This window comes from Microcebus murinus, chromosome 1, assembly GCF_040939455.1.
Source record: "Microcebus murinus isolate Inina chromosome 1, M.murinus_Inina_mat1.0, whole genome shotgun sequence".
NCBI classification, from domain to species: domain Eukaryota; kingdom Metazoa; phylum Chordata; class Mammalia; order Primates; family Cheirogaleidae; genus Microcebus; species Microcebus murinus.
This window is the reverse complement of record NC_134104.1, coordinates 43,973,824-44,098,519: the sequence shown is the minus strand read 5'-3', so window position 1 is coordinate 44,098,519 and position 124,696 is coordinate 43,973,824. Positions and strand designations below refer to the sequence as shown.

At 37.5% G+C, this 124,696-nt stretch overlaps 4 protein-coding genes and 1 non-coding gene across 6 annotated transcripts; 2 read left to right on the top strand and 3 right to left on the bottom strand.

Annotated features, from left to right (window-relative positions):
• Positions 1-4,598: 4,598 nt before the first annotated feature.
• Positions 4,599-39,050, bottom strand: LOC105859372 (soma ferritin-like). The gene is made up of 6 exons (XM_076010878.1): positions 38,882-39,050; positions 36,409-36,565; positions 28,888-29,117; positions 7,255-7,398; positions 6,166-6,291; positions 4,599-4,742 (listed from the first exon to the last, which is right to left on the bottom strand). Exons 3-6 carry the CDS (start codon positions 28,888-28,890, stop codon positions 4,599-4,601), a joined length of 417 nt encoding a protein of 138 aa, XP_075866993.1. The 5' UTR covers positions 28,891-29,117; positions 36,409-36,565; positions 38,882-39,050.
• On the bottom strand, positions 8,719-8,837 carry LOC142874489 (5S ribosomal RNA). The gene has a single exon (XR_012922258.1). It is a non-coding gene; the product is annotated as a 5S ribosomal RNA (ribosomal RNA).
• Positions 39,051-39,055: 5 nt separating the features above from the next.
• On the top strand, positions 39,056-51,873 carry CPOX (coproporphyrinogen oxidase). Its single transcript, XM_012743114.2, has 7 exons — positions 39,056-39,768; positions 42,625-42,768; positions 43,026-43,136; positions 44,293-44,434; positions 46,072-46,290; positions 49,797-49,901; positions 50,552-51,873. The coding sequence occupies exons 1-7, from the start codon at positions 39,249-39,251 to the stop codon at positions 50,637-50,639; spliced, it is 1,329 nt and encodes a 442-aa protein (XP_012598568.1). The 5' UTR covers positions 39,056-39,248; the 3' UTR covers positions 50,640-51,873.
• Positions 51,874-93,535: 41,662 nt separating this feature from the next.
• On the bottom strand, positions 93,536-96,242 carry GPR15 (G protein-coupled receptor 15). The gene has a single exon (XM_076006370.1). It carries the CDS (start codon positions 96,168-96,170, stop codon positions 95,088-95,090), a length of 1,083 nt encoding a protein of 360 aa, XP_075862485.1. The 5' UTR covers positions 96,171-96,242; the 3' UTR covers positions 93,536-95,087.
• Positions 96,243-104,888: 8,646 nt separating this feature from the next.
• On the top strand, positions 104,889-112,474 carry CLDND1 (claudin domain containing 1). Of its 2 annotated transcripts, XM_012743106.3 has the most exons (6): positions 104,916-105,005; positions 106,154-106,204; positions 106,430-106,739; positions 108,890-109,000; positions 110,741-110,878; positions 111,049-112,474. In XM_012743106.3, exons 3-6 carry the CDS (start codon positions 106,448-106,450, stop codon positions 111,267-111,269), a joined length of 762 nt encoding a protein of 253 aa, XP_012598560.1. In that variant the 5' UTR covers positions 104,916-105,005; positions 106,154-106,204; positions 106,430-106,447; the 3' UTR covers positions 111,270-112,474. The 2 variants fall into 2 exon arrangements, with proteins under 2 accessions (XP_012598561.1, XP_012598560.1); XM_012743107.2 differs by lacking the exon at positions 106,154-106,204 and having other exon boundaries at positions 104,889-105,005.
• The last annotated feature ends 12,222 nt before the right edge of the window (positions 112,475-124,696 follow it).

The window sequence follows — 124,696 nt, the reverse complement described above, 5'->3', positions numbered from 1 at the left end:
AAACAGGACCCACACCTTTCACCTCTCACAAAAATCAACTCACACTGGGTAACAGAATTGAACTTTAGGTGTGAAACTCTTAGAATTCTAGAGGAAAACGTTGGAAATACTCTTCTAGACATTGGCCTAGGCAAAGAATTTATGAAGACGACCCCAAAGGCAACCACAGCAGCAACAAAAATAAATAAATGAGACCTGATCAAATTGAAAAGCTTCTGCACAGCCAAATAAACTGTCAAGAGAACAAACAGACAACCCACAGAATGGGAGAAAATTTTCACAAGCTACACATCCAATAAAGGGCTGATAACTAGAATTTCTTTAGAACTCAGGAAAATCAGCAAGTAAAAATCAAACGACCCTATCAAAAAATGGACAAAGGACATGAACAGAAACTTTTCAAAAGAAGACACAATAATGGCCAACAAACATATGAAAAAATACTCAACATCTCTAGTCATCAGGGAAATGCAAATCAAAACCACAAGGAAATATCACTTAACTCCAGTAAGAATGGCCTTTATCGAAAAGTTCCCAAACAATAAATGCTGGCATGGATGCAGAGAGATAGGAACACTCCTACACTGCTGGTGGGACTGCAAACTAGTTAAACCTCTGTGGAAAGCAATATGGAGATACCTTAAAGCAATACAAGTAGATCTACCATTTGATCCAGCAATTCCACTACTGGGCATCTACCCAAAAGATCAAAAGTCACTTTATGAAAAAGACACTTGCACTTGAATGTTTTAGCAGCACAATTCACAATTGCAAAGTTGTAGAAACAACCCAAGTTCCCATCAATACATGAGTGAATTAATAAAATGTGGTGTATATATATACCATGGAGTACTATTCAGCTTTAAGAAACAATGGTGATATAGCACATCTTATATTTTCCTGGATAGAACTGGAACCCATTCTACTAAGTGTAGTATCTCAAGAATGGAAAAACCAGCACCACATGTACTCACCAGCAAATTGGTATTAACAGATCAACACCTCAGTGGACATGTAGGAATAACATTTATTGGGTGTCTGGCAGATGGGAGGGGGGAGGGGATGGGTATATACAAACATAATGAGTGAGATGTGCAACGTTTAGGAGATGTTCTCGCTTGAGGCTCTGACTCGAGGGAGGAGGTGGGGCATGGGCAATAAATGTAACCTTAACATTTGTACCCCCATAATATGCTGAAATAAAAAAAATAATAAACTTTTCTTGTAAGTTATAAGTTATACTTTTCAGTTCTAGTCAGTTACGTTGAATCAATCAATCTTTTTCAAATATCTTCTTTTCCTTAGTTTCTCTATTACATTGTCTACAATAATGGTTTGCAAGTAGGCTGGATTTGCCTTTCAAGAGACACTTGGCAATGTCTGGAGACATTTTTTGGTTGTCACAGCTGGGGAAGGTGCTATGGTAGATAGAGGCCAAGAATAAAGCACAGGACAACCTCTCACAACAGTCATCTGGCTCAAAAGATCAATACTGCCAACATAGGGAAACTCTGCTTAAAAACTTCCAGAAAAACATTAGCGATCTCTTTTCTTACTTCTGATTTTAATGTGAATGTCTGTCAATATTTGTTAAGTATAAAATAGGATATAAGTTAGTAATAAATATAAGAGTGGGACATTTATTCGAGTGCTTTGTAAACTAGTAATTATCTAATGGTGACAGCAGCTCACCATGGCAATAACTCTCAGGAAAGGTGAGTTGTAGAAAAGATATGAAGGAGGTGAAGAAGTCCTCTTTGTGGTTGACTGTCACCTGGGGGCATGACCTTGCCCACCAGAATTACTAAAGCATAGAACTCAGGAAAATCAGCAAGAAAAAATCAAACAGCCCTATCAAAAAGTAGGCAAAGGACATGAACAGAAACTTTTCAAAAGAAGATAGACTAATGGTTAACAAACATATGAAAAAATGCTCAACATCTCTAACATTTCCCTGATTTGCATCAGGCAAATGCAAATCAAAACCACAAGGAAATAGCACTTAACTCAAGTGAGAATGGCCTTTATCCCAAAGCAATAAATGTTGGCAGATGCAAAGAGATAGGAACACTCCTACACTGCTGGTGGGACTGCAAACTAGTTCAACCTCTGTGGAAGGCAATGTGGAGATACCTCAAAGAGATTCAGGTAGAACTACAATTTGACCCAGCAATCCCATCATTACTGGGCATCTACCCAAAGGAAAAAAAGACATTCTATAAAAAAGACAACTACCCTAGAAAGTTCATAGCAGCACAATTTACAATTGCAAATATGTGGAAACAACCCAAGTGCCCATCCATACATGAGCAGATTAATAAAATATAGTACATGTATACTATGGAGTTCTATTCAGCCACAAAAATCAATGGTGATACAGCACCTATTATCCTGGATAGAACTGGAACCTATTCTACTAAGTGAAGTATCCCAAGAATGGAAAAACAAGCACCACATGTACTCACCATCAAATTGGTTTTAACTGATCAACACTTAAGTGTGCATATAACAACATACATGGGGTGTCGGGCAGATGGGAGTGGGAAGCATGGGATGGGTATATTCATATCTAATGAGTACAGTATGCACCATGTGGGGGATAGACACGCTTAAAGCTCTGACTTGGGTGGGGCAAAGGCAATAAACGTAACCTAAACATTTGTACCCCCATAATATGCTGAATTTAAAAAAAGAGAAAAATAATTACTAAAGCATAAAGCACTATACGATGTTTGTTATATCAGCCAGGCTACATTGGACCTGCATGTAGAAGGCCATGTAATTATCCTTTGCTATTAAAACAATGAATTCACAGTGAAAGGCTTCTGTAGGTTGTAAACTTCTGCAATATTTCTTAATCACTGTATATCTGTGTAGGTCTATTCTGCCCTTACTGAATTTTTCCAGGCCCCAGCACTTGAAGATGCTTTTCCATTTTCTTTTTACACCTAGTATTGATAAGAAAATTATTAATCTGTCAGTTTTACATTCTTTGTAAATAATCTTTTATGGAGAGCTTCTCATCCCTGATGTTATAAAATTTTACAATGACTAACTTTGTCAATTTCTCTTTCCTCCTGGAGCTCCAACTAGATCTTTTCATTGGAACTCCATTTTTTAGCACTTTACCATTTTTTTATTGGTTTGGCTGAGAATTTCTGCGATTACTTCTAGATCACTTGTTTGATTAGCTGTATTTGAATATTCAGTCTATTTGTTCACTTGAATTTTTTCCAAGATATCTAATAGGTTCACTCTTAGAACCACTTGTTTTAAATTTCTCCTGTCTAAAGATGTTAAATGTTTTAAGATTCTACCTCAATTCTAGTGACATGTTTTCTTGTTCAAAGTGCTTCTGTTATGTTTGGCTTTCCTTAAGTTTAAGGCATAACACTATTATATAAACTAATATAGTATATAATCTGAACATGTACTATTCTAGATACTTCATGTGTATTAATTTACTTAATCCTCTTGTTAACTTTACGAAGTACCATTAACCCACTACAGATGACTAAATTGAGGCACTAAAGAGGTAAAAACTCACCAAAGCACACAGCTAGTAAGTTTTGGAGCCAGGACACAATCCTATAGCACTCCATTTCTCCCCAAGTGGTTCAGCCACATGGAGCCCTGAGAAGTCTGACCCAAGCTTGCATACTCATTGTTTGCTCCTGAAGGTAATCACCCTAGCAGCTGCTTGTTGGCTCACATTGGAGTGGGTAGGGTACCCACACACATGGCTGTGGTGCATTAATTGCCTGTGTACCCTCCTGCTGTCTATGCCTACCTCTGCCTCTGAAAAGGCAATATACATCCTCCAGGTGAGAGTCATCCTTTCTAGACTTAGAACTCTTGTTTTCAAGTTTAGCTTTGGATTTAATTTGAAGAAACCACTACTAATTTGTAAACTTAAAGTACATATACAAATAAGGGAGGAATGCATTGAGACTTAAGATTTTCCACTTATACTGGTTCATTTACCAAATTCTACCTGTCATCTGAGTATTGTTGGGGTGGACAAGGGAAGTTGTTTTATAACCATTATTATTTTTTTGAGACAGGGTGTCACTCTGTTGCCCCAGCTTGAGTACAGTGGTATTATCATAGCTCAGTGTAGCCTCAAACTTCTAGGCTCAAGTGATCCTCCTGTCTCAGCCACCTGGGTAACTGGGACTACAGGTACATGCCACAAGGCCCAGCTTTTTTCTATTTTATGTAGAGACAGTGTCTCACTCTTGTTCAGGCTGGTCTTGAACTCCTGACTTCAATCTATCCTCCTACATTGGCCTCCCAAAGTACTAGGATTACAGCGATGAGTGCCATGCCTGCCTGGCCTGCTTTACTTCTACTGCACCCCCTGTGGCTCAGGAAGCTTTCACATCATTCCACATTGGTAGAACTAATCCTTCTAGTGATCCAACAGCAGTCTCCTTATACTTCATTAGAATGTAGATTTATTTGCATGCACAGCAATGAGGATTAGGAAACTAGGTAAAAAGGAAAGCAGTCCTCAGGCAAATGGAACCAATTAAGAGTCTGAAGTAAAGGACTCTAGGACCTGCTGCAATGCAAAGACCTGTTGTGCTATTCAAAAGTTAAGTTTCTTCATCTGATGGGTTAGCCTGCTTTTTAGCTAGGCATTTCCACTGGCCCGACTCTTCTATTCCCTTCTGAAAGTATTTCAGAAGGTCTATGGTTGTCTTCTGTTTATCCAGGAACCCCTTCACGAAGTCTATGAGCTACAGAAAAAAGAAAAAAAAAAAACAGTGAAGGACCCACATTTAGAAACATGTCTGCAACAAGAAGCAATCTACCCAAACTGTACCCCATGGACCAGTAGTCCTGGAGCATGTGAGAAATGCAGAATCTCAGGTTCCACCCCAGATCTACTAAATCAGCCACTGCATTTCAAGAAGGGACTAAGTGATTCATATGCATATTAAAGTTCCAAGAAGCACTGATCTGAGACTTTTAAGACCTCCAGGTGAATACAAGTATCTACTTTCAATGTGTATGAGTATTAGAACATCTTATCAAAAGTAGATTACAGCTGAGTGTGGTGGCTCATGCCTGTAATCCTTGCACTTTGCAAGGCTGAAGTGAGGCAATCACTTGAGGCCCGGCGTTTGAAACCAGCCTGAGCACCATAGTAAGAACCTAACTCTACAAAAAATAGAAGAACTAGCTGGCTGGTGGTGGTACATGCCTGCAGTGCCAGAGGCTGAGGCAGGAGGACCCCTTGAGCCCAAGGAGTTTGAGGTTGCAATGAGCTGTGAGGACTCCTAGACCTTATCTCAAAAACAAAACAAAACAAAAAAAAACCCTACAGATTTTAAGTAAAAGGCTACCCAGTGCTTTGTTCTGTGGATCGTTTTCAATCCTATTTATTTGAATCACATGGAGATTCTGAGTAGTTGCCTAGACACCATTTCCAAAGACTGAGATTTAAGTGGTCTGGCATAAGGCTCAGGCATTTCTACCTCTTCTGAGCTCATAGGTCCAATATGTATCTAGGGTTGAGAACTTTTATACTAGGGCATTTTCTTTACTTTGACTTTCCAAGAAGCTAGGGAGTTGGTGAGAAAGTAGTTACCATTTCAAGGAAGAGTGTTCACCAATAACTAGGAAGACTTCAGAGAAGTTTATAGTCACCATTAACATCTACTTTTGCAGTGACAGTCTAGGTCAGTGGTCAGTGTCTCAAGACAAGGCCTTGGTCAGCAGCATTGTCACCTGAAGACTTGTTAGAAATGCAAATTCTCAAACCCCATACAAAACGCATCCAACGCAACTGGGGGTTTGGACTAGAAGTTTATTTTATCCCTCCAAGTGATTCTGGTGCCTAATAAAGCTTAAGCATTTCCGGTTTACAAAGCAGCAGCAACAAACCATTTACAAGCCAGCAGCAACAAAACCATTATTTTGTCTATTTTGTTTAATTGTCCAGAGTACACTAATCCAGAAGACTTTCTCATCATGTATTGTATTCCATTCTTCCTAACAAGGACCCTACCCCTATTCCTAACAATAGAAATAAATCCCCAGACTTTCTTGGAGGGAAATAAGCATGTATTGGGTGATCCACTACCTTGGGCCCATTTCCCAAAAGCAAAGCCATAATCCAGAAGTGAAAGATGACACTGTGAGAAGTTAACTACTTACATCAGCTTCATCATTCTCCAAAGCAGAGGACTGCAGGTCTTTCAGGACCTCCGTTAATAACTTTTCCAACTGCAGAGCAGACTTTAAGGCTTGCATGCCATTTCCCCAGTCATCTATATCAGGCTTCTGTAGGAGAAGAACAGGGGATTGGCTTTTCTACCTCAGGCACAATTTTGTTACATTCTATCTCCTATGTAGGATTATGAATAGGTTTGTACAGTCCAATGGTTTTCAAATTTTGCATTGTAATGGAATCAGCTGAGAATATTAAATGCTATTGCCTGGCTCTCAATCGCAGACACTCTGACTTAATAGGTATGGGGTGCAATATGGGCTTCAGGAGTTTTAAGAGATTCACAGGTGATTTTAATGTACTACAAAGCAAAGGCACTACTAGCCCAGGAATGTAAAATTATTCCATTAGCTTTGGAATTCTATGATGGTGGTTCAACTCTGTTATTAGCAGACGTTTCCCTTTATCAAGTTAGAGTTTTAAAAAAAACCCTCTTTAGATAAGTAGGGATGTTCCTGGATGTAATATTCCCAACTAAAGTTTCATTACAGTGTCTTCACAGGTGGAAAAAAAAGTTTGTTTCACTACATTGAAGAGAGAGCCCTATTAAGTACTTGAATATGTACCTGAGTTAAATTAATGATCTGAAATAGGGTGCTAACAGCTCTGGGAGGAAGGCTCTAAAGTAGTGCTTCTCAAGCTATACAGACCATTACGATCATCTGGAGAGCTTGTGTAGACATAGCTCTTTGGGCCCCACCCACAGAGAATCTGATTCCATAGGTCTGGAGTGGATTCTATGAATTTACGTTTCTAATGACTCCCCAGGTGATGCTTGTGCTCCCGGTCCCGAGAACACACTGTGTGCAACTGAGAAAAGCTAAGCAAGCATTTAATGGCTCAAATTTCCCCCAAAGGATGCTGACACATGATTGCCCTCAAAGTCAGTGCTAAGAAGACCAAGTAGGAACATGTGGGAACATAAGTGACCTAACAAGTTAGGTAGCAACTTGTCCTTTAAATTCTCTAGACGTGCCAAAGGCCCCATAGAGGTCATCATAAAGTTACGTATTCACCTTAATAACTGGAAGGCAGATAGCACCCTCACGTTTTCTTAGGCATCTTAGGAACTGCTTTGCATGCTCCCTCTTCACCTCAGACTGCTCTTGGAAGAACTTGACAAAAGGAGGCATTCCCCTCTCTTCATTGTAATAACAGGCCTGGTCAAAGGTAAGAATGGGGGGAGACTGTGGCTGAGAGAAACCAAGTTTTAAGACTAGATTCTCACAAAAACTCACTTTGTCTCAGTGGTTGATGAGAGGCCTTCTTTGATCAGTCTTGGGCGTTCTGTCTTGTCTTTTGACTTCCAGAAGTCTGCAGCTTTCTTCCCTGAACCTAGGCTACCTCAAAAAGCAGACACCCAGCTTCCAATATGTTGTTGCTCAATCTTTGGATATCATACCCTTGTTAAGGGTCAGATTTGTGAACCTACATGTTAACACTTATACCCATTAATGGTGTGTGCACATGACAGAAGCCCAGCATAAATTGACATTTTAAAGTCAATTTCAATTCATCCTAATACATCTATGCTAATTATAACAGAGAGGTATGAAATGTTTTATTCAGTCTGCCACCAGTATTTGCCCATATAGTTTTGGAAACACACTGGAAACAACTGTAACTCTCCCTATCATAGCCCACAGTTTGTAATCACAGTTCTAAATCATTGGGCTACAGAGCAGCAATATCTCAGCCACTGGCTGGCTATTTCATCTAGTACTAGACAACAAATGTGGCCATAAACACCTTTACTAAGGAGGTAAAAGATACATCATCACCCAGAGAAGAGCCTGAGTTCCCCCTGTGGTTGCTCAAGACCTATACTAACCATGGATAAATAAGCATCACTGGCGTGCAGCTCATAAGACGCTACTTGGTTAAGTGCGAGTCTGCATGCTTCAGGGAAGGGGCCCTTGGCCTCGTATTCCATCTCAGCTTTAGGGAAACCCAGCCACAAAGAGTGCTACCCACTAACGTAAGGAACTTCTTCTTAAATACTAACAGGCATATGGCCAGCTCATTTCTTAAAAACAAGATGAAATTCCATCCAGCTGAGATTAACAGCTACTAATCTACCAATAAGGACATTGTTTCTAGATGAAAGAAGCAATCAGACCAGAGAAAAGGGTGGAAAAAAGGGATTAATCGTCCTAACTATACTAGTCTGTGTTCAGTGTTCTCGCTCATCCCTCTGACTGTGATTTGCGAAGGCTGATACACTTCCCGAGCAGTGAAACGGTAATAGGATGGATTCACTACCTTTAATTTTTTTTCCCTTTCTTCAAAAACTATTATAGCATTGCAGGTTAGGTTGCTTGGTGAATCTAAGAAGACTGGCTAAAGTACATTCTTCGCCTATAAGGGTCCATATAACCCCCTCCTTTCTTCATAAGGCTTCAACACACATAATGGATCTCAAGGTAGGATATGATGGGAGTTCTTTTTTTTTCTTTTTTATTTTTTTTATATTTTTTTAAAGCCTACGGCACCCGGTATTCCCAGGCGGTCTCCCATCCAAGTACTAACCAGGCCCGACCCTGCTTAGCTTCCGAGATCAGACGAGATCGGGCGCGTTCAGGGTGGTGTGGCCGTAGACTATGATGGGAGTTCTGAAGTGTCAAAATCACATTACTTGAGGAGATTAGGGAAGATTTCATTGATAAATTTGCATTTAAATTGGCCTTGGAAGGTGAGCAAGAATGTAGAAAAATGAAAATGGAGGAAGGTAATTCTACCTGGAGAATAGGCACACATAGGCTGTAGATATAAGAGGTGATAGTGGTTTCTCCAAACTAAGATAAGACTGCTCCAGCTGAGAACCTGTTGGCTCCTTCCTCAAGCTATCTCCCAAGGTCCCCACCTGCCCCCACATCCACCTTCCTTTTTAAGGGGAGGGATTGTTTTACTTATGGTATTTCCACAGCCCATAATGGAGTGTTTTGTAAATATGTGCTGAAACAATATTGATTAAATAAAAGTGTATTTTACATGTAAGTAAAGTGTAAGATTTCCCATGGCAGATTCCAAGTTTGACCCTAAGCCATGTCTGGTTGAACCAAAGTAGAAGTGGGAGGTCACTAAAAGTCTATCTCTTGAGGCAGTGAGGAGGGAGGCAGCCTCCTGAGGGAGAACTTATCCCGAGAAAAGGAGCCAAGCATTTTAAGTGTGGTCCACTCACAAAGATAAGATCACCACAGGGAAGGGATGACTGTAGAAATGGCCCGCTTTCGTTTCCTGACCCAACACTGCCCTTGTCCTCAGTTGAATTCATGTCTTAGTCCCAGGAAGAGAGAGGTGCTTTAAGTCAGTTCTCCTCACACTGTAATTTGCATGTGACTCACCTGGGGCTTTCGTTAAAATGCAGGTTATGGTAACTGGGGCTTGAGATTCTGTAATTCTAGCAATGCTGCCAAATGTGGTCCATGGACCAGTACCAAAATGCTACCACACTTTGAATAGCAAGGTTTTAAGTACATTCCTAAAAAGCTATCTCAGTAAAAATTCTGAAAGACACAATGGCACTGCTGGGGAACCCTCTAACAGAAGAGGAGAAGAGGACAGTCTATGCTGCTTCTCAGTAGATCACTGCACTGCTTTGGTATGTCAGAGCTTCCAGTACCTCCCTGGTAGCATCCAAAGAGGGGCAGCAGTGCCAGGGCGGTCTGCAATATCCAACCTATGAAGGTTAGAACAGGTGAAGCAGAAAGAAAATGGTAACTGACCAGATAACCAACTGGTTTTGCTCACAGTACACGTAAAACCTTACTCAAACTCCCCCTGAAATTTGGAGGAACTTTTCAGGAGATTAGGATCCTATGTGAGCAAGTGAACAAGTGCCAATAAAATCTGGACTATTACTGTTAATATTATCCAATTTATAAGATAATAAATCTGAATGATATAGGTTTTACTTTCTGGGAGATATTATGAGAGTTTGAATATTTCTGGATGGTCCATAAGATCTTTCCATGTAAATATTCTAGGATTCTACCATTCCATTTAGGCCAAAATATAGAACTGGATACCTATAAAGAAAATATTCCTGTTCTGCAGTTAGATATTATTTTTAAAAGTCTGCTATCTAATCACTTAAAAACAACCTCATCGATTTGTAGAAAAAAAGAATGAAAACAATACCATCAGTAACCTGTGCTAGTATGGTAGATTTATAGGTGATTTTTTTCCTTTTTCTATTTTCCATAGTTCTCAAACTTTTATTTTTCATTTTAAAAGATGAACCTAATAGACACTTTCTAGAGAATTAGCACAATGCCTTTCCCTAATAGAAGCTCCCCATATGAATTTGTGATATATTTTTTCTATTTCCAAGTGTAATGCATGATCATTATAAAGTATTATATTCCAACATTACCGAAATATATAATGTAGAAAGTAAGCCTATGGCCAATACTTAAATTCTAATATATATTTTAAAATGTAATTTAATTCATAATACTATTATTACATTTTGGTAAACTGATGCATAAACTTTTGAATTATGGGAGATGATCAGATTCATTATCTAACATCCATATACCCTTTCCCCTGGAATGAGCTAGACATCCAAGGATACTTTTAAAAAAAATTTATACAACTTCTCTTAAAATTTTTTTGTAACTTAATTCAAACTTTATGTCTTCACAGTATTACTTCATCTTACCATCATCTCTCTCTAATGATCAAGAAGCTGGGGATTCTCTCCTGGACTTAATTCTAACCAAGAAATTCTTGTCTTAAAAATAAAATGTCTTTAGTGTAGTATTCATCGTTCTTTTAATTGTGTTATTTGTACATGTTTCCCTTATAAGTTTATAGACTTCATAAGGAAAGGGGCTAAATCTTAGTAATCTTTGAATCTTTCAGAGCATTTTATATGGTACCTTGCCCATAAAAGCTACTCAGTAAATTATATTGATTTGAACAATTTGAAAGTAAAAAGGATTCTAAAGGTTTAAAGTTATTGGTCATCAAGAAAGGAAAAATGGGCAGAGCCAGGCAAGTACTTTGGAAAAGCAGATTTCAAAAGTTTCTAAAAATTATGAGAGAAGGCAAAGATTCCAAGTCAAGTGTCTTCAAAAGGGAAGGCAGCATTTCACACAGTACATGGGTCCTTAATAAATGTTTATGAGTAAAAGAGTGAATGAATGATATAACTCATCAAGATAGCACAAAGAAGTGGTAGGCTTTAAATTTAAGCTAGACATGGCACAGGTGGTTTAGATGAGAAAGAGCAACCTTTACAGAAATCCATGTGCCTATATACATATGTAGGCCCTCCACAAGCAACCTCTACTTTCAACTGACCAGCCTCTACCTCCAGACGTAGCATGGCTGTCTTATGTGTGTTTTCTGATTTTTACTGTCTCAGAGTAATTCTTTCCACACCTTTTTATTTATTTATTTTTATTTTTTTTATTTTTTTTTATTATTATTATTTTTTTTTATAGAGACAGGGTCTCGCTCTTGCTCAGGGTGGTTTCGAACTCCTGACCTCGAGCAATCCGCCTGCCTCGGCCTCCCAGAGAGCTAGGATTACAGGCGTGAGCTACCGCGCCCGGCCACACCTTTTTAAATGCCTATTTACTTGTATGTCTTTTCCATTAGTTCATGGCTCCTTGAAGGAGGTTACTGTGCCTTGACTTGGTATCACTAACATCTACCATAGACTAGGACATCATCCATAGTCAATAAATACCCATTCACTGCGGATAAATAAGTAAATGGTTAAACACTTAAAGGGCAAACACAGAAAGATGGAAGATAAATACATAAGAGGAATAAAAAGTAAAAGAATATTGGAAAATATAAACTTTCATGTGTGTTGGGGTTTATGGATATACATGCATTTTTTTTTTTTTTTTTTTTAGACAGAATCTCACTCTCTTGCCTGGGCTAGAGTACCATGGCATCAGCCTTGCTCACAGCAACCTCAAACTCCCTGGGCTCAAGCCTCAGCCTCCTGGGTAGCTAGGATTACAGGCACGCACCACCGTGCCTAGCTGATTTTTTCTATTTTTGGTTTGGCTAATTTCTTTCTATTTATAGTAGAGATGGGGGTCTCGTTCTTGCTCAGGCTGGTCTAGAACTCCTGAGCTTAAGCAAACCTCCTGCCTCGGTCTCCCAGAGTGCTAGGATTACAGTATATATGCATTTGTAAAGTTAAAACCAACAAAAAGAGTTTTGGGGGAAAGAAGTACATGATGGAATTAGGAGAGGGAGAAGGTTTTGACCGAAAAGAACAAAGTAGGGAGAGAGACACACACTAATAGAACAAAAAATTCAATGTTAACCAAGGATAGAGAGAAAATAGAGCAACTAAAGTTGTTTATCAAAGAGAAACATATGTAAACAAAAAAAACCCCTCAAATATTAATAAACAAACATAAATACAGAGTAGGGAAGTCCAAGTAGGGTCATAACAAATAAAAGAGTGCCTAGATGATTTAGATGAGGATACATGTCTAGGTCTAGGTGAGAGCTTTATTGTTTGGTTAAAATAATGACTTCTAGAAGTGGCTTAGAAAGCGCTATTGGTAATGTTTAAAGCATACTGGAGAGAAATGCCAAAATACAATTAAAGACTATTATGATATCTTGGTGGCAAGATGCAGAAATTTGCACTGGATAAGAATATAGTTATCCCAATTGGCATCTGAAAATCAAAAGTGATTATTTATTGAATTGAGAATAATTTAGCAAAAGTTTTTGGTGACAAAAACAAGGCATTGTACTCAACCATGTCCTTTTTTCCTTTTTCACTTTTTAAGTCAAAAATTTGGATGAATAGAGTTTTACACTTAAATGTAGAAATGTCACAAATTAGCATGCTGAATGACAGAAACAGTGTCAATAGAACTCAAAAAGTTAAATCAAATTGGCTAAACCTAATATGATTAAATATAATTAAAAATAAATTAAGATCCTGTATTTCAGTTTAGTAAACCAATAGCCTATCAAGAGAAAGAGGAAGATCTTGTTAAACAGTAGTTCGTGTGAAAAAGACTTAGATTTGGTTGAATGTTCAATATAACCAGAGAGTTGACAGAAAAGCACATGCAATTCACTTTTTTGCCCCACAGGCAGATAAAGACTTGTTTTATTGAATGATTGATCTATACAATTGCTGCGGCCACTATGTACACACAAGAGAGGAGTTTTATTTCTTGGTCTCCGTCTTGATATCCTCCTTGGCCTGGAGTTGCTTTTGGTGGTGCTTCTTTGCTCCCTTGATCTTAGACCTGTGGGCCTCAGCCTACTCAGACAAGAGCTTCTTGCAGCTCTTCTCGTCCTTCAGCTTGTGGACATGTGACACAAGATCCAGCATTCTTGTGGGACATGTCCACTTTTGACCACATTCCCCTTCACCTTCTGGTGCAGGCTATGATACACGGGATTAACTTTAGGTTCATGGTATCTTCTGAGCAGCTGGTGCAGAATTCTCATCTTCCACATCCAGGTTCCCTTCCCGGGTAGTCGAGTAGTGACCATCTCCTTCACTTAACCTACACCCATGTGCCTGGCCTTTGTGTTTGTCTGGTGTCAAGCCTGTGAATGAGGTACAAGCTTGCAGGTGTTCCGTCCATCTTTGTTCAGCTTCTGGATCTGCTAATCGGTGTTGGCATTGTGGATTTCATTGGTTTCATCCAGGTCTAACCAGGACTTCTTTTTGCCACAGTGGAGGATACTGGAAGTGAGACCCTTCTGAAGCTTCATGGCTATAGTTCAGTTTTCAAGAAGCAATTTTCGAGAAATTACAACTGAAAAAAAAAAAAAAAAAGAAGAAGCAATTTTCATGACCAGGTCCCAGGAGATTCTAGTCCTGTTATGCCCATACGGGGACTCATGCATAAAAATCCTTCTCAACAACCTTGCAAGGCAGATGTTTTTATTCCTTTTTATGAAGGTGAAAAAAAAAAATCAAAGAGCAGTCAAGTCACTTGCTTACAGTCACACAGCTAGTTAGTGGCAGAGTCAGAATTTGAACTCATCTGGGTTTCATTAAAAAAAATTCGGGGCTCTTTCTAATGTGCCACTCATCACATTGTATTCAAATAAATGCATCCTTTTTCTGATTTATTACTGTAAGAATATGAAAAGACCTATAAGAATAAAAAGATTCAAAACACATGTAGTTATACTTGTGGACTCTTCTGTATTGAAAAAATGAAGATATAGCAAACAAAATATAACATTTGATAAATAGAAAATAATCCTATGTACAATATTAGGTATTTGAAATTTGTTCTTTAGTCTTCCAGATATGCCTTTTTTTCCCTCTAAATTGTTCCTCATAGGCTGGAACCATATTACACACAATTCTAGTAAGAACATGTGAAATTAGAGGTTTCAAAATGAATACACTTTTGCCACCGAATAAAAGATCACCATATATAAACTTAATTCATTCTAAGGAAAATATAAGCCATCAGCTTTCAATAGGCTCAAGGAAATAGCAATAAGCATGTATAGTTATTTCATATGATGATGGATATATATGTACATATATATGTAAATATATTTCATAAAAAATGAAATGAAAATGAACAGGGAAATAGAAATACATTAGTATTTTAGACTGCATAGTTTCTCTGGAGACATAATCACAAGTGCCAAAAACTTTTATCCAAAGTCACTGTGATAGCCACTTCTATAGCTTCAATTGAAAAATGTTGATTTGTGGACCATTTAAATGCATATTTTGACAAAATGTGAATAATACTTTTGAATATTTCCCTTGCCTGCCAGAAAACAACCTGGCTATCTCCCAAGAGAAGGGAAATTGTGATCTCTCAGCAGAGATTTTAATATCTGTATTATGTGAACTTATAATGGTAATCATTTCTTAAAATGAGAGTGGACTATTGTATGAACTTTGCTACATCTGTTTCAAACACACACACACACACACACACACACACACACACACGCACACACATATCACTACTACCACCAGCACCACCACCACAACAGGGACAAGACGCTTCTACAATGACCTGTAGTCTGGGCAATACATTTCTTGGTCAGCATCCCTGAACTGCTAGGACTTCTGGACTTCTGGGGGAAAAATGCTCAGTATTCAGTGTGAAAGCCCCACTGTCTTAGAGAAATATGTGTTTGGTTTTGGTTTCAGCTTAATATGATCCAGTGGCTGGAAACAGGACTGCTGAACTAACAGCCAACACCAACATGTCCTTCAGCTGGGAGAGGGTCACACAGGGATTGGGTCAGGTGTTGGGAGAAGGGCGATGAAGGTGGGTTTCTGTAGTCTGTGAAGTTCATTGGCAAGGGCCAAAATTCTAGCTGGGAGAGACAGGAATATGATCGTAAATAAGCTGAGTGGGGAAGAGAAGTATTTTAAAACATTCTCCAGGTTTTTTGTTCCTCCCATCCCCTTTTCCTCTAAGAAATCTAGATTAATGGATGGAATTTTGTAATTATTTTTTATTTTCCTATGCTTTTATTATCTTTATTCTTATAGCCTGGACCTGAATTTCCACTTAAAAAATGAATGAGTGACATTGTGACCTGTGCCGTGCTGTGGTTAAGAACATAACCTTCACCAGAGACTACCTGGGTCTCAATCTTGTCTTTGCCACTTTATTTAATTAAAGGCACTTTTCCAGGCACAGGGAAGGTAGTAGTAAATGAAACAGACAAAAATCTCTGCCTTCACAAACGATACTTATAGTTTCAGGACATTAACTAGTCTGTAACTCAGCTTCCTCACAAGGGTACCTACTTCTTCAGCCTGCTTTAAGTGTTAACTGAGTAGATACACAAAAAACACTTAGAAACAAGCTTTGCACATAGAAAGCATTTAATAAATGTCAGCTATTACATTTAAGACCTTTTTTCGCCCCCTTTTGGTTGCTGTTAACTTGTTTTATTGTGAAGTATAACACATACCAGAATCCCCACAAGTGCTTACACACAAGTCCTTTTCTCAGGCTCTGCTTTCAGGGAAACCCAAACGTAGACAGAGCCCTTCATTGATGATCTATGCTCCACATGCCTTCCCTCACTCTGTGGCTTGCATTTCACTCTTTCAGAGGATCTTTTGATGAAAAAAAGTTCTTAGTTTTAATCTAGGCCAATTTCTCAATCTTATGTTAAATGTTTTTTGCGTTCTGGTTATGAAATCCTTTACTACCCTGATATCATGAAGACATTCTTCTATGTTTGCTTTCGAAACTTTATTTTTCACTCTCACATTTAGAGTTACAGTCCATCTGGAATTGATTCTTGTGTATGGTGAGGTAGAGGGATGTTTCTTATTTTTTTACATAGGAATGTGTAATTGACTGTGGTAGGCAGAATGACAGCCACGCAAAGATGGCCTTGTCCTGATCACTGGGGCCTGTGCGTATGCTACCTTCCATGGCAAAAAAGGACCGTGCAGATGTGGCCTTGAGATGGGGAGGTTATCCTGGATTATTTGAGTGGACTCGATCTAATCAAATGGGTCCTTAAATTTGTAGAACCATTCCAGGATGTGGTAAAAGGGGATTATGATTAGGGAATAATAGTCAGAGAGACATAACATTGCTGGCTTTGAAGATGGAGAACAGGATCACGAACCAATTGTATTAATAGAACATGGTGGGAATGTCAGTGGCCTCTAGAAATTGGGAATGGCAGAGAAACCGATTCTCTTCTAAATCCTCCAGAAAAGAACACCTTCTAGCAACACTTTGATTTGATTTTAGTCCAGTGAGACCTATGTTGTACTTCTGACCTAACTGTAAAATAATAAATTGGCATTATTTTAAGCCACTAAGTTTTTGGTTATTTGTTACAACAGTTATAGAAAACTAATGTATTGACCCAGCATTATTTATTGAAATAACCATATTTATTGAAAAGACCATCTTCTGCAGCTACACTTTTGTCATAATTGTGTATCCACCTATGAATTACCTGTTTATACATTTTCTAATCTGTTCTGGTAGTCTTTATGTTTATTTTTGTACCAGTATTACACTCTTTAATTTCTGTAGCTTTATAATAGGACTTACTACTCAGTAGAGCAATTTGACTATCCTTGTCCCAAAATAAATTATATAGTCAGCTTGTCTATTTCAATAACAACAACAAAAATAACTTATTGGGATTTTGATTGGGATAGAGTTGACTCCATAGATCAATTCTGAAAATCAACATTTTTACTATACTGATTTTAAAAAGATCTAATTGTGGTATATTCTTTCATTTACTTGATGTCTCTTAATTATGCTTATAGTTTTCTATGTAGAGGCCATACATATCTCATGTTAGATATCCTTAAGCATTTAATTTTATTTGATTGTATTGTAAATGGCATATTTTATCCTTTTTCTTCTTTTTTGCCAGTATATAGAATTTATTTTTACATATTAACTTTGCATCCGATATCTTTGATAATACACTTACCAATTCTAAAACTTCATCTATAGATTCTTTTGGAATTTTTACACATACAACCATATGATCTGTGAAATATTATTTTTTAAGTAATAAAAATAACTTTCTTTTAGCATATTATGGGGGTACAAGTGTTAAAGTTACGTATATTGCCCATGCCCCCCCTCCCCTCTCAAGTCAGAGCTTCAAGTGTGTTCATCCCCCAAACGTTGTACATCTTACTTGTTGTGTTTGTATATGCCCATCCCATCCTGCCCCCTAAAGATAACTTTTTATGACTGTATTTTTATGCCTCGGGGTATTAGGATAGCAGTTGGTAATGTGGAACTGTTCAGTTTTTTTTTTTAATACAGACTCTATAATAAGCAAAAGTTATTGACATACATGAGTCAGTACATATTGAACTAATTATTTCAATTATTTAAAGCATTGCTTCCATTACAAATATATCAAAAACTCATTAATTAGTAGGTCAGCAATTCAAAATTATTTTTTTGTCAATTCAGCAAAGGGTGAGGCTAAATTTACCTTTCATCTCATAGTTAAAAGGCAGATAGCTAAATAGCATCACAAAGGTTAGGAAGGATATTCACCTACATTTTGCAGCTTACCTTAGTCAAACCCTTATTACTTCATTGTTTTAACCTTTTCACCAGCTTCCCTTGTTTTAAGCTTTTATCATCTTGCATCATATTGCTAGAATGGTTTCTTTTTTTCCTTTTAAATAGACTTCATTTTTTAAGGAAGTTTAGGTTCACAGAAAAATTGAGCAGAAAGTACAGAGTTCCCACATAACCCCCATTTCTCCCCCCACCCCAAATAGCCAGGGAGAGCTGATGTTACAGTTCAAGTATGAAGACTATCTCCTGGGGAAATGAGTCTTTTGTTCTGTTGAGGCCCTCAGCTGACTGGATGAACCCAACAGACATTACTAACAGCAATCTGTTTTATTCAAAGTGTGCTGATTTAAATGTTACTTTTATGCAAAACACCCTCACAGAAGCATCCATCCATCATTGCAATGATCCCTCCTGTTGTCCTTTTTATAAGCACACTTTCTTTCCTCCTACCCTCCCCCAGGCTGCTCCACTGTCCCTAACCCCTAGTAAGCACTAATCTGCTGTCCACTTCTAAAAATTTGATTTTTAAAAATTTTACATACATCTAATCATATAGTATTTAACCTTTGGGGATTGGCTTTTTTCACTCAGAATAATTCGCTGGAAATCATTTAAGTTGTTTCATACAGAAATAGTTAATTCCTTTTATTGCTAAGTAGCATTCCATAGTATGTCTGTACCACACATTGTTTAACCACTCACCCATTGATGGGCAGCTGGGTTGTTTTCACTTTTTAGTTATTATGAATAAAGCTGCTATGAACATACCATGTATAGGTTTTTGTGTGAACATAAGTTTTCATTTCTCTGGAATAAATGTCCATGAGCTGCTGGGAGTTTTATGTTTAGTTTTATAAAAAGTTCCAAACTATTTTCCCCAATGTGGCTATACTGAAGAGTTTATTTTTTATCATGAATGAATATTGAAGTTGATCAAATGCCTTTTTCTTCATCTGTTTAGAGAATGTTATGGTTTTTCTTCTTTTATTCTGCTACTGCAGCAAATTATACTGATTGATCTTTGAATTTAAAAGAACTTCACATTCTCAACGAAATGTGATTGTTTAGAATAGACTATGCTTTTCTATAATTTATACTGTTGTACTTAGTTTGTTAGTGTTTTGTCTAGAATTTTTTGCCTCTGTGTTGATTAGAGCAACTGATTTGAAATTTTCTTTTCTTTTCTTTCCCTCCCTCCCTCCCTCCCTTCCTTCCTTCCTTCCTTCCTTCCTTCCTTCCTTCCTTCCTTCCTTCCTTCCTTCCTTCCTTCCTTCCTTCCTTCCTTCCTTCCTTCCTTCCTTCCTTTCTTTCTTTCTTTCTTTTTTTTTTTTTTTTTTAGACAGAGTCACTCTGTTGCCCAGGCTAGAGTGCCGTGGCGTCAGCCTAGCTCACAGCAACCTCAAACTCCTGGGTTCAAGCAATCCTTCTGCCTCAGCCTCCCAAGTAGCTGGGACTACAGGCATGCGCCACCATGCCCGGCTAATTTTTTGGATATATATTTTTAATTGCCCAATTAATTTCTTTCTATTTTTAGTAGAGACTAAAGCCTAAGCTCTTGCTTAGGCTGGTTTCAAACTCCTGACCTTGAGTGATCTGCCCACCTTGGCCTCCCAGAGTGCTAGGATTACAGGCCTGAGCCACTGCGCCCAACCTGAAATTTTCTTTACTTATAGTATCCTTTGGGGTGTTTTTCTTCCTTGTTACATTATATGAATGAGTTTGTGTGATACTGGTGTTCTTTCTTTCTTTCCTTGTTTTTTTTTTTTTTTTTTTTTATTGTTTCTATTTTTTTAGACACAGCCTCGCTCTGTTGCCCTGGCTACAGTACAGTGGAATTATCATAGTTCACTGCAACGTCAAACTCCTGGGCTCAAGACATCCTCCTGCCTCAGCCTCCCAAGTAGCTGGGACTATAGGCATGTGCCACCACACCTGGCTATTTTTTTCTATTTTTAGCAGATACAGGGTCTTACTTTTGCTCAGGCTGGTCTCAAACTCCTGAGCTCAAGTGATCCTTCCACCTAGGTCTCCCAAAGTGCTAAGATTACAGGTGTGAGCCACCGTGCCTGGCCGATTTCCTACATGGTAACAATTACTGAAACCTACTGGAGCTACAGAATTTTGTGGAAAGGATTTTAATTTTTGATGAATTATGGAACTATTCACATTTTCTAATTTTTTTTCAGATTTGGAAAGTTCTACTATTTTAGGAAGTTGTCAATTGCATATAAATGTTCAAATTTGCAGCATGACAGTACTCACAATGTCATATTATTATCTTTATTGTCTGTCTTTAGAGTCTCTTGTAATATACTCTTTTTTATTCCTTTTATTTTTAAATATTTACTTGTACATTTATTCTTTTCAACGTTTTTCATGCTTTCCTGCTTGTCCATCCAGGTTTTCAGTTTTCATCTGCCTGACAATAATGTCTTTATTTTGCCGTGGCCAACACATCCTGCTGCAGGCCCCAGTGAGTCATGCCCTTGAATAATGCCCTACCTTTGAGTGTGGGTGGAACCTATGACTTGTTTCCAACCAGTGGGATATAGAAAGGATATAGAAAAGATGTCACTCCCTAGGTTAGATTATATTACAGCGCAAAGTTGAAGAGTTTCGCAGAAGTAAAGAAAGTCGCTAAACAATGGACTTTAAATTCATCCAGGCTGGGTGCGGTGGCTCACGCCTGTAATCCTAGCACTCTGGGAGGCCAAGTTCAAAACCAGCCTGAGCAAGAGCAAGATCCCATCTCTACTATAAATAGAAAGAAATTAATTGGCCTACTAATATATATAGAATATATATAGAAAATATATAGAATATATATAGAAAATATATATAGAAAAATATATATAGAAAAAATTAGCCGGGCATGGTGGCTACTACTACTACTACTGCTATGGAGGCTGAGGCAGCAGGATTGCTTGAGCCCAGGAGTTTGAGGTTGCTGTGAGCTAGGCTGATGCCAGGACACTCACTCTAGCCTGGGCAACAAAGCGAGACTCTGTATCAAAAAAAAAAAAAAAAAATTCATCCAAAGTGAGATTTTCCTGACTGGGCCTGACCTAATCAAATGAGTCCTTTAAAAGAGGTCTAGAGGTCAGAGATGAAGCAGCAGAGACTCCTTCAACAAGCTGCCTTGAATTCTCTAGCTGCAAGGAAATTATTCCTGCCAACAGCTTGATGGAATTTAGGAGTAGATTTTTCCCTGAATGAGCCTTCAAGAAGCAGGCTGGGACACCTTGATTTCAGCCTTGTGAGACCCTGATCAGAGTCCCTAGCTAAAATGTGCTCAGACTTCTCATCTAAAGAAACTGTGATAGAATATTAAATGGTATTGTTCTAAGCCATTAAATTTGTGGTATAGCAATTTGTTACATAGCAATAGAAGACTAATACATTCTCCTTTATACTTGAAGGATATTTTTGCTGGATGTAGAATTCCAGGTTGGCAATACTTGTTTTTCAGAACTCTGTAGATCATTTCAACGTGTTGTGCCCATTATTATCTCTACTACTAAGTCAGCTGCCAGTCGAATTATTGCTGTTTGAGGATAATCTCACTTTTTCTTGATATTTTTAAGATTTTTCTCTTTGACTTTAATCAATTTGTCATGATGTGCCCAGATGTGTTTTTAAAAAAATTATTTACTCTGTATAGGATTCACAGGGCTTTTGAATTCTTCCTAAGAATATAGATAGTTGTCTGACATGTATCCAGAACATTGCAAAATAACTTTGATATTAGGGTTTGAGATATTAATAGCATAACACTAGGCTAAGTCTTAATCTCTTTACTTCTATGGTTTAGTCTCTTATGAACCTAGAGTATTAGGGTTCACCAGAGCTACTCCCATCTTTTGGGTAGCCCTGAAATCCAACTTTTGACCTCCATCCAGCTGAAAGTATCAAAAACTCTGCTCAACTTCTTGTTTATCTCTTCCATGGTTGGCAGACACCCTCAGGAGAAAAATGACCATATTGGCAGGCTCATCCCTATGACTCCACATCTGTGCCTGTCCTTCCTTTCCTGTCTTGGCCCCGATGATTGCTGTCTTCTTAGATTTCCAATGTCAAAATTCAAGTAAATTTTTAAAATATTTTTTCTGTATTTTATAATTGGTCCTACTATCTTATCTGCCATTGCCAGAATCTGTGACTTCACTATTGATCCCAAGAAACGTTTGCCTCTGTAGCTGTCTTTCAACTTACTGTGGTCCCTTTTATAGGCTACTAGTTCTAAATCAGTTCCCAGAATGTGTTTTAGATCCTTAGACTTATTTTTTAACACAAATTTAATCAATAATAATTTAAAATAATAGCTTATTAATCCCTTACCATATGCATAGTCTGAGTGGGGATCTATTGGAAATAAAAGAAATATAAAACTAGTCTTATGCTGTTAGCTAGGTAAGAAACAGGAAACAATTAAAAAATAGGCTCTATAAATGAATATCACTTTACATCCATTGGATGACTAATAAAAGAGACACATAGAAACAAGTATTGGCAAGAATGTGGAAATGTCGGAATACTCATACACTTCTAATGGAAATGTAAAATGGTGTAGCCACTTTGTAAAACATTCTGGCAGTTCCTCAAAGGTTCAACATAGAGTTACTATATGACCAGCAATTCCACTCTCAGGTATACTTCCAAGAGAAATGGAACCATGTCTATTAAAAGAACAGGTACATAATAGCATTCATAATAGCATTAGTCATAATAACCAAAAAGTGGAAACAATGCAAATATCCATCAGATGAAAGTGTACTAAAATTGATAGTGGTGATAGTTGCACAACTCTGTGACTAAAAACCAGTGAATTTTATATACTTTAAATGAGTGAATTGTATAGTATGTGAATTATATCTCAATAAAGCTGTTATATAAAAAACCAAATAAGTTATAAACTGTAGTATTGACTGTAAGTACAAAAGGAGTTCCAAAAAAGTGTGGGATTTGTAATGTTAAAACAAAAAAAAGCTAAAATTCATGCTGTTTTCAGTAGTCTCCCCCTCTTCTGTTGGTGAAAATGAGTTGTTTTTCATACCTGCATTTATCCTTTTTGTGTTTTTAGAGATAACAGATTTTAACAGTGAGTCATATGTTTATGAGATTTAAATATCATTTGAAAATATCCATGAACAGACTCCCAAGAGAAAATTAATTTTCAAGGAAAGTGTTTGCTTCAATTTTTTCTAATGCAATTTTAGCCAGATAACTCCTTGATATTTCTCTGACCAGAAGTCTGCCAATGAACATTGGTAGAGTTATTGACTGCTTCTATGGTAGAACTTTTAAAAATGTAATGGGACTAGACACTGAGTACAAGAATATTTGAACATCTGGGTAATATAGCGAGACCTTGTCGCTAAAAAATAAAAAGATAAATAAATAAAATTAGCCAGGCATGGTGGTGCATGCCTGTAGTCCAGCTACTCAGGAGGCTGAAGATCGCTTGAGTTCAGGAAGTGGAGGTTGCAGTGAGCTATTACATAACTGCACACCAGCCTGGATGACACAGTGAGATCCTGTCTCTAAAAATAGAATATTTGAATATGAGTGAAATGAAGACTCATTTCCTAGGTTTATTTCTGAGTATTCTGATTTTCTCACACTGTAAGATATTAAAACATTTGTTTATGACTTTAGGGTTAGCTTTTCCTTTTAGTAAGCTTTAGGAAGAATCAATTAATTCCAAAAATTTTTGTGTAGTCAATGGCAATTCACTTCTTTTCTCTTTTAAAATATGATATGACACTTTGGGAGGCTGCAGTGGGAGGATCACTTGAGATCAGAAGGTCATGACCAGCCTGAGCAACATGGTGAGAACCCCATCTCTACAAAAAAAAATAATAAAAAAAAATATATGATATAAAAATTAAGGGATTAAAAAAGAACTTTCACTGAGAAAATGTTCGAAGTACATTCAATATGTCTATACCTAGGTTATCAAGATTCACAGATAAAACATTATTTATTCCAAAGTGTTTATTTGCAAACTACTCTCTGGGGAAGCCTGATAATAATAGCAATAACAGAGTGAGGTCATTTACTCTTAGACAAAAATTGCAAGTTTCATCTCATCATTTGCACAGTGATTATGAGAACTATAAGAATTGCTGAGCTTTTGAAGAAGGGTGTTTTTAGGAGTTTCCATATTAATTCATAATATTATCATACATATTATAATCATGTTCTTTGAACCCCAAATCTGGACACATATCTGATAACTAAGAATGTATTTATAGGATTGTTCTGGAAGGCCCAGAAATTGTGGTCACAGTAAACATTAGCCTCACCACACCTGAAATTAAGATCCTAATACACACTAGGTGTGCTGTCACATCCCCCTCCTGTACCTTACCCATGGCTGACATTAAGGCAACCATGACACTCTCACTGCCAAGGGTGAGATGGCCACACAGCCAATTAGTTGGAGCTGGTGCTCATTAATAAGAAATCTCTTTTCCATCTGGTTTGGATGCAGTTTGTGGTGGCCTGTTGATCAGCTGGCACTGTGTAGAAATGATTGGATTAATTGGCCAGGGGGCAAAAAGTTTATTTGAAATAACTTGTAAAATTGCCCAAATCTATTCTTGTTTACTCATTTTTTTTTTATTCAAATGGAAGCAAACAAGACATCCAGGGGTACTTAAACTGAATCTCTAGTAAATTTGAATGTCTACAATTTTCATCTCTTCTTCTATTTGACCATCATACCCATCCTCAAAAATCTTTTATCTAGTAGGAGAAAGAAACAGTAAAAATAAATAAATAAAGAAAACCAAACAAACCTGTCATGCAAGGTGTAATGTGAAAAAAATGTGAGAATGGTTAGCATGTTCAGAAAAGGCAGCAGTTCCTGTCCACTATGTGAGATGAATAGGAAAGGCCATATTGCTATTTGCTTCCTGTTTCTCCCAGCTGTCTTTGTTCCTCTATTCTTTCTTTTGAACTAATTGAACTCTTTTAGTACTCTAGCTTAACTTCTCTACTGTATTTTGAGCTGTACCTCTTTGTATTTTTAAGAGGTTGTTCTTGTGATTACAATAATAAATCCTTATAAATCACAGTCTACTTACAGTTGGTATTGTAAAACTTCATGTACTGTTAAGAGCTTTGCAGAAGTATAATCCAATATGGCTCCTCTCTCATCCTTTGGCCTACTGTTGTGCTATATTTTATATTTATACATATGTTATAAAACCACTGACAAATTATTTTTGCTTTAAACCTTTGTTTCTCTGAAAAAATTTAAGAAAAGAATAATCTTTTAAGGTTTGATAGTGCCTAATTCTTTCAGCTCTTATTTATCTGAAAATGTATTCATTTTACCATCACTTTTGAGGAATATTTTCACTGGATATAGAATTCTGAGTTGATAAATTTTTTTCTTTCAGGATTTTAAGTATGTCATTCCATTGTTTTCTGGCCTGAATTAGAAGTCAGCCATTGTGCATATTATTTTTTTCATTTGTGTTAATTTGTCCTTCTTTGGTTGTTTCCAAGCTTTGTTCTTTATCTTTGGTCTATTAGCTTGGCCATAATATTCCAAGGTGCGGTTTTCTTTGTGTTTATTCTACTTGGTGTTTGCTGAGCTTCTTATATTTGTAAACTGATGTTTTTCACCAAATTTGGTAAGTCTGGGCCCATTATTTCCTCAAATATTTTTTTTCTGTCCCATTTCCTCTCCTTTTTCTCTCTCTTTGTGATTACAAAGATATACAGATCTCTTGATATTGTCCCACAGGTCATTGAGGCTCTGTTCATTCTTATTTCAATGGTTTTTTTCCCCCTTATCTATTATTCAAGTTGGATAATTTCTATTTATTTGTCCTCAATTTTAAGAAGACTTTCTTCTCAAATCTTCAATCTGTTGTGAAGCCCATTTATTGAAATTTTCATTTCAGATATCAAAATTTTCAGTTCTAGAATTTCCACTTGAATAGTATGGGTTAATTTTAGCTGCTCTGGATTGACCTATCTTGGGTCAATGCTATAGAATTTATTAATTAATGATAAAAGATGTTTTCTAACCATCTAAAGATGAAGCAGGTATGATAAATGGACCCTCTTCTGTGAATGTTTTAGGAAAAAACTTTGTGACTAAAGGTAACCTATAGTGTTAAATATGGGTATCAGCTTTATTGTCCACTTTGATTCTTAACATAATCAGTTATCTTCCACATTAATTAAGTTGACCATAGTTATTCTATAATTTAAAAAAAAAAAAGGTGGAGGTTGGAGGGAAAGAAATAAAAAATAGCAGGGCCCAGAAATTAGAGTGGAGTCTAAAAAAACATATAGAAAGATACCTAAAAAGAAATTTTATCTCTTTCAAATTCTTATTAATTTGAACTTAGTCTATCAGAGATATATGCCAGAGAAGAAACTAAAAGCTTTTAAATAATTGCTGTATGCCAGGCACTGTGCTAAACAGCTAACATGTTTTATAAACACGCTGAGAATTTTATTATTATTATTATCCCTATCTTACAAGTGAGGAACAGAGGGTCAGTGAGGTAAATTAAGAATAGAAGTTGCTAAAATGACTAGTGGAGTTAGGTGGATAAACATTTCCTTGATCAGGTAACTTTTGAGTTTAATTTTCAATACAGAAAGCAAAGCGAGAAAGGTCAACTGGGTAATGTTCCTCCCATAAATCATTAGAAAATCACTGTGTTGTCTGTCTAAACTATGGATCTGCAAAACTGGTCTTGGGTTTGGTGGGCGGGGCAAAGGGAAAGTGAGAAGCATTTTTGTGTTTAACTTGTAAGAACATTTTATGGATATTTGATAATGCCCAAAAAGATGATGACTAATGACTGGTAGGTCTGACAATCTCCACCTCCATGTAAGACTGTAATTAAAAGTTAACTTTGATTCTCTCTTGACAGATAAGCAGTTTTGCTATGTTGAACAGATTCCAAGCCAGAAACTTCATAGCTCCAAAGTTTGTATCTCTTTATATTGGAAGTTCTTTTCTGTTTCTAAGTTAAATTTTCTTCTCACCTTGTACATGTTCCAATTTGTCTTGTTCTTTTTGATCCAACCCCAACTCATTGATCCAACCTCAAAGAAACCCTTAACAAAAAAATTTTTTTTCAATCTCTATTCTCTACCATGAATTTGAACAGTGACCTTTAATTTTATTTCTACTCAACCTCCCTATTGCTCTTACACTCTACTCAACTCTCTGGGACTCATTTTCGTCCTTTGTAAAATAAAAGAATTAATTTAATCATGACTTTCAGACTTGGCTCTTCCTGGTCCTAGTGGTTCAAAGAAGTGATTCACAGAATCTGGTGTTGGAGGCTGACAAAGAGGGGAGGGTTTGCTTCCCCAGAAACCCTAGACAACAGGAGCAGCTCTGCTTTCTGTTCACATGTTAATTGCACTTCTTCACAGGATTTTCTTTGAAGAGATCTGATACTAAATCAAGTTTGAAAACCATTGGATTAAGTTTCTTCTAGCTCTAAACAGTCTAAGATAACATCCCGTGATTTTGCAATCTCAACAGCTCTAACAGAGGGAAGAGCTGTTTTATCTGTTTACATTTTGCATGTTTTCAGCTTAGAGACTGGAAACGTGGATGATACAAAAGGGTTGGCTGAATGCACAAGAAGGAACTGCTGCTGGCAGAAGAGGCCCCAGGAATGAATTCCTTTCTCATGAAATCATTTGTCCTCACTCTTCAGGTACTAGAGAAAATACTCATATAGCTGTTTTCCCTGGCACTAATTCAATGGTATCAGAACAGTGTTGGTAAATTCTCAGCAGCCAAGGAGAGCATGATCCTCACTCTTCTCTCCTCCTCTGGGCCCTTCCCACCGCTGTGGCAGCTCCTCCCATTCTAGCTAGAGGCATGATAAGCAGAACTGAAGTTCATTTCAGTATCTCTCAGGTCAGACACTTCAAAGGTGCCACAGTTCCTGAAAATCTACCCCAACCTCTACAGGATTACCAGATGAGATGCACCAGCTGAAGTGCATCTAAGCTTCTGATGCTATGGAGAACAGTCTAGTTTTTCCCTGGGGACCATATAGTTCACAGGTGTCCTCTCTACAGGACTTGCTGCCTCAAAACCTAGGGAGGATGCCTGCCACCTGGCATCTATATGTTGTGTATAAACCATAGGGTGCAGGTGAAGCAAACTGCTTTATTATAAAGCTCGACTCTGTTTTGTGCTCCCAAGAAGAATTTATAATGTTCAGATTGTTATTATTAGAGTCACTGATATGAATAATTCTAATGTTTTCTGGAGACCCTTTCTTAGGTTGGAAAAGGAGCAGCTTTACATCTATCTGAGCTCCCCAATCTGCTGCCTCCAGCTGCCCCTTTCCTCCCATCCCCAACTTTGCTTTCAGAGTAATCTATCTCAAATGTAAATCAGATCATGCCCTCTTCTGCTTCAGTGCCTTTTGATAGATTTCCACAGACTTCCGAATGCACAACCTTTTCGGCACTAGGGACTGTTTTCATGGAAGACTATTTTACCATGGACCTGGGGGGAGGGGTTGGTTTCGGGATGATTCAAGCTCATTATTAATACATTTATTGTGCACCTTATTTCTATTATTATTACATTGTAATATATAATGAAATAATTATACAACTCACCATAGGTTGGGGACCTCTGGTAAAGTACGAGTTCTCTGACAGAGCGTACAGAGATCAGCTTCACCTTGCTCCTTTCTTCACTCTGCACCTTTGGCTCCCCCATTCCATCATCACTCTAGCCAGGGGCCAGAACCTGAGATCTTAGCCTGGCTGTGTAGTATCTAGTAAGAGTATCATTTTAAAATTTTTAAAAATTGTTCTGTGTTTCTCAAGAGTGGTTCTCAGGTCCCCTGCAACAAAGTAATTAAACATCTTTATTAAAAATATTTATGGCCGGGCGTGGTGGCTCACGCCTGTAATCCTAGCTCTCTGGGAGGCCGAGGCGGGCGGATTGCTCGAGGTCAGGAGTTCAAAACCAGCCTGAGCAAGAGCGAGACCCCGTCTCTACTATAAATAGAAAGAAATTAATTGGCCAACTGATATGTATATAAAAAATTAGCCGGGCATGGTGGCGCATGCCTGTAGTCCCAGCTACTCGGGAGGCTGAGGCAGAAGGATTGCTTGAGCCCAGGAGTTTGAGGTTGCTGTGAGCTAGGCTGATGCCACAGCACTCACTCTAGCCTGGGCAACAAAGCAAGTCTCTGTCTCAAAAAAAAAAAAAAAATTTATAATAATAGAACTAATATTTATTGCCAGGCACTAGGTTGTGTTCTGAGTTAACTTATTTAATCATCATAGCTACTCTAAGAGGTAGGTACTATTTCTAACTTTATGCAATGGATGAGGAAACCAAGGCACAGGGAGGTTAAATAATTGTCTAAGTTCACAAATGGCAAAACCAGGTTTCAAACCTGGCAGTCACATTCCATGAGCCATCCCCTTAACCATGCTTTTACATAGCCTCTCATAAAAATGCAGATTTGCAGGTCCTTCCACAACCTCAGGATATACATTTTTAACAAGATCCCAAGATGAGCCTTCTATACGCTGGTTTGTGAATTAGTAGAAGATGAGTGCCCTCTAGTGTACACACACGTGTGTCACAATTTGTTGGTATTCTATCTTATCTTTTTTTATCTGCTCCTTACAAAACAGCCAAATTTCATGATGCAAATATTTTCTTTATTTTTCTTTTTACCTTGACTAACACAGATTTTGGCAATGACGCACATGTTTCAATGGTTGTAGCAGGATAAATTATTTTCTTATCAATGACTTAACTGGTTAGTACTACCTTAAATTTATTTTTGTTACCAAGAAGTTTTATATATATGTGTGTGTGTGTGTGTGTGTGTGTGTGTATCTTGTGTTTTTTTTTTTTTTTTTTTTTTGAGACAGAGACTTGCTTTGTTGCCCAGGCTAGAGTGAGTGCTGTGGTGTCAGCCTAGCTCACAGCAACCTCAAACTCCTGGGCTCAAGCGATCCTCCTGCCTCAGTCTCCCGAGTAGCTGGGTCTACAGGCATGCGCCACCATGCCCGGCTAATTTTTTCTATATATTTTTAGTTGTCTGGCTAATTCCTTTCTATTTTTAGTACAGACGAGGTCTCACTCTTGCTCAGGCTGGTTTTAAACTCCTGACCTTGAGTGAACCGCCCGCCTCGGCCTCCCAGAGTGCTAGGATGTGAGCCATCGTGCCAGGCCAAGAAATTATATAAATACAGTATTGCCAGATAATTGTCTTTCTCATTAGACCTCAGCAGCTCCTGGAGATTCAATTTAAATATTGGAAGCCCCCATCCCAACAACCCAGCTGGTTATTAGGAATGAAAGGTCATAGCCTCAGTGCATAATAACTGCTAAGTGGGAAATATCACATCCATCCCACAAGAGGTGGATTTTATTTATCCTATCTATGTTGGTTTTATTATACCATTATTGTCTTCAGTAGGTCCTGCTCAGTTTATCCCCTCAAAAGGGGATTCTATGGCCTTAAGGCCCTCAGCTTTTTTTTTGTCCTCTTTAAATGAACGTCAGAAGCGAGATAATCCATTAACTATTTAGTGTGATGTACATAAATCCCCTGTGTTGCTATGTTAGGCTATTCTTTATTCCCAAACAGGAAGCCATCTATGTATTTGTTAGGTTAGAGTTAAGTTTCTATAACAAAAAGCCCCCAAAATGCAGTGGCTAAAACAAGTATGAAGTTTATTCTCTTTGATATGACCTTCAGATACTGATTGAGACAGAAATTCAGGGTGCACAGTGCAGCTATATCCTCACTCAACACACAGATTCTATTTCTGGGCTCAAAGTGGCTGCTCCACTTCCAACCTTCACATCTGTATCCCAGCCAGTGGAGAAAAGGCAAGAGAAGAGCACAGCCATTTCTTTTAAGAGCAAGCTCAGCAGTGGCACACAAGAGTTCTGCTCACATCCTACTGGCCAGAATTTGGTCATAAGCTTCAAGAGACGATAAGAGTATTTAGTGAAGTATCTGTATGCTCCATTGAAACCTGGATTATTATTAAAGAAAGAAGAGAAGAATGGAGTTTCAGTGGACCACTAGCTGTCTCTGCCACAAACTATTTCCTATATATTTGGATATTTTTATGTGATTCTTGAAGTGCCAATTATCCACAGAAAATAGGCACATAAAAAAAATAAGTGTTAGGTATTTTAAGAATTCAAATTAATGAAATGATAGAATTTTTATAGAGATGCTATTGATTCTGTTGAGAACCTTGTTTTCTTTGCTTCATAGTCCTTCATGGTTGGGGTTTCTATAATATAATTACAAACCTAGACAATCAGTTCGAAAGTAAGTGCAGTAAGTCTTTGCATTGCATGGTTCCAATATGCAAATACTTCAGTTTGTTACAATGGTTTAATTAAATATAATCGTTGCCCAACAAGAGTCCAAATTTCAGTTACCACATTACGTAATTGTGGGTAATTGTGTAAAGTACAAACTATGTGCTAACTCTTCAGTCCACAAATCACTACATACATAATAGGTGTGCATAATATTCGCTGACCAATCACACTACTTTTTTCAAAGGCTATTGGTGATTGGTCACTGCATGTCTATTTTTCAGTTTATGCAACATGTGTAGCTGTGTTGTTTCCTTGTCTTCCAGTGATAAATCCATGTGACATTTTACACAAATGGATAATTGAGAGAGGGAATTGGTCAACAAAGATAAAAGTACAGCAGAGAAACAGAAAGTAATAAAACTGGAAGTAAAATTTTAGTCAAACATAGATGGAATTATAGAAAAATAGCTGACCAGAGGAATGTTGACATTGTTGTCTTTTGAAATACTTAGATATTCAGCCAGAGGAACTGTGTTAGGGTTCTCCAGAGAAACAGAATCAATGGAATATGTGTATATCTATTCACATATATATGTATGAATATATATATATATATATATAGAGAGAGAGAGAGAGAGAGAGAGAGATTTATTGATTAAGAGTGAGAGTACAAGTATTATGGAGACTAGCAAGTCCAAAATCTGCAGGATGAGCCAGCAGGCTGGAGAGCCAGGGAAGAACTGATATTGCTATTCAAGGATGAAGGCTGTTGCTGGCAGAATTTGCAGAATTCACAGAATTCCTTCTTGCTCAGGGAAGGTCAGTCTTTTGTTCTATTTAGGCCTTCAACTGATTGGATGAGACCCACCTATATTTTGGAGGGCAATCTGCTTTACTTAAAATCCACCAACCCCAAAGTTAATTTCATCTAAAAACCACTCTCACAGAAACATCCAGAATAATGTTTGACTAAACTTGTGACCTAGCAAGTTTGATCCATAAAATTAACCATCACAGGAACTTAGTGAAGGCAAATTTATTGACATACATGAAGAAAGTGTTTGTGATAGATGAAGATGTCCCAGGGCAAGTGATGCTAGTAAAAAACATTTCACATTAAGGGAACTGTTGGAATATTTCACAAAACTGAAAGCACAAAGGTCAAAATGTTGGAAGCTGATCCAGATTTAGAAAGTCTGACAATTCACCAAGGCATAGAAAAGACACTTTCTTCATATCATAAATTATGCAATAATAACAAGGCAAGCCCTGTTCAAACTATTCTGGATAGATGCAAAGAAATGAAACACTTTAATTCTCAATGTTTCTAATGTTTTAAATAAAGTACAGTGTACTAAATGTTAGTTTTGTTATTTTTCATCTATAACCTATAATAACTGAGTTTTTAATGCTTTGACACAAAATTTAAAAAATCATAATTTTTTCCCATTGACTATTAAAGTGATATGTCTGGCTTCTGCTTGCATGGTCATTGTCATGGTCATTTACCATGAAAAGTGAGGTCTGTGTAATAATTCATTTGAGATTATCTGGTGGCTCAAATGGAATCGCTTTTTCTAGAAGAGTGGGGGAAGGTTGGTAGCTCCTGTGTACCCAGAAGTTCCCAGTAAGATGCAGGTAGGTGTTTAGTAAATATGATTAACATTATAATAATGCACAATAACTTTGGGTCAGTTTAAGAGCAGTGCATTATTAAGAGAGCCTTGGAGACAAGGTCTAGACTTGGTCTAACCCTAAACTGATCTAAGCTTCAGTTTCCTAATCTATCACATGAAGGTGGCAATAGTGGTCCTGTCTACCTTATGGGGCTGTTTTGAACATAGTACATAGAAGGTGCTGAATAAATGTTCTTAGGGGGACTGAATGATTCAGGACTCATTTTGTATTAATAGTTACCTTACAAAGTTCTCAAAACCTTCCATTGCAGTTGAGGGTAGGACATTAAGGCTACCTGAGTACTGGTTAGGATGAGGGTGAGGGTGGGCGCAAATATTTGGAACAAGAGAGCCATGCCCCTTGAAAGTGCACATATTAGGGCTCAAAATGGCTATTCCTTTGCCCAAATCCTCTTTCCCATTTACCTTGACCTTTGTGCTCCCTGAATGGAGCCCTGTGGCGTGATTTGGGAAGAGAAGGAAAGGCTCTTGTTTCAAAGACAGCCAGTAACTTCATGGTTTCCAATATCCTCTACTAAGCACTTCTGTTCTCTGATTGGTCAGAGAATAAAGCTTTCTGCCCATCAAGTGCACCCTCCTCCTTAATGCCATCTCCCCCCATGCTTCTGTGACACCACACCAAAGGCTGCAAGGCTTCTTGTTTCCCTTGACACTAAATGTCCCTGTTGCCCTACATTCTGATTTTAAGCCCTTTATCCTTTTGTTCTAAACGTTCTTCTGGATGACTTTATCATTCCAGCACTGTGGGAATCTCACAAATCTATCTTTCCAGTCTTCGTCCCTCTCTTGACCCATATTTCCACTTATACAGCCGACCAGCATCTAAAATTCAACATGTCTGTAGTAGGAGCATATTTCAAATTCACTTTCCCTCCTGCATTCACTCAATCTCATCACTTCTAGAAGCAGGTCCTGGTCCTAGCTAAATAGTCAGACATGGGGGGAAAGATCACTGTTGATAGATGTAGAGAACAAAGGAACTGATTCTTGAACTCATAAGATTAAAAATATGTTGATATGGGTTTAAGGTAAAAGATATTAAACCTGTATATTCCAAGACAGCATTCCAGTTCACCAGAGGAGATCAACTCTTGATGGCATGTGTGGAAGCAGCTTTGCATTTCTTGAGCAAGTAACACTGGCTACAAGTGCCACGAAAGCTTCATGGAGGCAGGTACATAGGAGCAATGTTGAATGTCTTTTCTTATTTTTACCTAACGGAGACTACTCAACAGGTACCCAACCCATTGCTCTTTGATTGCCTAATAGAAGGAACATCTATATATACCCCAACACTTTGTCCCCAACATTTCTCAAATGACCCACCTTTTTTGTTGGCCCCCTAACATTTTTTTTTTTTTTTTTTTTGAGACAGAGTCTCACTCTGTTGCCTGGGCTAGAGTGCCATGGCATCAGCCTAGCTCACAGCAACCTCAAACTCCTGGGCTCAAGTGATCCTTCTGTCTCAGCCTCCTGAGTAGCTGGAACTACAGGCATGTGCCACCATGCCTGGCTAATTTTTTTTCTCTATATATTTTAGTTGGCCAATTAATTTCTTTCTATTTTTAGTAGAGACAGCGTCTTGGTCTTGCTCAGGCTGGTTTCGAACTCCTGACCTTGAGCGATCGGCTCACCTCGGCCTCCCAGAGTGCTAGGATTACAGGATTAAGCCTCCTAGAATGGATAATAAGAGCATTTTATATCTGAAGGGTTGGGGTGGCCAGGAAGCTCCTGTACCTGGGCAAATCAAACAACTGGAGAGCTTTAGCTAAACTGGTGGAAAGAACTCTATTAATAGCTGTCTATATCAAACTGATTATCTCTTGTCCTCCCTATAAACTCCTGCTCTGTACTTGCTAGTTCTTCTTTCTAAATTTCCTATTTTTATTAATCACAGATATGCAGGCTCAAAACTCTGGAATCATCTTCAAAAATGTCTCCCTATAATTGGCATCTACGGTATTGTCTGCTCATCACATTTCCCATTTTCTAGAAATGAAATCCCACATCCTCATACCCCAACCTCAAAAACTAATTATAGTTGGATGTCCCCGAGTTCTTACATGATCCCATTTCTTACCCATGGCCATTATTTATTGGTCCCAGGATGGGTATTTGAGCCAAGGTGGTATTGAGTCTGTATCAGAAAAACTTAAGCTATAAGTAACAGAAACCCTATTAAACAGTTTTTTAATTAAACTATTTTTTTCTCATATAATAAGTCCAAAGGTAAGCATCCCAGGACTGGTATATCTGCTCAAGGATGTCATCAGAACCCAGACTCCTTCTGTCCCACTGCTCTGCAAACCTTTTCATGGGAATTTAATAGTTTTATTCACAAAATTGTTGCTGTAACTGTAGACATCACATCCATATTGCTAGAGACAAGAATTAGGGAGAAGCTAAAGGGACTGCCAGGGTAGGTACTATGAGTCTCTCCCTTTTATAACACTTTCCTGGAATATTTGAGTGGCATCTATACCTTTGTGAAAAACTAATTTAAAAATTACTCCAGTTAAAGAAAAAGCAAGCTCAATTGCATTAGCTATTTAGTCTATATACAAAGACTTTAAGACCCAATTATTTTAATGATCTATGTAAGCGTTGACCTCTATAGAGCTAAACATTAAAAACATAAATTCTAGGACAAAAATAGAGTAAAAATCTTAAAAATTCCACTTCTTTGCTAGTCTTACCACTATTCCCATCCCCCCACCAGAATTCCTGATAAGGTGGGCAGAAGCATGCCAAGACAAACATATTTTTAACACTGCCTTGTTAACAATTAGCCTGAGTTTCTGTAACTATCTGAAAGCAACAGAACTGAGTTGGTTTGGTAATATTAATACATTTCTTAAATTTGGCTCTTAAAATGTAGGGATTGGTGAAAATACTATAGTGTAGTAAAGATAGCGAGAATTCTAGGCAAATGTATGTGTGCTGTTATAAAATAGTAAAGCTACCAGAGGGATGAAGTTGGAGCCCCTTCAAATTCTCTCTATAAAAGGGAAAATTAATGTACTACCAGCAGGTCTAAAATAAGTTATGTTCAACAGGGCTTTAGGGGATAAAGCTCATAAGGATTCTGAGAAGCATGTGAAGTTTGAAAAATGATATTTATATACCTACCTATACCTAGCAAGTCTGTATAAGGCTGGTCAGAATCTTTTTGGCTGGGCCGGGCGCGGTGGCTCACGCTTGTAATCCTAGCACTCTGGGAGGCCGAGGCGGGCGGATTGCTCAAGGTCAGGAGTTCAAAACCAGCCTGAGCGAGACCCCGTCTCTACTATAAAAAAATAGAAAGAAATTAATTGGCCAACTAATATATATATATAAAAAATTAGCCGGGCATGGTGGCTCATGCCTGTAGTCCCAGCAACTCGGGAGGCTGAGGCAGTAGGATTGCTTAAGCCCAGGAGTTTGTGGTTGCTGTGAGCTAGGCTGACGCCACGGCACTCACTCTAGCCTAGGCAAGAAAGTGAGACTCTGTCTCAAAAAAAAAAAAAAAAAAAGAATCTTTTTGGCTGGTAGGGTCATATAAAAAGTAAAGTTACAAAGCACTGCAGGAAATTGAGCTGAAAAATGTATTAGACCCCCTATATTACACCCATGTTTTATAAGTTATTATAAACTTTTTATTTGTCCCCACTAGCTTTCTGATGTACGAAACTCCTTAGATAGAGAATGTTTTTTCTTCCACGCTGACAAATAAGACTTACATACAATTTGGGGACAATTCGAACCTTTAGGCAGGTGATTTAAACTCACACTAACCAAGCATTTAAGGCCTTTCTTCTTTTTTAAAAAAAATTATTTTGATTTTTTTAGAGGAGTCTTGCTCTGTCACCCAGGCTGTAGTGCAGTGGCACAATCATAGATCACTGCGGCCTTGAACTCCTAGGCTCAAACCATCTTCTCCTCTCTGGGATTATAGAACTGAGCCAATGTACCCAGCCAGGCCTTTCCTAAGCATTGCATAACGTGTTGAAGGTAGAGAAGGTGCTAGGAACCAGAGGAGAAAAGGAGAGAGGCCTTTAGCATAGATAGGCTAAGGAGGGAGGGATGGAAACCTGGAAGCTAGTATACAATTTGCTCAGAACCAGCCTTTGTGACTGGGCAAATGTTTAAAACAGCCTATTCTTACTTAGCTTTTACTAACTTTATGGGTATTCACAGAATCAGAGCAATCATGAAGGGATTTCTAAATGGGGCAGAGAGGTTCCTTTTCATTAACAAGATTCATTTATTATCTCCAGGCTAGCCCAACCCTATCAATATATCCAGAAGAGGCAAACAACCTTTCCTAGAATGAAAATTCTTACTTCCTTTCCTTCTCTTCTGATTTGGCCTCCTGGCAATTTACACTGTGGCTAAAAGCTAATGATTTTTCTTCCCTAAAAGTCATTTACTCACTTCTTGATCCAGGCCTTTGCCTTCCATTGACTCTCAGCTGCTAGGCTCGGGCAAACATGTCCACCCAGCTAACATTGTGTCCCAGGGTAAGTGTGGCAGATGCAGTCGTGGACAGATAAGATATGCTGGCTTTAACAACTGGTATGACCCATAGCTATTGAAGTTCCATCAGTGCATTTAGTCACTAAGAAAACATTTGTGGGGACAGCCACTAGTGGCTTAAATTATTATCTACTACAAGAAATTAAAATTATCCTAGAGATTTATAGGACAAATTAGCCTATGACAATAGTTCTTACACTTTTATGTTCAGGAACCCATGAAGCTAGGTATGGCTGCGGGGAGGGGAGGGGCTACTGCATATCAAATCTATTAGCTTCTTTCTTCAACTCTTTAAAGTGTGGGGGGTTGGGAACAGGAGAGGAAGAGAGAATGGGAGTAAGGAGTGTGGAAGTGGGCCCTAAGTTTACAGTTAAATGTTGGAGGTATTAAATGAGAGAAATATTTGATAGTACTCTACAATAGTAGCATATTTTTAAATTTCTTACTTCTTAATCACCAAAATACACCAGTTTAGGAATTTTATGCTGGTTAAGTGAAAGTCACTTTGCTTTTCCTATTTCTAAAATAAATCAAGTGGGCACCATACAAGCAAGACCTAGCAAGATCTTAGGAGCAGAACTGGGATGTGGACTAGCTTCCAGAAAGTCTTTCCCTAGATTCCTTTAGAGACCCTTTGCCATCTTCTCCCACTTCCTTTAGAAACTCGCCCTTAGGCAGTTACCTAGGCTCCACCTCCACTGCGCCCAGGAGCTCTGGAAGCTCTAGAGCAGCCGTCCCCAAGGGAGGCGGAGCTCAGGCTGTGAGGCCAGCTGTGCGGACGGCTGTAAATGCCCCTGACGCTTCGCTAGCTCGCCTGCCGCTCACCTGCTGCTGTGCGGGGCTTCCTAGGTTTCCCGGAAGACAATTTTTCCACTGACTAGGGGTGCGGAGGGGAAGACCTCAGGCGGCGGGTTCTTAACAGGCCGCGGACCGGTACCGGGCCGCAGCCGGGGCATCGGGGACAGTAGCTCCAGAGGACCAGGACCCGGTCTGCAGATGCGGAGCCAGGATCCGCATTCTACAGACTGAAAGTGGGACGAGGATCTGTGCCCTATTTCCGCCCCGGTCCGTCCCCAGCCTCCCAGACCTTCCGTGTCTTCTCCCTGTGGCGGAGCCAGCCGCAGGTCGGGGCTGTACGTGACAGCAAGGCCTCTTTTATCTCTCCTTTCGCCTCCACAGCCCTCCCGCGCCGCCCCCGCCTTCTCCCCGGGGCCCGCCCTCCCGGGCGCGGCGGGTTCTAATCTCCCGCCCGGCGCGCGGCCGCTGCGGGCGGCGATAGGGCCCGACTACAGCTCCCAGCATCCCCCGCCGCCGCCCGGCCCGCCCGGCAGCCGCGCTTCTCGGCGGAGGCTCCTTCTGCCCGTGCGCTCGCCGGCTCGGGAGCCCCCGCGGCCTCAGAGGACGGGTTCTGGGACGCGGGCTCTGCCCCAGGTGACAGCGCGGGAGCCGGAAGCATGGCCTTGCACCTGGGCAGGACGGGCGCAGGCCCCTGGTGGCGCGCGGCGCGGGGCGGCTGCGGACGGCTGCGTGCTGGGTCCCCGCGCGGCGCGGCCGGACCTGTCTGCCGGGCCCCCGGCACGCACGGCGCGGGGCAGAGCCGCGGGCTGGGGCACGGCCCGACCGCGAGACGCGGGCCCTGGCTGGGGACCGGGCTGGCCGCGGCGCTGGGTGGTGTGGCGGGCCTGGCTGCCGCCGCCTTCGGGCATGTGCAGCGGGCGGAGATGGTGCCCAAGAGCTCGGGGGCCCGGAGCTCGTCGTCGCTGGAGAAGCCGGAGGAGGACGAGCTGGCCCGCCGCTGTCGCGGCTTCATGGCCGCGCCGGTGACTGACCCACGCGAGCTGCGGAGGAGGCCGGGCGACATGAAGACCAAGATGGAGCTGCTGATCCTGGAGACTCAGGCCCAGGTGTGCCAGGCGCTGGCACAGGTAGATGGCGTCGCCAGCTTCTCTGTGGACCGGTGGGAGAGGAAGGAAGGTAAGGAGGTCGGCCCCTAGCGGGAGGTGGAGATGACGGAAAAAGCTCGGGCCCTAGGTTGCAGGCAGAAAATGTGGGATAAAGGTAGGTAGGAGGTACCCACAGAAGGGACGCCATTAACAAGATTGACTGAAAGGGTCATCAGCCCTCTGCTTGCCGGGGTGGACCCAGATCTGCTGTCACTCTGGTACTGGGCATCTCAAAATCTTTGCAATGCCATAATGGCATTTTTGTAGAAATCTTAAAGGGTATTTTGCAACCAACAGGCTTGAGTGTCCAAAGTTTGTTACTGAACATAGATTTCAGTAGATTATTGAACAGATTTCATCTGTCTCTGGGGGTACATTTGCCCTTTTTCCTCCTTGGGAGATGGAAAGAAGAACCTCAGCTTCTGCGTACTATGAGCGTCAGCTAGACGCCTCCAGCTGAGGGTCTCATTGTGTAAGAATCTCCCCACTTCTTTTTCCTGTTGCACAGAATATATTTGATTGGTTTATCAATAGCAGTACCAAATGCACCCATCATCAGATTTGCTGCTAGGAAAATCTTTCCTTTCAGTGCTAAAATACTTAAGTATCAAAACCAAGTTCTGATACCTGGAGTCATATTCATGACTGTGTTGTTGCCTCTGCATTGAAACCCCACGTCTTGATTATAAACCTGAAGGATTCCTTACTATTCCTAGCTGGAAATATAACAGCAATTTCTCACCAGCAGATTTTGAGCTGTGATACTGTCACATATGTATTAAATGAAGTTATATCTGATTTTCATAGTGTTTTCCATTTTGTAATGTTTTAAAGTGAAGACTACTGAACTAACACACAACCTTCAGTCCTAGACTAGTTGTTTGACCTTTGGAAGTTACCTAACTTTTTGTGCCTCTGTTTTTCCACCGATGAAATGAGATGAAAATTTATATGTATATATTCACACACATGTATATATATGAAAGTAGTTTGAAGATTAAATGAGATGAAGGTATGTAAAGTGCTAAGAATGTTATCTGAAACATAGCATTGGGACATGCTGTTTCAGCCATTTGGCAGCTATGTGATCTCAGATAAGGTGTTTTGCCTCTCTGGACCTCAGTTTTCTCATTTAGAATATACAAGGGCTGTCCTGGATCATTTTATGTCCCATCCAGCTCTAAAAGTTCTTAGAAGTAAAACAAGCCAAACATGAACCTACATGAAACATTGCCCTTGCAGTGACCCTAGTGTCTTAAAAAACAAAAACTAATAAGGCTAAGTTCATTATATCTTAATATTGATATGTGTCTCACTTTTGAGTTTAAGGTTCCGAATCCCTTAAAGGTTCGAATATCTACTGTTTTTTACTTGCCTGTAAATAAAATTAAAAGGCAAGCAGCACACTGAGGAAAAAAAATTTTGAAATACTATGGAGCTTTTGAATCTAGTAATAATAGAACACCCTTCAAGTACACCCGTTCCTGTTTTTAACCTTAGCTTTCTCTCATATATCATAACTAATGGATGCCATTTGAACAGTGGTATTTGAAGGGAGAATATTCTAGTGATTAATTATATTTTACTTTAAAAATTTTTTTATTTTTAATTATGAGTACATAATAGTTATTATCTTTATAGGGTACACATGACGTTTCGATATAGCATACAGATTATACCCTAACTTATTGTTGTTGGTTTTTTTTTTTGAGACAGAGTCTCAACTTTGTTGCCCAGGTTAGAGTGCCATGGCATCAGCCTATCTCACAGCAACCTCAAACTCCGGGCTCAAGCGATCCTACTGCCTCAGTCTCCCGAGTAGCTGGGACTACAGGCATGCGCCACCATGCCTGGCTAATTTTTTCTATACATATTAGTTGGCCAATTAATTCTTTCTATTTATAGTAGAGACAGGGTCTCGCTCTTGCTAAGGCTAGTTTTGAACTCCTGACCTTGAGCAATCCACCTGCCTCAGCCTCCCAGAGTGCCAGGATTATAGGTGTGAGTTACACCATTAGCTTTTTTGATGAATATTCAGTTTTAGACTGTGTTTTGTATTTCATCTTTATCTGGCCTACCCTAACTTATTGTTGATTATAGTTACTTTGTTGTGCTTATCAAATACTGTTCATTCTAACTAACTATATTTTTGCACCCATTAACCATCCCCACTTTTTCTCCTCCTCCCCACTACCCTTCACAACCTCTGGTGACCATCATTCATTCTATTCTGTCTCCATGAGATCAATTGTTTTTAATATTTAGCTACCACATATGAATGAGAACATGTGAGATTTGTCTTTCTGTGCTTGGCTTATTTTACCTAACATAATGTTCTCCAGTTCCGTTCATGTTGTTGCAAATGGCAAGATTTCATTCTTTTTTGTGGCTATGTAATATTCCATTGTGTGTATGTCCCACAATTTCTTTATCCGTTTATGTGTTGATGGGTACTTAGGTTGATTCTGTATCTTGGTTATTGTGAATGGTGCTGCAATGAACATGGGAGTACAGTTTCAATATACTGATTTTCCCTCCATTGGATATACCCAGTGAGATTGCTGGGTCATACGGTAGTTCCATCTTCATTTTTTTCCCAATGATTTATTTTAGATAGTGACATAAGAATGTGGAAGAAATATTCAGTTTAATGATATGGGGAGGTTCAGTATTTGCTGAGTATCAGTAGCTTATGTCATAAAGCTAAACTAGTTATCTCATTTTATTGTACATAAACATAAACACATTAATATAAAAATATAAACTGATATTATAGAAGATTTGGGAAACAGAGGAGGAAAATAACCACCTTCATACAAGGGTTGTTTTCAGTTTTGCACTTCTTATGTAAGTATCCTTGCTCCTTATTTTACATTTCTATAAACAGGAGGTGGTGGCATCAGCTGTATGCTTCAAGATGGGAATGTTTTTGAAAAGGCTGGAGTGAGCATTTCTGTCATTCATGGAAGTCTTTCTGAGGAAGCAGCAAAACAAATGAGAAACAGAGGAAGAGTTATGAAGAGTAATGATGGTAAGCTGGACAATCTTGACAGCCTTTAATAGTCCCTGGAAACCTTATTTTCCCCACAAGTTTTATTTGTAAAATAAATATTTCTTCTGGAAAAAGCCATTTGGGGTACATATGCCAGATAAGCATATTCACAGTTACTTTTTACAAATTATATTTTAAGAGACAAAAATTTTTAAATTGATTCAGAAATCTCATTGGAGTTAATTTATCTTAAGCAAGGTAATTGAATGTAGCTCACTACGTATTTTACTTTGCAGGTAAATTGCCATTTACTGCCATGGGTGTGAGCTCTGTTATCCACCCCAAGAATCCTCATGCTCCTTCTTTCCATTTTAACTACAGATACTTTGAAGTAGAAGAAGCTGATGGTAAGGATCTCAGGAGCTATGCAAAGTATTATTGGGCAAAATGTGTATTGTAAAACAGATAAGAGGGCATAACATCTAAAAGTGAGAAAGAATAGTCTTAACTAGGTTTTTCAGAAGACATGAAGGCTTATTCCTTAGCAGGTACAATGGATTATGCACTAGAGATGAAAAGCGAGAATGGTGTTGTTTGACTCTGACCTTCCCATATTTCCTCCAACACAGAAAGAATGATTTGATGAACCTGAACTTCAGAGTTCTTTGCAAATATAAATTCATTACATCTAAAGGAAGACCTTATTTATGAGGTTAAGTTGAAATTGAGAACGTGCTTTTGGAAAATATTTAACACATGCATAGCTTTCTTGGTCACCAGTGCATTAGCAGTGGGTTTAAAATGGGGTGCAGTTGATCAGGCTTCATGTGCATGTAGTTCCAGCCTATGTCACCCATCGGCAGGACATCTGGTACCCCCTGCCAGAGCACCTGTGCAGTGCCACACCTACTCCTATTGGTGTCTCTGCAGGTGATGGCATTTAAAATCACTGCTTTAACTTTTCATTTTGAAGCTGTTTAATTTGGTTCAACCTTTTAATGTTGAAAAGTTGGTAACTGGTATTGACAACCCTGTAGACCTCAATAAGCACATGAAACAGTTATTCTCCAATGGTAAACTGCCTCTCTCAGCAAGTGTTTTTTACTTTTTCTGGGGAAGGGGAAGGGTGGTAGTGGTTATTAATATGGGGAGTGTCAGAATCTCTTGAGGAGTTTTTATAAACTATAGATGCCTGGGCCAGAGATGTGTGGCTTTTTGTTTGTTTGTTTTAAATTGTGATCTAGCAGAGGTATTTCAAGCTCCTCATGTGATTCTGGTAGACAGCCAGAATTGTGAACCACTGTCTGATCCACATGTGTGGTGTTTTGTCATTCATGGGCCTGCATATCATTTCCCTTTTAATTTCCTACTTTCTTTCTGCTTTTACCTCTTCTTTTCTGCTTTGACCTTACTGGCCTTCAATGCTATATTTACTTAAATGTTTTTTGATTGTTACCCATACCATGCTTAATAAATGAAGCTGCTGACTTAAGTTCACTGATGTAATCAGGAGTATGCTGAATCTCAAAGTCTCCATCAAAATCCCATGTCTTGATTTGGTAGGTAACAAGTACTGGTGGTTTGGTGGTGGATGTGACCTCACTCCAACGTACTTGAACCAAGAGGATGCTGTCCATTTTCACAGAACTATAAAAGAGGCTTGTGACCAGCATGGTCCAGATCTCTACCCCAAATTTAAAAAATGGTAGGTGAAGGTATTGAACTTTTCATGGCTCCCAAATTATATTCCATTCCTTCTGTGTGTCCCAAAGGCAACCATTATGTCACTAAATACCTTCTTTAGTTTATAAAGATTGAATTGTTTTCTTACTTTGCTCACCAGAAGAAGTGGAATACCAGTTTTAAGAAGTTTTAATAAATTATTTACTTAGGAATATTTGCATGTCTGTAATATGTATTGAGTAGTAGCATCTTTTTTTTAATCCCAAATGGTTTAGAATGGTAGAATATAAACCATAAGATGATCTAAGCCTGAGAATCAGGATTTTTAATCCTAGGGTGTGATGTTAAATTCTTATCCCAGATGGCAATTTGTGAGAAGACCCAGAATATTTGTTAGATGTCAAATGGAGTCACAGCATAAATTGTTTGGAATAAGAGTACTCAATTCTGCTTGGCATTCCTGAAAAAGGAAGAATAGAAAGGACTTTTGTCTTTTTATTTTGTTTTAGAGTTAAGAATTATGGGATGTTAACATCATTTATGCAAGAACATAGCTTATAGCTATTACTGAGATAACGTTAAGCAGTATTAATAAAGTAGGATGCAGACTAGTTAAAAAAGTTTTTAATATAAGTGCTTAGTAAATTTTTTAATATTATAATTTTGTGAAGATAGATTTTGAAATAATATGATTTGGGTTAAAAGCTGACTTTACAACCTTGCTTAGGATATGCTTCTTAAATTATGTTAATAAAATGTGCATATAAAGGAATGCCAACAAGTCACAATTGAGGTGAGTTATGCCAATGCATTAGTTCTAGGGATTTGCATCTGTTGCCCCCCCCTTTTTTTTTTTGATTTTAGGCTATTGAGGTTTTATTTAAGGTGTTTAAGGTACATTTAGTTTTTGATTGAACAGGTGCTTCTATTTAGAGATTCTTATTGAACAGAGATCACCAAAATAACTATTTCCAAGATATGAACTATTCTACAAGGTTAGCATGTGGGAAAGGGCTTTTTAGGAAACCTGTTCTAATAGACATAGTGGGGAAAAGACTTGAGAACAGATTGACAGTTTCATGTGCTGGCTCACAGGAGTAAGCTTTAATATGTTTGAAGACTCTTATTCTCTGAACATTTATTTCTACCAGCCCTTCCCTCAGTTGTGCATGCTATAGAGTCGTCAAATTTTATTACTAAAAGAGACCTTAGAGATTGTTTATAGTATGTTCCTTTGGCAAATAAAAACTAAAAAATCGAAAGAAAGCTAGAATTTGTACCCTGTTTGATGTTAGTGTTTGTAAAAGATTCCTATCCTCCTGCCTCTTGCAAAAGGAGCAGTGCTTCTGAGGGCAGCAGCATTGTTTGTTGGACTCTGTTTCTCTTTTTACTAAAGTTCTTAGAGTTCCACATCCTTTAGGTAGATTTGTGTTAAATTGCCTGGTTGGTTTACAGATAAGTGTGTAAACATTTTCTTCATTGCTTATATCTGCAGAAAATTTGTCTAACGTCCTAGTTTAACTTTCATAGTTGGACAGGACGTAAGGGCACTGTGCTGGCATTTGTTGAGGATAGTGCTGTGACCTGAAAGTTTCACATTGATTTTCATGTCTTTTTTTCCCTCTTTTATCCCTGATTTGGCCCTGCTGTGTTTTCCAGGTGTGATGATTATTTCTTGATAGCCCATCGTGGAGAGCGGAGGGGCATTGGTGGCATCTTTTTTGATGATCTTGACTCTCCGTCCAAGGAAGAAGTATTTCGCTTTGTGCAGAGCTGTGCCCAGGCTGTCGTTCCTTCTTACATTCCCCTTGTGAAAAAGCACTGTGATGACTCATTCACCCCCCAGGAGAAGCAATGGCAGCAGCTCAGAAGAGGACGGTGAGTGATAGGGGAATGTACTGCCTCGTGGCATAACTGGGGAAAGTGGAGCAGCCATAATAATCATGGGTATTGTGTTGTCTTGGGCAGATGCTTTGTAATAGTTGTGTTAATTTCTTATCATAACTGGATGGGTATTAACTGAATTAAAAGGCATTATGTAAAATAGCATTATAAGAATAGCAAAGTTTATGCATTAGAGACTCATAGTAGGCATGTAGTAAGTACTTGCTGAATTGAATGCTGCTAATTTCTTTTTTAGTTCATTTTCCAGTAACACCCTCCTGTCTTATGCCAAGCTACGGGCATCATTTAATGTTTTTGCTGCTTTGTAATTTTGGATGACAACTTTTTTCCTTCATCTTAAAGATTTCATGAAAGTTATTTAATGGAAATAACAGCTACAGAAATTATTTACACTTAATGTTCAATTTTACTGATTTTGGAGCCACTACTATGTGCCAGCCACTACATTAGGCATTTTGCATCTAATTTTGTCAACAAACCTGTGAGATAGACATAATCATCATTTTACAGATGATCAAACTTACCCTCAGAAAGGAAGTCCCTTGCCCACGATTATATAACTGGAAAATAGAAGACCTCAGATGTGGAACTGGGTCATTGTGACTTTAAAGTCTTACAGTCTTTTAAAACTTATAGTCTTTTCTGTGCATAAAGTAAGTAGTTGAAGCAGGCTTGTGCTTCTTACCACAGTACTCACCTAAGCCACCTTGCTGTGTGCACTGAGCTTGGGGAGCTCAGGTTGAGGGGGCCAGTCTGAGGTCATCTTCAGTCAGGGTGTACTTGTGAATCAGCTCCAAATCATTCAGCCTGCCAACCCGTGTCAGTTTCTCATTGCCATTAATTTTCTGTATACTACTGGTCCCTGTGTGTAAAATGGATTTCCTCATTTGTGTTAATTCTCTCTCAGGCATATGAAGCTTTGGATACTAAGGAGGTAAAGCTTTTACCTTGAGAGGTCAACTTAAATAATGTTCCAAGTCTGGAGATAAATGTTTGTATTTATCCAATCTTATGACTGTGCTATGGGGTCCTCATTTATTAACTTGGAAAAATGAGAGTTGATTAAGTTTTCTTTTTAGAAATTTTTTAGATAATGCGTCTGTTTAGGGACATTGTTTGTTTCCATATAATTTCTCAAATATGCCTTTACCACTCCTTTCTTCTTTTACTTGACACTTGTTGTGGCCCCCCCTGTGGTCAGGCACTGTCTGTGGCTATTAAGGTGGGCGTAGTGTACCTGCTAAAGACACTCACAGTTCAGTGGGGAAGACATACCTAAGAGGAAAATGTAAAACTCTATGGAAATTAAGGTGTTCTAGTTTTGTACAAGATGTCATATGGAAAGCTGGCAGATTTGGTGAATATTAATTAGGTGAAGCCTTAAAAACTTCTTAGACATTAGAGTAAATTTTTTTTAACATCATTTGATGGCAAATCATTCTGAAAGTTCCAGTGTGTGCTTATCATTGCATGTCTGGTGTCGTGAGTTAGACAGAAGTGTGGAGTGTTAGATTAATTTTCTAAGATATGGTGTGTGACCGTTAGACTGTTAGACAGAAGAGAGCCTCCTTCTGCCTCCTTTATCTCTGAGCCTTAACATGGTGGTAAACTCTGGGGCTTAGGATAACTCCAGCTCTTCCCTGAGGTTGTCAGCACTGTCTTTGGTTTTGTGTACTACAGGCATAGACAGTTGTCTGTCCTTTATAGTTGCTCTTCTCCACTTTCCCCTGCCCTACCCCCTCTCAACATGAGTCACCCTTTCATGACCAGTCTGGTTCCATTTTGACTCTACAGTCTCTGATTTGGCAATCTCATCCAGTCTCTTGCCCTCTGTTACTACTGTTCTCTCTGTCTTTTAGTCATCTTTTTCATGGGAGAACAGACATTAAAGGCCTTTATTTTGTTTTGTTGTATTTTGGGAAGGAGCAACAGGATAAAATTTATTTATCAGTCAAATTGAAGGGATTGGTTAAAGTCTATAATTTATAGGCATGTCAGAGAAGATAAATGTGTACAAAGGATCAGAACAGATCTAAGTGAAACCTGGTGGGAGGCAGAGAGGCTAATGTAGAGAAAGGTGCATCATTCACTCAAAAGAGGAAAGGAACACAGTGATCCTGCAGAAAATTCATTTAGGGAGCTCATTACAAGAGTATTTTGAGGTAGGTCTTCAAACACATCAGTACAAACTAGAGAATCGTAGCCATCTGTTAAGATCATGTTTCGGAAATGTAATATTGGGTGAAAAAAGTGGCTGAGAGATGAAATTCTTTTCTGTGGTCTTAGGAAAATGTTCGTAAGAGTCACTTATCTTTTGAATTAGACTTAAGGTATTAAATAGTTATTAGTATATAAAAGTCAATGATATATAAATGGTGAGAACTAGAAAAAGATCCATGGATATAATTATTACTATTTAAATTTTTGTAGGGCCTTTGACAAGTTTTCACACACAAAAAAGTGCCCTTTAAAAATTGAAGTATTGTGGGATTCTAGAGAATAATTTGTGATAGGTGGGCTTAAAGACAGTAACCAGTGGGATAAATGAGAGTATCTAAGAGAAGTTTAGACCAAGAGAGTAGTTTCTGAATTAGTTGAGAAATGATCTGAAAGGATACTTTTTATTAAAATTTTCAAATTTATGGATTAGTCTAAATTCTTTTGAGTAGTAGAAATTATCCTTTTGAAATTGGAGAGAAGAGACCCTTTTATATACCATGATGTTAAAAGCAGACACAGATGTGTAAGCTGGATGGAGTCCAGATGTGACTATGGCAGTTAAAAGAAAACAAATGTACTGAACCTTAGTTGATGTTAAGGATATTTTTTCTTAAAAAATAAAACTGAGCACTCTAACTCAAAACTCTGCCTTTTATTATGATTGTTATTAACCTGCAGGTGGACTGAATTATTTGACTGCTTATTCATGCTGTTAACTACTTTAAGAAAGAGGAATATCTAGAATATCTTAGTCGTTATTCGTAGATTACTGTTAGCTGTACTTGGTCTATCAGTTACAGAAGTTTTATATTGTCTTATAAACTTGTGAGTATAGGCAGTGAAATGAAATATTTGACTCTGAAACATCTCAGATTATGAGGAGGGCCAGAAGGAGCTGGGTTATCCTGAGGAAGGATGACATTTCTTTTTCTTAATTTTTTTGTGTGTGTATGTGCCTTAAAGTTCTCAGCTTTGTGTCCATTCTGTTTATTTACAGGAAAACATAGCCTTCTTGTTTTGTAACTGCTCTGTTGAGGCAGAATCTGTATCCTATTGTTTGGTGGGTAGAATACCCTTTTATTTCTGCCTGTCCAGATGGAGGAACCTCAACGGGCTTTCGGTTGGTGGTGGTCTTTCTGCCAGTACCAGCTAATGGGGGTTAGGGAGTAGAAGCCTTCCTTTAGATATTTGCTATGGGCTAGTCTTTAGAAAAATTTTACTCAGCTGGCCCTTAATGTTATTTGATGTCTTTATTTCAGGTACGTAGAATTTAATCTGGTATATGATCGGGGCACAAAGTTTGGCCTCTTCACTCCAGGATCCAGGATCGAAAGCATCTTGATGTCTTTACCTCTAACTGCCCGGTAAGGAGATAATTCATCATAGTAGTTATCCGCCCCTCTCCCCAATTCCCTAACCTGCACAAAATATGAACTTTAACACTGCAGATGTCTTACGTAAGATTTTGTTGGTTTTTGACTTCACTAATTGTATGAGAAAATCATGGGCAAGTCAAATTGTATTTTTTAAGGGGTGACAGGATAAATGACAACTCCGTGTGTGAGTGCAGGGAGAGAATAGAGAGGGAGAGAGAAGATAAGCTGGGTCATGGTCTTTAAGGGCAGGGGGAAAATTTGACCTCTGCCTGTTTGTTTTTCTGGGAAGAGCTATGCATTAGTAATAAACCAAAGAAATAAAGAAAATGTGTCCTTGGATCATCTGAGGTTCTATACTTTACCAAACTCTGGTTTATCTTAAAAGTGTATTTTGGCTCTGGGATATTAATTATTTGCCCAAGAATTAATAAGAATAATTTCAAAAAATTAATGAAAAACTTAATTTTCTTTAACAGGAAATATTTTTTAGAGATCTAGTGGGTACGAGATGCATTAGTCACAGTGGAGACAAAAGCTTTTACCCTTGGGATTTTATTTTTCCTTTATTTTAAGTAAAGAGTTGTATGTGTCATTATTTTTATTATTATAATTTTTGTTTCTGTTTTGGGCATACATAGATGGGAGTACATGCATTCACCCTCAGAGAATTCTAAAGAAGCTGAAATTCTGGAAGTTCTGCGCCATCCAAGGGACTGGGTGCATTGATGCAGGCAGAGCAGCTGTGCTGGGGTTTGGAGGACAGAGGATGTGTGGCCCCCATTCCACTGGCTGGCACTGTTGCCACCGTGTGGCAGTTGGTTACCTGTGCCTTAGTGCTCCAGTCTTCTCTACTCTGGGCCCCACCTCTTTGGCAGATGGTAAAATGTTTTGGATGCTGTCAATGTTGAGTGGTGGGATGGTAGATTGTCAGAACTGATTGATATAAAACTCATTTATACCTTTAAAATAATTTTATATAATTAGTTTATAAAATATGACATTGGATTTCCAAGTATTGAGATAAGGGAATACAAATAGTATTATATGTATCAGCAAACTTCTCCTCTTATTTTTGTTTCATGTATTTTTTAAAGTTTTAGTTTCTGCCACAAAAATCTGTCATGGCAGATTTTCATTCATTCAGTGAAGTTGAGACTGAGTAATTTTGTAACACAACATGAAGGTGAAAGTTTTACTTTTTCATTGCTGAGGTCTCTTTGACATCTTTATATGTCTTTCTCTAGAGACTATAATATTGTAAAGTGAATATTCACTTTTATAATGATAGGTATTTAGGAGCACTTGAAATTTTCTTAAACTCTGTATGTGTTAGTGTTCAGTGATTACCTGTAGATATTAACTCTAAAGTGACATTACTGTTACCTACATAAGGGATGTTTAAGTTGTATTTTGATTTTTGTGGAATCATAATTTGTTAATGTCAGAATTCTCTCCACCTTTGAATGTGAAAACTTATATCCCTGGATTCTGATATTTAAGGTTTCCTATTCCTGATATTTCTGCATGGAAGTTTAGACTAAGAACAATCTCAGGGATGTTGTAAATTTAGGAAATGTTTCTCATTTAGAAAATGACATGGGAAATACTTTTATTCTTTAAAGCAAATGTAACCAGTGTGAGAAGCATGTAGGCATTTTACACATGTATTTCTTGGTAAAATGGACTAATTGAAATTGTCCTTTTTCAAATTAGAGATTTTGCAACTCTTTTGCTCTTAAGAGAAAATCACAACAGGATTCTTAATGTTTGACTTCTTTGTTCATATAATAATATAAATGTATTATTTTATTCATGATGGATTGAAGTTTGTAAGGAATAGTATCTCATACATATTAAGCATTATCCTGGAATATGTTGAATGTATGTGATTGTGTGTGGATACTTCATCTGCTTCACAAAATATCTGCTAATAAATTTTTATCATAAAATAAGACTAAAATATTTGTATGTTTCATTTTGTCAAGATAATTGATACAGGAAAACACAAATATTTTGTGTACAGTTGACCCTGGAGCAACGTTGGGGGTAATGACCACCTGCACAGTCAAAAACCCATGTGTAACTTTTTTTTTTTTTTTTTTGAAACAGAGTCTCACTCTCTTGCCCAGGCTAGAGTGCCATGGCATCAGCCTAGCTCACAGCAACCTCAAACTCCTGGGCTTAAGCGATCCTCCTGCCTCAGCCTCCTGAGTAGCTGGGACTACAGGCATGCACCACCATGCCTGGCTAATTTATATATATATATATGTATGTATTAGTTGTCCAGCTAATGTATTTCTATTGTTTTAGTAGAGATGGGGTCTTGCTCTTGCTCAGGCTGGCCTCGAAATCCTGAGCTCAAACGATACGCCTGCCTTGGCCTCCCAGAATGTTAGGATTACAGGCGTGAGCCACCACGCCCGGCCTCCATGTATAACTTTTACTCCCCCAAAACTTAACTACTAATAGCCTGCTGTTGACTGGAAGCCTTGTTGATAATAGTCAATTAACACATATTTCATGTATGTATTATATACTGTATTCTTACAATAAAGATAGAGAAAAGAAAACGTTAAGAAAATCATATGGGAGAGAAAATATATTTACTGTTAAGATGAAGTTGATCATCATAAAATTTTCATTTTCCTCTTCACCTCTGAGTAAGCTGAGGACAAGAGGGGTTGGTCTTACTGTCTTAGCGGGTGGTAGAGGCAGAAGAAAATCCACGTATAAGTGGACCCATGCAGTTCAAACTCATGTTGTTTGAGGGTCAGCTATATTACCTCTATAGTTCCTCATTCCTAGGTATTTTACTTAAGAGAAATATAAATTTTTTACTAAATTTTTAGAGCAGCTTTACTCAATAGCCAAAAATTAGAAACAGCCTAAGTGGCCCACAGCAGGTTAATGGATAACAATAGACAAAAATTAGAAACAGCCTAAGTGGCTCACAGCAGGTTAATAGATAAATAATTTGTCATATGTGCATATATTAAAATACTAATCAGCAATGAAAAGCCATAGCTATTGCTAAATGCAACATAGATGAACATCAAAAGCATTATGCTAAGTGAAAGAAGCCAGACACAATATATCTGTTGGGTTTTCTCCACAGTTCCTGGCTCATAACTCCTGTAGCCCCAGCCTTATGTTATAACGTTGGGACACTTTAGGCCTTGGAAGTAGATCTCAGGAGTCTAATCTGATTGTGGTTCATAAGATCCTCATTCCAGAGAGGATCCTGTCCCAAACCCTGGAGGAAGGAATGCTTCACAGAGAGGCCAAGAAGAATCTGAACATACAGGGTTTGCTGGGTTTATTTAATCATACCCTTTTTGCTCAGTTGCATTTCTACATGGTTGTCCATCATGCTTATCCAATGAAATCTCCATAAAAGGCCCAAGAGGACAGGGTTCAGAGAGCTTCCAGATAGCTAAACATGCAGAAGTTCCTGGAAGGTGGTGTGCCCAGGGAAGGCATGGAAGCTCCGCACCCCTTCTGTGCCTTGCTCTAGGCATCTTTTCATTTGTATCCTTTGTAGTGTACTTTATAGTTCTGTGAGCCACTCTAGCAAATTAGTCAAACCCAAAAATTGGGTTGTGGGAACCCCAATTTGAAGTTGGTTGGTCAGAAGTTCTGTAAGATCAGACTTAGGACATGTTTCTGAATGTAGGGGGCAGTCTTGTGGGACTGAGCCTCAACTTGTCGGATCTGTTACTACCTCCAGGAAGATGGCATCAGAATGGAATTGAGTTAGAGGATCTACTTGCTTGGTGTGTGTGGGGAAAACCTACACACATTTGGTCACAGAAGTCTTCTGTGTTGAATGATTATTGTGTTTCTGTGACAGCAGAAGAAAAACACAGTATTTCTTAAACACTATGTTATATAAAAATCTAGAAAAGTCAAAACTTTAATGACAGGAAGCAGATTAATGGTTCCCAGGGGCTGGAGTTGTGGAATTGATTGTGAAAGGGAACAAAATAATATTTTGAGGTGATGGAAATATTCCGAATCTTGGTTGTGGTGGTGATTACCAGACTATACGTTTATCAAAACTCATTGGACTTGATGTTTAAAATCAATGAATTTTACTATATATGCGAATAATACTTAAAGCTGATGTTGGGGGAAAACCATAGACATATAGGAACAAAAGTTCAAATAAACCTGTTTACCTTTTTTAAAAAGTAGGCACTTATATAGAGTGGCTAGCCTGGTGTGTTTAAGGCTATTGGGGACTGGATTAAGATGAAATTTCAAAATTTTTTTGCGCATCTGTCTTCATGTTCTTCAATAACCATGTATTTCTACTAAGGATGCTGCTGTGTCTGGAAAATAATCGCATAATTGTTGGAAAATAGATCATTCTGTGATTCAAAGTGAATTTCAAATTCTTATTGATGTCTATTCTGAGTACTAGAAGACCAGCATGTACCTCCAAATGGCCTGAACACCTAATTCCTGCTCTCTTATTCATGCATATTATGGTGATGAGGGGTGGCTGAGGGGGAGAGATGTCAATGCTCTGGAGCAAATTTCTAACCACTGCTTTCTGTGCATCACTGTACTTTGCTTATCCATCTAATCAGCTGAGTTTTTAAAATAAGTACTTCTACATGCCAAAGAGTGCCATATTTGAAAGCCAAATGATACTTCTTTATGACTTATCCTTCCATGTATCTTTTGCTCTTACAATTCATCCAGGCAGGAATCATATGCAGGTATTTTACTCACACATCTGTGCATAGCTGGGATGACTCAAAGGCTAGGCTCAGCTTGGACTCTAGGCTGCAGTGCCTAGAGGTGGCTCAGAACACAAATTCCACAGAACAAGGCAGAAGTGGCATGGTTGTTTCCTGACCTAGCCCGTTATGGAGTGTCACTTCCCTCACATTCCATTGGTTGCAAGTGAGTCATTAAGGCCAGTTCCAGATTCAAGGGGAAGGGAATTGAAGCCCAACTCTAAATGGATGGGAGAAATGTCAAGGAATTTGTGGCCATTTTCACAACCTCCACATAGCCTTTCACACTCAAAACCACAAAAATAGGTTGGACTCTTTCCCTCCTTCATTGCCGTAATCAATTCCTGTTGAGCCTATCATTGCACTCTCTTGATTTTCTTCCTCTGCCCATTGCCACTACCCTGCTTCATTCTCATGTTCTCCTTTATGTGAGCTTTTGCAATACTCTCCCTGCCTTGTCATTGTGACCTCCATTCTCTCTTTTCAGAATTATTTCAGTAAATCCCATATCACTACCCTTCTCCAGAAATCTGAAGTCAGTCTGACCCTTGCCTCTCTTTTCAGCCTGGTCTTCTATATTTCTCCCTTGCACTTCAGCCTCAGACTATGTGTCCACCACTCACTATTTTTCTGAACTTCCCCTTGAATTATATCCCTTCTGGCCTTTGCTCAGGCTGTTGCTATCTCTGCTTGGAATCTCTCATGCTCCTGTCCCATCCTTTGTGCTCAGTTCAAATCTGCTCTAAGAGAAGAATCAATCTCTTCTACCCCTTCAGCACATTTTACTTTCAATATTGCTCTCAACATAGTCTGTATTCACATACACTGCACTTATCACAAAATATTTAAGGTGGGTCTTTTCTTATTAATAATACCTACTACATAATGACCTGTTAACCTGTGTTTTCCACTGCTGTGTTGCAATATATTGTGGTATCAAGCTTAGTATCGTCGGCTGTGTGTTCAACTGTCTTATTCTTAGTTGCTGAAGACAGAAGTTCCCAGTATACATCTCTTAAAAGCCCATTTAGAAATTGTTTTCAGGAATGTATTATCCCCACTACAAGTATTAGTTATGTATTGAAATCCCACATTTTAAAATTTAGTCCTTCCTCCCAAAGAAACACGTAAAGTTCTAATTTTGTAATAAACCTAACGTGGCACATTTAAGTTAATGATGTTTAGACATTTGCAAATAGCTTGACTAAATCCCCTTGTATTGTTACCTGGAACCAAGTCATGGATTGTAAAACATCAAACCTCACAGACCTGTTTCTGAAGGTGTTTTTATACTGGATACACACTAACTAACACATTCTAGTAGAGCAAGGTAATTAAACTGAATTCCATCTTCCAATTGATGTTTCCGGTTCTATTCTGGAGTTTAAACTTATTCAATTAGTATTTTAAAGAATCCTTCACCTGTTAATCCCCTTTCATATCTCAAAACCTGTTTGAACATAAAACTGTCATAATCTAACCCACCATGGTTTCTGATGACTTGGTGCAAATATAGCCATGTAGGAAAGTTAATTGACTATGTAGTCATTTAGATTTGCAACATTGACTCTTTCATGGATGCATTTGCTTATGAAATGGCTGAGAAGTATCACACTAAAGTTCACAAATTAAATTGTATGAGTTAGATGCTTCTGTTATTTAATAGCAAGTGAATAATGCTTTCATATATAAAAGTCTTTATAGTGATTTATCTATTCTCAGGTCTGATCAAGATTGCTTCTGTTTTCCAGCTTGGTGAGGTGTCCTATACCTGTTGCTTGACATCCTGCTAACCATGAGTTTAATATGCGAATTCAGCATAACATCAATTTCTTGTAGCTCAAGTTGTGATTTAACTATTAAAAATAACTAGTTCACCAGATATCCTCAAGGAACATTTTAACATCCACATCAATACAAGTAAACTTACTTCTGCTGAAAGTAATTATTATTATTTAACATATACTTGATCTTATATGCTATTCAATATACTTAAAAATAATGTATTTCTAGGAAGCAAAGAATAAGGACCTACTTTCATCTTTACCCCTGCCCCCTACCTGGCCCTCATTTAGTAATGTGTGGGAGATATGTTATCTTCTTTGCAACAGCAAAAGACAGTCTTTTCAGCTGATGCCTCAGTGTATGGAGCAGAGATAAGCCATCCCTGCTGGGCACTATCTGAATTTCTGACTCATGGAATCTGTGAGCTGAGAAAATGGTTGCTGTTTTATGTCACTAAATTTGGGGTGATTTGTTAAACGGAAATAGATAATTGGAGCAGGTTAGATGTCATTAAAAACAAGGAGAGTGGTTTTGGTGAGCTTGAAATACCTACAAGCCATCTATACCAGTATTTAGAGATATGAGTCTAGAGCTCAGGATAGTTCAGTCCATAAACATAAATTTACCAATTATTTGTGTAAAGAAGAAGAAGAATGTGAACTACCAAGGAAGTGCATGCAGTGTAATAAGAAAAGATGGTCACAAACTGAACTGGGGGCAGAGAAATAAGCAGGAAATGAGATGTCGGGGAAGAAAGCTAAGAAACAGCTGTCCCAACCAATGGAATAGAGAAGAAGAAAATGGAAAGGGATGAGTTGGCTGTGATTGTAGTAAGGGTTAAAATATTTCAATACAACGATTATTTCCAAACAGAAGTTGCTAAAATACATGCTGTATATTAATATGTTCGATAAATTGGGAATTAAATTGATAATTTTAAAAATGATCATGGTCTATAAATTAACCAGGTCTTCTCAGGTACTAAATTTTTTAAGTAATAAAATTATTTCCATTAGCACATAAGATTTTGTCTCCAGTTTCTTAAACTGTGCTTAACTCTGAAATTCTTCAAAGAACCAGTAGGTGGAGCAGGTTTGCTCAAGAAAATCTAATCTCTGATTTTTGGGGGGGGGGGGGAGAGTGGAGTGGAATAGAAAGTGAAATAAGAAAGAAGGAGGGAAAGAGAAAAAGAGGAGTAAAGAGGAGGGGGAAAAGAGAGGTAGAGAACAGGACAGAAGAAGAGGAGACGGAGGCAGGAGAGGAGGGAAGATGAGAGAACTATTTGAAATCTGGCCTTTGGTGAACTATGCTGTGGATTGGAAAGATTATCTAAAGGGATTATTACATATTTAATCAAGCATTGTAAATGAGACTGAGCTGTTTATATCTTGTCAAATGTTTCCATGGTGTTTCATTTCTCACTTCATTACTGGGAGATTATGAAATTGGCATTGCTTATAGTTCAGGTAATGTTGACTATCTAAGGCAGAGTTCTTAGCATCTGAGTTCTTAGGGAGTCTCTGAACTGTTAGTTGCCTGAAATCATGAGAAAATGTGAGCAATTCTGAGAGTGAATAATGTTAATTTGACTTTTAAAGTATACAAAATCCTGTAAAGATTGAGGACTATTCATCTAAATTAGAGTATTGAATGTAGGGTGTCTATGCCCTAGGGGGTGCATGTGAAAGGTAAACATTTTTTTTTATCATTTCAGAAGCTCTGTTTTTTGTGTGCTATTCCATTATGTTCATGATTAATTAGTACAATTATACTGGTATTTAATTTAGAAATAAACGAGCAAATTTTATTTGCTGAGTATAAAATCAGCATGTAATAAAAAAATTTCTTGTCCAAATAGTGTGTACATTTTTATACTTTGAAGGACTAAAATTGAAAGTGGAGAAGAAAGCAGAATGCCTTGATAAAGAAAGAAAATATAATAACAATAAAGGGTTTGCCTGTTTATCTCTGGCTGGAGTTACAGGGAAGGAAATGAAAGTATGCTAATTTCCCATTGGTTTTAGAGGAAACTAATGGATACTGTCTAAAGAAATAGAGAAATAAGATATTAAATAAAGATATAATAAAGGTACTCACTAGAATAGAAATAAAAAACCAAAGTGAGAAACTTTATGAATTTTAAAAAATAATATAAAACAATATGATAAAGCTATATAGCAAATATACAAACCATGTCAATAAAAACAGCAAACATACCCTATCATATCAATAAATAGATAAAATTATTATACTGTTAAAATATTTCAAATGGGACTATAAAGCCAAACCCAAATATATGCCATATAAAAGGAGACACTTAATTCTTCAGAAAGTAAAAAATGATAGCTATACCAGGCATGTACCAATTTAAAAAATGGAAGAGTTATGATATTCATACCAGCCAGCATGGAATTCATATCTAAAAGCATAAAGTAAGAAAAAGAAGAGTACTTAAAATGTGAATATAAAAAAGGTATAAATATCAATGGACCAAATTATGTAACAACAGTCACAAAAAAAGCACTAAAGAGAGGGACTAGACTGAATCTCACTTGTGAGTGATGAATTATTTCACTTTTCAGTCTCTGATAGGGTAAGTCAGGGGAAAAATATGTAAAGGCATAGCAGAAAAATTCACGAATAATAAACATCTCTAGTTTGTGTAAGGTAGAGAGCTAAGGACCTCCGGCCCCTTTTGGGGACAAGGCAGGTGACTGCCACACCTGGAGGAGGAGGGAACAACCCAGGATCTGCCAATCAGAATTTAGCTTGCCAATTGCAAAAGAATGCAGCATCCATATGATAGAGACTGGAAAGGGACCTAGAACAACCAACATTCAGAGAGGCTCATGGGAGATCCACATGCATAGTAAGACTCAGGTCATAAAACTCCGCACTTTTGAAACAAGATCCAGAACATAACCAAGGACTTTTTGTCACCACAAGGGGTCTATTTGTCGTCTGTGGTGAATGTATCTTGCTCTTGCTCTATAATCCTATCTTTCTCTCCTCAATAAACCTCATTTTTGTGCTTACCTTGCTTTTGGTGTGTCTGGCCACAGGTGGCCAAGAGCACACCAAGAACTGACATTTCAGACTGCTAGCCGACAGTTGCATATTTTTAACTTTGTACCCTGAAAATAGAGACAACCCTTCCAAGTACCTATGGGGCATTTATAAAACTTCACCATATTCAAAATCACAAAAAAAACTTCATAAGAATCTTTGAGATATAGAAATTATACTGACAATATTCTCTGATCACAATACAATAAAACAAAATTAACAAGCAAATGAAAAACTAAAAACTTCTACATCTTGTCAATTAAAATGATTTTTTCTTAGTCCAGTCTTTTGTCAAAGAGAAAATATAAAGCAAAATTACTCATTATCTAGGAAATACTGATAATATGAACAATACCTACTAGAACCTTTGGGACATAACTAATGCAGTGTTTTCCTAAAGCCTTAAATGATTTGTATTGATAAACAAGGAAGAATTAAAACAAACTACTGTTCAATAAAGAAGTTATAAAAGACTCCACAAAATAAACCAAAGAAAAGGAAAAGGAAGAAATTAGAACAAGACAAGGATGCCCAGTATCACTACTATTATTTATTATAATATTGTATTAGGTGCTAAGCTAATAAGTTTAGACAAGATAAAGAACTATAAAGATTAGAAAAGAAGAGGCAAAATTGTTTGTAATAATAAAAATCTGGAAACAACACAAGTTTAATCAATAAGAGAAGAGATAAATAAATTCTGGTATATTAATAACATGGAATTCTATAGACTGTGTTATATGTTCATAAATTATAGAGCTGTGAAAATAAATGTGGATGAGTATCACAAACATAAGGGAAAATAAAATAACCTGCAGAATAATACATACAGTATGATTCCATTTGTATAACATTCAAAAGATGCAAAAGATGAAAACCTAGTCCATAGACTTTTCAGAGATATCCAGACTGTTTAGTGATAAAACTAATGAAAACCCAATGAAAAAGCACCAAATTCAGGTGAGTGGGGAGTAGGATTGAGGCAGGATTCACGGAGGGCTTCGAAGTTCTTAGTAGTGGTATAGAGCTGGATTCTGGTACACAAGTGCCCATTTCAATATTTCAATAGGATATTTCTTAATATCCTTATATTTTATAAATATTATGCCAAATATTCAATTAAAAATCTTTTAAACTGGGATTAGAAATGCGTTTTTACTCTGATACTAACCTCTGTGGGATTTCTCGTTGGCTTCCTGATATGTATTCTTTAAAAATCAAGTATTTTTCCCTAATATTTAAATTAACTTGAAGATGTCATGGAAATTTAGAAAATAAAGAAAAGTATCAAGAAGGAAATAACAATTACATTTTATTCCACCACTCAGAAATAACCATAACCATTCAATATTTTTGTGTATTTCTTTCTAGCTATTTTTGCATAAATCATACTGTGTATATGCGTATCATTTTTACCCTGATTCCCCTCCCCCCCCACTTTATATCTTAAGCATTTTCCCATGTTATTTAACCCTTCCAAAGCAGAGGACACACTGAGGCTGAAAATAGGGGGTTTCTTGAAAGTGAGCTCCTGCCTGAGGTCTAACCCATCACCCACCTTTTTCCTCCAAGGGAACTTGGCCCCCAGCTGGGGCCAGCAAGGGCTCTTTTTTTGGAGAAAATGAATAGTTCTAGAGAAAAAGAAATACTCTACCACTGGAGGCTTTGGTGTTTTAGCTACAAAATGATCAGCTCTTTTCTTCGACCCGCCTTCCCCGTCCCCTCCCCTGAGCTTTCATCAGTTCTCAGTGCTTCTTTATAGGAATGGTTGGCCAAGGATCCTCAGACATTCAAGGAAAATCTCCAATATGAGAGAAAAAGAGAAAAGTAAGCAAAGAGACAACAGACCTCTAATTAATATCTAATAGACCTCTAACAGATAAGAGAGTAAACTCGTCTATGGCCATACCACCCTGAATGGGCCTGATCTTGTCAGATAAGAGATTAAATTTATATTACTTAGAAATATGGAAGTAAATAGAGGAAGGACCAAAAAGATTTAAAAGTGGTTGCTTTGAGACAGAAGGGCTGGGGTGAATGGAAATGGGAAGGGAATGACTATATTTCATTATAATCTTTTGCCACTATTTAATTTTTTAACTGGTTGCATTTATTAGGTTAATAAACATGTTAAAAAGTAAAGGCCATGGATTTTCAAGCCCTCAAAACATTATTTTCATTGTGCACATTTTTTTATCATGTAGATGTTTCTTATCAGAAAGAACTTTTCATTCTGTTATATTAATTTTTTATCATATGTTGCCATTACTTTATCGGTGTTTTTCAAGATGTCTTCCTGTTTTTGACCTCAACAATAAGATTAATTAAATACACGTTATCATCTAACTAGTTTTAACTCTAAGAAGTTAAATGTGCTCAGAAAGGAGAGTTCTTTGGTAAATTCTGATAGCTCTTAAAAGCTTCATAGAACTTTCTGTGTGGACCCAAGTATCTTTTCTATCTAATAAGTAAAATAAGTAATACTAATAAGTAAAACTATTGTTCATTGAATGCAAACTGTCATGTCACATAGATTTTGTACACTTCAAGGTATGTGAGGAAAGTATTTAAAAAGGTGAGTGCTGGACAATGTCCCAAATGTGTGAATGTTAAAAAACAAAACAAAACAAAACAAAAAAACCTCTAAAGTTTTTGTTTGGGAGTTGAGAAGGTACATTTAAATCAAAGACCATCTAACACCTTCACCACTGTGTCTGAGGCTGTTTTCTAAACACAGCAGCCCACTGGTTCAAATGTGAAGACACCTCATGCGTTCTAGAGGAACTTGAGCATATTTGTGTTTCTACAGAAAGAAACTTAAAAAAAGACATTCTAGTTTTTATAGCTCTACTTTATGTTTTCTTCAAATTATATTTTAGTCACAATTTGGGAGAAAGAAATGCTATCAGTGGTTGGAAAACCTCAACGTAGTTTCCTTGGCGATCAGCAGAATAGGGAAATGAAAGGAAAGGAACCTGGTTAAAGACCAGAAACCCACAACCCCCCCTGCTCCCCCCTCATCCCCACCAACTTAAAGGAAGTTCAGCAGAAGGAATGAGGCAACCTGGAGATGGAGAAAACATCTGGCCTCCTCCCTGGACTCTCGAAGAGTTTATGTGCTGCCACCTCAGCCTCATCACTCCATGGTCTGACTGGTGTGACACACAACACGAGTGAGCAAAGTAATCAGACTGAAGGAGACTTTCTATTTAGGAAAACTGGGTCAAAAGATGAAGAATGCTTCTTCCTGAAATCTTTGGGCTTCCTCTCAATGTTGTTACATGGTTTGGTTTTAACCCTGGCCAGGTTCTAGTGTGGGCAGGTGGGGTGGAGCCCTCTCATTTTTACTCCACTTTGAGGTATGACATTCTGAGTTCACTGTTTGTTCCTCAATTTTTTAACATTTTACTATAATCTTAGGTAAAGTCAGAAATGCCATAAACTCCCCTTATTGACATAGCATGAAATTGTACCTAAATTTTTATTAGTTCAGAAAAGTATACGTATGTACAAAGACAACACAGCATCATGTTCTCATTATTTATGTATCTTCACCCTGAACCCTTTAACTTTCTATCAGAAAATATTTTAATTATATGATATTTGTCAGGTTGTAGTGTGAAAGGCTGGTTCTTGGTGTGCTCTTGGCCAAAGAATGACCAGACACACTGAAAGCAAGGCAAGCATGAAAATGAGGTGTACTGAGGTGAGACATACAGGACTATAGAAGAGGAGCAAGATACAGATTTACAGAGCAATATACACATGCCACAGATGATGATCAGATCCACTGTTGTAGCAAAAGAGAGACCTTAGTTACTATCTGGGTCTTGTTTTATAGTGTCTGATTGGGACCTCCCTCGTGACTCAGACATCACCATGGAACCACTTTGATTGGACAGTTGGGAATTGTATGACCTGAGTCTCACTACACGTGCGGATCTCCCAAGAGCCTCTCTGAAAGCCGGTTGTTCGATGTCCCTTTCCAGACTCTGTTGTACTTTTGCTGCTTGGCCTGCGGGCTAGAGCGTGCTCTACATTCTTTTGCAATTGACAAGCTAAGTTCTGATTGGTAGATTTGTGGGGTGTTCCTTCCTCCCCCAGGTGTGGCAGTCACCCACCTAGTCCCACTCTAGCAGGGGCCAGAGGTCCCTGTCTACCTAATGTATTCATAAAAATTTAGGTGGGCATACTAACATAAGACATCTTTTCTCTTTTTTGTAATTCATCTCTTTTTTTAAATGAAGAGTTGTTGGTTCTTGTTTATGTCTCTGTGGTTTGATGTTTTATCCTCTGGATTAATTTCAATACTTTCTGTCCTATTAATAAAATATTTCTCCTCCTTGCATACATACTTGGACTTCTACACATCTTTTAAAATTTCATATTATTTATTACCTATATCTCTTCATTTTCTTCTTAGATTTGTATAATTCATATGTCCCATCCTTATATGTAGAAAGTCTAAATCTAGCTTTACATAATTGCTTCAAATGATGAAAATCTATGTATTGATTTATTTATACTAATAACTTGTCCCCAAAAGGAATTAAGGTGATGTGTAATAATGCATAAAATACAATGGGATTAAATCAGTTAAAAAATTTTAAAGTTAGCAAAATTTAAAAAGTTAGCAAAGAGAAACTAATAGAAATTAAAATCGGGCCAAGAGTGAGGTTGGCATCCAAATGCTTGCCAAATAGAGCCACAGTTTGGCTTAATGCTATATCCTTGCTTTTGGTTCCCCAGCTTTAAGTCCCTCCCTTTGTAGCCTGATGACTGCAACCCACTTGTATTAGTCAGGACTCTCCAGAGAAACAGAACCAATAGGATGCGTGTGTGTGTATGTGTGTGCGTTTATAGGGTGTGGTTTTATTTTAAGGAATTAGTGAATATGGAGACTGGCAAGGCCCAAATCTGCAATTCCTATCTGCTGGGAGAGGTTGGCCTTTTTTTCTGTTAAGAGCATCCACTGATTGGATGAGGCCCACCCACATGATGGAGGGCAAACTGCCTTCCTCAAAGTCCACCAATTTAAATGTGAATCTCATCCAAAAACAGCCTCATAGAAACATCCAGAATAATGTTGACCATATATCTGTGCACCATGGCCCTGCCAAGTTGACATGAAATTGGCCATCCCAACAATAAAGCCTGCTTCTTGCCTTTAATCTTCAGCTTACCTTTTTTTTTCTTTCTCCATAACACCCTTTCCATTTTCTCTAATCCATGAAGTCCACTTATACTTCACTTTACTCTTTTTTCTTATACCTTATACTAAAGAGACTCAGGATTCCCAGAAGTGCCACTGAGCCTGAGTTCCTGTTTTCTGTGTTGCGAGAAGTTCCTCTGCCAAGGACTGCTTATGCATAGGCTCTGAGGCTATCTCTGTTGTCTGCTTACCCCTGCTCCAGTGGCTCTGCCTCACTCCCTCCTCACCCACTTCCCCTAGATCTTTGTAAAAATTCCTTACATTATTACAGGCCTGTCATAAACCCCTTCTGCTAAAGGATTTATGATAGGCATTAGCTTTGCTACAGTAGGCCACGTTTTCTGGGTGCTAATGAAGCCTGTTCACAGGGTTGTGGCTTTAACGATTTACGTGAATGCCTGATGAGGGTGGAGCAATAAAGACAGTTCCTGGGGAAGGTTTCCCAGGACCAAGTGGTGCAGTGTGTCTCTGCACTAGAGGAGGAGCTTGGTCCTCCACTTCACCTCTTGCTCCCCTGAGGAAGAGGGAGCCCAGACCACAGTCAGGGGTTGTGAAAATCAGTTGCTCTGCTTTGCAGGGTTCTGAAGCTTTCTAGGAAAAATAACAATCTAGATTTTTTTTTTTCAGAGGGAAAACAAAAACAAAAATGAAAGAAAAATAAGACAAATAAGTAGCAACACAAAAATTTTAAGGCAGGGATTCACATATAAGTCTGTATTTTCCACCCTGTTCCTTTTTAACCAGGCACCAGAGGACCCTTAAATGCATAATGATCATTCCTGAAAACTTTTGTAGTCTTCCCACACAACCTGAGCCCAGATTTCAGGCCAGTCATAGCCATGTGATCTAAGGGACATCAGACTCTTAAGTGAACTCCTCTGTAAAAGGGAATGAGTAATGTGTACCTCTAAATATTACTGTGGGAAGTAAATGAAAAAATGTATGGGAAAGAGTTCTGTAAGCTGGTAAGTGCCATATGGACATTAGGTATTTAGTAAACCAGTTAAAGCCCTACTGAAGACATTCAAACAAATGATCATGTATTTAGTCAACAGAAAACTGGGCAAATGATTGGTTAGCACTTTAACGGTAGGAAGAAGAGTAGATGAGATTAGCCAGAGAGGAGTTTAGTCATTTTCATATCAAGTTTTCTCCCCTCCTAGTGGAAAATATATGTGGGCATAATTGTTTACATAATATAGATAGAGGAGTCAGCACATTGCTTTTCACTTTCTCTGATCAGAATCTGAAATAATAATTTTTTTTTGAGACAGAGTCTTGCTTTGTTTCCTAGGCTAGATTGAGTGCCGTGGTGTCAGCCTAGTTCACAGCAGCAACCTCAAACTCCTGGGCTCCAGCAATCCTGCTGCCTCAGCCTCCCGAGTAGCTGGGACTACAGGCATGCGCCACCATACCTGGCTAATTTTTCTATATATATTAGTTGGCCAATTTAATTTCTTTCTATTTATAGTAGAGATGGAGGGGAGGTCTCACTCTTACTCAGGCTAGTTTAGAACTCCTGACCTCAAGCAATTCACCCATCTCGGCCTCCCAGAGTGCTAGGATTACAGGCGTGAGCCACTGTGCCCAGCCTAATTTTTTTTTTTTTTTTTTTTTTTGAGAAAGAGTCTCACTTTGTTGCCTGGGCTAGAGTGCCATGGCATCAGCCTAGCTCACAGCAACCTCAAACTCCTGGGCTCAAGCAACTCCTGGGCTCAAGCGATCCTCCTGCTTCAGCCTCCTGAGTAGCTGTAACTACAGGCATGCTCCACCATGCCTGGCTAATATGTGTGTGTGTGTATATATATATATATATATATATATATATATATATATATTTAGTTGTCCAGCTAATTTCTTTCTATTTTTTTAGTAGAGATGGGGTCTTGCTCTTACTCAGATTGGCCTCGAATTCCTGAGCTCTAATGATCCGCCTGACTCGGCCTCCCAGAGTGCTAGGATTACAGGCATGAGCCACCACGCCTGGCCTGAAATAATAATTAATTTTTTAAGGAAGGAAATTTGAATACTCTAATGAGGGAATTAAGCTGGAAAAGTGAAAAACAACTCAGGGATAGATATTTATACATATATCAAAATATTATGCATATATTTGTATGCATATATGTGTATATACACATAAATGTGCATATATGCATTTATGTGTATATGCATTTTATTTGGGAAGCAAATAACATGTTATCCTCTGTATATTTTAATTATTTTGTTTAGCGTGGACTTGCTATCTATTGCTTACCTTTTTTATTCTCTTCTTTGTTTTTTCCTTTGTGGTCAAATGCACATTATAAGGTAAGACCACCTTTGCTTGGCTGAGAACATTACATTCGTGACAGCATCTGAAAGTAAGCCACTTCAAAGATGGACAAAATACTTTATTTTTTGGTCTTGCTCAAGCCTCCTCACCCTGAGAATCTGTCCCCAGGGCCTCAAACACTCCCACCCTTAATGCTCTCACTTCAATTTGAACAGAGACATATTTAGTATCTGTAACTCTCATTTGACTCTTGCAGCATAACACTCAATAACATTATTTATCTCTGTAAATTTACATTTACATTTAAATGCTCCATATTCTTTTACACCAGCTAATAGCTAGCACTGAAGGGTTGGTATGTACCAAACACTGTACTAAAATTATATGAGTTAACTTATTCGCTGTTTGAAATAATCCTGTGAGAGAGTTATCCCCATTGGAGGTATGGGAAAACTTAGGTGTGGAGGGCTGAAGCATTTACTCAACACCACAGGGCCATGTGTGCAGCCAAAAGTACTCCGCATCTGAGGTTACAGAACCACTGTGATCTGAAAGCTCAGTAGGAATCAAGACCTTTTCTCGCAGTTCCCCCAATTCCTAGCCATGAATTGCATTCAAGAAAGTATGTGTAAATGACTCGTGGTTCTTGCTCTGTGAAAACAAATCCTCTATAGTTATGGAAACAAATAAAGGGAAAAAAGCCAGGGAACTTGTATTCTTCTAATACCACAATGCTTTTGTGATTGTCCTCTTTATCTTGTTTTCACATTAAAATTTCAGATTAAGTTGACATCTACTGAGTTCAGAATTAAGGAATGATAATGACATTGAGGCTTTATAGCACTGATTTTTCTCAAAGTATCAACCTGTGGTTTGGTGACACAACTATAGAAACACGGATAGAAACTCCCCATTATGCAACAAACCACTTCCTGCATCTGTTTATTCATTTATTTGCAGTGTTTTAGCTAAACTCCTCTATATTTGTAGGGTCATGTACTTGTAACTATGTCACTGGATGGAACGTAAATATCACAGAGTGCTTATGAACATTCGGTAACCAGGTTTTGAGGTTAGAATCTTGTGTAATTTGGTTTAAATAATACATACCTCAATAGGATGGTGGAAAGGATTACCTATGTTGATATATGCAAAGCAGTTAAAATTAAAACAGTGCCAGGCACATAATAAGCACTTTATAAGTATTTACCATCATTATTAAAACTCCATAATTTCAGTTCACCTGAAAGATGACAAAGCAAAGCCTCTATTCTCATAAGAACATCAGATCTTACTTTTGGAAGGAAACCCAACTATATGCTGATAACACTTCTCTCTAATACACCTAACAGGTAATAATTGTGATTCTGCTTGAACATTTCCAGTGATGAGGAACTTACTACCTCTCAGAAAATTTCATCCAATGATTGGATAGTTTAATCATAAATAAGCTTTTACTTTATACTGAACGGAAATCTACCCTTCTATAAATCTCACCTGTTGGTTCCAGTGATGAATCAGCAAAGCAGTGGTTTTCTGATTGTCTTGCTTCAGAAGTTTTAAAAATGTTTGATTCAAATTTCCTTTCTAAAGACACATTTTTGAATTATTTGTTGAAACTGAAAAATTTTTTAAAGATGTGTAACATCTTTGGAAGATTGCTTAGCTTCTCCAATTCTCATATTTTTCATCTGTGAGTATAATTATTAATAGTAAGCGAATAATAATTACTCAATAAATATTAGCTGTATCTTTATAATTATCATCATTATTGTTGCATTAATGCATTAATGTATTATTGCATTTTGACACAGCTATTGGGAGACTTCCTTCAAAGCTCTGTGGCTCAGAGCTTTTTGCTGATTCTTGCTGTAGATAATTTTCAGCTATCCCAAAGCACTTCTTCTGAGGGTTCAAACTCCAAACTTTACCTTGTAATAAACTGAGTCTGGGCTGACCTGGGTCTACAACCCTTCAGGATAATCCATCAAGAGCAATCATTCAACTCCCAGCAGCCACAGTTCCCGAAGATTTTCTAGGACAAGAGTTCAAATGCCCCAGCCTTCCTGGTAGTGGATACTTTGGGATTCCACCAGAGCTGAGTTTGGCTAACATTTTGGAAAGGTGAGAGGCTTCCCATTGTGCTGTGACCCTGTGTCACTGCTGTCTACTGCAAAGCCTGCCATCCCTGCAGGTTCTAAGCTGCCAGATTCTCTAAGGGACCCTGTGGCTTCAGAATGGGGAGAAATCAGCCACAGTATATTTCTATTTTGGGGATAATTACTGTCTCTTGTTAATTCAGTTTAGCAGAGGATGGAGACCTGGAGACTGAGGAGGTTTGGCAACACTCAGTTCTCCAGTAAGAGAATCAACATTATACTTCTGTTTCAGAATCACTCAACTCCTCTGAGCAGGAGATAGGGAGAAGTCTGTCTGAGCTTGGCTGAATGATATCCGCCTTTGGCTATCTGTCCTGTAGATATCTGTGGAGCACAATTTTATCTAGTTTTAAAAATTATACATGTAACGTATTTGAATTGTAACTTTTTTTTCAAACATTACTAAGTATAAGTATAGAGCATAAAAGAAAAATTTATATACTCCTAACCACTATCACCACCGGTTCCACCACTCATTTATAGATCTCCTTATAAGTTGTTGCAGAAGTTTCTCCCTCTTATGCATATAACTATGCTTAAATGTCTATTTTTACAAAAATATTGAGGGCATCTCATTATAAATACATAAATATGTACTTTACATACTTTATAATATATTTGGGCATTTTTTAATAGCACATTTGGGTTGCTTCCTTCTTTTTAATGGCTCTATAGCATTTAATTAAGTTTAAAGATTTATTTACCCAGTACCTTATTCTTTCTTTATTTTTTTTCTTTTCTTTCTTTTTGCTCTTTCAAACTGTGGTAGGCAGTCTCAAAAGATGCCCTCCAATAAGCCTTATCCCCTGGTATCCATGCCCTTGTAATTCCCTTCCCTCATTGAATTGAGCTGACCTGTACAACAAAAAGATGCTGTGGAAATGGCAATAGATAACTTCCAGGACTAGGTCATGAAAAGCATGATGGCTTCTGCCATCTTCTGTCTTGGGTCAATCACTCTGGTGGAAGACAGCTAGCATATCATGGGGATCCTCCAACGGTTGTATTGGAAGGTCAGTGGGATGAGGCACTTAGGCCTCCTGCCTTGTCAGCCCACAGTCAATTTTGATGCAATTGGAGCATCCAGCCCCAGTTGGACCTTCAGATGATTGCACCCCTGCCAACAAGTTGACTACAGCCTCATGAGACAGTCACTCAGTTCAACTTCTCTCTAATTTCTAAGACACAGAAACTGTTTGAGATAAAAATGTTTATTATTGTTTTAAGCTTTTAAGTTTTGGAATAATTTTTTATGCATCAATGGATAACTAATAGACAAACAATGCCACAATAATCATCCACATCTGCTCATTTTTGTGAGCAGAAAGTCTATAAAACAAACTCTGATAAGGAGAACTAAAAAGACTTGAAAAGAATGTAAATTTTAAATTTCATTTAATAATGTCCAATTTAACACTGTCCCACAGTGAATGAGTGGGCTTCCCCACACCTACCCTCAACATTGCAGCTCACACTAGAATTTTTCCATTTTATAAGCTTAAAAAAAGATACTTTTTCAATTTAGATTTCTTAGTTATGCATGAGGTCCAGCATTTTTTCATATATTTTTTGGCCATTAAAATTATATTTCTGTTATCTCCCAATTGATGTCTTTTACTCATCTTTATATTGGATTGTTCATCTTTTTTCTATGAGTTAAAGCTCTTTCTATAATAAGAAAATTGACCCTTTTTTATATGTGTACATATTTTTCCCATTAAAAATTTTTATTGTAATATTGTTTATGAAATTTTTTTGGTATAGAAGATTTTTACTTTTTGTAGTAAAATGTATCTTCTAAAAATATTTTGGATTTTATAAAAAGCTTTCTCTACTACATCTAAAATCATTAAATAAATTAAACAAATCATTAAAAGAAAAACTCATATATTATGTACTGGTTTATAACTTACATGTTTTTTCCTACCAGCAGTGATGACTGGAAAATTGGCTCTCAAAAAAACAAAAATAATAAAAAGTTCTGATTGGTAGTATTTGCCAATTTCTGAAGTATAAATACTCCCATCATGTCCAATTTGAAGCTATGCATGTGACTTCACACACAGTTAGGAAAAGATGTGCACAATTGGCTCTTGGCAGCTGGTATATGCCAGCTCTGGCACATCCCTGCACCAGAAATGTATTTTGACATAAGGGTTGAGAGAGATCCAGTTTCCTCTTTTTCTCTTTTTTCCCCAAACAGCTGAAGTAGATGTTGAGGTACATATAGGACTATAACTTTCATTAAAATAGTTAAGCTTTCATTCTAACATAAATTCGTCAATTACATTCTTACTTACTGTATTGTGGGTATAACACAAGCTTATAATTTAGCATAGGGTTTCACTGTTAAAAAAATGTCTGAAACCATGGAGCTGAGTCTTCAGCAAGACGTGGGGATGGCTGAGGCAGAGAAAGGCATGCCTCTAACTAACTTATCCAGTTGCTAGAGTTCTCTTTAGGTCTTCAATTCTCCCACTCACCTCACCCCAATATACCTTAAGTACTAAATGTCTTCATTTTCTGTATTTCTGTTTTTTTGTTGTTCTAGTTTCCAGTTTTTACCTACCATCAAAAACTCACCTCACAGTAAAAAGATCAGTGTTTGAGGGAGTGGGGGGATGCCTAGTTGGAATACAAAGGATTGTTAGGGCAGTGAAACTTCTCTGTATGATACCGTAACGGCAGATACTTGTCATCGTGCAAACTTGTAGAATGCACAACACCAAGAGTGAACCCTAGTGTGAATTATGAACTTTGGGTGATTACGATGTGTCAGTGTACGTTTATGAAGTGTAACAAATGTGCCACTCTGGTGGGGGATGTTGATAATGAAGAGGCCATGCATTTGTGGGGTAAGGAATATATGGAGGATCTCTGTACCTTCTACTCAATTTTGCTGTCAATCTAAAATTGCTCTAAAAAATAAAGTCTATTAAAAATAACAAAAAACTCATGTCAGATCCTTTGTCATACTAAGGTGCAAATGACTGATGAAAGAGTCAAGTGCTGCCTCTTCTAAGGGCCTTTGTCTTTTATGAGGGAAGGAAGCTGTAAAGCTGATGGCTAAAGCTCTGGATTAGACAGCAGGTGGGTGTGAGAGTTTCCGGGACCTCACAGTCTTCCCATGAATCATAAGGAGAGGAGGGGAGCAGAGATGAGAGGCAGGAGGCAAAACTGAAAGAACAGAGGATTTGATTTGAGGGCACAAGCCTTGGGTTCTGGTCATGGCTCTATCGCTTCCTAGATGAGTGATCTTGAGAACAGCCTGAGACTCTTTTTTTTTTTTTTTTTTTTTTTTTGAGAAAGAGTCTCACTCTGTTGCCCGGGCTAGAGTGCCGTGGTGTCAGCCTAGCTCACAGCAACCTCAAACTCCTGGGCTTAAGCCATCCTCCTGCCTGAGCCTTCCGAGTAGCTGGGACTACAGGCATGTGCCACCATCTCACTCTTGCTCAGGATGGTCTCGAACTCCTGAGCTCAAGCGATCTGCCTGCCTTGGCCTCCCACAGTGCTAGGATTACAGGCATGAGCCACTGCGACCAGCCCTGAGACTCATTTTTCTCACCTGAATAACAAACTTAAGAATAGAGCATATAATCCGTGCTTTACTGAGGATAAATTGAGATAATATATGAGATAATATATGAGAACCCACTTCGTTAACTGAAGTTATACAAAAATATTGGTTATTAGTCACAAAGAAGGCAGATGTGCTTTTGAAACATTCAGACTCTGGATTGACAATGGGGTCACTCTGCCTGGATCCCATCATTTTTACTCTCCTTTTCCAACAACCTGATGTCTCAACTTTCTCATCCTAAAATTGGAATAATAAAATTTCTCTCTCCTGGTTATTTTAAGAAGTGAAATGGGGATGCTTGTAAAGTATTTAGAAAAGTATCTGTTTCTCCTCATTTCCACCTCAGTAAGTGCTCAACCAAAGTTATTGCTATTTCTTTCCAAAACCCATTAGTGTCTGTATGTGAAGTTAAGCTCAATTAAAAGTCATGCCCCACTGCCCCAGAAAAGAAGGAAACTGACTTTCCCATTATTTTTCTTAGGGCAGGCACCACCTTCTGCTTCCCCCAGTTCACTGTTCTTATCACTTATTCCTCAACCCCTTGGGTGGGCGAGAGGCATTTGCCCCCACCCTGCTATTAAAATTGCAGCTGTTTGAGAGGAAGTAAACTATAAAGCATTCTTTGGACAGTTAAAAGTGAAGTCATGCATTTAGAAAGGGAGAGAATTTTAAAAATACAGAACAGTGATCAATTCTGTTTTAATCTGTGAGATACAGTTCAGAGCATGGTGTGTAAGTGGGGACTAGAAAAACCCTGACTCTTTGTTGCTATTGCTATATTTTTGAAAAAGATTTTTCTTCTTCTTTTCTTCACATCTGTGTTTTCAGTTGCCACCTGTCTTCTTGGATGGAAATAACTGCCCTTCTGTGAATTTCTCTGGGAGTGGGGAGGTTCTGAACCTCGCGTGTGATTGCTCTCCTCAGTTCAGTAATGAGATCAGTCACCAAGTCACCTTTGGCTCTCTGGTGATGGCTGCCACCTCTTGTTTTCATGAGAAACGATAGAGAAAATGAGTCAGTCCCTTGGACCCTTCAAGAATGGCACGCGATGCTCAGGCTAACCTCAACAGTAGCTGTAGCTAGAGGTTATCTAAAAAAAAAAAAAAAAGCCCCCAGAAACCCTTCTTCCAGAAAGACAGGCATGCATCTGATGCATCTAGCTTCCTTCTCTTTTTCTCTATTTGCCTCTTATTTGCTTTTCTGGATTTCATTTAACTTTTTTAAAAACACTGAAGTATGATTTTTAATTTGACTCAAAAAGCAGTGATATAGTAACCTGTGATCTTCCCCTGTAAGGTAAGATTCTACATAACTACATGTCATGACAGGTATTTTGAATAGTAGAAGAGGGCAGGTATGTTTGCTCTTATAATTATCAGTCACCTTCTAGTCAACAAGTACAATCTTAGAAAGATCTTTTTGCTTATGCTGCACTGTTGATTTCCTTTTTAACCCGAGATAACCTTTGTTTCAATGACTGTTTTCATAACCTGTGCTATGTTTTTTCCTATGTTGTTTTTCTGTTTTTTTTAAACTAAAATGATTTTGTTTTAAATACTTGGAATCATATGTACAATAAAATTATTTTTAAGTCATAGAAGAAAAACAAAATACAGGACAGAGCAATTCTAAATGAAAGCAAAATCTAAACTACTTTTTAAACCAGCTTTGTAAATAATTACTTGTTTTTGAAGGAGGAGACAATTCATGTGACAGGAGTGGGCAGAATTTCAGTTCCTTTGACATTTTATTATTGTTCCTATATGTTTGTCTATTAGAAAGAAAGCAAATCAATAGCATTTGGGAGTTATTTAGTCAGTAATTGTATTTTATGAACATTCTTTTGGTTTGCTAGAATTCAATGCATAAGTCTGGATAAACTGAAACTCTGAAGATGTGAGCAGTAGGATGGTGAATAAAGGTGGTAGAAAAGGAAACTTTGATTTTGGAGAAACTGGTTTAGCAATATACACAGGGCAGAAAATGTCCACTTTTGGCCAAAACATCCATCTTTTTTAATCAAGTGAACAGGTAAGACTTTAGTCTGCATATTTATTTTTGTCTGTTTATACTAATCTTTAAAATCACTCAGAACAAAGGAGTTGGGTTAGGTAGCATTATGCTTGTACATTTGAGTAAATCAAGGTACACAATAAAATGTTATAAGATTATAAGAAACAGCAAACTGGGCTAGATCTATGACCCATCCCCCCAAATTCTGCCTATTTTAGACCAATCCAGGGGTAATATGTTTGGTGCCCTGACGTTTTCCTTCCAGACAACATCTAAATTTGTGGAAGAGCCCATAAACAATGCCTAGAACAGTGTTTGGTAAATGTTTGGCTTAGTAATGGTTAATATTTCTTGAACAAATGAATGAAAGATAAAGTATACCATCATGTAATTATCTACATTATCTTGAAGCTAATCTTCTGTTTATGTTACTTATTAGGTATGACAGGATTTTTTTGTTTTAAGTATCCTACATTGTCTTAAAAAGTTACCTATCTTGGGTCTGGCGCGGTGGCTCATGCCTGTAATTCTAGCACTCTGGGAGGCCGAGGCAGGAGGATTGCTTAAGGTCAGGAGTTCAAAACCAGCCTGAGCAAGACTGAGACTCCGTCTCTATTAAAAATAGAAACAAATTAATTGGCCAACTAGAAATATATAGAAAAAATTAGCCGGGCATGGTGGTACATCCCTATAGTCCCAGCTACTTGGGAGGTGGAGGCAGGAGGATTGCTTGAGCCCAGGAGTTTGAGGTTGCTGTGAGCTAGGCTGGTGCCATGGCACTCTAGCCAGGGCAACAGTGTGAGACCCTGTCTCAAAAAAAAATAAAAAAAAGTTATCTATCTTAAGCATCAAGAAAGTTCTTTTCATGCTTTGGTATTAAAGGATTTGATTTAATTAGTCTTAAAGCATAAGACAAGGAATGATGTACTTTCTCATTTGTTATACTCCCTACCCCAGTTGGAAGTAGGAGGACTCTGGCCTAACTTGTAAACAATAAACTCATAAGAAGACAAACTGTTTTGCAAAGTATGTATAGTAAGTAGCATGGACGGCTTGAAGGATAAATTTTAATTAATTAGGACTACCCTTAACACCAGGATGTTATAAGATTAACAGGAGCAGATAAGAAAGAGAAGCATGATTTATTGGTAATGCTGGTAGAAGGTTAATTATAGGGGAATGAACTATTATATGTGGTAATAATTTACAGCAATAGACCCTAACAAAGCTTTTATAGCATATATTAATATAATTTTTGAAAGGCCTGCAGGGAATAAAAGGAGGACGGTAATAAAAGGATTTTTGAAAGGCCTGCAGGGAATAAAAGGATTCCCTTGGCCAACAGAGAATTTGATGACAGAGAAACTGCCATATTTTATGGCATTTTCATAAATGCTATTTATGACATTTTTGAGGAAGTACTTTGCCATATCCAGGTTAGAACTTGAAAAGAATTTGGCTTATTCTTTTGGGTAGAAAGGTAATTAATAGAATAGATCCAACTGGAATTTTTATGGGAAGTGCAAAGCTTGAGTCTAGTTCCTTAGACCACTTGGCCATCCAGACTCACCAACTGGAATTTTTAAATGAAAAAATATACTGAATAGAGCAGGACACAGTAGAAGGTCTCTAGATTGAAATAGCTCTGTGGTTAAGACTATAGACATTTGACCCTGATGGCTTTCTGAAACAATGCTGGGCATTTAAGAGAGGGCTCTAGAGTGGACTTCCTTCCAATTTAAAATCTAAGAGTTTTGTCATGGGTTAAATATATTCACACTGTATCCAAAAAAAAAATATCAGTTTCCCATGTATTTAATTATAAAGACTAACAAGTAGCAAACTTTTATAATTTTTCTTTTCTAACATCTTAATGGCTGGAAGAGGAGCACATTTAAGGAATCATTTTAGATTAGTGTTTTACTCATCATATCAGAAAGTCTGCATTGTTTTGAGTGTGCTTTGGTAGAAGAATTTTCTACCTTTGGTTTCTCCTCAGGAATGAAACACTTTCAACAGATTGGGAACATTAAGAGAGTTACTTCAGAAAGTATTTAAACTAGCAGAGACTGAGACAACTTCAAAATGTCTCTACTGAATTCAAGGGTATGTATTTTCCTGGTGCTCACCCTGTTGGGCTACTTCAAGTTGGCAGACCTTTCTAGAGACATGCAGAGAAGCTTGCATACTTTATTTTTTCAGGGGCTATAAATTGCTCTCTCTCTTCTTCTTCTTTTTTTTTTTTTTTTGGACATAGATAAAAGCTCCATTGTTACCAACTCCAGGATACTGCATTATCCCCTGTGGTTGCCCCTTAGAAAGCCCCCCTTGAATTATTATCATTTTGACAAGCCATCTGTTTCCCCTTGGGATCCTGGTACATCATTTGATACCATGAAAGAACATAAGAAGCATATTCAGTGTGGAGTAAGAGTTTTGTGCAATCTAACACACACACACACACACACACACACACACAGAGAGAGAGAGAGAGAGAGATTCTGCTAATGGATACCCCAATTTTTGATAGGCTTTGGACTCCAACCTAGTAGAACATGGAATGTGGAGAGTGGCCCAGGTAGAGTGAGAGACACCAAGGTCTCTGCTTGGTCGAAGGGATCCACTGCCTGGATGGGATTGGCTTGGTCTGCTGTAATTGGAAGTCTTACTTCCCTATTTCCAAGTGTTATCCTTTAATACTGTAATACTTTTCCTTAAGAATCTACCACAGACACACTTGAAGCTCTTACTTGAAAGGGGAGGGGGGTATGGGCAATATATATAACCTTAACACTTGTACCCCCAAAATACTTTAAAATAAAAAAAATAAACAATAAAAAAATAAATAAAATAGTGTGTGTGGGGGGGGAGGGAATACATCTAACCCTTCCAAGGGAAAGGCTAAGATATACAATGTAACCCAAAGGTCAAAAAAAAAGGGAAAAAACAAACAAACAAACAAACTTTTATCAGGTGGTGGGCAAATGGGAGGGGTGAGGAGGGAAGAATTTACACTTACAAAATAGGTGCGACACACACCACCTGAGGGTAGGACACGCTTGATGTTTTGGTAAGGTGGGGGGCAGGAGGGAGGAATGACAGGGGCAATATATGTAACCCTAACAATATGTGTACCCCCATAATATGAAAAAATAAAAAATTTTAAAAAAAGAAAGAAAAATTAAAAAAACATCCAGACCGAGACAAAATAAAAATAAATTATGCTTCAAAAAAAAAATCTACCACAAAATTGTCTACCATCATTGTTTGTCTCCATCTTTTTGTGAGGGTTTTTTAAATTCTTAAAATTAACCTAAGGTGTAAGCATCTATGCCCTACTCCCTTGTGAATTTAGAATCAAAGTCATAGGATTTTCAAGGATGGATCATTTGAAGCCATGGAATCCAACTTCCTCCTTTCTCATGTAAGAAACTGAAGTCGTTAGCCAGATGGGGAAGTCCCTCACCCAATGATTCACAGCTAGAGGTTATTGTGGGTGCCAGATTCCATGAAAGCTACAGCCTTGCCTTCCCCAATGTAATCTCTCTGTCCAGAGACCTTGGACTTGACACGTGGTACTTCTTAGATTAGAAACCTGAGGAGCAAAGGCCTCTGTGTAGGAGTTTTGCAGAATGTGATGGGAGATAAGAAAAATACAGTAAAGGGGAAATGTTTTGAACTCTTGCAGGAATTTTTTGAGGTAGGGTTTAAGGTCTGTAGTTTCATCAGAAATCCTACAACAATCTAGCCCCCTAAAATTCCTGCCATTTTTTAAAATAAGGAGGATATTTTCAGCAAATAGTCAGGGGTAGAGGTCATGCATGAGACAGCCAGTCTAGGAAGGCAGTTCAATTTCTCTTCCAGGTTTGCTTTAGTCATGCTATATTAAAACTTGTGAGAATTTTCCCAGAAAAGAAACCTATATAACAGAATGTTAAAATTGAATTTTCAACCAGCCATCCAGATAAAATAAATTCAAAATTCCCAAGTTAGTTGCTAAATCACAATATGCAGATGGTACAAGCATAATATGTGGGAACATATTCCATAACTCATATTTTTTCAGAGAATGAGGAGAGGGGTTTGTGAGATTTCCTTAGGAATGACTAGCAGCTGTGCTACTGGTCCAAACTTTTCCACTTGGAAAAGTTCTATTTCCTACATCAAGCCCAGCAAGCAGATGCTTCAGTGGGACTATTTAGAGAGCTTACTGTGTGTATCCAGTAGGTCAAGGACACCATAGAAAGGCTGATTCCCCCCTGGGAAACGTAGGTGCAAAAATTGGCCCATTAGTACTTTGTGAGTCAAACCAGGAACTCACTGCTGCATGAGGGCACCCATAGACCAAGGGTAGTGCATAGGCAGTGATAACTCATGCAGAGCCTTCCTGCTGGTGGACTAGGAGCTAAGAAGGGAGGGACATCCTGGGAGAATGGAGTATCATTAAGTCTCAAGAGGTGATGCTGGAGAGGTCCTCTATAATGGACTGTTCAAAGAACCCCTAAAATTGGCTCATATGCATAACCTTTCCCATCTTCCATGCCCAAAGACCATGAAGTCACTCAGCAAAGTAAGAACTATAAATCCCCTTACCTCTTCTTCATGCCCTTGTCTAGAGTTGTCAGATAGAAGACAAAAGATGCACAGTTAACTTTGAATTTCAGCTAAACAATGACTATTTTTTATTATAAATATATCCCAAGCAATCTTTGGGACATACTTATACTAAAAATGTGCTTTGCTATTAATCTGAAATTCAGATTTAACTGGCATCTTGTGTTTCTATTGACTAAGGCACCCTTACCCCCATTCCACCTTTCTCTGAGCAGCTGGTGAGTAGGTGAATAGTGAGAGGAAGGAAAGAACAGAAGTTGTTCTTTATTTGCTGAATCGACACTGTGTTTTGTGCTTCAAAGCTCTTCCCAAAGAGTAAGCAGAAAAGTCAATGGACCTGCTGAGTTCTTCAGGCAAGAACAGGGGAAGATTACTCTACTGAATACGTTTTAAAAGAATTGGATGAGACTAAAAAATGAAAATTATGTTTTGAGTATACCACAAGTCTTTGTTAAATGATCCAGGTCTATCTATATAACTTTTTTTATTGAGGTTTTCCTCTGTAGGACCATAACTAATTACTACTCTTGGAATTTGTGCCCTTCAGAACATATTTTGGGAAATTTTCCTTTGTGGTATAACCAAGGGACCCTATTGGAGAATCTTGGCAAAACTTTGATAGAGAACTAGTGTATAATTTAGGTCCCTTAGGGTTTTAAGTAAAAGAAAATTCAACTCAAACAGGCTTAAGCAACAAAATAAATTTTTAGGTTCAGATAATTGTAAGGCCCAGGTGTTGGGAAGACTTCAGGGTTGGTTGATCTGGAGGCTCAGCCATGCCAGCAAGGACTCAATTTTTATGTTTCATTTTGTGTTGGTTAGGTTTTTTTTGTCTTTCCTCTTTATAGTCCACCATGTAAATTTTATTCTAAGACTGTCTCCCTTGTTAATAAGGTGGTTTCAAGTTCCAGCAGGGCATAGCAGGAGAGAACAATGTTGCCCCGGCATTCCAAACAGCCAGCAGCCTGGTTGGTTGATGATGTGCTAATCCTGTGGTGACTATGGCCGGGGTGGAATGTATTGGGGACTTGAAGTCTATCAAGTCTTTGCCATGGGGCTGAGAGTATGTTCAAGTTTCACCCAAACACATGAGCTGAGAAATATCAGATAGATGATTGTTTGGAGATGAGAGTGGGGAATCCTGAATTACTGTTAGAAAAAAGAAAATGTGAGAATAGATACTAGATCCACCAACAAATTTCCACTACAGCTAATAATTTAAATTTCTGTCATTGACTGCATGCAGGGGTGATACGAAATCTATCATCAGTCTGCATAAGCATCAATAAATCCAAAAGAACATGACTGTCAGTGCAGCAGCTTAGCTCCCAAAGCTCTCCTGTTTGCAAGGTGTTAAATCCTCAGTTGTTTGATGGTGCAGGGTCCAAGAGCTCCTAGGGAAGCTGACAAGAGACTGTGATAGGGTGGCGTACTCAGAGGAATCAGGGCAATGGCAATTTAACAACTGGAACAGATATATATAAATATTTTTAGCAACCTTTATACTTATACCCATGTGTACCAGCTGAATGATTTAAAAAAAAAACAATGAGATTTTGCTTCTGCATAGCTCTTCATTTCTTAGTCTCCTCATTTGAAAAATGAGTGGGTTGGATTAGATGATTTTAACAATTCCTCTGAGAGCAATGTTTGTGTTGTGTTCTATAACAATTTATATAAGTGAGCCTTTTATTCTATCATACACTGTGATATATCTGCCTTAAATAGAATGTCGTAAACAGTTGTTACAACTTTTAAAACGCAGAGAACCAAATTTCCATTTGAAATTTAGCACATTAAACTTAACCGAATTTAAGCCTAAATTTAACTGGATCATCACATTTAAATTTTCAAATACATTGTTTCTAAGGCAGTGAGGGTTTTCTCGTTTCTCATTTTCTGTGTTTTGCACGTAACACAAGGGGAAAGAAACAAGCATTCAACACCTTAAAACCACTAATGCTGTTTTGACCGGGAGAGGCACAAAAAGAAAAATGGCTAAAGGAAAATTAGACTTAAGGTGGAGGCCATTCATGCACCTGAAGATGATTCAGTGGCTGAAGTCACCCACTGATGGCAGCTACTGTTGGCTGGGTTACCTAGGGGTGGAGGGAGAAAGAGGGGAAGCAGGCACAAGATCATCTCTCTAATCCCCTAGGTCAAATGCCCTCACACAGTATGGGTTTCTCCAGAATGTCACTGGCTTGCTGTAACGCTCCCTGAGAAGACTACCCAAACTCTTAGATTTTTACCTGGCTAGTCATCTTAAACTACAGGGGAGGAACTTTTTTTCTAAGTAAATGGAAAATAAGCGACATTGATGATGTTGTTTCCTACCTCTCACCCCTTTCTTTGTTATCCTCTGCCCACCTTGCCGAGATCAAAGTTGATTATCCCAGAGGGCAGTGTCGTAGGCACCAGAATTATAAGCAAGAGGCAAGAATATTATATCTTATTTTTTTTCTACATAGAGATAAGCATAAAATGTTCATGATATTTTGAATTTTTAGTCTATATGATGGAGCATTTCAAACATTTGCAGATTTATAATTGTAGATTTTTCTGCACTTTAAGTCATCAAAAATGTCGAAGCCAAGAAAAGCTTTTGACCTTTGATGAAAGAATTTCTTGCCCGTAGCTAGTATTTTCTCCTATCTTCAGAGCAAAACCATGACTCAATAGATCCTTAAGTCCCTCTTTTCTCTTTATATATAATTTCTGATATAGTTATAGGTATATACACATCTGTGTTAATCAACTCAGCTGAAAAGCTTTACTTATATAAACTCCTAAGGAAAGACATAAAATCATAAGTATAGAGACAGATGATCTCATCTTTTAAAAAGTGTTTTCTGGGCTTGGTGTGGTGGCTCACTCATGTAATCCTAGCACTATGGGATGCCAAGGCAGGATTGCTTGAGCTCAGGAGTTCCAGATCAGCCTAATCAAGAGTAAGATCCCCATCTCTACAAAAAACAAAAACAAAAATAGAAAAATTAGCGGGCGTGATGGCACACATGTATAGTCCTAGCTATTCGGGAGGCTGAGGCAGGAGGATTGTTTGAGCCCAGGAGTTTGAGGTTGCAGTGAATTAGGCTGATGCCACTATACTCTATCCAGGGTGATAGAGCAAGACTCTGTCTCAAAAATATATTTAAAATAAAAAAAAAATGAGATGGTATGGTGTAGACCCCATTGCTGAGGTGTTGGTCATAGCTATCTAAAGTGTTGGCAGGAATGGAAGTGGGCAGGCATATTCCTATGTTAGGCAAAAAATGAAGGCTATTGTAGGAGGTAATATAATAGGATCCCAGGAGTTTAAGTTTGCAGTGAGTTATGTTGATGCCACTGTACTCTAGTTGGAGTGACAGAGTGAGACTGTCTCAAAAGAGTTTTTTTCTGTTATACCACTAGAGATAAAAAACAAATATATTCAAATTTCTTTCCAAAAAAGTTTTTCTCAAGTATAATTTATAAAATTTGCTGTCCAGAGGCTAAAATAAATTTAATAATTACAGATGAGTACCCTGGTTCTTATGGTTCTGTATATTTGGCTTATGTGTATATATTATGCCTAATGTATAATGTTATGTGTAATTTATACATAATCCCCGAACAACTTGATAAACTTTGTCTCCGCAATTAAATTATTTTTAAATTAAAATTTCTTTTTGAATATATATGTGTCTGTGCATATAGGGCAATAAAGAGTATAAAAACAACACAAATATTGCATGACCTACATAATTTAGCTTACTTATTCAGCTCTCAGTAACTCCAAGGCAAATGATTTTATCCTCATTTTACTGGTGAGAAAACTGAGGAAGAAAAATGTCAATAACTTGTCTAAGGTTTCATAGACTTTACTAGTAGTAGGCTGTTATGGTTTTAAACTAAAATTTTTCTGATTCTAAAGCCTTTATGTTTTCTACTATGTCATACTATGGTTTTTAACTTTTTTTTTTTTTTTTTTTTTTTTGAGATCCAGTCTTTCTATGTTGCTCAGGCTGGCCTCAAACTTCTAGGCTCAAGCAATCCTCTTGCCCGAGTCTCTTGAATAGCTGGGGCTAAAGATGTGTGCCACTATTCCCAGCTCATTATTTTAAGACATTTCTCATTTTAATTTTCCAGGGAAGTGGGAGAAAAAGTTTGAAAATAGTGGAAAAGCCAAATAGATAAACAGTGATAATAGCTATGATATTAGTCATCATAATAGTATTAAGAAGTCATTAACATTAAGACGTATTAAGGAGTCATTAACATTTTTATAGTCAGTTAATGAAGAGACTTATGCATAAAACACGTGTTATTCCATTGTATAGCATGCTACATCTTTGACATGTTTGAAAGGATTTTTCAAAAGGGTGGTTGAACCTTCACAAAATTTATATTTTCTTAGAAAAACAAATTTTTTTCTTTGTGTGTTAGCTTAGGTTTGCAGAAAAGTGGATCCCAAAAGGAGATTAGGCAAGAGATTTATTTATTGGAGGAGGGAGCTAAGAAAAATGGGGAGAGACCTTCAGACTAAGATGAAAGTCTGACCCCTGTGAGAAAAGAGAGAGAAGGGAAGAGGACTGGGTAGGTTTTTTCACAGGTTGGTTTGTGAATTAAATTGAGATAACATATATGAATCATTTAACAGTTCTTTGGTGCTAAATAAATACTCCATAAACATAGTTTTATTTTTAATTTCCTTTTTTTGAATTATTGCATGAGAATTGTGGAATTTACTACAAGTCATCTGTCCTATGCATTTTTCTTGGTAACAAAGCTGTATTGTTATAGTGGAAAAAGTGATGTCAGGCCAGTGGTTCTTTTTCCTTGATTGCTTAATGAGCAATCTTATCCTAGAAGCTAGAAAACTTTCGAGGTAAATGCAAGTGAAAGAGAAAACATTCAACGTCAACATTCTTTCTTGTATGACTGCCCAAATAAAAAGTCCATTACTTTTGTTTTTGAAATTTTTTACTTTGGAATGTTTGTACTGTTTTAGAAATATCATGCTCTTTACAAATATTTTTAGAATAGAGCATTTGAAATAAGCAGTAAAACTCATAGTAAACCATGATTCTTCCAACCAATTCTAATTTATATTTAATTCAAAAGTTGAAATATTTAAAAATAAAATAAGAACTGTGTCTATGTGCACAGATTAGACTGACCTTTAATTTAATAGGCAAGTCAATTTAATAAAGTAAATTGGAACCTTTGAGTCAAACAATGATTTGCTATGCTTGATATGAGAAAATATTATTTGATTGAGCTTTAATTTTTTATGACTTATCCTGGACTTAAATGATCTTAAATTCATGGATGTTAAATTTAAAATTGAACATGACATTTTAAAAATTCCCATTTTGACTTTGGAGGAAGAGGCAAAACTTGTACTGAAATATTATTTGTTTTATGTGACATATGTGACATTTATTTCAGCATCCTTCATTTTAAAGTTTAAAAAAGAGGTATATATTCATTCTAAAAAATGTAAAATATTCAGAAAAATATAAAGAAAAACAAATGAAGGTTAAACACAAATTTTTTTATGGTTCTAAAACAGCCATTGTTAACATTTTAATATATTCTCTAAGTAAAGTAAGCTGAGGTAATTATTTCTTAATGTTAAAAATAAATAATAGGTTTAATACTCTAATATAGTGCTCTCTTATTAAAAATTATGCTTAATTATTCTCCTTGGTTGTACATCAGTGATTATTAACATATCATTTTACTTCTTTACTTCCTTAACTCCTTCTCTTCAAATTGCTGCATGGAAATTATTGTTTCTTATTTAAACAGTAAGGTTTTATGTTTGGGGCAATTTACAATGTTCCTACTTAAAGAAACCCTTGTTTCTTAAAACTACATCTGGAAGTTGCTGTTAAAATAAGGAAATCATTTATACAAATGTCCCTTCCAAAAAGTATAAATGAAGTTTCTGAAAAAACACAACTGTCTACTGAATTTCTTCTGCACATGGCCCAGTATAGCTCCTTGATTTAACAAATAGTATCTAATGAGAAATATGGTAAAAGTTTAAATTCCTGATGCCAGCTTAGGTTGCATATTCCATAGACACAAAGTCTGGAGTGTAAGATTTGGAATTAGATTTACTTTTTCTTTTTGCCATAGGTAGCTAAGAAATATGTGACCAGAAAAATCTTGAGAGATTGAGAAAATGAGACTATAAAACCTAGTACATATCTAGTCTTTAAAAAAAATGTTTTCCAGTGAAGGTTGATGTCACAGGTGTCATAGCAAGGTGCTATACAGTGGATTTGGGTGTTAGCGTGAGTAAAATAGCTAACTGTCAACTTTCTGCATGCTACATACTTTTGAATTGACTAATGACTTACAGTGGGGATCAGAGGGGTAGAAGATGCCATTTGTGATAGATCATAAGAGATCATATAACCTGGGAAAAAAAAAAAAAAAAGAAAAAAAAAAATATAAAAGAAAAGAGATCATATAACCGAGAAACTTGTTACAAAAACATTTTTTAAAAAAGTTATATTTTCAATAAAACAGACTTCCTCCTCCCTCAAGCATCTTTTTATATTAGTATGAATAGGCAAAGGGTTTGGTTATTTGAGATATTTGCATTAAAAAATAAAAATAGTTTGAGCTTGAAAAATTATTATCATTAGGCAAAGGGAAGGAGGAAGGGAGAGAGAGAGAGAAATCTAGGAATCAGAGAAAAAATATGGTGACATGGATAGAGCATGAGCTTTGCTATCATATGAGCCTGAGCTTTATTTAAATCAGGGTTTAATTTGGGTTCAGTCCAGTAATAATTATGTGAAATATAATTTCTTTGGTTCCTATTTTCTTCATCCATAAAATGGGGTATTCATTTATAAAGCTCTTAATATGTACCAGATACTATGCCAAATTCCTTACATTCTCATCTTAATTAATTAGAGGTCCCACTATCTTCAGAGGCAAGCATAATTGTCCCCAATTATAGAGAGAAACTAAGCTCAGGAAAGTTAGAAACTTGCTCATCTTCCATAGCTAATAAATGACAAATTCAGATATGTTAGTGTTCTTTAACCACAATGCTATCCTATCCTCCCAGTGGTAGTAGCTATATCATAATAAATATTATGAATTAATTATTTTAATGTTTTATACCATGATAGTTGAGTTAGCTCTGCTCTTTTTAGGAAGTGCCAGCAAGAGAATATTAACTGGTATAATGTTGTCACAGCTGTCTTAGTTGGTTTGCTGCTATAACAAAATACCACAGACTGGGTAATTTGTAAAGAAAAGTTTATTTGGCTTATGGTTCTGGAGACTGGGAAGTCCAAGAGTATGACATTGCTATCTGGTAAGGGCATCCCATGGTGGAAGAATAGAAAGCAGAATGGCAAGAGAGAACAAGGGGGCCAAACTCCCTTGATAACTAACCTATTCTCACTATGAAGACATTCATCCATTATTAAAATGGAGCCCATATGACCTCATCACCTTCCAAAGATCTCACCTCACAATGCTGTCACAGTGGCAGTTATCTATCTTTTTTTAATTTCAAAAAATTTAGGGAGAACAAGTATTTTTTTGTTACAGGGATACATTGCATCATGCTGAAGTGAAGGCTTTCAGTATACCCATCACTAGAATAGTGTACATTGTAGCTGACAGGTAGATTTTTATCCCTCATACTCCCTCCCATCTCCCCCCTTTTTAGTTTCCAATATCCACTACAGCTCTTTATGACCATAGATGTCCTTTGTTTAGCTCCCATTTATAAGTGTAATGCAAATATCTCAAATAACCAAACCCTTTGCCTATTCATACTAATATAAAAAGATGTTTGAGGGAGGAGGAAGTCCATTTTATTGAAAATATAACTTTTTAAAAAAAATGTTTTTGTAACATGTTTCTCGGTTACATGATCTCTTATGATCTATCACAAATGGCATCTTCTACCCCTTCTGATCCCCAGTGTAAGTCTTTAGTCAATTCAAAAGTATGTAGCACGCAGAAAGTTGACAGCTATTTTACTCACGCTAACACCCAAATCCACTGTATAGCACCTTGCTATGACACCTGTGACATCAACCTTCACTGGAAAACGTGGCACCAAATTATTTCAATACACAGGATGAAATAACTGCTGTGCTCAGAGAGGGCATGAGGAAAGAAGGGCTCTGTCTGCATGCTTGAATGTTCATCACCCTTTTCAAATTTTAAATGCATAGCAGTCCTCAAACTGTTGCTTTTAGGGAATCAGATACTTGTAAAGGTACCAAGGGCCTTCCTAGAAAGAAAAGATTGTTAGCGAAAGCCTTAAAGGCAATGTAGAGATTATACTCACAGAGAAGAAACACAGTAAAATGAATAACTAGAGGATCTATAATTCAGAATTGATGATTGACAATAAATTTAGTTTAGCTACTCTTTTTACCTTGTGCGTGTCATTAAAAAAAAAAACTGAACTAAATTTTAGCTTTTTTTTTCTTACTACAAAATTAATGCATATTTCTTTTTGGACAATGCAAGCAATAATAAAAATAAAAATCACCCATCACTTCACTACCTAGTGAACAGAGTTAAAATTTGCTATACAGTGTTCTAATATTTTTGCATTTTTATGTAAATAAAATCATCACAAACATATGATCATGTCATAGATATTGCTTTGTGGTCTGCTTTTTTCACTTAACTTCATTTAATTTATTATGAAGTTTTTTTCCATTTCAGTATACAGTACAGTACAGTATTTTTTAAGGCTACATAGTATTTCATTGTAAGAACTTAATTTATTCAGTCAATTCTGGACATTTAGGTTGCTTTAACTTTTCTACTTTTATGAATAATTCTATAATAAAAAGGCATGTGCGTACATCTTTTCATATAGCCATTATTATTTTCTAGGATAAAATCCTAGAAGTAGAATTGCTTTTGATATAGATTTCTCAATTTCCTCTGAAAAGCTTAATCAAATTATATTCAATAAACCTTTTTTTATTCCTGCAGCCCCAATCCTGGTCAACTTTAGTATTTAAAACTTTGCCAGTTTAATAGGTAAAAATTATATTTTGTTATTTTTGAGTATTTATCATGCTAAATATTTTCATAAGTTTATTGGTAGTATTTTTGAATTGTAGAAATGAAGGCTGGGTGTGGTGGTTCATGCCTGTAATCTCAGCATTTTAAGTTAGGCCAAGGTGGGAGAATTGGATCATTTTAGGCCAGGTGTTTGAGACTAGCCTGGGCAACACAGAAAGATCACATCTCTACAAAAATAAAAAATATAGCCAAGCGTGTGTCTGTAGTCCCAGTGACTTGGGAAGCTGAAGTGAGGGGATCACTTGAGCCCAGGAATTTGAGGTTACAGTGAGATATAATGGTGCCACTTACTCCAGTCTGGGCAACAGAGTAAGATACTATCTCTAAAAAAAAAAAAAAAAAAAATTATTGTTATTTGAAATCTTAAGGACTGTATAAGTTATGCAATTCTGCTTTGACTTTTTTCAATTCATTACTAATTTTCTAATATTTACACTATTTTTATTAATATTCAAGAGTAAGTTGGCATTGTATAAATATCTTTTTCATTAGAAATAAAGTAGTTGTTTCCATCTACCTTCAAATCCTCTGAATCTGTATTTTTTGCTTTAGACATGAAACCACAGGCCAAGTTTCGTTTCTCATTTACCACTTCTCCACTTGAGTTGTCAGTTTTGCTTTTGCTCTAAACTGAGGGTAAATGAGAGGGCATCTCATTAAATCACTGTTGGTGTAGAGTTATCTACTTTGCTTTGCACATCTTTTTTAATTTGTCCTTTGAAAATAAATGTAAACCTAATACTCTTCGAGATGTGTTCTTGTGTTTAATCTCTTGAGTAAGAGAATCTTTACTCAAGAATCTTTAAGGACAATGAAAATATGTTCGTTGGGGTTGTTAATGTGGATACTTCATTAAGGAAATATAACAGTGTTTAGGAAATAACCATATCAAAACGGCAGTTACATGAAGTGACTTGTATATATATTAAGTGTTGGAAAAGACCAAAGAAAGTCATTTGACTTGTAATTTTTTTTTAACTTATCAAGCTCTTCTTGGGTGTCAATACTTCATTCTTTGATTCGAAAAATCAGTAACTGTGGATTATAAACTCCATGAAAAACAAATTCTATTTCTACCTCTTTAAATCCTACAGAGTCTAATAAAATGATATACATACATAACTATATGTATTTACATCTATTAGTTGATTGTGGAATGGGCTATTCAAATTTTTAACAGGAAACTTTAATTCATTTATATATTTTTTATAATTGTTGATGTATTTATACTTATATTTGCCATTTTATTTTGTGTTTTCTCTTTACTATGTCTTTTTCTTTTCCTTATTGTGTCTTTTTTTTGCATTTTTTAATCAGGTGAATATGAAATAGCCATATTAAACTCAAATACTTTAGTCTGATTATTAGCAAGAAAATTCAATAGAATTCAATGCTTATCAGTTGCGATTGTACACAGTTAGCATATATATGTGTATGTGTGTATAAGAAAATGAAAGGTTTTGTGACTGTGGGACTGCACTATGTCTGCTTTAGAATCTACCAGTTACAATAAGGAGATTTAACAAATTTTTATGGCTGTCATAGTGCATTGTGTACAATACACTATGAATTTGATGTTTGAGATTCCGCCTATTTTCAAGGAACTCCACAGGTTTATGGCATAAAAAGCATACATATAAACCACTCACCTATGATGGGATGAGAAATGAATGAGTCACTTAACTAGTGAGTCAGGCCAAACACTAATGATTGGCATCTCGTTTCAGCTTTATTTTCTATAGAAGTAGCTCTGAGAGCATTACACTTTCCTAAATTTGTGTGGGCCAGATTATTTGCTGTGCTGGAGTTGGCAAATTTAGGGATTTGTGAAGCTTTTATAATGGACAAGTATTAGATACAAAGTGTCTACACTCAGTAAGGAAGAGAGCTGGGTTGCTTGCTGAAGACTTTGCTACAGAAGTTTTTCTGAGAAATTAAAAATAGAATATCTAGTTGTACATAATTTTTAATGCATAAAAATGTGTTTGATCTAAACATCACAAGAATATTTTATGTCTTCTGCTTTGTATGTAATTGAGAGCAAATGGGATTGTATTTATAGAATACATGCCATAAGTATACCAGCAAGGAGAACTTTTTACATTTCATTTTGAATTAATAGTAACATGGAAACGAAATATTTCTAATCAGAATTGATAAGACCCAGCAAATAAAAATGTTAATTTTCCTACAAATGCTGACATACATGAGGTATTCACAGAAAATGCCTAACTCTCATTAACACAGGAGTGAGAGAGTTTCTCTAATTAGCAAATAAGAAAATCACTGAATAATGACAGACTGATGAAATCCTTTACTAGGTTTGCAGAGAATTATAAAATAATACGAACATTATATCATAAATACTTTAGATGGATTGCTTGCGTTTGGATCTTAGAAACTTGGTAGTCATGTACATAAACCAAGAATTTTTTAGTTTACTAATGTCTTCCAAGTAACAGAACACTTCCTCCCACTTTTAGATTAATAAATGGACATTTTATGTGAGTTAATATTTCACTAAGATTTAACCCATCAGAAGAATCTTTATTAATAGTTTCATACTTTGGATATTTAAAGTAGGCTTTTTGTTTGCTTATTTTGAGTTTTGTTTTTATTGCTGTAGGTTTATCTTATCTTAAATTTCCACTTATCAAATACATTTAGGAAATATAGTTTTATTAAGGAAATGATGAAGAGAACAAGAAGTGATGAGTGCAACTCATCCTAGGGTGAATTTTTATTAATACATCTACAATGTATTAATAAAATCAGGTAACCAGTACAATTGTTTTTTTCCTGTATACTACATTAAAGTCTAGTTATAATTGTTTTTTCCTAAAATTGATAAAAACAAAGAATGTTGGCTCACAGAAAATAACTTTAAATAAGACCAGGTATTTACAGGGGTAAATCCAATCCACACCAACTGCTGTGGAAAGCAAAAGGGAACTTGCAGTAGCCACTAACCATTTGCAAATATTTTGGCAGTTAGAATGACCCTCTTGTTTTTTCACCTGATGACATCTCTCTCTTTAATGTGGCTAGAGGCATTCTCTTGCTAGCAGGTTGCTCCAGTGGTCTGGTTTTAAAAATAAATTTGCACTTGTCCCCCACACACCTCAAGTCAGAGCTTCAATATATGTGGCCTTAGCATTTGTATCCCCATAATTTGCTGAAATAAAAAAAATAAAAGTAAAAATAAATTTGCAATTCTTTCAGTATTGCTTGACTTTTGTGAATGAGGTCTGTAGGAAAACTGAGCCTTACTGTTCTCTGTGTCACACTCAGTTGACAAGTCATTTCTCACTTCTGAGATCACTGGGAAGAATAGAGAGTGATTTGAGGAGTCGAGTTGAATCATAGAGGAAGATTTCTTCCACTCACCTTACCATCATACTGTGCTTTTCTGCATCTATTTAAAATTTAACTTGTGACCTCTAGTAATAGTCTATTCTCAGTCACGCACATAGCTTCCCTTTAAGACCATCATTATAACTTACATTCACCACAGAAGTCATTTTGCCTTGTTAGAATGAACAGAGTAAAGGACTCCCAGGAATATCAGGTTAGTTTTAATCTTTCAATATGGCCCAAACAGAGTAAATGTGTATTTGCAACTATGTGTACTGTGAGTATATTTGTTTCAAAATTAAATATAACCTATCAGACAACATTTTATCTGGCGTTAAATAGAGAGCTTTTCTGGGGTAAATTCAAGAAAAATTACTTGAGAAATGCTTGGGAGATGACTATTCATTTATATTTGTCAGTAAAGTCCTGACAGGAGATTTGGACTGCATCAGCAAATGACAACAAATAATGTTAATCTGTAGTGATTTCCTCATACATTTACTCTGGATTATTACATTTTATTTTATTTTTCTAACTTTGGATGTAAGTTCTGCAAGTCATGATTATGTTGACTTCATGGATGTCGTGTTAATTTTCTGGAAACACTTTGCAATATGTGTTAATTTGTTCTTTAATGACATTCAATACCACAAACTAGCCCTCAGGGTAATTTAATTGAGATAATAAAAATCTTGAAAAGCTATAAATATATGTCTATGTGTTTACATATAGTTGTGTCTACATATGTATATAAGTATTTTCATATTAAAAATGGGGAAATATGATCTTTAAAATATGCAAAATGGCACAAAATTAATTTATAAAAAACTTTTTAATGCTATTACAATGTAAATTACATTTTATATCAGAGGAATCCTTATACAGCAAAATAACATATCAACTTAATCAAGCTTTGAACTTTTTCTATCAGAGTTATACTATCTGTAAAATTGTGCCTATGTTTCCTTCCACAATTGATACATTATGAATATAAATTATACTAAGATTTTCTTAAGGCATACAATTACAATTATCATATCTAAAGTACTAAAAAGTCCAACAATATATTTTTTATTTGGCTTTATTTTAAATATTCCTAGCAAAAACTAAAAGCATGAACTAGATATAAGAAGTATCCTTAATATTTTAAATGACAGCGACTATTATTTGATATGCTAGTTTGGTAATTTTTAGGCAGCATTCAATAATTAACAATAGAAATCTAATCGCTTTATGTAGTAACTTTTTACCCAGTATTTTAAAAATCTTTTTATTTGTTTAGTCTTATATTATCTTTGAGAATTCTATCTATAGACATAGATATTACCAAGTACATTTAGGTATGAAAGATTATAAAATGATATTCTCAATGTCCCAGCATTAAGGATGAAGTTAAAATTAATAACTCAGATTTTCTCATTTCCCAAAAAATACCTTAGCTGATTGATTCAGTTATATTTTAAAGGCAGTACTTCTCAAAGGCAATAACTTTCATGATTAGAAATAGTGCTCTTGTCAATTTGTTTTAAAGAAAAGCATGCCCTCCACCTTCTATTTTTTTGTTTTTGTTTAACCTTTGGAGATACAGTCAATTCTGAGTGCAGTTTTTAAGTTTTCCAAGATTTATTTGTTATAATTTTAAAAAAGTATTTTTTCTATAACAATGATAACTTATTAAAAGATTAGAATACTAATACTAATTAATAGTAATGTATTGTTAGAAATTAATAACTATAGTATAGAATGCTATGTAAAGAAATTATATTTTATTTAATAAAAATTTAAGAGAATTAACAAATTAATTAATTTACAAAACCAAAAACTGTGTTTTCCACTTCTAAAAAGGCAATAATATGAGAAAATGTCTAATATTTGAGATTTCTTTTAATGTGAAAGATACATGGGATGATATTAAATTACCTAGTCTCTGAAAAGATTCTAAGCTTTTTCTGATTTTCAAGCCTAATATTTAGAAGTAAAATGGTATTTCATTAGGGTCAACAGCAGGAATAAAAAACATAAACCACTTTCTCTTGAATCAAAAGATGTTTACAATATAGCATGTTTGCTGCTGCAAAGCCTTTTGTGGTTGCCACTATTCACATGTTTTTCACTTCAAAGTCTTTGAAAGAAATATAGGTACAAATTGACTCAATAAATATTTATTAGTTGTAGGAATTCAGGAAAGTTTCTGTATTTGGAAAAATATATATAAAATACTAGTAACATCTTTGTTATAGATTTTTCACTTTGGCTTAATATAGAGAATCCTGTCTCCCTGTATTAGTAGATCTCATATTGAAATGATATACACCAAGCAAATGATGCTATAGGGAATGTGAAGCACTAACATTTTAATTAAAATACAAAAGATAATCTGCATCGAGGTGGAGCTAAGCATTTGCTGAGCCCCAATTATATTAGTAGCAACATTTTTATTTGATAACTAGATAACTGGGTAATTAAAAACATGTAATTAAAGCAAAGCTAAATCCTAATTTAGAAAGGCAATGAAAACAAAAGAGCATAGTAAAACTCTATTAAAAAGCAGTTACTACACCATTATAATGAGATACATTTCTGCCAATATATCTTATAAGGCAAGAGGTCAAACCTTGCCCTATGCTTATGTGTTAAGATGCTAGAAGGTCAAGTGATAAAGTCAGTCCCAAATCATAAACACAACATAAAATGATTTTATCCGCATGAGCTTTTAGCCAGTCCAAAGCCATTGTGAGTAGACACAGGATGACAATGTTGAATCACTATACAAAGCTATAAAACTTGAGGCCAGGATGTAGCTTAGTTTAGTAACTCAGGAACAATAATGACAGAACGCAGATATATTATATTTGTCTTAGCTAAATTGTCACTATATTTCTTACCAGATGAAAGTGGGCAGAATTTTTTAAATACAGTCTAATTTGGAGCCCAACAGGAAAGATAAAAGTTACCATGGTTCTTGAGAAAAGAAAGGTCTGAATGTACATTAACAATCATGAAGAAAGGAAGTGGTTCAAGCAGAAGCCTTTGTCTAAGGGTTCAAGGACAGATGGGAATTGTATTTTGCCTGGTAGTCTTCATTGGCAACAGTCAAATAAGGCTGCACAGCGGTTTTTCAGCACACTGCCTAATCACATCCACAACACAGGGACATTTTAGCCCTCTCTTTAAAAATTAATCTTCCCTGTATTTATGAAGTGATATAAATTCTATCATTAATACTTTTCTTCTTTCTTTGTTGCTGACAAAATTTAACTCCCTAACACATCACAAGGCTTGAAATGTCACAGTTCATTTTAGAGTGACACAGACCTCTTTCTCCTCCTGGCAAAATCCTCTGCATGAATGAAGTTGGACAGAGCCTTAGTGAGGTGACTATCTGATGTCTCCATGCTGCTCCCAAAGTCATAGTTCTTCAGGCAAGGGCACAAGCAGTGCGCTATGGCCCGGCGGATGTAGCTGTCAAAGACATAGTAAATGAAAGGGTTGACACAGCTGTTGGCAAATGCTAAGGGCCCACTCACCTCCATGCCCAGCTGAAGAATGGCTGGGGACAAATAGAGCTCTTGCTGCAACCCAGAGACAATGGCCAGGAGCTTGAAAGTATTAAAGGGCAGCCAGGAGATGACAAAGGCTGCCACGACAGTAAAGATGATCTTTATGGATTTCTTCAGCTTTTTGTTGTGCTTTCCAGACTGCTGGTAATGGGCACACAGCTTCCTTGTGATGCAACAGTAGCAGGTCACAATGCTCAGCAAGGGGACAAAAAAGGTGAAAATTAAGGCCACCAGGGCCCAAGTCAGTTTAATTGAAGTTGCTTTCTTCTCTGCACAGTATGGTTTATCGTCAATCAGCGTGAGCTCCCTGGACAGAAGGGTGGGCAGCCCCAGGAGGCCAGAGATAAACCAGATGCTGGCACAGATTCCATATGCACAGTCTCTCCTTCTGAATTTCCTGGATATGGCTGGGCACACGATAGCCAGGTAGCGGTCCACACTCATGCAAGTGAGCAAGAAGACACTGCTGTGCATGTTCACTGAGATTATGTAGGAGCTGCCTCTGCACAGGAAAGAACCCGTCCTCCACAGTCCTAAAGATGCTTCTTTATCCACCCAGAGGGGCAACGTGACAAGGAAAATGAAGTCGGAGGCAGCCAAGTTGATGATGAAGATGTCGATCAGTCTTCGGCTGCCCTGTTTGAAATGCAGCGCACCCATGAGGATGAGGTTCCCCAACACGCCAGCCAGGAATACGGCCATGTAAAAGATGGGAAGGAAGACAGAGGTATAACGAGCATGGGAGCGGGTTTCCCTGATGTCAGGGTTTGGGCTCGTAGCATAGTAATAATCCAAATAATCCGAGGTTGCTTCTGAGTCCATCACTAAAGATCAGATGCCAAATTAGGTAAGTCTCCTTACTTATGGCGTTTTTGTATGAATTTTAGAAATCTCCAAGGGAGCTTCTTTTATGCAGTGCTCTTCTCTTTCTCGTCCTCTCTCTCTCTTCTTCTCCCTTTAAAGATTTTGGACAAGTTTGAAACAGAGATTATAAAACGCAGTTTCTACCAATCTTCAGAAAGGGCCCACAAGGAACACCACCCTGATTAGTGCTGGTTGGTTGTGGTTGTGGTTTTCTTTTTCTGCATTTGCCCATGAAACTGAGGTGCTTTTTGACTTCTTTCTTCAAGATGTTCGATTTGGTTATTTAAATCCAGAAATTAAGACATGAATTAACTTATTTTTCTCACCTCCTTTAAAGACCACCTCTGCTTTTCTGACACTGAGATTTCACTTGATCAAGCCTTCTGTTTCATACATAACATACTGTTTGACTTTCAGAATTGGAAGGTGATAATGATGATGAAGATACTCTTTTTATTTACTTCATTGGTGAAATATGAAGAAAATTAGTCTTTCATTGTGTAAAGAGTGAATTGACACTTTCCCAAGTCATACACCTAGGGCAAACAGCATGATTTCAATTAGGGCATGAGATCCTTGTCATTTATTTGGCTCTTTCATTTCATATCTAAATGACCCTGTCTTGTTCAGTAAGTTTTTATTAATAAAAATCCCCCAAAGGCTGGGACCACATTTTGTGCTTTTATTATTATTTTTGTTTTAAATATACTACTACAACTAGCGTAGCATCTTGCACATAGTTGGTGCCTTGGAAATGTTAGTTTATTAGATTTGTTCCGAAAATTCTTATTTTTGTTATCCAATATAATGAGCAGGAATGAATTCCTTAGGCTCTAATGGCAGGCACTGTTGTTATACAGCTTACAAACACAGATTTAAAAAACCACAAACTGTTATTTTTACCCTCTTGCCTGCTTTAATAATTCAACCCATGAAGCTCCCTTTGGTTCAGGTTAACATCTTCGATTAGGAGATTTTGTCTCTACTAAGCCTCAAACAGCTATCCTTCTTCAGACTCTGGATCCCCTTTGATCTTCTCCTCATTATATTGCACCTTTGTAGCAATGACATTTCAGCTTTTAAGCCATTGCTTTTTGTTAAGTGCCTCCATATATCAACGAACTTCACTTTTGGACTTTCTGGCCTGGCAACAGACACACTAGCATAGGCACTACAAGAGGAAGATTTTTGGTGTAATCAAAACATGTGGGAAACAGGCTAAAACAGAATCAATTCTATCATATTTTTCTTTCATATGTTTCCTTCTATATTATGAAGAGCATAGGAAAATATAACAAATTTTCAAAATGACTCCATTTATTTCAATTCTTTCCTGGCCAAAGTGACTCATGCTCCTTCTCTCCTTCTCTCCTTCCTACTATCTCATCTACTTTTTGAAATTCCAGTTTCAGGTTGATATTACTATTACATAGAAAAATATATACCTGTAGATGAAAATATCATCGTTAAACATTTGAAGTCCTTTCTGCTGAACTTTAATTTCTTCAGTAATTAGTTTATTGAAAAGAATGATCCTGCCTATTGTACTGCCTCCTCTCTTCCTCCTGATGTGGTCTAATGTCACCTCAATGTCAGGCATGTACGTGAGTTGAAGTCAGGGAAGGACGAACACTCCCCCAACCTGGCACAGTCTCAGGAAGTCACGCAGGAGTTGATTTATGGGCCTGAGCCTGCCTTCCCCTGTGTCCCTGACTGCTCCGTGCTAGTCACTTAATTTCACAGGGGGAATATCCTTCACTAAATATAGATTGCAGATCAGAGAAACTAATTAACAGCTTTGACATTTCTGGGACAGAAATCTTTCCCACTGGGTGAGCCTTATTATTTAATAGAATAATTCATTTTGTCAAATAATTTGAAGTAGGACAATATTTACTTGAAAAGGATTAAATGGAATATTTAAACATGTCATCCATATGTGTATGTATTGCACATATGTGTCTTAAAGTATTAATCATATATATTCTTTATTTGTAATTGTACTTTAATTTTTTTTTTTTTTTTTTTTTTTTTTTTGAGACAGAGTCTCGCTTTCTTGCCTAGGCTAGAGTGAGTGCCGTGGCGTCAGCCTAGCTCACAGCAACCTCAAACTCCTGGGCTCAAGCAATCCTGCTGCCTCAGCCTCCCGAGTAGCTGGGACTACAGGCACGAGCCACCATGCCCGGCTGATTTTTATATTATATATATTAGTTGGCCAATTAATTTCTTTCTATTTTTATGGTAGAGACGGGGTCTCGCTCAGGCTGGTTTTGAACTCCTGACCTTGAGCAATCCGCCCGCCTCGGCCTCCCAGAGTGCTAGGATTACAGGCGTGAGCCACCGCGCCCGGCCTTGTACTTTAATTTTAATATTAGAATTTTGTACTCTGCAACCAAAAGTTCTTTTGGCATTTGAGAAAATAAGGTTGATTCTGGGTCTAAGTTTTTTTTTTTTTTTTTTTTTTTTTTTTAATTCTTAGATATGTCTCAAGAATTCAACATAGAAGTATTATAAAATGGAAACGAGTTCATGCTCATATTCTAAAGAAAAACATTTGGCTGTACATGGATTCTGTAGACCTTAAATTTTCTTTGAAGTTTCAAAAGTTGCTGGCCTGCTGATGTAAACTATCTCAAACAAATCTGATTTCCTTAGCATCTATAGACAAAGTAGTTTCCTTTATCATACATGGCCACTTTGAAATATGGTGTTTAATGGTAGAATGCCACAATATAAAAATATCCATCATGGATCAACAGTATCTTGGGACCCAAATTAGAAAACAAATTAAATGTTTTAAGCCAAAAAAGGAACAGATAGCATAGTACTAGAGTACTAGGAGTATAGTGTTAGTATAAGACAGAGCCCACAATAAAGTTAGCTAGATAAAGTGGAAAAGGTCAAAGTTCTAAATAAATAGGGTGCAACGGCTATTTTTAGGACTTTGAATGCTCTTTGAAGTAAACATGAAGATACTGACAATAAAATAACCACCTGTACATAAATCAAAACACAAAAGCAACAAGGGGTTCCATAAGCAACACTGGGTTCCATAAGCATATGAAAAGGCAGTAAAAATAGGGTGATGACAAAATAAAGAATAAGATGTAAATATTAGTAACTGAATTATAGAATATGTGTTACCTCTTAAGAATTGTTCTTTCAGAAAAAAACGCTTAATTTTTCTCTCGGACAGAAATAACTGCTTCCTTCCTTGTATTCCCCAAGAACTTTAAAAATACTGCTTGTAAAATACTTATCTCATTGCACATTGTTAGTTGTCTTGGTATCCGACCCCCTGAGCTGATAGGCTGGAACTTAAAGGCAGAGTCCATCTGTTATCTCTCCACTAGCCTCTACCTAGCAATTACCCAACTAAAGTTCTTTTTGGACTCTTAAAGCCTTTTCTTTGAACCTGTTGATACCAGACCACATTACCCACATTAGAGTCACCTGGGACATCTGCTGAACTGTAGATTCCTAGACCTTGCCCTAGATCTACTGAATCAGAATCACTAAGGATGAAGTCTGGGACTTATGTCTTACAAAAATCCAAGGTGGTTTTTTATACAAACTAAAGTTTAGAATCACTGTTCTAGTTTACATAAATTAGCCAATATTATATGTTATGTTTTGTTATTATTTTGGCTAATGTTTTTTAAAAAGTTCAAAAATTACCTTAAAATTTGAACTTTGTGGAAGTCTTTCAGCCTGGATCTCACAAAATTTTTGGAATTAATTTAGATTTCTGAGTCTACTTATTCTATGTTCCAATTCCTGAGATATGTTCAGAACCAGATCAGATGCTGAAGATGAGGAGAGGGTAAGGTTTCGTCCCCTGAAACATCTGTTTAAGTGAATCCATTACTATCTGCTGTGGCTTGCAGCCTCTGCTTCACAGGTGGGCTGAAGATTTAGTAAGAACATAGCCACCTGAATTGGGTCGTGGTCTCTGGATTTATGATTATATTACTTTGGCTTCTTCTTTATCAATCACCATATCAACTGGAGATTCTTTTCATGCATATAACACGGCAGAAAGATTTCCCTGGATACAAAGCCTTCTGTTCATAATGCTCTGCTGATATGTGCCAGAATAAAAGAACACGAAGCCAATGAATTATTTCTCATTAATCTTATAAGTCAGACAGTGCAATTATTCATGTGTTAGATACATTCCCTTGTCTATTTCTTACTTGAGTCTATAAAGTGCATAATCATTTAAATAGTCCAGTTTCAGAAAACTGTTTATGCTTTAGTTTTTATTCTCGCAGTTAGTGGGAGAATTTAGTACTATATAATGCAATATCATATCATGCCAAATTAAGTGGCATGTATTTGCTATTATCACCTCCCTTTAGTTTATTGGATTATTTCCCTTGATAACTAATATTTATGTAGATAGCAATGATGTTACTATTCTAGGAATAATACTTTAAGCTTCTTCATGATAGTAGATTTAATCCGTACTTAGGTTATTCATAACAAAAATTGTGTTTATTTATGTCCATGTGCCTGGCATCCAGCAGGGTGTCTGGCTTGCAACAGTCAGTCGGCAAATGTTTGTAGACCTGGGCTTAATCATGCTTACATTTTGAATTATTTCCAATGAATAGGGTAACAGTCCCTTTACAAACTTCTTGGACAGTCTCCGTTTTCTATTCAATCTGTGATAGCTATGATATGATGTGATGAAAATTCAATGAGACCTTCATCACAACACAAACTTATATGAAAAGATGTTTTTAAAGTTAGCACAGCATATACATTGTGGTTTTGATTTGCATTTCCCTGATGATTAGAGATGTTGAGCATGTTTTCATATGTTTGTTGGCTATTATTCTATCTTCTTTTGAAAAATTTCTGTTCATGTCCTTTGCCCACTTTTTGATAGGATTGTTTGATTTTTTCTTGCTGATTTTCCTGAGTTCTAAATAGATTCTAGTTATAAGCCCTTTATTGGAGGTGTTGCTTGTGAAAATTTTCTCCCATTCTGTGAGTTGTCTGTTTGCTCTCTTGACTATTTCTTTGGCTGTGCAGAAGCTTTTTAATTTGATCAGGTCTCATTTATTTATTTTTGTTGCTGCTGTGATTGCCTTTGGGGTCTTATTCACAAATTCTTTGCCTAGGGGCACCTATCTGTATAAATGGCTTATTTCCACCCGCTAGGGAGAATCGGGGAGCTTTAAAAAGCTGTTTATACTGACCTTACTCAAATATTATAGTTATTCAATAAATATTTGCAAATGATAATAATTTAATGATTCTTTACTAAGCCCTAGGTCCTGTGCTGGGCATTTTATATGTCTAGAAGAGTATTTCCAATGTTTTCCTCTAGAATTCTAATAGTTTCACACCTAAGGTTCTAGTCTGTTACCCAGCGTGAGTTGATTTTTGTGAGGTGAAAGGTGTGGGTCCTGTTTCAGTCTTCTACATGTGGCTATCCAGTTTTCCCAGCACCATTTACTGAATAAGGATTCTTTTCCCCAGTGTATGTTTTTGTCTGCTTTGTTGAAGATTAGATGGCTATCTGAGGATGGTTTTATATCTGGGTTCTCTTTTAGATGCGTTTTTCTATTCGCCTTGTCTTTGATCTAGAGTGAATGTGCACAAGGAAATTCAAAGAATGATACTTTTTTTAAAGGATTGTTTTTGGTTGAAACAGGGAGCTTGTATATATTACTATTTTCCTCCTTTCTGAAATACAAAGTTCACAAGGAAAAAACCAAGACAAAACTACACAAGAAAAACATAATGTAGACATATCTTGCTTAACATAATTTTTAGTTCCTAAAAATGTAAAATTAAAAAATAAAATCATATTTTTGTATATTAGGGAATTTGGTATTGAAAGAAATTTTCACGTGAAGAGTTGTTTCATAAGCACATAATAAAAACAAGTTATAATATCTGAATATCTAGATTTTCTGTTATTGGGTTTATTTTAAATATAGTATAACTATAATGCCTTCTTGCTGAAACTAGACCGATCTTTAACCAGTTAAGCCAGAATCCTAGTTCAATTTTGCTTTTAAACCTAAATTCCATGTGTATGTGGTTGCATCGAATCATCTTTAACATTTGTGAAAAGATGTGAGGCCAGCTAATATTTCCCAAACAGCAAAGAAAGAAACAGAAGTAGAAATTTTGCTCCATTAATTAATTATTTTACCAACCCACACAACAAGCAAGCATAACTAGAAATGAGAAAACATCAAAGATGCAGAAATAAACCAGAAATATGGTTGTATGTTTGCTGGAACTGGGTGTGATGTGGCAGATTGTGTGCTTTGTGCTGAGGGATTCAGAGTGGTGAAAACCTCAAACACGCAGCCACTTCCAGGTTCACATTAAGTTGGTAAATGAAATGTGTCCTGAGTGTTTTCTAGGCATTGTGCAGACTTGTGTGAAAGCGCCACCTTTCTTTGCAGGTCTTCCCAGAAACACCCACTTCCTTGAGTCATAACGACTCGTCTACGACGTGTGCCCAGGCCTGGGATCTCGTGAGCAGGGCTAAACAAGGATGCCAGAGATACTGGTCCTGGCGAATCTTTCCCAGTCATTTGGCAATTAGTCCAGAGGTTTTTAAAGCCGCTGAAGTGAGCAGGGGCACCTATCTCTATAAATGGCTTATTTCCACCCCCTAGGGAGAATCAGGGAGCTTTAAAAAGCTGTTTATACTGACCTTACTCAAATATTATAGTTATTCAATAAATATTTGCAAATGATAATAATTTAATGATTTTTTACTAAGCCCTAGGTCCTATGCTGGGCATTTTATATGTATTTTCTCATTAATCCTCACAATGGTCATGTGGGATAGATGCTATTGTCAACATCCATGTTTTGGAGAAAAGACAACTGAGACTTAAAGAAAGTTAATTGTGCAAAGTCCCAAAGCTAGTATACTCACACCAATATTCAAGTTTGCCACCAAGTCAGTTACTCTCCCTGGGTCTCAGTTCCCTTATCTGTAAACTAAGGTTATTTCTTCTTCTCTTTTGGGTTTATTGACCTCAGTAGAGAGGTGGATCTGAAAGTAGGGGATTTCTAATGAAGCCAATGGATGAAGACATTTCCCAGTACATAAAGGCACTTACAAGTCTTACTGACAATTTGCCTGTGAATCTCCACTACTTTCTCTAGTTGATGCCTCTGACAAAAGTCTCCGTTGATTAGATGTTATACATGAATCCAGTGTCATGTTTGAATATTATGATATATTTGGCTCTTACTTTATTTTATTTATTCACTATGTACAAATATCAGTTTACCAACTCAGGTGAAAAAATAAAACTACAGATAGAAAAACAGATATCATGCCTTCAATCTGTCAGGATGGTAGAAAATTTATATGGTAGAAATTTTATATCAGCGTGGGGATCCCAGATTTCACTTGTGCAGTGCCTAAATTCCACGGCATTAGGGAGCAGAGTAGGGTCTTGAGAGCCCCTCTGGTCCTTGAGTCAACTGTTTCTATAGTTATCTGTTGAGAAACCCATTATTTACTGATTCCAGGCTAGGTTCATAGGTCCACACATTTTATTGCTAAGGAGTCTCTGATTCCTGTCCATGAATTTCCGTGCAATACTTGAGGGTTTAGAAACATGCTGTTACCTCTGTGTCATACAGTCATCTGCAATCTTACGTGCTCTCCGTGACCTTATCTGCTTAAGGTAATGTTCCCCCAACTTCATTCTTTTTCATACAACGTTCTCAATTTTTTATTCACATTTTTGACATATCTGGTATCCTCGGTATCATTAACTTAATAGTTTTTAAATTAATTGAAATTTATTTTAAAAGCAAACTTGACATTGTTACAATAGAAAACTAATATCACTTGTCATAGAAAGAGGCAGCCACAAACATAAGTTTTATGAAACCCAAATAACGTCATTTACATTCTAGATGGGCACTGTCTTCCAGGCCACATCCTTTTTAGTCTAAACTTAAGCAGGGAAACCAGAAAGACTCTCTGCTCTAATGAGAAGGAGGTTGCCAGAGGGGGAAAAATGGGTTAGCAGTAGTCCCCAACCTTTTTGGCATCAGTGACCAGTTTCATAGAAGACAACTTTTCCACAGTGTCGGGATGGGTGGGGGGAGGCAGAGCTCCGGCGGTGATGCGAGCCTTGGGGAGCGGCTGTTAATACAGATGAAGCTTCCCTCGCTGGACAGCTGCACACCTCTTGCTGTGGAGCCTGGTTCCTCACTTTCACGAAATACATTTTTTCCAGGGACCGGGGCTGCGCGGAGCTCGGGCGATGATGCACGGCCCAGAGATTGGGGACCTCAAGGTTAACGTTTCAAAAGTAGAATCCCATTCGTATTTATTTGTACTTATATTTAGAGGCAGCATGGTTTAACAGGGCCTGAAACCCAGATCTGAATTATACAGGTCACAATCACGGAGAAGCTGTGACTGGAGGCAGGCCAATCTTCCTTTCTGTACCTTCGACCCTTCCATCTTAACACAAAGGAATCCATCAGTCCGGACCTCACTTTTTGCGCCTCGACCTGCCCTCGGGAGCGGAACTACATCCCCCAGAATGCGCCGCGCGGGCGCCAGGCATGTCCGCCGCCGCTCGCAGCTTTCCTCCTGTCCCTCCTACAACTCCCACAAGCCCCCTCGGCCGCGGGCCGCGGCCCGGCCCTGGGTGGAGGCGGAGGCGGAGGCGCGGGAGTTATGGAGGGGGCGGGCTCTGCAGGGAAGTGCGTCAGAGGAGGCGCGGGGAGAGTAGGGTGCTGTGGTCTGAGCTAGAGAGTGAAGCTGGTGGAGCAAGAGGATGGGCGGTGAGTGAGCGGGGCGGCGTCGCTGGGCCGGGGTCGGGGAGCTGTTTGACGTTCCTGGCAGTTTGACTAGGGGGCCCCTTCCCGTGCGCGGTCGGGGCTGGGCGGGTTCTGAGCGGCCGGGGTTTTCCTGCCCGAGCGGTCTGGGGAGGGGCCTGATTGGGTACCGGGGCCCCTGGCCGGGGCCGCGTAGGGCCGCCCCGCCCCAGCCCCGGCCCGCCCGGCCCGCCTTGCGGCCCGCGAGCTGACGGTTCCAGGCGTCCGGCGTGAGCCAGCCGCGGTTCCTGGTGCTGGGACCTTTTTAAGGTCATTTGAGAGCACCAGTATAAAGGGGGGATTTAAAAAAAAAAATCAAAATACAAACCCAACAACTTGAGTTATCGTTAATTATTGTAATTGCCCTAATCTTTACTGAGTCACTTCCCATTTAACAAACTCAGCAACCCCAGTTTGCGATCCTGTTTTCGTGCACCTTTGTGAGGTGTTTAGTGCAGACACGGTGTGTGCTCTCAGTCCAGTGTTTGACTCAGCGTGATCCGCCTTGAGTCATTTTACTGCGGCCATTTACTACGGCTGTTGAGCCCCGTCCACGCCTTGGGAGTGTTCATATTTTGCCTAGCTTAGAGTTTTCTGTCTGAGGAGGGATCATTTAGTTCTTGTGGACATACGTTGCACTTTAGGATTTAGGGATAGAGCGAGGTTGCAGCTGAGAAGGTTCGGAAGTGTAAGGAGTGGGGAGAGTAGATAGGAGTGAAGAATTTGGCAGCGTTAAGAAGCTTGGTTTAGCTTTAATGGATTAGGGGGAGATTGATATCTAGTATTATTACATGTTATTATTCTCTTTGCTATTCCATATACCTAGAACAACCTTTCCCTCGGGCTAACAAACATCTTCAACTCTGTCTTCCAAATAGGTCCTGACTCTTACCCTTGTTTTAGGAGGCTTCCCTCTTCGGAGGAAACTGGGAGGAGCCGATTTCCACTGCTTCCTTTTTCTATGCCTTTTTCACACTCGAAACCAGAACACTTAATGCTCTGCAACTTGTGTAAAAATTCACTCTGTAATTAAAAATGTGTGCACTGCTGACCATGGGCATGTCTGTTGTTTGTATTTGTAATGTGTATGTCCTTTTCAGTGTTGTCTGTTTTAGTATGCAGGTGATAGACTAGAGAACAAGACCTCTGTCTCCGTAGCATCCTGGGTATGTGAGCATTCAATAAGTACTCTTATGAGAATAAGTTTTGTTTTAAATTTAATTAAGAACATGCTTGCTTTTGTAAAATAAAATTCCTTAATGATTATATACTACTTTAAATGACGAAGGAATGGGGAAAAGGGTAAAAGGTCATTTTTGAGATAATTCCTTTCAAAGTCTATTATTTGTCATCAAAGTCTAACTTTTCTTATTTCTTCAACTTTTAAACAGAGCAGTCTGAATGCCAGAATGGATAACCGTTTTGCAACAGCATTTGTAATTGCTTGTGTGCTCAGCCTCATTTCTACCATCTACATGGCAGCCTCAATTGGCACAGACTTCTGGTATGAATATCGAAGTCCAGTTCAAGAAAATTCCAGTGATTTGAACAAAAGCATCTGGGAAGACTTCATTAGTGACGAAGCTGATGAAAAGACTTATAATGATGCACTTTTTAGATATAATGGCACAGTGGGATTGTGGAGACGGTGTATCACCATACCTAAAAACTCACATTGGTATAGCCCACCAGAAAGGACAGGTAGCTATTCCTCTTATTATAATTTCTCTCTCCTTTATCTACTCAATAATAAACAGTGGTATGATGATTGCCCAATTATGTATAAGCACGTTTGTTGGGTTCTCTCTCTCCTTAAAGAAATAAATCTTTTGTATAGTTCCTCTTCCTACCACTTTCTCTTCTCAACTTCTATACTTTACCATGGTACTCATTAATATTAGATGGATGAGTAGCTGTTCTTATCTTGGGAAAGCCATTTAAAATTTTTGTACTTATTTACTCATTAAAATACTTTATATTTACCTTATATATATCATAAGGAAATAGTTGGAAAAGTACACTGGAAAACTTTAAATATATGGTAGCTATAAAAGGACTAGCATCCAAAATCAAGTCAGCAAATGTTAATTGATTATCCTTTTATGGATTAGCTGTGTTATAATACATATCTGTCATTTGACCCCTATATCTTAGAGGATATAATTTGACTAACTCTGCATTTAAATCTATGTATATTTGAGACTGTTTTACAACAATCTTGATACAGAGTTTGTAGTTAAAACATTTGTATTATAGAAGTAAAGGAAAAAAGTGTAAGCTGTTTTTCAGATTATTTTGCAAGCATTCTTATTTAATACTTGCAGATTTTAATTTCCAGTTACTAAAATGGAAGCTTTAGAGATCTTTTTAAGGAACAACTTTATAATTTATTTTTATTTATGACTACTTGGCCTCTTAGTGGGAAAGCATTGTATTCAAATCTTAGCAGAACAGACTTGAGTTATCATACATCAAAAGGATGCTAGTATGTCTTTATATAGGAAGAAAAGGAACTAGTTTGGAAAGAAAGGATAGGAAGCTGGTTAAAATTCATTGTAAAATGTTCAATTCTACTTATGAGGATATAGGAGTGCTTCATATAGTAGTCTGACGAGTCATTTAGTCATTCATTTAACAAATATTTATTGCATGCTTCCATGTTTCAAGGCCTTGTAGCTTGGGGAACATTAGGGAAGAAAACAAAAATTAATAAAAATCCTTACTGCTGGGGAGCTAGCATTCTAATAAGGGGTGACAAGCAAATAAACAGATGTATAATAGTATAAACAATAAATATTAGAAGGTGATGTGTGCTATGGAAAGAGAGAACAAAATAAAGGGGATTTGGAAATATGTGGGGATAGGAATACTGCAGGTCCTAGGTTATGATTTTCAATAGGATAGTTGGGATAGGCCTCATTCAGAAGACACCACTTGAGTAAAGACTTGATGTAAGTAAAGACTAGGTGAGGGAGTTGGCCACATAGGTAATTGAGGGGAGGGTAATCATTTAGGTTGGAAGGAACCTGCAAAGGCCCTATGGCAGGAGCATGTCTGAAATATACAAGCAAATATACCAGCAAAGAAGCCCTAGAACTGGAATGGAGGGAGAGTTGAGGATGCTGTCAGAGCTGTACTCTGGGAGTTGGGTAAATCAGGTAGGACTGTTTAGGTATGGTGAGGACTTCAGTTTTTTACTCAGAGTATAATGAGCCAAGGTGGTCATTGAGTAATGGAGAGGCATGATCTGGCCACCCTGGCTGATGTGGTGAGAACAGATTGGCAGCTAGGAGAACGGTTAGGAAGCTGTTGCAGTAATGCAAGTAAGAGATGATTATGACTCAGACTAGGGTGGTGACACTGAGCAGCAGCTGGATTCTGGATATACTTTGAATGAAGAACCTCTAGGATTTCTTGATGGAGTGTAAATTGGTAAAAATGACTCTAAAGTTTCTGGCTGGAGGAACTGGAAGGATGGAATTGTCATTCTCTGAGATGGGGACATGGCCAGTAGAACAGGTTTTGGGGGAGAAGATCAAAGTTCCTATTTGTTTCAGTTTTTGTCCCCTGCCTTTTCTTCCTTAGCTTCTTACATATCTATTCAGTTATTCATTTTCCTGCTCTTACTTTTTTTCCCTTTCTGTGCCTGTGTCTTCAGCCTACTGCTGAGAACCAGTGGCATCCATTGGTGGTCTCTGAGACCTGTGTGTCACTCAGGGCCAAAGGATCAGGGCCGACTCCTCTGGAAACATCTTTCTATTTCACATTTTATTTGAGAGAATGCTTACTGAAAGAGATTATTGTTAAATGTTTATAATTAAAACAATAAGCAATTGTTGTTCTTGTTCCAGAGTCATTTGATGTGGTCACAAAATGCATGAGTTTCACACTAACTGAGCAGTTCATGGAGAAATTTGTTGATCCCGGAAACCACAATAGTGGAATTGATCTACTTCGGACCTGTGAGTATTTTGATTTCACCAGAAAAGTTGGGGGAATAATTTTATTTATCTTTGTTGAATTTTGTTTTTGGAATAAGATGTAGTAGGTAGTGCCAACTTGAAATGAGATCTCTGACAGTATCCCAAAGAACTATTCTATTGGTAACATTTTAGAATGAATATACATACTTACCAAATTTAAAATGATTTGAAGTTTAGGGTGGTAACTAGTACCTTGGATGATGGAATGTAGGCTTCCAAAAGATGTTATTAATGAACTCATTTAATTAAGAGGAAATATAGTTGGTATAAATTATAAATTCCTGTATTTGAATTAAATACTTCCTGAATTCAGATAGGCATATGTGAAAAATTGACTGCAAGCTGTAAATGAGTCACTGAGTATCAGTCCTGCCAAAAGTATTGATCCAGTCTTAGGTAGTAGAACAAAAGCATAGATATTGAAAAAAAAAAAGAAAGAAAGTATATATTAGGAATGTTTTATTCCTTAATCATCAGGCAGCCCCTGAAAAACTATCTTCAGATTTGAGCATCTGTTTTCAGGGATATAGAGACTTGGCCAGAGCTTGCCTGGAAGAATGACTGTTATGAGAGAAAAGGTTGAATAAACTGCAGGTATTCAGTTTTGCAATGAGGAGGCATAGCCAGAAGTTTATCACTGGCAGAGTTTGAAGGGAAGGAAGTTAGGAAGGAAGACTAAGAAATCCCAGAAAGTTAAAACCAGTGCAAAAAAGTAGAATTTGGTTAAGATTGATATTAATGCATTGCTAATGGTTAAAATTATCTGAAAATGGAATGGAGATTTTTTTTTTGGTAAGGTCATCAGTTTTCTTCCCATGTTGATGAGGGATTTATAATATTTAAAATTTCCATTTATTGAGCACCTGGTATAGTCCAGATTCTCTGCTTTGTGCTTTATGTATACTTTCAACAGCCCTGCAAGACAGGTCATTTCTAATCACCATTTATTTACTTATTACTGCCTTTAGATCCAGTAAGGGCTGAGATAATGTTTGTATGTAGAGCCAGACTGTTTTTGCTTTAAATCCTGGCTCTCCTACTTACTTCTGTGTTATTTTGTGTAAGTTATTTATGCCTCTTGCCTCAATTTCCTCAATTATAAAATGGAGATAATAATAATACAATTGTCCCTCGGTGTTGGGGGATTGGTTCCAGGACCCCCTGTAGATACCCAAATACAAAAATGTTAAAGTACCCTATATAAAATGGTATGGTATTTGCATATAACCTATACAAGTTTCCCATGTACTTTAAATCATCTTTAGATTACTTTATAATATTCCAATACAATGTAAATGCTATGTAAATACTGTATCATTATACTGTATTGTTTTATATTTGTATTGTTATTTTTTGTTTTCCCCCCCCCAAATATTTTTGATCCTTAGATGTGGAGTCCTCTGATACGGAGGGCCAAATGTACCTGCTTCCTAGGGTTGTTGGGAGGATTAATACGTATACAAAGCATGTGTAGAACAAACATTGCATGGCATATAAAAAGCCCTCAGTAATTGTTACCTATTAGTGTCCTTTCACTTTTATTGGGACAAAGTTAGCATCCTTTTGAACAATATCTTTTAGAAAGGGGCCTCAATACTTACTTCTCACTTTTTGATAAAAGGTCTAATTAGAATATGATAGAAATTGACTTTGTGGGAAAATGGTCTGAAATCATGGTATCATTTCCATTCTTTCTTTTTCTCTCTTTTTAAAAATCAGATCTTTGGCGTTGCCAGTTCCTTTTACCTTTTGTTAGTTTAGGTTTGATGTGCTTTGGAGCTTTGATTGGACTTTGTGCTTGTATTTGCCGAAGCTTGTATCCCACCATTGCCACAGGCATTCTCCATCTCCTTGCAGGTAGGTCTTGTCATCATTTTTACCTTTTAGCTTCTTCCTGTCTTTTTGTAGGGACCAAAGAATTATAATCCTTAAACATTCACATATTACTGCCCTGGCATGTTCCCTGAAAAGCTTTTTTACTGTGTTCTTTACCTACTAATGTTTTGTTTTCTAAATTTTCCCCTAAGGTCTATGTACATTGGGCTCAGTAAGTTGCTATGTTGCTGGAATTGAACTCCTCCACCAGAAACTAGAACTGCCTGAGAATGTATCTGGTGAATTTGGATGGTCCTTCTGCCTGGCTTGCGTCTCAGCTCCCTTGCAGTTCATGGCTTCTGCTCTCTTCATCTGGGCCGCTCACACCAACCGGAAAGAGTATACCTTAATGAAGGCATATCGCGTGGCATGAGCGGGAAGCCGCCTGCTTTACAATTGCCATTTTTATTATTTTTTTAATAATGACATTTACCCTTGCCTCCCTTCCATTTGTTTTTAATTTAATTTTTATTTTTTGGTGGATATACCATTTGATTCTGAAAATCTATTTTATTTATACACACACACCACTAAATGCTCACTTAATACTACTAAAACATAATGTGGTTTACTCTAAGTGGTTCCATCTTTCCAACAAACTAGATTCAAGAGTCCAGACAGAAAGAAATGGGATAGAGACTTGGCATAAATTTGTGAAAATTGGCAGTAGGAAATTGACCCAAAACAAGTTCTGCTAATATTTGTTAGATTTTTCAGTAAAAGTAAAGTAACTCTGTCTGTTCAACTGCAAACTCTTTAGTTTCTTTGGAGACCTCTCTGTCAAAACTTCATGTTTATTTTGTTCTTGTAGATAGCCAGTCAGCCAGTGGTATTCATGCTATTTTCAAAGATTTAAGATATATAAAATTGAGAAATTATCTATAATCCTTTCCCCTAAACATTGGCACATAGTAGCTTCATCTGAGGTAAAGTATGGCAGCTGTTTATACTGTGTCAGTCTACAAGAAGTGAAAAATACAGTGTTTACTTTAAATTTTAACTTTGTAATTGCAAGAATTCAGCCAGACAAGAGGGTTAATTTTACTATTTTAATTTTTTTTTTTAACTCTCCTTAATAGGATTCTCAGTACGTATTTTGGATTTTTTTCTCCTTCCCTCTTCATATACCAGGCATATTATTAAAAACGTGCTTTCTTTTTAATATTATGTTAGGGACACAGAGTAAAATTCCCCAACTGATATCCATTTATTCCAGCCAAGTACCATAAAGAAGTTTCCACCATAATGACCCTCCAGAGCTGGGAAACCTACCACAAGATCTAAAGTTTTGGCTGTCCATTAACCTCCAATTATGGTCTTTATTTCTTGTGGTAAAATGATGTGCCTTTCCTTGCCTAAATCCCTTCCTGGTGTGTATCAGCATTATTTAATGTCTTCTAATTCAGTCATTTTTTATAAATATGTCTATAAACATTGAACTTTAACAAATCTTATTTATTTATTCCATTACTGTAGCAATTGACAGATTTAAAAAAATGTAACTTAGTAATTTCTTACCATATCCTAAATCTGTCTTTTTTACAAAATAAAATTAAAAATGAGAAGAGACTCAAATAATTGTGTATAGAGTGTCTGAATTGATTAAAATCTCAACACTTTAGGATAAAGAAGTGGAGGATTCAGAATGGAAATTTCTGTTGTTCTCTGTGGAAAATACATTGTTGCTCTACAGGGCTATGTTTTTGTCCTGTGTTTGGGTTTCTGTTTTACCTTCCAGAAAATGTAGGAACCTTCCTCCCATTAGAAAATACAAAAATCTTTATTTTTTATATTTCAGAATTTTAAAACATGTTTTCAACTAGTTGTGATCTCTACATATCATAATATGGCTAGTTTTCTATAAAGTCATTTAATGGTTATGGATGTTTGTATTCTTTTTTTGTTTGTTTGTTTGTTTGAGACAGAGTCTCACTTTGTTGCCCAGGCTAGAGTGAGTCCTGTGGCGTCAGCCTAGTTCACAGCAACCTCACATTCCTGGGCTTAAGCGATCCTGCTCCCTCAGCCTCCTGAGTAGCTGGGACTACAGGCATGCTCCACCATGCCTGCCTAATTTTTTTTTTTCTATATATATTAGTTGGCCAATTAATTTATTTCTATTTATTGTGGAGACGGGGTCTCGCTCTTGCTCAGGCTGATTTTGAACTCCTGACCTCGAGCAATCCGCCTGCCTCGGCCTCCCAGAGTGCTAGGATTACAGGCGTGAGCCAAGGATGTTTATATTCTATATTTAAGAAATAATCAAGTCAGCCTCTGACTTAGAACAAAGCCAGCATTACTCTTGCCAATTATTGCCTTGTGAAATGGCTGGTTACTCAGGTTTCTACGTGTTCTTAACTCTTGGAAGATTCATTGCCCTTCAGCACCTTCTGTGGAAGGTGGGCAAGAAAAAAGTTAAGTGAACAAACAAAACACTTGGGAATGGAATTTGAAAATTATGGGTAGCATGACATTTTTGTATTGGGAGTTAAGTTTTAAAGTGTTCCTACCTCTTCTTACTCCCTGAGTTTTATGGAAAGCTAGCACCATAACCTCTGGTGCTGAATATGTATTGTAGTTGGTATTTTTAGCATGTTGCAGAGTAGCTGAGGTTACCCTCTGCTGCAAAGACTTTTCTTTGGAATATATTGGGCTATATTGTTTAATGTGAAACCAACTCTGAGCAGATTGAACCATATGAAATTGCTGATATCCAATCATTTTTGGTCAACTAATGTATAAAATCAGTGGCAAGGTGAACACTAGTAATCTCTTTCCATTTAATCTTTGAAAGCAACACTCAAGTAAAAAATTAATTTTCAGACTTTTCAGGACATAAGTTTTATGGTAACATAAGAAATAGGTTTTAAGACATTAATTTTGAGCTTCCTAATTAACTAAATGATGTGGATAAATATCTTTTATATTCTTTTTAGCAAAAGACTCAAAATTTCTTAAAATTTTGAGCCATAAAAGCACCAAAAGTTGTTGCAACAAAAAAGGCAGAATAATTCTAGAAGAAATTATTTGTTTAGATAACACTAAGTATGCCTACTATCTATATTGTAATACACATAATACATCTAATACATAACACAGGGCCTCCATTTAATAATTTAATGTGTTAAAGTTTCATCTGCTTTTAAGTATTAGGGTGTGTGTGTGCCCACATTGGGAGGAGGGTAGAGTTGATAAGTCACTTACAGGTGAACTAATGTAGTCATTTAGTCACAAGATTGAGAAGAATGAGATGGGCAAACTTAACAAATCAATTTAGAGTTTGTTTTTTTCATTCTAGAAACATCACCAAATTACATACTAGCACTGTCAAAACTTACAGATCCAGTAATGTTCAACTGACAAAAATATGTAGTATCAGGGCATTTTAATATTTAATCCTCATGTAAGCTTTCTCCAAAAATGAAAACAACCTATTGAATTAACCTGATATTGCTGATTGCAACACTTTCAGAAATTTCCTAGCACCTAAAAGAGCAGCTAATGGGTGCAGCTCTAAGGATGCAAATTGTAAGCTTGATGCAGCTGTGTCCTGGCACAGATGGGTGGAGTCTTGTCCTCCTTTCAGCCCTCTTCTCAGAATATGATTCATACCTTGAAAAGAGGGAGGAAACAAGGAAACACATCTATGATTAGGAATTTTTTTCTATTGCTCATCAGGTGTTCTGACACTCAATTGTAATGAGATGCATTTTTCCTACGGTTAAATCATAAATACATGCTAATGTCCTGCAAATTCATGATGTGAAAATCCTCAGTTGTAAAAAGAATAACAGAATGATTATTTACCCTATAGAAGAACTTACCAGTCATTAAATTCTCTTCAGTGTCAGAATTTCCATTATTATCAACATTAATACATTATTTGACATATAAACATTTACACACTTTCAGCAAAGTTGTATAAAGCAAAATCCAATTTATCCTACTTTCTCTGTTTGTAGAGATTTGCAAATGTGAAATGAAGAGAATTCTGTTTTTATCTTCACCTTTAAAAATATCTGAGTTACTGAGTAATGCCTCACCTTTTATCTGACTCAGTGTCTTAGGATGTGAATGAACTTCACCTCACCTGTCCTGCATCCTTTTAGCCCCTCCCAGTCTTTCAGCCTTCCGTTCTCATTTTTCTTAGCTTGTGTGGTCATTGTACGTTCACAAGCATCTTTGATTCTCTTGCTTTGATAATCCCCCATAATGTCCCATGGCACAGTCCTTCACAATCTTCGCTTATTTTCGTAGACTATACTGTCCAGTTTTTTTATTCTCAATCTTAACATACCAAGGATGGCTAGTGAAAACTCTAAAGCTGGTTCTATTAAAAAAATGCTATGACTTTAACTGTTTGACAATTCTAACCATCTATCACTGATGACTTATTACTCTACACAAAAACGTTTCCAAATCTCTATAAAAGTTACTTGTTTGGAAATCCATATTTCCCCTCACCTTCCATGGACAGAATTTATGTTCTCTTTTAGAAGGGAATATTGGAATGAACTCCTCCAGTATCTCCAACTCTTACTTGTTCCTCCCTATAAAGGAAGGAATGTATTATCTGATTGGAGAGATTGTGGGGATCAGGGTATCCACAAGGAACATCATGGTGTATGGTGGTTAAATATTCAGCTAGGAAGACAAAATACTAAATTTGTAATCTCAATTCTATCTCTTAACCTTTTCAAACACCCCTTTTCCAACATCTGTGAAATGCTATGATAATTCATACCTGCCTCATAGAGTTGCATTGAGGATTATGTAAATTTCTGAGGATAAAGTAGTCACTCAAAAAGTGCTAATTAGGACTGGCTGCATTACAAGGGGTTGGGGTTACAAAGCTTATAAAGTGGTGGTTCTCAGCCTAGGCTGCACATTGGAATTTCCTGGGGAACTTTAAAAAATACTTGTGTCCTAGAGGATCTGATTTAGTTGGTCTGGGCTGTGATCAGGCCACTGCAATTTTTAAAACCTTTTAAATTGATTCTAGTGGGCAGCTATCTTTGAAAGCTATGATTAAAAGCAAGAAATAGGATTCTCTTTCCCCCAGGCAGATTTTAAAAGGGACAGTGGACTGTGGAATAAGCCGACCTGGCACCGTGTCTGCCTTCTAGAAACCACTTCCCTGCTGTGCTTTCCAGCACTCTCTTCTGCTGGTGACTGGTGGCTTTTTGAGACAGGCCCCAATCCATCACTCATCTGTGGGCTGGAGGTGTGTTTGAAGAGTCTCCCTGCAGAGCCAATACCCTCTGGTGGCTGGTCTTAAGGTTCAGATTTAGCAGGAGGTTATAGGGAAGCCTTGTTTGTTTTTTCTTCAATTCTGAATTACTTTCTCTAACCCAGTACTTTTCAGGGCCCTGTAGTTTGAAGTGATTGGGCCTCCATAAGGAAAGTGAATATTCTGGTCCCTGTCTGCTTCTCAGTTCACTGTGTTCATACTCTTGGTTAGAACCAGGAAGGAGAGAGGCATAAATAAATGGCATTAACCTCTACACAAGCCAGAAATTCTTGGGAATGGACATGGAATGACATTATCTATTAAATGAGGAGAAAATATTAATAGTATCTGCCTTAATAGGTTATTGTGATGGGTAAATACGAAGAAGGTACACATGTAAAGTGTTTAGAACAGATCCTGAAACAGAAGAGCTCAGTAAATGTTAGCTATTGTTATTATCCAGAGGCTAATGCAGCTCCCGGGCAGGAGGCAGCCTTGGCCTGGCCTGTGTGATCTGGCTCAGATGCACGCAGGTCTCCGAGGGGTTGAGGCTTGCCTTGCGGCTGCTGTCCAACAGAGATCAGAGCTGGAGCTGGTATTAACCTTATTGGGGAGTCTTTAATTTCCAGTTAGGATTCATTTCAAAACTGAGCTTAATTACCCAGGCTCTTTAGCCATTTATACATCACAAGGTGGAAGAATTTTTGCTTTGAAAGCTTAAATATTTATGATTTTTCTCAAATAGGGCTGTACTAGTGTGGAACTTTTGGCCTTTTAATGATTGCGTTAGCCATCAGTTGGTAAATCAAGATTAACTGCATCAAAAAAATCTGTATTAGTCTGTTTTGTGCTGCTATAACAATACCTGAGACTGGGTAATTTATAAAAAATAAGGTTTATTTCTTACAGTTCTGGAGGCTGGAAAGTCCATGACAAGATGCTGGTGAGTTTGGTGATTCTGATTCAAAGATGGCACCTTTGGTGCTTCCTCCTTCAGAGAGGAGGAACCTTGCTCCTCACATGGCAGAAGAGCAGAAGGGCAAAGAAAGGGCAAGAGAGAGGAAGGGGTGGCCAGACTCGCACATTTATAACGGTGCCAATCCCATCCAGGAGGGTGGAGCTCCCATGGCCTAATCACCTCTCAATGGTCCCACCTCTTAATATTGTTACAGTGGCAATTAAATTTTAACATGAGTTTTGGAGGGGACAAATATTCAAACCATAGCACTATCTGTCTTGCTTAAAATTGGACCCAGGTTCTTTGAGGTCACTAGAAGAACATGGATTCCTGCGGCTTGTTCTCAGGCCCCTGAAATCAGCTACTACCACATACAATCAATCCAGTTATATCTGGGCTGCTTATTTTAAGTTCTGAGGGTGGCAATGGATTTCAGGGACCCATTATATAGGCCCTACTAATGAGTTATGGTGGGTGTTATTCATGAGGACTTAATCAGATGCTGAGTGGTGTTTTTCTTGTTGCCCTGGACTCAAAGGAGGATTCAGATATGAAAGATAAGAAATTAATCTAAACAATTCTAGAGACAGTTCAAACACATGGGGCTAAAACCTCCTCCAGGACTTATTTAGAGGCAGCAGATCCAATTTTATTTTCCTAACTGTACAATAATCAACCCAGACAGTGCCCCTCCTCCTACAACTCTCCCCACTCCACTGCCCATTTGAAATAAGAAGATGACTTGAGTCTTTGAATGGAGGGTGCTGTGGCCTTTCCCTCACCATAGAAGGTTAGGTGTAAACACCCTCATCATATAGGCACCATTCTAGGTGAACAAGTAGAGCTACTCTGTAACTATTAATAATTTGTGACTTTAACATCTGTAGAATTCTGGATTTAAACCAATATGCCCAGTTCTTCCTTTTTCCGGTTGAAAAACTTTGGGCAAGTTTTGGCATTCTTTAGGTCTTAGTAGGGTAACAATGCCCATTTTTCATGTTCGCTGTGAGGCTTAAATAAGATAATACATGTTAAGTGTTTAACATGGTATCTGGCACATCTTAAGGTTTCAATAAATGGTAACCATTATTAATCTGCAGATGATTTCAAATCCCCAGCCCTGCCTTCTCTCCTAAACCCTAAGTCCAAATTTTTAACTACCTTCCCAACAGCTTCATTTGAATATTTCCATGATATCTAAGACTTATTATGTCTAAATTTACACTCATCTTTCTTCTTATAACTTCTCTAATTCCTATGTGTTTTACATGTTTTCTTATCAACTAGACTTTTAATATTGAGAGCATCTTTGAATCCTCCTGCTGCCCTGCCCTCTATACCCAATCAGTTGATTCTACTCCAGTGTCTCACTGAAACTCCCCTGACTAGTCACCCTGGTTCAGGGCCTCTCCTGGATGATGACAGTAGCCTCTCAGCTGGTCTCCTTTCTACTAGCTCTCTCCTGAAATCCATTTTACACATCCTGACAGCTTAATTTGCTAACATTTAGATTTGATGACATCAACCTTTTACCCCAAAACCTCCAGTGACACCCCATTGCTTATAGAGCAATCTAAAATAAAGTCTAGATTTTGTCTAACATCCAAGCTATAAAATTGTCTAACTCTGTCTTTGCAACATTTTCTCCAATTCCTTTCCTTATACTTCCACCACACTCACTGTTACATGTACCCTGTAAGGATTTACATCCATGATTCCCATGATTCATCTTATATTATTTTTATTTCTGGAATGCTGTTTTCCACATACTCAAATCTTGTCTGTACTACTGCAGTGCAATTCCAGTTTCAAAAGTCATGACCACTTCTTTACCAAATAGAATAACTTAAAAGGCTCACCTCAAATGTCTTGCTCTTCCGAACTCCTATAGCCCTCTGAGTAACCCTCTTCTTGTTGCTTTTGGCACTTTCTACTTTGTATAACAGGAATTATTGTGCATACAATCTTTCCCCCTAGAATTTGTTGCCTATCTAATCTTTGTATTGGCCAACATCTCCCACATTGCCTAACAAGGAAGAGTCTCTCAATAAATGAGAAAATGGTTTCTGAGTTATAAACCTTGAAATTATCAAAAAGCCTCATTGTAAAATATATCTGTGAAACTAGATTGGGAAAGAATTAGAACTGATAGACAAGAGCTCAAGTTTTAAACACTTTGGAGAGAAAGCTATGTAATGTGTCCTTCAGGGTAACTTTGAGATTTACAGATAAGCTTCCCCTCCCTCATACCCTTCCGCAGCTAAAAGAGGATAAGAGTTCAGTTCTTTGTCAACTGTGGCACCATATGTACAATTTCACTCAATTGCTTAGGCATTTGTGATTTTTGTACACTTTATATGAAGTGTTTGTGCTAGAAAATGTTTAAAGTTTTTTGTTGACTTGGTGAGAAGATAAAAATTCAGAAGTAAATATAACACTGTAGGAGAAGTTTGATGAAGTCAGTGTATCCCCATCTATATTTAAACTGTGAAATAAAATTCTACAATGAAATCAGGGCATTGTTAGATAAAGTTACAAGTTTAATAGATGAATGGAGGAGAGATGAGTACTTTAATGAATCTCAAAATGAAGATGTCCCTCATTTCAAATGCATATTCATCAAGAGGAAACTTTACTATACATTTCCAATCCAGCATGGTTCCCCCCAAATCTGCCCAATATTATGCAATTCTCTCTTGATTACTATAAGACTGCTTATCTTGATTAATAGTTATTCTTAATAAATAATCCTTTCTGAAGGAAATTATAGATTCTTTGTACAATGAATAATTGTTATGATTTTCCACGTTATCCTTGATGGTTACTTATTTCTCAATACTCTTTTAATTTCATCCCATGACTCTTACTTAGCTTCCAAGCTCTTTAAATGGCCTTACAAGCTCACCGGCGATGTCTGTACTTCAGAAACCTGACCTTTCAGTTTTTCCAGTGGGCCACACCCATGGCAGTTGAAAAACAGGGACTTAAAATTCTTTGATCATCATCACATTGAGATTCCCCACCCCTTGAATCTAGGCTGGCTTATGGTTGTTTTGACCCATACAGTTTGCCTGAAGTGACACTGTGGGGTCATAGAAGTCCATGTGGCTTCAAACCAGTTCACTTAGAACACTCAGACTCAGAATACTCACTTGTGGACACTCCTTCTTGGAACCTATATGTCATGCTGTGAAGCCCAGGCCACATGGACAGGTCCGGTGTAGGTGCTCCAGTTGAAATCCCAAATCAAGCTCCCAGCTGACAGTCAAGATCTTCTTCCAGCCACAGGCAGGAGCCATCTTGGATGTCCAGCCTTGAGAAGCCTTCAGTCGACTTTAGCTCTAGCTATTATCCTACTGCAACCTTAAGAGATGCTAATCAAGAACCAGCCAGCTGAGCCCAATCAACCTACAGAACTGTGAGGGATAAAATAAATTGCAGTTTTATGCTGTTACATTTTGGGTCACAGTATCTAGAACAATGCTCTTTCCTATCACAGGCTTTTAAAAGTTTTTTTTTTTCTCCTTCTTGCTAAATGGCTTTTTCTGACCTGTATACTCCTGCCTCTCATTCCTTGTTACCTGGCTCTTATTTACTTTTCGGATCAAAACTGAATATTTACCCCTTCAGTGAAGTTTTCCCTGACTATATATCTTGAGTTAGTTTGCTTACATTTTCACAGCATTCTGAAGTTCTTGAATGTGGCAGGTTATTGAATGCAGTAGACAACAGAGTCCAAGTATGAGAGTGATTCTACTTGTCACTACTCCTTTTAAACTCCATAGATCCAGTTTTTCCCCATACCTTAATAAAATCTAAAGTAGATTTTTGAAGTCACTTAATAATTAATGAAGTAGTCTCTTTGGGAAAGGCACTAAAAAGTTCAGTCCAGTCTAATAATCATACTCCAGTTCAGTTAGTGAGGTATAAAAACTCCTATGCCATTCAACATTAAAACTCTCCCCTCTCTTGGCCTAGGCTTCTAGCTGAGAGGCCCACATAGGGCAGGAGACTTGCTCAGCTTCTTCTCTCTGTCCTCAATCACTTCTTCTTACACTTGCAGTGACTGTTTCTGATCCCTCTGTAGTCAAACTAGAGGGACAGTAGAGTATGGTCTACTGTGGCTGATACTATTGTCTGATCGTGGGGCATATGCACAATTGCTGGCTCTTTTTCTTTTAAGAGCCACTTGGGGAGTTTCTCAGGGACCCTCCCTCTGTAGATCTTTAGACTGCATCTCTTTCAATGTGTGAAATCAGTGTCTGTCCTTCAGCGGGCTGCCCCTCAGTCCCATTCCTGGCAGGCTGGTTCTTCTCTGTTGGGATCATGTTGCTTTCAGATTATTTGAGAGTTTTCTTTTATTAGGGCCCTAGGCCAGCTCCATCTGTGAGGAAGATGTTTAGCCCCCAAGAAACATGAAGGGTTAACGGATATCTGGACAGTAGGAATGCAGGTTTCTCCCAGTTCAGCCTGGGGTCTTACTGCTTCGCTGCTTCAGGTCCCTCTAACCAAGCCCTTTCACTTTCGGACTCTTCAGGGGTGAGTCATATATTCTTCCATAAGTTTCTCAAACTGTAGGAATGTGTCATGTGTCAAGTCCTCTGAGTAAGTAGAGCCCCTCTTAAACGGCTTAGTAGAGTGAGGAGGAGGCAAGCCCCCTCCTCACCCCAATGAGTGGGAGTAGGGGAAAGCCCACAAGTCTTCAGTATCTCTGCAGAGAACGTCTGTCTCTGAATTCTCCAAACTCTGACAATCCCCAAGATGCTTATAAATCCTTGTGGGGGAGGCATGATAAGCCAAAGGTCACAAGATGGGTTTTTAGACCACCTTCTTTGCAAATCCTGCACAGGGTTTAGTATCTCAATTTGGAATATGGTGCTTCTGATAAAAGTAAGTTGAGATAACAGGAGAAATTGCACTTAAATGCTGTTAAAACATTTCTTAAATTGTAATACTTTTTGTTTAACATTTTCTTCCTCCTGGGACTACCATAAGACCCAGACATCTTGTCTGACTTTATTCATAGTGACAGTGCTTAGGATAGTGCCTGATGTTTTTAAAAAATGCTAAGTATTTATTGAATGATGCAACAATAAATAAATACATTCAGATCATCTAACTCTTGGACTTTTTGTCCTCTATGAACTAATTATTAAGTCTGATTAACCATAATACCCATTTTTCACATGTAAATACATGGATATACACATAATTATTAAATTTTGAGCTTCACCGTTTTCTCCCAACAGTCCTCAAACAAATAAAAAGTTATTTTCTTGGTGTCTATTTTTCCTCAGGAGAAGAGTAAACTGTCTCAAAAAATAATAATTTCCTTTTAAGTATTAATAGAGGCTACATATTTAAATATGAAGTTAGTTAAATAGAAGGGAAAATGAGAGGGGAAGTATTGTGGAGAATGAAGTTCTAATTAGTTTACTATTGGTCAGTTATATTAAATGTACTATAAGTATCCTAGACCATTTTCTTTCCTTTTTAAATAGCCTGCACTGGATACATTTCTAAGAAGCAGGAATTGCGCCCATGTAATTCTTTCTACCGTGTGTGTAACCCTATATAATTTCTCATATGAAGAGTGACTCAGTACACACTTGCTGGTGATGACAGGAAGAAGATGACATGCTTTGCAGGAGGAGTCGAGGAGGAGGCTAGGGGACCGGTGCAAAGGAGGACAACCCTGATTGGGCTGCTGAGGAAATCCTGCCAAAGTGCTCATCTCTTTGGTGCTCATTGCCTGCCCCTTTGCAAGCATTCTCATCATGATAAATTTCAGTCTTAGCTTTGTTTTTGTGACAATGTACGACAAAGAGAGTGCTCAGGTGATGGGGCTATGGGAGCATCACACTCCTAGTTCAGCCAATGTAAAACTGAGAAGAAGAGAGCTTCTTTGAGGGTCTTTCTCCCATCCACTTTTAGGATTGCCTTTTCCTGTGGGCCCAGCTGGTCCACAGGAAGGAACCTGCCATTTGGGGCATTATCTGGCCTTGGTCTCTGAGACTTAATGTCCTCCTTGATACGTGTGCCTCATTCATTTGGGCTGTTTCCTGTTGAGGAGCTAACAAAATTGATTTGTGCTATTGAGGTATCAAGTTACAGCTTGTAAGTAAGGTATTTCCTTTTTGACACTTGGACTTTCACGACCTTAATCCTAATTTTTTGTTTTTTCTCTTTCCTCTTCTCTGCCTTTCTTTCTCTCTATATACAGTTTTAGAGCACCTCAGCTGGTGCCATGATGCATCACAGCAGACCCTAGGGACACAGACTATCGTCCTACTCTCATGGAAGTAACGTGGAGCATGGGCCACTGCTAAAAATAAATCAAAATAAATATATTTTTAAAATATGGAAGCATAACATCCAATTTCTGAGTCCATAAACAATACCCCAATCAATCAACTGTGCTCTTACTCATTTGGCAGGAAAGATAAAATCTATTCACCATGTTTGTCTCAATATTCTAACAGTGGAATATGTAGTTGCTATGGAGTTGGAGAAATATTTTGACTAGAATATTTGGATTTCCTTCAAATCATGTTAATTCACCTATGCATAGAGCTAGTCTGTACATATTTGCCTTCCAGGGATGAATAAATCAATTTTCCCTACCCTCTTGTCTCCAACTGTGGTAACCTAGAGTAACTCATTTAGTCTATGTTCAGATTTATTGCAAACATTCAAAATATCTCTTCCCTCCACCGCCAGTTTTAGATGGTATACCAGTACGCTCAAGTGCTGAGTGCAGTCAGAATGCCCTAAACAGCCTGTCAGAGCGTCAGAGTTTAAAGGCTTTTCTTTACTTTTCTCAAGTGCACTCTCTGATTTTAATAAATTTCACATAGATGCATACCTCTGTGTCAAATCGTGTTTTAAAAATTCCCAGTAGTTTTTTTTTCTCCCCATAGAAAAAATATATATATTTTTTATCTCACTCAGTTTTCCTTTATTTTATATGTGTTCTTTTATCCTTGTCTTCTAAAGGGGGCACCAAACAAAATACATCTGTAAGTCGTATTAGTATGTGACTCATTTCTTCAAAGTTATCACACCAATTTGATAATGCACACTTTCCCACATTAGCGTTTGGCTTTCTTTCCTTTATGAAAGAGAGCTGGCTTTCTTGTCAACACCTTAAACAGGACTGACTAGTTTTTGTTTTCCCTGTTCCCTGGGATTGATACTGATTTACCAACAAAAACGAAACATAAAAATTGTAATACAAAGACGTGAAGATAATTTAAACCAAGTAAAATAGTAAGTTCATAGTTAATAAAATGTTTGGTTAATAACCATAGTTAATAAGAAAATATATTTGCTTGGAATGAATTATATTGACTATTGTTCCACCATGTTTCTATCAAGTTCATACCTATATGCCCTTCCCAGTAAAACTTAAATAATTAAAAAAAATTCACAGTTCAACAGTTAGCTGTCTACTGTATAACATTTTCTTTTTAAAATGAATTAGTGTATTCAGCTTATTTATTCATTGTTATTTTTGTTTTTTCATACCTACTATGTATGTGACTGTTAATGAATTAATAAATTATCCTTTCTGGGCTTTTTTTGGTCATTTCCCTCCTTTTTAATGTTTTCACTA

What these genes read in the sequence shown, in the direction of transcription:
- CLDND1 (XM_012743107.2), top strand. Translation starts at nt 106,448, where the DNA reads ATGGATAACCGTTTTGCAACAGCATTTGTAATTGCTTGTGTGCTCAGC. An exon ending in TAGCCCACCAGAAAGGACAG is followed by an intron (nt 106,740 to 108,889) that starts GTAGCTATTCCT and finishes TTCTTGTTCCAG; the next exon opens with AGTCATTTGATGTGGTCACA. An exon ending in CATTCTCCATCTCCTTGCAG is followed by an intron (nt 110,879 to 111,048) that starts GTAGGTCTTGTC and finishes TTTTCCCCTAAG; the next exon opens with GTCTATGTACATTGGGCTCA.
- CPOX (XM_012743114.2), top strand. Translation starts at nt 39,249, where the DNA reads ATGGCCTTGCACCTGGGCAGGACGGGCGCAGGCCCCTGGTGGCGCGCG. An exon ending in TACCCCAAATTTAAAAAATG is followed by an intron (nt 44,435 to 46,071) that starts GTAGGTGAAGGT and finishes TGTGTTTTCCAG; the next exon opens with GTGTGATGATTATTTCTTGA. An exon ending in TCTTTACCTCTAACTGCCCG is followed by an intron (nt 49,902 to 50,551) that starts GTAAGGAGATAA and finishes GGGCATACATAG; the next exon opens with ATGGGAGTACATGCATTCAC.
- GPR15 (XM_076006370.1), bottom strand. Translation starts at nt 96,170, where the DNA reads ATGGACTCAGAAGCAACCTCGGATTATTTGGATTATTACTATGCTACG.
- LOC105859372 (XM_076010878.1), bottom strand. An exon ending in TCTGCCTTCCAGTTATTAAG is followed by an intron (nt 6,292 to 7,254) that starts GTGAATACGTAA and finishes CTTCTCCTACAG; the next exon opens with AAGCCTGATATAGATGACTG. An exon ending in TGGAGAATGATGAAGCTGAT is followed by an intron (nt 4,743 to 6,165) that starts GTAAGTAGTTAA and finishes TTTTTTCTGTAG; the next exon opens with CTCATAGACTTCGTGAAGGG.